Source organism: Capra hircus, chromosome 5 (assembly GCF_001704415.2).
Source record: "Capra hircus breed San Clemente chromosome 5, ASM170441v1, whole genome shotgun sequence".
NCBI lineage: Eukaryota > Metazoa > Chordata > Mammalia > Artiodactyla > Bovidae > Capra > Capra hircus.
This window is the reverse complement of record NC_030812.1, coordinates 25,486,155-25,628,098: the sequence shown is the minus strand read 5'-3', so window position 1 is coordinate 25,628,098 and position 141,944 is coordinate 25,486,155. Positions and strand designations below refer to the sequence as shown.

At 47.9% G+C, this 141,944-nt stretch overlaps 4 protein-coding genes across 12 annotated transcripts; 1 reads left to right on the top strand and 3 right to left on the bottom strand.

Annotated features, from left to right (window-relative positions):
* SMUG1 (single-strand-selective monofunctional uracil-DNA glycosylase 1) lies at nt 26,326-33,518 on the bottom strand. Of its 2 annotated transcripts, XM_005679859.3 has the most exons (4): nt 33,481-33,498; nt 31,887-32,157; nt 29,652-29,953; nt 26,326-28,636 (listed from the first exon to the last, which is right to left on the bottom strand). In XM_005679859.3, the coding sequence occupies exons 2-4, from the start codon at nt 32,029-32,031 to the stop codon at nt 28,109-28,111; spliced, it is 975 nt and encodes a 324-aa protein (XP_005679916.2). In that variant the 5' UTR covers nt 32,032-32,157; nt 33,481-33,498; the 3' UTR covers nt 26,326-28,108. The 2 variants fall into 2 exon arrangements, with proteins under 2 accessions (XP_005679916.2, XP_005679918.1); XM_005679861.2 differs by lacking the exon at nt 31,887-32,157 and having other exon boundaries at nt 33,481-33,518.
* CBX5 (chromobox 5) lies at nt 68,354-102,953 on the bottom strand. Of its 5 annotated transcripts, XM_005679854.3 has the most exons (6): nt 102,809-102,953; nt 102,546-102,642; nt 85,963-86,141; nt 81,665-81,851; nt 78,304-78,404; nt 76,385-76,652 (listed from the first exon to the last, which is right to left on the bottom strand). In XM_005679854.3, exons 3-6 carry the CDS (start codon nt 86,097-86,099, stop codon nt 76,502-76,504), a joined length of 576 nt encoding a protein of 191 aa, XP_005679911.1. In that variant the 5' UTR covers nt 86,100-86,141; nt 102,546-102,642; nt 102,809-102,953; the 3' UTR covers nt 76,385-76,501. The 5 variants fall into 5 exon arrangements, with proteins under 5 accessions (XP_005679910.1, XP_005679912.1, XP_005679911.1 ...); XM_005679853.3 differs by lacking the exon at nt 102,546-102,642 and having other exon boundaries at nt 68,354-76,652; nt 102,809-102,938; XM_005679855.3 differs by lacking the exons at nt 102,546-102,642; nt 102,809-102,953 and adding an exon at nt 87,898-88,002 and having other exon boundaries at nt 76,366-76,652.
* On the top strand, nt 103,490-109,871 carry HNRNPA1 (heterogeneous nuclear ribonucleoprotein A1). Of its 4 annotated transcripts, XR_001295656.2 has the most exons (12): nt 103,490-103,623; nt 104,170-104,286; nt 104,546-104,692; nt 104,830-105,040; nt 105,135-105,227; nt 105,313-105,405; nt 105,644-105,718; nt 105,912-106,070; nt 106,620-106,775; nt 107,011-107,076; nt 109,442-109,518; nt 109,732-109,871. XR_001295656.2 is itself a non-coding variant. In XM_005679849.3 (11 exons), the coding sequence occupies exons 1-10, from the start codon at nt 103,609-103,611 to the stop codon at nt 107,064-107,066; spliced, it is 1,122 nt and encodes a 373-aa protein (XP_005679906.2). In that variant the 5' UTR covers nt 103,490-103,608; the 3' UTR covers nt 107,067-107,076; nt 107,312-108,033. The 4 variants fall into 4 exon arrangements, 2 of the variants coding, with proteins under 2 accessions (XP_005679906.2, XP_005679908.1); XR_001295657.2 differs by lacking the exon at nt 105,912-106,070; XM_005679849.3 differs by lacking the exons at nt 109,442-109,518; nt 109,732-109,871 and adding an exon at nt 107,312-108,033.
* Nucleotides 111,639-118,894, bottom strand: NFE2 (nuclear factor, erythroid 2). The gene is made up of 3 exons (XM_005679848.3): nt 118,695-118,894; nt 114,158-114,326; nt 111,639-112,927 (listed from the first exon to the last, which is right to left on the bottom strand). The coding sequence occupies exons 2-3, from the start codon at nt 114,269-114,271 to the stop codon at nt 111,917-111,919; spliced, it is 1,125 nt and encodes a 374-aa protein (XP_005679905.2). The 5' UTR covers nt 114,272-114,326; nt 118,695-118,894; the 3' UTR covers nt 111,639-111,916.

Below are 141,944 nucleotides of genomic sequence, written 5' to 3'. Positions count from 1 at the left end.
TTGTAAGGACCTTGAAAATTATTAAACAAATATCAGATGGAGGGAGGGGCCCGAGTGATCTGTCAGAACAAGACCCCTCGTTTTAGGGGAACTTGGGCTGCAGAAGTGACTGGCTAGCGGCAGAGCTGACCTAGTCCTCTCAGAACGTGCCTTCTCACTTATAAGAAGGGGCTGAGACTGCTGAAATCTATTTAACTAGGGCCTAAATAGCCTCCTCCCAAGTGGTGTTCTCACCCACCAGAGAAGTTTTTAAATATCGAGAATGCTTGCTTTATCCCCTATGATTAGGGAAAGAAGACTCTGTTAGTGTATGTAAATTGCTCAAGGTCGAGGGTTAGGGGCAGAGCCCAGAATACCAACACCTCCACCTTCACACTCATTCTCAGAATTTTACCTCCAGATTCTAACCTCTGGTGACTGCAGGTTGGACTCTCAGCCTGGCCAGGAAATCTGCCTCCCCTTCACCCCCAGTGAGAACCCTCTCCAGCTCTGCCCCTTCCTTCTTTTCCATCCCTATTGCCCACTCTCCTCCTCCATGAAGGCTTCCTGATTTGAAACCCGTGGTTCTTCTCCTGTTTGTCCTTGCACTGAACACCTCCCTCCAGCTCCTGCTAAATCAGGTCCTAGATGTGAGTGTCCCCTGTCACCAGACTAACAGACCAGGCCTGCGTGTCCTCCCTCTGAACTGCCACTTCCCAATCCTCCCTTCATCTCGCCCTCCCATGCCTGCCCCCGGTCTAGGCCCAAAACACTTGTACAGCAGGCATGTGGACAGATGTGTGTCCAGGGGACCCAGAAGCCCTGTCTCCTTTTATATCAGTGGATGTGTCCACAGAAGCCCCAGGTGTAAACGCCCGTGGCTTCTGGCTTTCCCTGGCCGTCCGGGGCCATCTGGTCTGCTGTCCTCCCAGACCCCCTACTTCCCCCATACCTCTAGGGAGCGGGGTCCTTTAGCTGAGAGCAAGGAAAACAGGAGCCACCCCCACCACATCCTCATTCTGCTTACCCGCCTAGGAGTGAACCTGGGCCCGACTGATTCAGGCAAGGCCTCCCAAGGTCCGACCTCTAGGCCTCCTGCCCGAGCTCTTCAGACATCGGACGAGTTGGCAGCTGACTGGGTCCTTCTGCCGAGTCCTGACATCCTCCATGAGCCACCCAACCCACACCCATGCCCTGCGTACCCACCTTTCCCTCTGCCACGGTGAAACTATGCGGGCAGGGTCCAGTGAAGACTTTGGAGTCTTCAAGAACAATGTCCTGTCTGGGTCAGGAAAGAAAACAAGTGTAGGAGAGCAAGAAGGCCAGCCTGAGGCTCAGGTGCTCCTGCAGGGGCCTGCGTTGGTGTGCGGCGCGTGGGGCAGCGCAGTAGCACTGCCTGGGCCGGGGAGTCCTTGGTGTTACAGCGTGTTTGGAGACGTGGGTATAGATTCTGGATGCTGGTGTAAGGCTAAGGATATTGGTGTTTCCCTGAAGATTATGGTGGGTTCTCTGGGCTTTGCAGTAGGGTTCCTCTGGGATTTCTATAAGGTAGTCTAAAAGGCCACAAAGCCTGTGCTTCTTCTTGGGCCTGAACAGGGCAGAGAACTCAGGCTATTAAAAAAAAATTTTTAAGGCAGGTGTGAGGGAGCAGAGGTGGCCCAGGTTTCCAGCAGATGGGAATAATCTGAGGTTGCAGGCAGTGAGGCCCTTCCCCACTCCACCTGGGTGCTCAGGTCCCAAACCCTGGTCAACAGCCTTATTTATTGACAGTGAGGGGCCAGGAGTGATTGTTGGCCAGAGACGGGGCATGTAGGGAGGAAGGACCAAGGAGAGGGACACAGGCAACCGGATAGTCTTCCTGGGTGTTTGTCCCCAACAACAACCAGGCTCTGAGCTCCTCTCTCAAGCCAAGAGCCATGCCTGAGTGTTACCGAGGCAGGGGAAATCTGGAGGAAAACGATATAGATCCTTCCTCCTGGAGACCCCAGTCTTCCTGGGTGATAGCCCCTCACCTTGGACTCAGGCAAATAAATAGAGAACTGTTCTTGCAGCTTAGTGGTGGAAAACTTCCTGAGAGATGGGGGTGTGGGGCAAGGATTGGGCAGACAGGTGGGAAGGGCAGGAGAGGGTCCCCAGCAGGAACAGGCTGAGGGCCGTTTCAGAGGTGAGCAAGGATCGGGGAGCTCTAGCCCCAGAGGCTCAGTGAGCGGAGAGGAGTTGTCACTGCATCCATCATTCACTCAGCAACCTTCGCAGGGCAGCCGTGTTCCACGCAAGGCACCAGGACACACAGACGAATTAGGGAGGCAGGGACAGCCCCCAGAGAAGCTTCTAGAAGCTCAGTTCCTCCTCTCACACTTGCAGAGTTCTGTACTCTTCTACCTCCATGACTCTCCAAGCCGAAAGATGTCCATCACCCATAAATTTAGCTTCCTTCTTCCCCAGGGTCCCACCCCTCCCCAAGCCCTTGCCTTAGGCCCTGCCACTCAAATATGCTAGTCTGGGCAGACTTTGAAGCATCTTCTGAGCCACAGCGACAGCAGGAGGGACTGGGGTTAGACATTCTGAGCGCCTTCCCAGCTACAAGGAGGAGGAGATCTGAGGAGCTGAGCAGGAGGCCAAGGAAGAGGTGTGTGAGCACGTGAGTCCAGGCCTGAGATTCACAGGCCGGCTCTGCATCGCGCTGGGAGAGGCATCATTCATCCGCCCAGGGGTAGAGATGGGGCAGGGGGAGGGGAATGAAAAACACCCACAGCCCATTAACCTACTTTTGCAACTTCATTAAAACAGAGTCTCCGACATGTCGCCATAAATTGTCTTCGGAGGAAGAAGCCAGATCCAACAGCCAGCTCTAGCCGTGAAGCCTCTGAGAAGAGGCTAGAATAACCAAGTAGTTATGGGGAGGGGTGTGGGTCACTGAACGTCTGCAGGCTGGACCAGTCTGACTGCCTATTGCAGATCTCCTAGGTGGGCAAACCACTGTGTGAGAGGCAAGAAGGGGACTTTCTAGTATATTATACAGTGTTGATCAAGAACTTCACAGCAACAGCAGGGATGTGTCACACAGCACAGGGGACTATGTTCAGTATTTTATAATAAACTACAGTGGAAAAGAATTTTTAAAAAGAATATAGATATATACAATAAATGTATAACCGAATCGCTTTGCTGTACACCTGAAACTAACATGATATTGTAAATCAGCTGTGATGTTAGTCACTGTCATGTCTGACTCTCTGCGACCCCACGGACTATAGCCTGCCAAGCTCCTCCGTCCGTGGAATTCTCCAGGCAAGAATACTGGAGTAGGTTGCCATTCCTTTCCTCAGGGGATCTTCCTGACCCAGGGATTGAACCCAGGTCTTCCGCATTGCAGACAGATTCTTTGCCATCTGAGTCACCAGCAGTAGAACCCTAGAGTCCCTTGTAACAAATCTAACAGCTCCTCTCAGCCTTTCAAAACCTCCAAGAAGCCCCGTTCTGCCCTGAGCTCCCCTTCTGCCCTGAGGCCCCCTTCTGCCCTGAAGCCCCCTTCTGCGCTGAAGCCCCCTTCTGCAAGGCCTGCACTGAGCATTAGCTCACAGCCTGAGCTCAGCAGACCCCGGCAGCCTCTAGACAGTCTGAGGCTCTTACCACCCTAGCTAAACAGGTGGCCTGGTTCAGCTGAACTCACACCGGTCCAGCGCTCAGTGGGGCTGGGCTGCCACTCACTGGCTGGCTGATCTGGATCCCGTTGTCAAGTGAGCAGTGAACTGAGTGCCCAGGCCCTAGAGAGGGACTGCCAGGGGTCCAGTCTGACTTTGCCATGGAAAGACCTCAGCCAAGTTATTTAACCTCGCTGTCCCTTAGTGATCTCATGGGAATAATGACATCTCATAAAATTATTGAGTCTTAAATGGAAAATGCATAGCACTTAGGACCTGGCACATCCTAGTACATTATTGTACTTATTTATCTAGGCCTTCACAGGCCTGAAAAGGACCTTGGAGTTCATGGAATCTGATCCTTGCATTTTACCAGTGAAGAAACTGAGGCCCAGGGAGGGGAAGTAACTTGAGTCAGAGTCAGAGCCCAGATTTCCTTCTAGCCAGTCCAGGTCAGTTCAGTTCAGTTCAGTCGCTCAGTCGTGTCTGACTCTTTACGACTCCATGAATCGCAGCACCCCAGGCCTCCCTGTCCATCACCAACTCCCAGAGTTCACTCAGACTCACATCCATCAAGTCGGTGATGCCATCCAGCCATCTCATCCTCTGTTGTCCCTTTCTCCTCCTGCCCGCCAGTCCATCCCAGCATCAGAGTCTTTTCCAATGAGTCAACTCTTCGCATGAGGTGGCAAAGTACTGGAGTTTCAGCTTTAGCATCATTCCTTCCAAAGAACACACAGGGCCGATCTCCAAGGATCCTCCAAAAATGTTCTTTTGAGCCTCAGTGTCTTCGTTTGTGTAGTGAGGGTATTAGAGTAGACCACTGGTTTCCTTCTTTTATTTATTATTATTATTGCTATTCTTGCCTAAGAACCACTTTTCAAACACTATGCCTAATGTGCAAAGGTGGACTAGGTCTAGAGAAAATAGTGGAAGAGCTGGAGGTGGACTGGAGCCCGAGCAGCGGTCCCTCCTTCTGCCCTGGCTACCACTCCTGAGCCCTGTCAGGGTGTCACAAGCCCCTGGCCAAATGACCTCAAGGCTTCTGCCCCTGGCACTCTGGGAGGCTGGAGCCCAGAGAGAGGAAAAACTCTTAATAGCCCCACTGAGGGAGGAAGAAGAAGGAAAAGAGACTGCTGTGATGAGGTTGTTCTACATCCTGTCTGCACAGAAACCGGGTGGAAGGAGGGAGGGATGTAGGGAGTGGACCAGAGGGCTGCCCAGGTGTACACCGCCCTAAAGCGCCTCCACCCTCTCCAGGCTTCCCAGCTCTGAGCCACCCACACTCCTGCCATAGCTGCAGCCCAAGAAAACATGTCCATAAAACAGACATTTGCTTTAATTTTCACTTGGAGGGGCAATTTAGCACAGGCTGTTTGCAAGCTGTCGGAATTCTTTACGAGTCTCTATCATGTTTTCCCAAAATGCTCCCCCAAGCGGCTTCTCGGGGTCAAAGTTCATACATAACTATTTAGGGGGGAAGGGGGTTGGAGAGAGCATGGGAGATTGTGGAGAGTGGGGAATATGTATTTTAAAAATCAGATCAAGAGTGGCTGGGCAACTAAAAGCAAGAGAAAGCCAGGTCAGGACAGTCCCTGGTCGGAGGTGAGTGCTGTGTGACTTTGCCCAGGCCTCCACCCTCCCTGGGCCTCCCACAAGCAGAGGCCAGTCCTGGTCATAAAGACGAAACATCGTGACTCAGCCCCCCACCTCCTTGAGGGCCCTCACACAGTTATTCACAATGATCCGGATACTCGATTCACAACCAAACCAACCTCACTGTGTCCTGACTGGCATTTCTGCTCACTAGCTCTCACTCCCAGAAACTTCAGCCCTGCAAACTACTGCCCCTTCTCTGTCCTCGGTCTCCCCGCTCTGGTCTCCACCCGCCACTTGTTTTCCAGGGTCCTCTTTCCCGAGGAGAAAGTGCTAGATTTTACTAAATCCTGCCAGTTGCTCCAAGGAGGGGAAAAGTCACTAACCAAACTCCTCCCAAAGCTGAACTTGGTTCCTCTTCCTCAATGTTCCCACAGTCCCATCCCCTTTCCTCAAGAGCCCTGGGTGGAGAGATGTCGGTAAGAATAAACCTCCCACACCATAAGCAGAGCAGCGGCTCCTGGGTCTGGATGCACTGAGGTCCTGGGAGATCACAGAGCGGGAAGCCAGACCCTGGGGTCTCCTGAACATACCCCAGGTCCTTCTCAGTGCCCTATGAAGAAAGTTTCATGCCTCTAAGTTCTTGTGGAGGCTGGGGCATGGGGGCTTGAGAGAGGGAGCACTCGGGGCCTTCATCCAACCCTCTCCCAGGGGTGACGTGGGAAGTGAAGGGGAGCCAGAGGCTATAATGTAGGACAGGGGTCTGTCCTCACTCAAGACCCCTCCCCCTTCCTCATATTTCTGAGGAATTTTCCTGGCCACTGTGGACAACTCCAGCCTCAGTATTCCCAGGGAAGGGTGATGAGGCAAGGGGAACATTTCTCAGGCTGGGAGAGATCCCAGAGGTCAGGTCAGATTGGGGGCAGGGTGGCCGGGGGACTATGGGAAGCTGGGGTGAGGGAAATCCCGTGATCCCTGCATAGCACATGTGCCTAGGAGACTCCCTCCATCCCCCGCCACTCCCCATCCCCCGCCCATGGCCAGGAGCTAACTGGAAGCTCCCCAGGGCATTCTGCAGCCCAGACTAAGACCCTAGTAAAGCCTGATGCCATGTACCCCCGGCTGATTACAAGAGATATGAGCAGGGTTCCTAGGATCAAGGAAAGAAGAAACAGAGCAGAACCCTCATGAGAGGATAGGAGAAGGGAAGGGGACCCAGACACACAGCTTCCCAGATAACTGAGTTCCTGGACGTTCTGTGTGCATGAATTAAGCTTCCATCTACTTAATCTTCTCTAACGCCTGAAAGAAGCCTGAAACATTCATCCTATTTTTCACATAAACTGAGGGTGCGAGAGGTAAAAGAAGCTGTCCAAGATCACACGAATCTGTCTAGACCTGACACCAACCTGCTTTCTCCCTGGGTCAGGAACTCTCTGGACCCTTGAGTTTATTGCCACTGAGCTAGGTACCACCCCGCCTCCTCACCCACTCTACTGAAAGGGGCCATACCTGCATCTACTTGAGGATGTTTGTCTCCATCCCATCACAACAGAAATACAGAATCCTCGAGTAGGGAGGTCTAACCTCCTTATGACACAGAAAGGATAAGCCTGCTCAGGTCACATAGCCAGGAAGTCTGAGCAGGGATGTGATCTAGTTCAGAGGATGTTCTTCCCAGAGCCAGGTTCTGAACTGTTTACACATACAGATGCCAGGTGCCATGTTGGCACCAGAGAAATAAAAATGAATAAATACAGGCCTTGCCTGGAGCGGCTCAGAAGTGGGCCCCTTCCCCCCACCCCAATCTGCAGAAAAACTTCTCCAAATGTCAAGGACATGGGAAGGAAGGAAGTTGCTGTAAGATGAGGCAGTCAAGAAGGCCTCTTGGAGGAGGTGGGCCTAAACCCAGTAGAAATGGGAGTGGGAAGAAGGCTTGTGCCCTGGTGATCCACATAGGAGGAGGAAATGTAAGTTCACACAACGTGTCTTTCTTTAGAAAGATGTTCCTGTTGGCGGATTATGGGAGACATTGAGGTTGAGAAGTCAGGTTGGAACCAGATCAGACTTTGAACACTAGGATAGACAGTCTGAGCCTCCATCCTTGGGCACTGGGAAGTCATGGAAGGTCTTCATCTAGGGTAGGAGAGGGGACCCACACAGAGGAGTTTCTTAGCGAATCTACCCTGGAAGCAGGTCACACGGCAGACTACTGGAGAAAATGTGTCAGTGTATCTGTGTGCTGTCTCTGGGGTGAGTGTGTGTGTGTGTGCATGAGTGCACGTGTTAGTGTGATACTAAGATCAGGAAAATCTGGTTTCAAAAACCGCCCTGGTCTGCTCTTGGGAAGATGATGGATCACCGGCTCCCCACCCCTTCTGTCTCCCTCGTAACTGCCCTAAATAGGCCACCTCCCTCAGACACTCCACGAGCCTGCACCCAGCAGGCCCAGGAAGAAACCCTTGGAGGAGGAGACACTCGAGAACAGAGGGAGCATCTCCTCACCTGAGACTTCCCCGTGTCTCATGGCAGCAGTGAAGGCCACGCTGGACACTAGGAAAGGGCAGCGCAGGGCTAGAGCTGACTCCTCAGCTGCCCATGAACTCAGAAGGGCAGTGAGAGCCAAGCGGTGGGGTACAGTTCAGCCAACCAGGACCCATGTAAACACAGCGAGGCGGGGAAGTACCCAGAGAGACAGAAGTAGAGACCACTCAGAAAAGTGATCACTGGGCGCACTGGGAGCCCACCCACCCCTCACCTTTCTGCTCACTGTCCTCCTCACTGGGGGCACTAAGGGAGAGCAAGGGGAAGAGCCGTCTAACCAGGACCAGGACAGATGTTTTATTTTGTCCTCCTTTGGGACCCAGAGCGCCAGAGACTCAGGCCACCTCCTCCCTCTCTTCCCTTAGCTGAGAGACCCCCAGTGGTGCGGGGACTGTGATTAATGGATTTCGGTGGGGCTGTCATTACTGAGACCTGCAGTATCCATTAATAGTGATCAGAGACCGTCACAGCCACACCATCATATCCGTGGCCCCGAGGTGGAGGGGGCTGGTAGTTAGGATTCCTGGGGCTACTCACTGGCTCTGCTGAGGCTGGCCTGGTTTCCTTTCTTGAATCCCATGAAGAATCCTAATTTGGGGATTCATAGGGTCTTAGAGGCAGGACAGATTTGGAAAGACAAATCTCGTTCCCTCTACAGCCACCTGTTTGCCCACCTCCAGCCCAGGCGCTAGCGCTCACCAGGCATGCTCTGCAGTGGTGCTCCATTAAAGGTGTGCCCCACCCCGCTGAGACCTTGGCGCCACTGTAGAGAAGACTGCTGGAGTTCTGCCCTCTTTACAATCCCAAGGTCTTCCCCACCCCTCCCCAAGCCAGCCCAGACATAGAGCCTCCCCCACTGATCTGTGACAAGCTCCTCAAATGTCCAAGTCCAAGGTCACCCAGCCCCACCCCTCCAAGAAGCCCTTCCAAGTTCTACCTCCAACCCCGCTACTCTAACTCTAGCCATCTTCTCCTGCAGCTGTTCGCTGTGAGCCTCCCACCAGCCCAGAAAAAGATGATCTCATTCGCCTTCTAAGAAGGCTTCCAAACCTTTGCCTCCACATTTCTGACTTGTGCACAAATGTCCCTTGTCCCTGCCTGCAAGGAAATTCTCCTCCATGTTTAACCTGAACCTTGCCCTCAGTGGGGTGGACTTGGAGAAAGGTCATTTATCCAAAGGCCTATCCCAGTCACGATGTTACAGCGGTGATGTGCTTTTGTTCCCTCTGTCAGCCTTCCAGAAACCCCCCGCCGCACCACACTCCCAGCCAGTGCCCCCTCACGTCCTCCACCCCAGAATGGCTCAGGGAATGCCTGCCTCCAGGCCTGGCTCTGGCTCAGGATGTCAGCCCAGCCCCAGTGGAGCAAGCAAGTGGGGAGCCGTCAGCCCTGCCCAGCCCTGCCCCCAGCCCAGGCTCGAGAAGGAGGTAATTAGGAACTGTGCGGCCCCTGTCCCCCAACAGGTACAGCTGAGCAGCTGTATCCATCATCAGGGGCAGCTGCCAGAGAAGGGGAGGGGCACGTGGCTAAGCCGGACCAACAGGAGGGCGGGGGGAGGCTGTGGGGGCTGGGGATTGGCTGATCAGCAGCTGGAGAGTCAGGGCTATAGGGGATATAGCCTGAGAATGACCTTGTGGGGACTTCAGCCCCCAGTCTTTGCTCCTCCCTAGACACCCCCCACTTTCCCCCAGTCCTTAACCCTCCCAGCCGCCCCTGCCCTGCCTTTTTCTCTCCTCCTCCAGTACCACTTATCTAGGGTGCAGGGCCCCTCTTACTCTTGTATTTTTTTTTTAAGAGGAAAATGGCCTCTTGTGTGCTTAATAGATCTGTAAAAGCATGCGGGAGTGGGAGGGGGTTGTTTTCTGGCCTGGACAGGGGCTGGTGACCCCATGAGAAACACTGAGGTTAGGGTTGGGAGCAAGAAAAGGAGGGCGGAAAGGAGGGAGGGGGTGCTGTTTGGATGGAGGAAGTGTGGGTACAGGTGCATTTTTCTCTAATTGCCTGTGTTGGTGCCAGGGCATAAGTGTGAAGGAGCGTGTGCTGGCAGCCATGTGCAGGTGCCTCGCGTGGGTACAGCCTGGGACGTGGCTTGCATACTTGCGCTGACCTGGGTACGTTACCGCATGCTGCAGTGCCCTTGGGCAGAGATGCGTGATTTGACCTTGACCTTGTCCCTGTGTGCGTGCACAGGCTTCTGTCCACTCGTGTCCACAAGTATCCGGCCCCCTCCAAGTACACTGTCGCAACGGGCTTTTACCTTGCCAATTTCTGACCCCACAATTTGCCTGTGCCTGGGATCCCTTGGTACGTGCCCCAGCTGAGTGGGCAGAGACCCTCATGCCTGCCCCCAGAGCTACAGGTCATGGTGGCAGCTGGTGGGAGAGAAGAAAGGGAAAGAGAGGAGGGGTGGCCTCCCCAACACCTGTGAAGGTTCTTCGTTATATATGCAAATGTCCTCATTAGAGATGCAGAGCGCTTCCCAGAGCTAATGGCTGCTGCAGCCATTTCTGCGTGGAAGTGCTGAGCAGAAGGAGACTGCGGCTGAGAGGAGGAGGCGGGACCACCGCCCTCCGGCTGAATGAAACCCAGGCTCTCATTCCCCATGCCCAGTCCTGAGCAGCCCTGGGGGTGGGGGAGCCCGCGGGAGGGCAGGCCCAGCGGGATCAGAAGGCAGAGCTCTGGCACTGGGCACTTCCTGGTCCCCTACCCCCACCCAGGGCCAGCACTGGCCAGCACGGTCCTTTGAGGAGGGCCGTGGTGAAATGCACGCCCCCCCACCACCACCTCTCCATCCACCAAGCCCAAAAGCCAGGGTCCCTCTGGGTCTGGGAGCCGGTGACTCTGGTTCCTGTTCCATAGGACACCAGGCGCCTCCTTGATACTACCAGCCCAGCCTGAGACATGGGCAGACTTACACTCAGCCTGCTTACTAGGCCTCACCTCCTGCCACCTCTGCCATCGAGCCCAGAGGAAAATAGTCTCATTGTCGTCTTTTCCTGTCACCCAGCCATAGAGAACAGAGCCTGGTTCTAGTCGTCGCTGCCTCTCAGCCCCATTGGGCATCCATTTATAAACCAGCCACTCCTCCAAGCTGCCTTGTGCTTTTTCACCTTGCTGCCATCAACATGGCACCAGAGACCAACACAAACACACAATGAGCTCACACGGGCCCTGGGAAGCATGTAGTCACCCTCACCTCTGGGGCACACGCTGGCCCACTTTAGGTGAACTTGCCCTCAGACACACACTTAAATCATCCCTCCAGCCTCTGCTGTCCTTGAGTACACTGGCACCCCATTTTGGGGACAGAGTCCACAGAGATGTCCCCTGCCCTACCCCCCACCTCTCCTTTCCCTGCTTCTCCCTCCCCCTCCCGCCCTCCTCCCTGGGCACCCGTTTGCCAGGGTTATTTATAGAAGCAAGCGATAAATTCAGTGTGTTTCTCGGCGCGCAAAGCTATAAATAATGGCACAGATCATTAAACCCCGAGAGCAGGCCCAGCCGCCCCGCAAACAAGATGAAGTGCAAACCACCACGTGAGAGGGAGAGAGGGAGGCGCAAGGCAGAGCCGCAGAGCCGCAGACCCCGGGCCGCAGGCTCCAGCCTGCACCCGGCAGTCTGGTCTCCGTGAACTTGGGCCTCCGAGGAGCCTGCCTGGGTGGGCACTAGGGGCGGGGAGAACAGAGGTGGAGCCTGGGCTTGCAGGCTGGCCCCGGGGCTCACCCCCACCTAATCTCCACTCCTCCTCTCCTTCTGCGTCCTCTTTCCCACCTCCCGGCCCTCGGCCTCTCTCTCCACTTCCCTCACTGTTCTTCCATTTTTCCAGTGTTTTCTTCTTCCAAGTTTCCTCTTTCCCACCTCTCTCTCGCCACTTGTTCTCCACCCCTGCCCTTCCGCTCCCCCAGTCCCAAGTCCACAGGCCCCAGGAGGGGCCCTGATCCCACCCCAGAGCCCTCAGAGGCAGAAAGTCCCCGTCAGCAGAACGCTAGAGCTGGCTGCTGATTCAGTGTCTGTAATCTCCCAGGCGGAGGCGGCCGTGGCAGGGGGGCGGGGAGGGGGGACAGGGAAGATGGATGAGGAGCAGAAGAACAAAATGGCACGGACTCCAGGGACGGGCTCCAGGCTGAGGCAGCTTCCAGGGAGTAAACCAGGACCCAGAGCTTCAGCCCGACCCCATCCCCACTGCCAGCTGGTCAGTGGGGCAAAAGAAGTGTGTTCTGGGTATGAGAGCTGGTGCCACAGGAAAGAGCAGACAGATGGAAAGGAGGAGAAGGGAGCAGGCAGGGGCGGCTGGCAGGTATTGGAAGAGCCAGAGAAAGAAGTGTCAGAAGGAAGCCAGAAAAACCAGGGGCACCGACGGAGGGCTGACCGTGTCCAGGCCCACCCATCCCTAGCTCCAGTGTGGACCCCGGGCAGCCATCCTGAATCTGAGTGGAAGGCTTTGGGGTCTTCCCTAAAGTCCCATTGGACTTAGGGTGAACCTAAGTCCAATAGGTGCCATATCAATTTGATTGAAGCCTAATCAAACCCAGGGATGGTAGTCAGCTCTCAACAACGTCAGGCAAATAGGCTTCACATGGGGCCGCAGGACGCACCATCAACCAGAACGTGTGGGTGCTGGGGGCTGGGAGATGGCAGGATGGGGCGGGGTGGTCCAAGCCTCTGAAAGTTGAGGGGATCCGTGGGCCTGAGGAAGGCACGGCATGGCCTTGTGGCCAGGAGTTGATGAGAAAAGCCTTGGAGCCTTCCTGCCTGCCCCTGCCCTCCACTCCCCATGGCTGAAGAGGCCATCTGCTCCTGCTGCTCCCCTGTCGGGTGCTTTGATGCAGAGCTCCGTTATTTGCCCAGGAATTTATAGTAGGAGCCAGGACAGCAGCTAAATCCCCTGGCCACAGAGGTAAATCAGCTGCCGCGATGGGCCGGAACGAGGGAGCTGTCGGGCCGGGAGGCGGCACAGAGGGGCTGGAGAGGAAAACACTTGTCCCTGCTCCCTGGGGACATCAGCCAATAAATCCCCTCAGGCACCGATTAGGGCTGGCAGCCGGACCAGACCTGGAGGGCTGACGGTGCTGGTCACAGAGATTACACCACAGCGGGCAGTGCCCACAGAAGCCAGCTGCAGCCCAGGACGGGCCAGGCCACAAGGACTTCCCAGAGCAGCTGAGCAAGTAAAAACGGATGGGAAAGCAAAACCAGGTTGCCCAGGAACTGAGAAGGGCAGTGTCACCACCTAGAAGAACAGGTTCTCTAGAGCCCAAATGCCTGGGCTCCAATCCTGGCTCAGCTATTGATTACCTGTGTGACCTGGGCAAGTTACTCACTTCCCTGGGCCTCAGTTTTTCCATCTGTAAAATGGGGCTGACTAAACAAGGTGACAGGCCTACAGTGTTTAGAGCAGTGCCTGACAATGTCGTGTTAGTGGTACCATCACACAGAACAAGCCACCCATGCCATGTTGGATCCGGTCTTGTGCAGAGAAAGAAGGGAGCAAACCTGGGGGTACCAAGACGATGTTTAAAGAAAGAGGTCTCTCTTAACCCCATCAGGGAGAAAGTGAGAACAGCTTCTTCTGGGGTCACTGTCGATGGATTCCTGCAGTTAGGGGCACAGGCTCCTTGATCACACAGGCTGGCCTTTAAGTTCCAACACCTATTAACTACGAGTCCTTCAGCAAGATATTTCACTTCTCTGCACCTCATTATCTGCATCTGTAAAATGGGGCCAGTAATACCATTCACCTCACAGGGTGATGGAGCGATTACATGAGATCAGACATAATAGAACTGTTTAGTGGTGCCTTGCCCGTGGTAAGTGCTCATTAAATTTTCACCTTGTTATAACCGTTATTTCATCAAGGGAGTGAAGGCTATACAGTGGATTCTAAATCCAACCAGTGAAGCCAACAGGGAAACAGAGGAGGGGAGAGGGGCTAAAAGCTGGGAGCAGGGGCAGTCAGTAACAAGGAAGGGGACGAGAAAATGGAAAGGGAAGATAGAAGCAGGTGGGTAAAGATGGGAGACTTGGAGCCAGAAAGAGAAAAGGGAATGGCAGAGAGACGGGGGACAGGGAGAGATAGGGAGGTGGGGGGATGGAGAGAGGGAGAGGAGAATCCTGGGGGTGGGTGGGGGGCCCCAGGTCAGGAGGACAAATGAATGAGGCCTCAGAGCAGGAGTTGGGGAAGTGGGAGGGGGAGAAGGGGCCTGTGGGGCATATTGAGGGGCAAGGGAAGTGAGGAGGAAAGAAAGAAGAAAAGTGATGGGAGTTCAGGCTGAGAGACAAAGGAGGGAGAGCAGTATCTGGAAAAAGCTAGCTGAGCTGGTGCGGCCCGTTATGCAAAGGTGATTCCAGCCGCTGCTGCGCTGCCCCCTCTCCCGCCCTCATTTTCAGCTTGGCTTTCCTCTGGCCTCCCTCTTGCACCCTCCTGCCATCTTCTACCTTCTCAGCCCCATGCCCAGGGAGGGTGGGGGCCAGGTAATGAGGGCAAGGCTCTGCTCCCCAGGGGGTGAGGAGGGGAGGAAGGAAACAGTCCCCAAAGGAAAACAGAACCCAGGTCCTTACCTCCTTCTGGCATCTTCCCCTTCATCAGTATGAATATGAAACAGCGGCCAAAAGAAATGCAAGAATGAAATAATAATAATAATAGCAGCTAAAACATTAGCAGTCTGCAGTTCACAAAATGTTTACAAGCCTCAAGTTTCCCAGCACCCCTTGTGATGTAGGCAATATTACCCCCATTTATTACTATCATTATCATCAAGGAGTCTACCATGCTTCCTACCTGCTAAGTGCGTCACTCGATCTAATCACTTCTCTTGACAACAAGCCTACTATCCCCATATTGCAGATGACAAGCTGGGGGCTGGATCCTAGGCTCCTATTCTGATCTCTCCCATCTCTGATCTCATCTCTGATCTCTCGCATCTTTGCTAGACCCTTTTTTCTATTCTCTCATCTCCTCTTGTCTTCCCTTGATTCCCCTCATCCAATGGGGCCGCCTCACTAAACTTCAACTTAGCTATCTGTTCACTCCTCACCCCCACAGGGACAGGCAGGAGCTGGTGTGACTACATGGAGCCTTTCATGGTGGGGGCGGGGTGCCACCTGGCAGGGAGCAACCTAAAAAAAAATCACACGGCAGAGGAAGTGAACTAGGACAATGTCTTCAAAGATGCTGGTCTTCCCCACATTCCTCCCCAGAAGATCTGAACCATGTAAGACACAGATAAAACAGAACCATTCAAACACACGTGGGAGAAGACAAGGTCAACAAGTTGGGGTGAGAGAATGTCCCCAGGAAAGGAAACCTAGGCAGGGAGAATTACTGAACATTGAAAATACATGAAACCAGGGGGTAGCTGAAATCCTCCTCGCCGCCACCAAAACCCTGTTCATTGGTCATGGACCCAGCACCCACTGTATGCCATGCATCAAAGATGTGATTAACGCCAAGGTCACACTTTTCTCTTCACTCTACAAGAAGACTCCCTGGAAAAGGAAATGGCAGCCCACTCCGGTATTCTTGCCTGGAGAATTCCATGGAGAAAGGAGTCTGGTGGTTACAGTTCATGGGGTCGCAAAGAGTCAGACACGACTGAGTGGCTGTCACTCACTCATCACTACAAGTTTCTGGAGGTTTTACCTGAGATGGGCTGGGTGCAGTTACTATGGAAGGAAGAAATGACAGGACTCTGGGCTGAATGAATGAGCAGAAGAGCGGTGAGGACTATAAAGGTTGGAGGCTATGGGACACAGGGAGAAGGAAGGGCCCACACAACATTGTCCCAGGCTAGTGTGTCTCAGACTGGAGAGTGCCCCAGGCTGGGGTGTGTCTGTGGCAGCTTTAATTTTCTGCCTCAGGCCTCTTTGGGACAAGGCCCCTGCCTGCCTGTCAATCCATTCACCTTGCACACGATGCTGTTGACGCCTGCTCCTGGCTACTTCTGCTCGTTAGCACATCAGCACAGGGATCATCAGGAACCAAAATAAATCAGATGAAAATAATATGCCACACTCTCCCACAGAAACAAAATCTGCCCTCCCTGTTGGCACAATTTCTTGCCTGCGGGAAGGGTGAGCTCAAACGAGGGTGACAGAGGACAGGGGCAGGCAGGGAGGAAGGACACGGATCGCTGTCGGGGAGAACCCCAGATCTGTTGGGGGGCACCCTCCCACAATCACAAAAATGCTGCGCCTTCCCCAGCAGCCGGCAAAAAACAGGCCTGAAAAAAAAAAATTAGGGCCTACACCTGTATGTGACTGTGGATAAGATATGTACGTGTTAAGCCTAAAAGTTGGTTCTCAGGAAGGCTGACACCTAGACTGGCCAGCACTAGAGGGACTGGGAACATGACCAGTTTAACACCTTAAAACGCTTTCAGGGAGTGTGAGCAGCTGGTGGGGCTTCAGACTGAAGCCCAGTCCTAGACAGGTAAGTGCGTCCAAGCATTCACCAGCTCGGATCAAGCCACACTCCATCCACTCAGCTGCCATGAAAAACCAGCCTCCTTTTCCCCTCCCTCTCTTTCTTGAAGCAGTTTGTCCTCATCAGGGACTCCTGGATAAAAGAACCTGGAGTTAGGACAGAAGATCATAAAACTTCCCACATAACAAAATCTGCTCTTTCCCACAGTGGGGGAAAAAAATCAACAACACCCCAGCTCTTCCCAAACCCAGGCCCCACTCTCTCACCTCCAGAGCCTGACCGAGCCTCCAGTGAGTACAGAGATGGGCAAGACAACTCACAGAGATGGGTCCCTCCCCCCCAGGCCAGGTAAACCATAGGTGGCAAAGCCTTCCCTCCAAGCACCCTTTCCAATACTTGGACATCCCTTCCACGGCTCCCTAAGGCATACAGAATAAATCTGCCTTCATGCCAAAGCACCGATTCCTCAGACTGACATCTAGAGCCCTCCTTAATACAGACTCATACTGAGCTCCTCTAATTGCTCCTTCCTCCATCACCCTCCCCTCCCCAGCTGCTGATCCCCATATGCGTCAAGGAGCATGCTCTGAACCATGCTGCTTCCAGCCCAGATTGCCTGGAATGCCCTCTCTACCACTTCCCGGGGCTCCCATATGCCCATCAAAGCTCTCCCCATCCTCCTCCAAAGCCAAATGCAAACCCGCCTTTCATTTATGCTTACTGTCTCCCTTTTCACAAGACCAAATTCCAGGCTATCCTTCACTGTTCACTCGCGTGCTGAGAGGCAGTTTGGGGAATGTTCATGGAATTGGGTGAAGACTCCAAACCTGTTCTAAGACTCCCAGTCGTCTCAGAACTAAGTGGGCAATCTGTGACACAGAGGTGGCAGGTGTCTCCAGAGCACCTTTACCCCATCGGGACTGGACCCTGGGGAACTGAGGCTGCTGCTGAGGGAGACGCTACAGGTGCTTCCAGGCTTCCTGCAACTGTCGGGAATGGTACTTCTGAGGGGCTCTAGGGGCCGTTAGATCAATGGTGGTGGGCTTCCTTTCTTCCTCTGACTCCTCTCTCTGTCATTCTCTCAGTTTCTCTCAATCATCGTAATTATCTGTTTTCATTAGGCAGGGGCTTCCTTCTGCCTGAGAGACACCTCCCCTTAGAGCTTTGCTTCTCAAAATGTGACCCCAGATGGGACTTCCCTGGTGGTCCAGTGGTTAAGAATTCAGCTTCCATTGCAAGGGGTGCGAGTTCAATCCCTGGTCAGGGAGCTAACATCCCACATACCTTGTGGCCAAAAAAACAAAAGCAATATTGAAATAAATTCAATGAAGACTTTTAAAAAATGGTCTAGATTTTTAAAAAAAATCTTAAAAAAAAAAAAGTGATCTGAGAACCTGTAGCATCAGCATCTCTGAAAACAGGCTAGAAATGCAAACTCTCAGGCCCCAGACTGGCCTCGGCCAATCCAGTCCTCCAGTTTAACAAGATCCTCAGGTGGTTTGTATCCACATTAAAGTTTGAAAGAACTCGTTTAAAGAGCCAGAAAAGCTAGGCTCAGGGCCCAACAGGGAGGCTGAATGCCTCAGATATTCGTTCATTCATTCATTTATCCTTTCAATACATATTTAATAAGCACCTACTGGGTGCTAGGCCCTGGGGGAGGACACGGTGACTGATTCAGCTCTGGGTGCACAGGCTGGAGAGGGTGAGGCCAGCGCCTGGTGTTGGTGGAGGGGGAGGGAAAGACGGAGGTGGGAGGGGCAGGCGGCGGATTTGGTCAGGAACAAGGAGGGGGCATTCGACAGGAGACTCCCAAGACCCTGACACTGGTAAGGGATCCCTCCTACCTCTCAATACAGAGGATCAGTCAGTGAGATGGAGAGGAAGCAGCAATGAGAACAAGCGAGAAAGCTGAGCTGGTAGAAACGGAAGACGCTCAGAACTACCCTCGCTGCTCATTCCAGAGACACACAGCCTCACTTCCTGAGTTCCTCATTGAGTGCCCCCTCCAGGACGTCCCTGACCCCACCTCCAGGCACATGGCCTCCCACAACAGGAGTACCGAATGCCCCCAGGAATGGAGGACAGCTTCAGCCCTCCGGCACCCGCCCTACTCCAGGGGCTGAGAGGAGAGGAGATAGGTCACACCCGGAGGAAAGTGGCCCTGGCTGGGGGATTTGAGGGGCATAGGGGTAGCAAGAAGCACACAGATGCAGGAGGGGGGCGGGTGCTTCAGATGAAAGGGACCAGGGCCTGGAGAATGAACTGTAGGGAGGACAGCTGGGGAGCTGCTGTGCTCAGCAGTGCAGGCAAGACCATGTCTTGGCTAGGACTGTACAAGTGGAGATCTCGAGACGTGGTCAGATTTGGAATATATCTGGATGATAAGGCTGATAGAACTTGCATATGGATTGAGGATGAGAGGTGAGGGAAAGAGAGTTAATGAAGGTGACTGACTCCTGGGTCTAGGAGCTAAGCTACCTGCTAGATTAGTGTAATCCAAGGTGATCTGGGGAAGGTTCTGGAAGAAAGGTTTGGAGCAAGCTTTGGAGGGAAGGAAAGACCTAGGACCTCAATTGGGGAGAAGAGAGTCCATGTTGGGAAGTCATAAGGAATGAGAGTGAAGAGATGGGAAAGAAGGGGGAAACCATTCAGGGGTCCTTAGTTCAAGTTTCTTGAGGGCAATAATAGTATCATCTGTGTCCCCTAGGGTCCTTCATTGCTATTCTGCACATGGTAGGTTTAATCAGGTACTCCATAAACATTTGTTGGTTATTGAGAAGTGACCCAAACAGCAGGAGCCCCCCATATCTCACACCCAAATTTTCTTTGCTGTGATGTCTCAGCATTTGGGGGGAGTTTCTACAACTCCACAACCTCTCAATATTGAAATGCTTAGACTCAGTCATTGGATGTCCTTTATTCTCTTTCTGTTCTCACTCCTTAGGGGATCTTAATGTCATCGAGGACCCAAATTTTATATCTCCAGCTTGGACTTCACACCAAACCCAGATCAGTATGTCACTCAGCCTATCATACACTTCTACTTGGTTGCTTAATAGGCATTCCAAACTTACCCTGTTAAAGGACTTCCTGGTGGTCCAGTGGTTAAGAATCTGCCTTCTAATGCAGAGGATATGGGTTTGATCTCTGGTGAGGAAACTAAGATCCTGCACCTAGTGGGTGCAATGAAAGATCCCACGTGCTGCAACAAAGATCCTGTGTGCCAAAACTAAGATCTGAAGCAGCCAAATAAATATTTTTTTGAAACTCTAACATGTCAAAGACTGATGCCTCCCCCAAACCAGCTTCCTCCTGCAATGTTCCCCAAGTCAGCTCATGGCAACTCCAGGGGCTCTGGTCACTCAGGTCAAACCCCTTGGTTTCATCCTGACTCCACTCCTGCCCTCACACCCTCCACCAGGTCCATCCGCAGATTCCTAGGCTCTCTGCAAAGTACACTCAGAATTTGACCACTTGTCATCACCACTGCACCCCCTAGTCCAGGCCGCCGTCATCTCTTACCTGGTACTTCAATGGGCTCCTGCTGGTCCCCACACTTCTGCCCTTGCTTTCTCAGTTGAGTCTCAACACAACAGTAAGCATTTTCCATAACAATACAAGGCAGATCATGTCACTTGCCTGCTCAAAACCCTCCAGTGACTCTCCATCTTACTCAGCGCTAAAGCCAAAGCCTCATGGCGACTTATTCATCCCCATGTGATCAGGTCCCCACTACCTCACAGACCCACCATTCACCCTCTCCCTTACGCTCTCTCTCCAGCTGTATCAGCCTCGTTGCTGTTCCTCTAACAGCAGACACGCTCACATCAGGGCCTTTGCCCTTGCTGTTCTCTTTGTCGGAATGCTCTTCCCCCAGAAATCTGCATGGCCCCATAGCATCTGGTAAATGGCAGGCTCCATATGCTGAGGGGCCTGAGCAGGGATGAGACAGGGAATGAGGAGGAAGAGGAGATGCTGATGGAGTCTGGTCCCACATAAGAAACAAAATGGGTCGTCTTGCTTTCTCTGTCTTCCTCCTCATGAGGGACTTGCTCCATCCTAGTTCCTTAGGAAGGGTCCCACTCTCCCTCCCACCCTCCGAGAGCCTCAAGCGCACATCCCTCCAGGACTCCATGGGCCTCCTGGATAGGAAACACCTCACTCCTGTGACACTGAATGAGAGGGCCCTCTCTGCTCGGCTCCAGGGGACTGGTGGGGAAGAACTGGTTTTCTCCAGACATTCATGCAGGAACCTCATCTTCACCACTGTCCAGCCGGGCCTGAGCGGGTGAAGTCCATCACCCTTCCCCGCTTCTCAATCTGGGCTTTCTTTTCCTCCTCAGCCCTGCCTTGCTGCTCCCAAGCATCAGGCCCCCCATGGCACACACTGGAGGCAGGCGGAGGAGTGAAGGCTGGTGTTCCTCAGCCTGCCTCCAGTGTGGGGGGCCTCGGAGTGGTGGGGGGAAGGCTTTGGGTGTGGGGGGCCACCAGAGAGGAAAGGAGACAAGCGATACAGAAGCGGTGGTGCTGAGATGGTGATCCAGAGGGTACCAAGAGAGCATCGGCCTGGAAACGGGGGTCACACTCCGGGGCAGAAAAGAGGCGAGAAGTGAGAGCTGACAGATGGCAGGAGCTGGAGACAGGGAGTGCGAGAGACAGTCTCCCAGTCTCACGGACGGACAGAGAGACACACCAGAGGAAAGAGACTGAGAGACCAGGCCCGCCCGGGAGCGAGGGACGGCGGCCGAGACTACCCAAAGAGATGGAGAGAGGCACGGACAGACCAGACGGCTGCAAAGAAGCCGAGGGACAAAAAAGAGCGGAGGCGGGAGTGGCGGGAAGCGGCGGGCGCGGGGCGGGCGCAGCGGAGCGGGCGCGGGCGCCGGGAGCCGGCTCGTAAAAGCCGCGCCGAGCGGGGAAATTGCCGCCAGAATCGCTGAGCTCCACAAAACGCCGCCCGCGCGGCCCGCCGCCGCGCCCGCTCCAATCTCCAGCCTCATCGCCGCGCGGGCTGGTTATGCATTTAAATGTTATTTAATTGGATTGCGGAGGAGCTGGGGGCCAGAGCGGCCCCCGCCCCCTCCCCGCACGCGCCGCGCGCCCGGGCGGCTGCCTCCTCCACAAATCTGTTTTCCGAGTCACAGATTGCAGCGCACCCCCTCCCTACCCGCTCCACCACCCCGACGACTCCCCTCCGCGTCTGGGCTCCTTCTTCTGTTCCCTCCTCCCAAATGGAGCCAGAGGACACTCAGAAAGACACAAGTCCTCTGAAGATGCGTGAAAACGCAGGGGCTACACAGAAATACTCCAGATGCACAGGGACCTACCGGCAGCAAAAATGGGTCACAGTGAATGACATGAGTGTCCATCTGGGAGATTTTTCAAAATGCAGAGACAAAAAAGATCCCCATGAATCACAAAAGTACACAAATCCTTGTAATAAACCTGAGACCCACACTCTACAGGGAACACATCACCCTACCCCTTGGAATGGCTGTGACAAAGTGACACCACCATATAAGCGGCAAGATCATGCTCAGTGTGAACTCTCATGGACCTTCCTGAAGCCTGAATGTTCATTGGAAGGACTGATGCTGAAGCTGAAGCTCCAATATTTTGACCACTGATGCAAAGAGCTGACTCACTGGAAAAGACTCTGATGCTGGGAAAGACTGAGGGCAGGAGAGAAGACAGCGACAGAGGATGAGATGGTTGGATGGCATCACCGACTCAATGGACATGAGTTTGAGCAAACTCTGGGAGATAATGAAGGACAAGGAAGCCTGGTGTGCTGCAGTCCATGGGGTCACAAAGAGCCCAACATGACTTAGCTACTGAACACAACAAAGCCAAGTAAGGAGTAAAACACACACATTCACTCTCAGAGCAGCCATCACACCCCAATAGCTCGCTCATTGGTGATGCCTTTCTGGTGCTGGAAGGCAAACCTTTCCTTCAAAAACATCCTGTTCCTCTCCCAGTTCACAGCAGAAAGCATCATCAGATGAGGTTCTGAGAGGAAACTGCATCAGTCATCAAGTTTCTTAAAACTGAACAAACAAAACTGAATCAAAATCACAACAGGTGAATACTGGAAGGGCCTTCCTCAGAAGACAGAAAGTTCAAGATCCCAAGCAGTGAGACTGGGCTTCTCCCCAATCAACTGCAATAAGAGACACATTCTGCAGCCAGGACTAGGAGTCAGCACTATCAAGGTAGATGGAAGGACAGAATGACCCGCTGAGGCATGTCCCCCACACACTCCCTGGAAATTGCTGGCCTGAAATGATCCGGGTCAAGTTGCTTCAATTAATGAAAATGGAAATGACAGGTTGCCTTGGCGCAGGCCACCATGGAGGACTATTCTGGGCTCTCAGCCACTCCCTCTGCCAACCGGGCCTAGAGACTGACATCAGACTGAGATCCTCAAGAAGGAATTAGGAGCAGAAGAACAGGCAAAAAGATGTACAGGAAAATCCCACTGCAGTTGTTTTGTTTTTGACAGAATGAGGACCAAGATAAGGAGAGAAAAAAGGGGAGAGAAAGTTTCCCCAAATACATTACATACTTTATAATTCAACCTTGACCATTAAGCTTGGGCTGGGGCCAGGCTTGGCATTAAGACCTCTGAAGAAGAAAGCAGTTTAGCCTCCCCCAAAGCAATTTATTTCTGTATCAACTGATGGTCATACCTGGGAAGTTTATCCATGTGTCTAATGTCAATGTCTCATGCTCCAATTGAAATTATTTCCTTCTTTGGGGCATTAGGAAAAAATAGAAAACTGCTGGCCTAATATTCCTAAAGAGGAATATTCGGAGAATTAAGACCTAGTCTGGGCTGGGCCTTAGTCTTTATTCCTCCCCTCCATTCCACTCATCTTTGTCCAGTGTATGCCCATGCTGTTTCTGACCTTTTTTGTTTTAGCACCTGGACAACCCCTAAAACACCTACTGCTGTTTTCCATCCAAGAGATTCATGGAACAAGAGATGAAAAAGGAAGCCCCCTTTCCCATCTCCCATAGAGCCAAGCCCAACCCCTGGTTCCAGCCAATCCTGGCCCGGAGCTCATCCTTGCAGGTGGGGCTGGGAATTCTTGGGGCAATCTGACACCATGGTCCCCTTTTTTGAACACCCACTCCATGGAGATGGCAAAACCCAGCAGGTGATGAGAGAACTCCCCAGTCACCACCCTGTCCCACTGGCACACAACCTCTTGCCCACATGGAGAGCTGATCCCTTCCTCAGTCCATGTGCCCAGGGTGCTGTGTTTAGAACTTGCTCACAACACCTTTTCCGCTTGATTTATACTATAATTATATGCTTGTATCTCCTAGTGTCCGACAGTGAGCAACGTGAGGGCAAAGAGCCATCTAATTCACCTCTGTCACCCCCTGTGGTACCTAGTGTAGGGAAAGGCACACAGCAGACATCAATAAATGTTTGTCAAATTGGGAAAGTGAAGGACCACACAGCAGTCAGACACGACTCAATCTTCCTTTAAGCCATCCTGTTTCAGGAAGGGGAAAAAAAAAAAGAGGAAAAGTCTCTTTCCTCCCAACACACTCCATCCTGCAGAGTCTCAGAAGCACCCCTACCCCGAAGCCCAGTTTGGTTTCTATCCAGTGGAATGTGTATACTTGTGTGCACGTGTGTGCACGTGTGTGCACATGCTTACATGTCGGGGTGGGACTTAGAAGACCCCATCCCTCCTCTGAACCAGAACTGGATCACCATCACTGGGCAAAAAACAACACTCTGGATACTCATGTTAATGGATGGACACTCTGGGGTAGATCCCCAAACCCAGACTTGAGCATGGCTTGCACATTCATCCTGGACACCTACTGTGTGCCATATGACGAAAGGAATATGAGACCCTCTTCTTGCCTCCAGGACACCAAGTGTAATCCTGTCCATGTCCACAGGACATGGCTGCGTGTCCACAGCACAAAGAGAAAAACAGATTCGAGGCTGTACTTCAGACCTCCCTAAGCAACATCTCTTAAAGTGGAGCTGGGACACTTTCCTTTTTTAACACTTCTACATGTGAACTGACTCCACAGCTCTATCCAACAGAACTTTCCACGATGATGGAAAGTTCTGTGTCTGTATCAACCAGTCAGTAGCCTCTAGCCATGTGTGGCTGTCAAGCACCTGCAATATGGCAAGTGACTGAAGAGTTGAATTTTTCACTTTGCTTCATTTTAATTAAACAGCCATGCATGGCTAGTGGCCAGCATACCAGACTGTAAAACTCTTGATGATCTCACATCACTTCAATTTGGCTTTAAAATACTTTTCACAACATTGGTTTTTTATTTTTGGCTGCACCACGCAGTTTGTAGGATCTTAGTTCCCTGACCAGGAATCAAATCCAGGCCCCAGCAGTGAAAACGCCAAGTGCTAACCACTGGACTATCAGGGAACTCCCCCACAGTATTGTTTTGTAGCAGCTGACATCACCATTCCCTTTGGCCCAGGAGAAAATGATGAGAACCCCCCCCCCCACAACAAGGACACTCTCATTTGTACTGAAGAACCTGCTCTAGAATGGATGGGGAGTAGGGGCCAGTCTGGTGGGTTAAGGCCCATTGGCCAGCTGAACCACCACACCAGCCTCCATCCCCAGAGTGGAGGAAAGGCAATGAGCACCCATTTGTTAGTGGTTGACATGAGTTGGGGAAGAAAAAGCAGTGACGTTTCAGGTGTCTATTATGGACTAAATTGTGACTCCCCCAATTCCTACGTTGAAGCCCTAATCCCCAGGTGACTTGGAGAGATATCTGGAGATAGAGCCTTAAAGAGGCAATTAAGTGAGGTCATAAGGGTGGGTGGGAGCTTCATCCAACATGACAAGTGTCCCTTCTAAGAAGAGAGATAAGAGGGAAGTGCAACAGAGAAAAGATCACAGGAGAACACAGCGGGGAGGCACGCCCAGGAGGGAGGCCTCAGGAGCAAGCAAATCTGCTGACATCTGCATCTTAGACTTCCAGGCTCCAACACTGTAAGAAAATAAATTAAGTCCCCCAGTCTGCGGTATTTTGTTACGGCAGCCCTAGCAGACTATCATGGTGCCCTTGGGGAAAGGGAGGCCCAGGACTTTTTCAGGCCCAGGGACCTATTCAGCCCCTCCCTAAAAAGATGCAGCCCTAGAATTGAGGGCATCACCACTAGAAGCCACACCCAGCAGTGACTGCCACACCTAAGTCTTCAAGCCATCTTCTTGGTCACTACCATTCAAGGGCCTTTACACACTGCCCAACCCTGCCCCTACCCCCTCCTGATTCCCACCTTTCACACTTACCAACTCTATCACCCCCAGACATCTTCCCTACACACGAATTCCCTCCCTCCCCATTCCTGACTCCACGCACCTACACCGCCTCCTATGCTGGCCGGCCCCTCTTCTCACTTCACTGGACCGCAAATTCTCAAAGATTAGTCTAGCATTCAAGACCTTTCACAAGCTGACCCCAGCTTACTCTTCTTGTTCTCCCAGCTGGGCCAAGTCAATATGAATCTATTTGCCAGCCCATGAACCCAAGAGTGCTCTTCTCTAAGCTCTCCAAAACTGTCTCAGTCCCTAAAGCCACCTGAAATGCCACCTCCTCCAGGGAGCTCTCCCTGACTACCTTAGCTAAATATATAAGGGAACAATGGCTTCGATCTCCACGCAATTACTTCAATTACTGGGTCAGTGCCTGACCCAGTGCTCTGCAACATGGGGCAAGAACTACATAGCACCACGGCACTGACAACAGAAAGAGGAAAGGAGTCTAAGGCACGTGGGGGTGCAACATTGTAAATATTTTTTAAAATATTAATATGGTTGTGCTGGGTCTTAGTTGCAGCATGTGGGATCTAGTCCCCTGACCAGGGATTGAAACTGAGACCTCTTGTAATTCTGATGCCAGCCACCTGCAGTTAGCCGAGACCCCTCAGGTTTAATGGCAAAGCGCCCAACAAAACTGGGCAAAATGCCCAACAAGACTGCCCTCGCCGCAGATGCCAACTTCAGGTTCAGGGGTCATCAGGTCACCTGCACTGCTGACTGGCTACGAATCCAGGGGTTCCTACACTCCCCTCAGGTTCAATAATTTGCTAAAATGACACAGAACTCAGGAAAGCACTCCACATATTATTACAGTTTTTATTATAAAGGATACAACTCAGGATGAGCCAAATGAAGACACATAATGCAAGATCTGGGAGGGTCCCAAAGCGACGTCATGTCCCTTCTCCCCTGGGATCAGGACACACCACTCTCCTGACATATCCACGTGTTCACCAGTCTCCCTGTCCAGAGTCTTTATAGGGTTTCATTATGAAGACAGAACTGATTGAAATCTTAACCACGCTCCTCAATTCAATCTCCAGCCCTGCCTCCCCTCCCTGGGGGTCAGGCTGATATCACCTGTCTCAAAGTCCCCACCCTCGGATCACATGGTTGGTCTTTTGGGCATGGTCAGCCCTCCTGAGTCAAGTTTCAGCAAAATCTCATGTGTAGTCTGAGGGTCCCACCATGAATGACAAAACTCCTGGCGCTTGGGAAATGACGAGGACCTAGAGGCTCCCTCTCAACAACCAAGAACAGAGGCCACTCAATTTATTTATTATATAATGGGGAGGACACATATTAAAAATGTTATTTTGAGATCTGGAGATGGTCTATACCAGGAGCTAGAGTCCAATCACGTGTTCCTTATTAAGGTGGTCTCTGCTCCTGACTGGATTCACTTCCAAGCCCTTACTACAGGGGCAGACATGTGGCAAAGGTAAGAAATGAGTTAGCTGGAGATACCAGGCTCCCATCCACCCATCAAAGTGCCCCAAATAGCAAACAAACCACTCGACAGGCCTCTAACAGAGATCCTGCAGCTCTGGCAAGGCAATGAGAGACTTCATACCATTACCCAGCCACCCAAGAGAAACTTTTACAAACAGGAAGAGGTAAAAGGGAAAATATAAACTACCACCTTCCACCCCTGACGTGCAGGAGGGAAAAAAGGGCCAACACAAAAGGGTTTAGGAGCTTTTAATGCTTAGCCTGAAAAATCACAGGCTGGGTTTTCCATAAAGTCATTGGTCCATGTCGGGCAAGACCTTGCCCGTCACTCGGGATATGGGTGGAGGCCCAGACCCCCACCCTTCCCCTCCCCCTGGTTTTCAGGGCAGAGGGGCTTCCTGTGTAGTGTAGTGTAGCGCGTCCCCAACCAGGAGGCGGAAAACCCAGAAAAGGTGTAGTGAGCACGCATGTGCCAGGCACTACGCAAGGCACTTTTAAGTGTTATCTCAGTTAATCCCCACACCAGCCCGGTGAGGCAGGGACCCCATTTTATAGGTGAGGAAGGATCCTGAGGCTTGGAGAAGTCAATCCGCTTGTCCAGAATCACAAAGTTCCCAAGTCTCAGGGCTGGGATGGAAAACCAGGTCTTCTGGCCTTTCCCACGCTGCCACACTGAACTCCCCCGACCCACCTTCAGCCTCTCATCAGAGGCTCACTTTTAGCAGCCACGACCCACGCTTTGTCCCAGTGCCTGTGGGGAGACGGGTGAGCTGCAGGAAGCCGTTCTAGGAGGACAGGTGGGGATCCTGGTGGGATCTTTCCTCTAAAACAGCAAATAGGACCTCAGAAGTCACTGTTGGGGTCTCTCTCTGCAGAAGAGAGGCTCCAGGGAAGCAGTGAGGCAGAGCAGCTCACAGACGTTGGCTCTCTGTGGAGTTGGGTACCACAGACGGAAGGAAGGTGAAGTGAGCGGGAATCAGGAAGGCAAGCAGGAGCAATGTCAAACCGGCAGGTCCCCCAAACTAGGGAGCCCAGGGGGACCCTGTGGCTCCAGTCCAAGAGGTGTGTGGTCATCCGCTGGCCCAGAAGGACCCGGAGGCCTTGAACATGTCCTGTGCCAGCCGCAGGGGTGCTCAACTGGTCAACAGCGGCAGCAGGCCCAGCTCGTTCAGTCTCTCCTTGGCTACCGCCTCCCAGCCCTTGTTGGCCTGTGGGCTGCGAGGGGAGGGGTGCAGGAGCCCCTCCACCTGGACCTCAGGCATCAAACCGGCCAGAGCCCGCCGCGCCCGCTGCTCAGCCAGGCGGCCCACGCCCACCACCAGCCGCACCCCCAGCAGCTGCACCTGCCGGCACAGGGCCACGTCACATACCCCCAGGAGCTGCTCGCGCTGCCTGGCCGGCAGCTCGGCAGGGGTAATGTTGCGCCCGCTGGGAGCCAGAAGGAGCAGCGGACACAGGTTGTGGACGAAACAGTGACGGAAGAAGACCTCGGGCTGTCCACAGAGGTTCCGGAAAAAGCCCCAGAAACGGGCACCACTCACCTCGGACTGAGGGCACTCCAGTCCCAGCACTGGTCGCTTGGGGTGCTCCTGGGGAGGGCTCCGCACAGGCCCCCCAAGGCCCAACCAGTCCCGGACTACACTCACTTCCCCAAAGGGCACCTGTGAGGAGGAGAGACACACGAGGGCTTCGAACTGGAGACCTGATGCCTGGGGTCTGGACCAAGCAACCCCATTCCACCTTCCAGAAGGATCTGTCTCCCACTGCCCCCACTCCCACCCCAAGGCCAGAAACGAGGATTCTTGGCCCTTGTCTGAGCCTGTCCGTGTTTCTCCAGTTTTCCTGTGGTCTATGGTCCAGAAGAATCTATTTGTTTGCTCTACCCTGACTAGCCTTTGGGACCAGGCACAATAAACACGAGGGGATCTCTGGCCCAACACAGGGAGTGATGGGTAATAGGGGGACAGACAGATGGCCTGGGACAGAAAGGCGGCCAGGGTGAGAGGAGACACAAGCACAGGGCTGACCACTGCTGCCTGGGTGCCCTCTAAGCCTCAAGCCTTGGGCTGTCATTTCCATTGATCATCATTGATCACCTTTCAGCCCCCAGTTGGGGTCAATAAAAGCGATTGAGCCTCCTGCCCTGAAGCCTCTTCCCCTCCCCCATCTGCCGAGCACCCCCACGGAGGGGCAGTCACTCATCCGGACGTCTGAGGGGGAAGCAGGCAGGCCCTGGGGCCTGCTCTGTTCCAACCTCTCCTCGGCTAAGAAACAGAACCCAGGCTGCCAGAATGTCCTGCCTCTCTTCCCTGACCACCCCTGTCAACCAGTCTCCCCTGAGGAGCCCTGGTCCCTCTCCTGACCCCAACAACACTCTAGGGAGAGGGGAGATCCGGCAACGCAAGGTAAGGATGGGGCTGGCGGAAGGAAGGGCTCTCAGAGGCAATTAGTGGACCGCTCACAAGGGAAACGGAACTACCATTAATGTGCCTGGTTAACTCCAGCCAGTGAGGCCGGGAGAGTGTCTGAGACCACAGGAGCCAGGGTATGAGGATGGGGGTGAGGGGCGCACCCACACGTGTCCACTGTCATGCACATACGCCTCCACAGCACATGCAGCCAAGTGTCCACCCTGGACCCTCCCACTCCACCCCACAGGGGAACCAAGCTCTTTACCCCTGTCTGGGCCATGCCAAAGGGTCCTGGGTTCATGCCCAAGAAGAGCACTTGCTTGGGGCCCTGGCAGTAGCGGGTCACGTAGCTGCGATGTGGCTCCCACGCGTATTCCACAGGGTTGTAGACGATGCCCACAAGTTCGGAAAACTGCAGCTGCCTCAGCTCATCATTAAGCCGAAGCTCTTCCTGCAGGAAGCCCTCGGCCAGGCTTCGAGGGGAGGGCTGGGGCTCCATCAGGGCACCTGCAGGCTGGAGGTGGGGCCCCGATGGGAAAGGCTGGGGCACAGCCATGCCACTGTCACCTGGAAAACAGATGGACAGAGGCCCCAACAGCGCCAGCTATCGAGTGGGAGGGGTCCAGGCCGACCAGGGCCCTTACTACCATTTCCTGGGCTCAGAAGAGACTGTGTCAGTTAGCCCACAACCTCTAGGCAGGTCTTTACTCATCCCAGTTCCTGGTAATGAAGGGCCTTTCCTCTCCTGGATTCAAGTACTCTTCCTCTTCATAAATCACCCAGTGAGCATAGCCCATAACCACCAGTCATCCCCCACTCCAAACCCGTTTCCACCAGGCATAGGTTTAGGGTCACTAGCTCCTAGGCCATGCCAAAGTTTTCAATGAATATTTAGTTGGCAAACTTTGAGCACTGTTACTGTCATCTTAATAAAACAAGCCCATCCAGGACGGGCTGTGTTCTGGAAACCATCGTGCTGAAGGATGGGCTGCAGGTGCACAGCCACAGCGCAGAGTGATTACAGAGCTGATTTCAACAGATTCCAGGTGGTGAGCAATCGCTCTGTGCCAGGTACCCCTCAATGATGCATATAACAACCGCGTGAGGTGGGCATTACTGCTCCCATGTTACAGATGAGAAAACTGAGGCTTAGCAAGATGAAGCAGCTCGCTGAGGGTCACTCACTCAGCAAGTAATGCAGCTGGAATCTGAACCAAACCATCTGACACAAGACTTTGCTTTTCACCACCCACACCCATCTTGCTTGAGATGGTTTGATCAGCCACCCTGCTAATTCTAGAGGCCCCCCAACCCCAACCTAGCTTTTTGCCCATGTTCAAGAATCCTCAGTGGTGAGTGAGACAATTAGCAGACTCAGACTAGACGCCTACAAGCTATGTAACTATGAGCTTCAGGTCTCCTCATCCAAATACTAAGAAAAATAATATCCACTTAAAAATACTGGAGACTCATGTGGCTCAGTGTTAAAGAATCTGCCCGCAATGCAGGAGACATGGTTTCAACCCCTGGGTCGGGAATATCCCTTGGAAGAGGAAATGGCAACCCACTCCAGTATTCTTGCCCGGAGAATCCCATGGACAGAAGAGCCTGGTGGGCTACAGTCCATGGGGTCACAAGAGTTGGACATGACTGGGCGACTCAACAGCAACACTTGAAACTATTACTGTAACAAATGGAATAAGATGTGTAAATGGTGGTCGGGGGAGCAAGTGGGAAACGGAAGAGGACAAGAAGGAGGGAATGGGGAAGAGGCAGAGGGAGCACCCCCGCTAGCTTTGCAACCCACAAAGGCCACTCCTTCCAATCTTCCTCCTCATCATTCCCATGTGAACCCAGAGGCCCAAACTGATCGTTCCATTCACACTTTCAAAATGCCTTTCCTATGCAAACTCCCAAAACCTAACACATTCTATTTCCACAAATTCATAGACTCCTTGACTGAAGCAGGACTGCCCGCCCCACCCCCCCAAACACACATTTGAGTCATATCTGCCCTTCCCGATGAAGCTCAAATTCTCCCTCTGGGAAAGCTGTCCCTCTTCAGCACACCACAGCATTTGCTCTAGCTTCCCAGCCCTACCCAACCCAAGTAGGTCTGGAGTGGGGCTTGGGAATCTATTTAAACAAGCTTCCTCAAGAGATTCCGATGGTTAGTGATGGCTGAGAACCACTGCATGTCACCATGGTTAGTGGCATCTCCATGAATTCACACCTTGCCTCCTAGACTAGACTTGAGGCAGATCAGAGAGGAAGCCCTGTTTCATTTTCCTCCGTATCTCCAAGGTCCCAGCTTTTATCTCACAGTTAACTGTGTCCATCTCATCTTTTTTCAATGCTGTTTAAAACTATCTTCTGGGAGTTCCGTGGTGGCCTAGTGGTTAGGATTCCTGCTGTGGACTGGGTTCAATCCCTGATTAGGGAACTGAGATCTTGCAAGCCACGCGGCACAGCCAATATAAATAAGTAAAAACAAAACTACCTTCTACCAAAGAGCCTTTCCTGACAGACTCCTCTCCACTTCTACACCGAGTTGACTCAAGGCCCAGCTGCATGTTTTGCTCTCTGCTTGCTTCTGAGAGCTTGCCAGGCTCTGGGCACGTTTCCATCACATCCGGGCCTCCCATAGGGCAGGGATCATGGTTCTTCTCCCTCTCAACCCCATAAGGAGGTCAAGAGTAACCTCTTCCCCCAGGTGGGACCACAAGGTTGACACAACAGCTTGATCCATCAACCTGTTCTCTGACCCTAGCCTTGGGAAAGTGGGAAAGAGAGAGAAAAAACATCTTAACTATGCTCCAATATAATATAAAAATTTTAAAAGTCAGGGCTAAACTTAGGAAATCCTTCCCTAGACTGCTCTCAGAACTCTTTAACCGATCTGTCCGGGTGGCTACCCGGGCCAGCTGGACTCAAACAAAGGCTGAGAAGGGCGCTGTGGAGAACTCCGTTGTCTCCGGGGCCCTTCCTCTGCATCTCCCCATACAGTGCCAACATTAGCAGACTGCCTGCTCCAAGTCTGGCATCTCTCTCAGGTCTTAAGGTTGAGCCTACCTTTGATCTTTAGGGACCCATCCTGAAGACAGCAAGGCCAGGGTTACACAGAAGAGTGACAAGGCCTTATTTTCAATGTTCTGGAATTTCAAAGCCTGATCAGAAGGCAAGAGCTACAGGCTATGTGTCAACTGACTATAATTCTAGTCCCGGTTTCATCTCTAAGGTTCTCCTAAGCAAGTCATTTAACTGTCTTCTCTATGAGATGAAAATCAAAATTCCCATCCAACCTACCACCAGCTGTTAACTCATTTTCCCCCCCCCAATATTTATGAGTCTCTTACATGACAGGCATTGTGGTAGTCTTTTGGTGGGGAAGAAATCCAAAATGAATAAACAACTCACAAACGACTGTGACATGGCAGATAAACAACTGTAATACACTGTGACATACTGTGATTCCAGCTTTAATGTCCTGAAGAAAACACCTTGGAAGCCCAAAGGAGAAACCAGGAAGTTCTATGTAAAGTCACCCACGGACAGAGATCAAGAAATGTCCGTTTCTGAAATCACTGATAAATTACAGTGTCACATTAAGCACAAGTGGAGGGTGATCCAACGATAAGTCTGGCCACCTAGGCTCTCTGGCACTAAACTCAGTAAAGGCAGAAGGAATCCAAGACACTGTCCACTCCCGTGTCCCTTGGGGGCACTTTAGGAATCCACGTGGACAATCAGCAAATCCTTAAAACCAATAATGATAACAATAATACTAATAGAGCATGGACTGAGAAGTTCCCAACACTTCATCTCCCCTCCTAGTTCGAGGGGGCTGACAAGTAAGGATCCACAAGAAACCTCCACGTCCGCCCGCGGGCTCCGCCCGACGGGAAAGCCTCGTCTCAGCAGGTCTCCGGGGCGGTTCCATGGGCTCGGCTTTCTCTGCGCCGGGCGAGCCCCTGACGGAGAGAGGGGGCCCGAAACACAGACATTTCCACTCCCCGCCTGTCACCTCCAGCTAGCCGGGGGAGCCCCTAGCCCGCCCCCCAGCGCCCCAGGTTCCCAGACTCCTACTTCCTCACCTGGTCCAGCGCCCCATCCGGTTTCCGGTTCCTTTTCCCACCCCCTCGCCGGGCGCGGAGGACTGTGGGAGTTGTAGTCCACTTTGTTTAGGGAAAGAGATTGGCATAGCTGCGGCCACTTCCGCCGGAAATACTCAAATTCCCGGAAAGTGTGCTAAGTTGGCAATAAGTAACTCTGGGGGTTGTAGTTTATTCTTTACACCAGGGCTAAATCCAGACGACTTGAGAAGTGAGAAGCTACATTCTGTAAGGACCTTGAAGATCCTAGGCTTTAGCTGTAAAAGGCATCACCTTTCCAAAAGTTCATACACTTTCCTCAAAGGGATTGTGAATCAAGGAGCTTCAACTATCTGCAGTCTCTTAACTCACCTGAGGGCATTAACAATGGCTACAGACTATTTCTAGCCCTCCTGCTGCTCCAGATATAAGAGACCTCTCCTATGCAGCCCTCCAAGGACTGTATGTAGAACACCCACGAAAGCACTTCTGGCTAAACTCCCTAGTAATAACTTTGAGACTCTTCCATCCCACATTACTGTCCAAGCCCCTGTCTCCACAGCTTTACCATTTCACTTCTCTCCCTCCTCGGCCCTGCTGTCTACCCAGCCCTATTACCTTCCATCCTTCCCAGTCCTACCTCTGGAATACTCTGTCCAGGACACCTTTCTTGACAGATTCTATGGCTGCATCTAACAGTTCATTCACTCCCACCTTCCCAACCCAATACTAATGTCCAAAGCTGTCCCCACTCCTAGCTCTGTTCATGTCCTGTGGCTGGATCTGTGTCTGTGTCCTGACTAAAATATTGTCATTAGACTGGAAACCCCATAAGGTCACTTATCTGGTAGATTCTTCTCATCCCCACCTCCTGAATACCCCAGCACAGGTATGACTGAGACCAGAGGAAAGCAGCCTCCCTGCAGGTGGAGACCAGTGAATCCCAGAAGAGGAAGAGGTGAGAGAACAAGGATGCGACCCCCTTCTCTAGCCTCCCCTGCTCTCCTACCAACAGACAAAAACTTAAAGGGTGCAGCAGGAGCTTCAGGGAACTGTGAGTAGTGACCCTCTGAACCACAGATGAGGAACCACCCCTACTCTTGTAAGACTTCAGAAACTGAATTAATCATCCCCTTCAACAAAGTCCATTATTTCCTGAGGTTTCATTTGTGCCGGATTCTCTCCCTCTCTGTGTCTTTGACTCTCTCTGCCTATGTATATGTATCTCTATCCCTAGTCTCATGTATAGTCTCTCTCCTTCTGTGTACATCTGTCTCCCTGTCTCTGCTTTTTTGTCTGGAATGAGTGAAATAAGAGTATCCTGACCTTCTGACTGGCTCTTCACTCAGGCGTCTCTATCTCAGTAGATCTACGTGTTTCTGTGTTTCTAAACAAAAATTAGGCAGAGAGGGGAACCATGCTGGTGGCATTATCTTATTGCCTAAGAATTCTAGGAGGGAATTCCCTGATGGTCCAGTGGTTATGACTCAGTGCTTTCACTGTTGTGGTCCCAGATTCAGCCCCTGGTCAGGGAACTAAGATCCCACAAACTGCACGGCTTGGCCAAAATTTTCTTAAAACATCTAGGAACCTCACCATCCCTTTGACAACCTTCCTGCTGCCCCACCCTTCACCTCTTGCTGCCAAGCACCACCAGATTGCCATTATAGCAGCCTCTCCACACTCCAGGTCAGCTGGCAGGGCAGTAATGAGTGAAGTGACTGACAGGCAAGCAGAGATCCCCAGGAGCCCAACCCATGATTCCATCTTCCTGGACGGGCTACATAACTGTTTCTGTCCCTGTAAGCCCATTCACCCCTGGGAACCCAAAGATAGGGAGTCCCAACATGGGGAGAAACTAAGTCTTGGGCAACCTGCAGTCCTTGTAGCTGATCCTAGAGGGGCCTGAGGGCCTTCTGTGTCTCTGGTCTACACTACTCCTCCCCACCTGGTGAGTCCCTCTCAGGAAAGATGGACGTGAGGAGCTCTCCCAAAGTGGGGGTGATTAGAGACAGAGATCCATAGACTTTTAAGAGATGGAGCCTGAGAGATGACACTTGGGCTGGGGTGGGGCCTCCCACCCTGCCTTGTCCATGTCAGTCTCCTGGCCCTCTGGGAAGACTCCAAGGGGCTGGCTGGCATCCATGGATAGAGCTTGTGGGGAAGGAGCAGAAGCAGACCCAAGCTGTGGCTTGGGCAGAGCCTAGAGAGTTGGGTCACTCTTTGGGGGCCAGCCGGGTTTGGGACAGGGTCCTCAGCTGCCCACCAGCCTGCTTCTGGAGCTGGAGCCCAGGTGGTAAGGGGTTAACCTGCTGGCTTGTTTTTCCTTGGTTTTCTTGGGCTGTCTGAGTTGTATTGGGCCACGAGCGCCATCTATCGGCCTCTGGAGGTCCTAGCTCTGACACCCAGCTCACTTGGGCTTCTAGGCTGATCTTTCAGCCCTTTCTCTGCTATCTCCAGGCTCCTAGGGGAGGAGCAGGGAGCTGTCTAGTTGCAGGGCTCCAGTGAAAAAAATAGCTATGGGGATTGGAGAAGGTGAGGGCCGTGTTTCCCCCTCCCCAAGCACCAGGTATCACCCTGTTAAGCTCCTGCCACCTGTGTCCTTGGGAACCCCAAAAGCTTCAGGTGTTTGACTTTCAGTGTAACCATGACCCTCTGCCTCCGTGCACTGGGGGCTGTCTCAGTTGCCCAATAAACATTTAAAGGCATTGGAGTGGAGAGGCGATGTAGCAGAGGACTTTAGAGTGTGGTCTCTGGACTCAGACTGCCTGTATTTGAATCTCAGCTCCGCCACTTACTAGTGGTGACTTGGGGCAAGTGGCTTAATTTCTTTCTGCCTCAGTTAGCACAACTGTAAAATGGGATGATCACTGTAATCCATGTCTTCTTTTGTGATAATTAAATGACTTAATTACGTAAGGTGCTTAGTACAGGGGGTAGCACAGGATTGGAGATCCATAAAGATCCATAGTTGTTGCTTTATTATGGCCATATGCCAGGATCTCAGGCAGATGCTAGTCTGAGGACCCCAGATCCAGGCCACAAAGCCACATCAGACACACAGACATGAGGACAAGACTAGGCAACTCGTCCCTGGATATACCCACAAAGAAATGAGCTAGATTTGGGGGATGGAAGTTCAGGATTGCGAGGAAAGTGGTTTCAGGTCACCAAAGTCAACAGGAGATGGGATGAGGGGAAGCTGGAGGAAGGAAAGGCATTAAAGAAGAGGCATGAACAAGCCCTTTAAAGGACCTTGATTTAGAGAGGTGGCAAGGAGTCTCGGCTTCCCTGGTGGCTCAAATGGTAAAGAATCTGCCCACAAGTGGGAGACTCAGGTTCAATCCCTAGGCAAGGAAGATCCCTTGGAGAAGAAAATGGCTACCCACTCCAGTATTCTTGCCTGGAGAATCCCATGGACTCTTTGAGTCTGGCAGGCTACAGTCCATGGGGTCCGGGTCACAAAGAGTCAGGCATGACTGAGTGACTAACACTTTCACTGACACTCTCGAGGAGTCTCTGATGCATGGGGGTGAGCAAGGACCACTGCACCACAAAGACCTGTCCTCCTTGGTACAGGCTGCAGTCTCAGGGTTTGATCAGGCTCCCCACGCCTCCAAAGACACATCACATCACAGCCACATCCCAGAGCTTGCAGGGGCTTAGCGCTTGATGTTTCTCCCCCAGGCTGGTGGGGTGGGGCAGGGGACTCACAAATAGAGAAAGCCATCCGCAGGTCCCACGGGTTCTGCTCCCACCTCATTCCTGGACCTGAAGAACCAGGGGGAGCTTGGCTGTGAATCCATCCATTTGTTTCTTAACAGATTTAGTCATCTCCCTGTCTCTGTGTCTTCTGTATCTCTGCCTTCATCTACCTTACTGGGAAATGGGTACATAGAATTCTTTTCCAAGGGGCAAGAAAGAGGGGCAGAATGATACCCTCTCAGTTAAGACAGAAACACAGAGCCAGTGGGGTCCCTATCACCCCCTCCTCAGCCCCAAGGCAGCACAAACCAGCTTTATGGATTGATGGCCCTTCGCTGGAGGCAGGTGACAGCTTCCAAAGTCTCTCCAACTCAGGTGCTCTCTCCTCTCCTGGGGCCTGGATGCCTGGGTCCCCAGGAGAGAAGAAGGGACTGGCTGGATGGGTTGATTTGCATGGCTTACTTGGAAAGCAATTATCGGAGGAGCTGTCAGCTCAGCGCAGTGCTCTCCTCACTAATCGGATTTCACCAGAGCCTGGGGCTGGCAGGGGTGGGGGTGGGGGTGGCTGAGTAATTTGGCTTGATGCAGTGGTGGGAGATGTCGGGGCCAGGAGGCTGGACAATCTGTCTGAGTGGTGTGAGAGTTGTCCAGAGCAATTCTGAGGCAACCACACAGATATCAGACAGACAGACAGCCAAGGCGACTCGTCCCATCGCAGCGCCCTGCAACAAGAGATGGAAGTCGCACTTCGGGCAAAGTGGGAGGTATGTCTCCCACAGATTGAGCCAAATTGAGCAACTGAGAAGAGAGGTCAAGAAGAGTCTGGGAGAAGGACCAAGTAGCCAAGTGAGAAGAGGACCCAAGAACCCCAGCTTCCAACCTACCCCCGACCCAGGCCCTGTCCTGCCTTGCCCTCCCAGGATACCAGCCACAGGGCAGGGACTTGACCGAGTCTTCCAGCCCAGCTCCTCTCCCTACAGTGCTTCCAGATCACTTTCCCTCCGTTTGCCTCTGGCTCTCTGGCTCTGGCTCCCTTTGTCACTTGCTCTCTCTGGTCCCACAGCCTTCTATCTGCCCCCTCCTTCCTAACCACCCTGCCGCCCCGCTCCATCTCTCCCCAAGTTTTGCAGGGGAGTGTTGAGCCCTCTCCCTGACTCTGTGCTCCGTCCCATACCTTCCAGAGCAGTGATGAGGATGACAGCAAGAAGCCGCCTTTACTGAGTGCCCCTTCTAGACAAGACAGCACCCTAAGAACTTGATGTGGATTCTCCCATCTAATCCTCACGCTACAACCATGAGGGACATGCTCTCACGTCCCCGTGTGCTGAAGAGGACACTGCTGCTGACCCAACTTCCTGAAGGAGGGACCACAACTGGTCTTGGCATCCCAAGCTACCAGGACAGCTCTGGTGTGTGGCTCACGTACAGTCAATGTCTGTTTACTGAAGTCATGACTGAATGAATGATTCACCCTCTCCTCTACTTCCGGCTGATCTCCAGCCGGGTTCCATCCCTGTCCCAGCTCACTGCTCTCCTGACCCTCCTCCCATCCCCATCACAGCTGGAGCTCCCTCACACCTCTCCATACACTCTGTGCTCCCACACATCAGACAGCCTGACCCTCTCACCTGCTCCTGCCTTTCCCCAATGGCCCATCTTGCCCCGCCTTGCCTGGAACATTCTTTCCCTCCCCATTTCTCCCACTGAAAACATTCTACCTGCTCCCCAAGGCTCATATCAAATGCTACCTCCCCCTGCAAGCATTGCCTGAAACTCCCCTAGCTGTAGCTCTCTGGTGACCCTTGTCACCAACTGTTCAGTTTCACTTATTGCTAAAATGTCTCATGAACCCTGCTAGAGATCGACACTTCAATTTTCTCTCCTGAACACAGGCCCACTGCCTTGTACCTAGTACCGTGCTAAGTCACTCAGTCGTGTCCAACTCTTTGTGACCCCATGGACTGTAGCCTGCCAGGATCCTCTGTCCATAGGGGTTCTCCAGGCAAAGAATACTGGAGTGGGTTGCCAGTTCCTTCTCTGCCTTTTACCTAGTAGGTGCTCAATAAATATCTGTTGAAAATATGAATGTCTGTTCTCTGTTTTTATCTCATTTGGAGATGCTTTCATGGTGGGGTGAAAGGATCACTAAACCTTCAAGGAATCGCAGAGTTGAGGGTTTGGCACTTACCAGCAGTGTGACCTGAGGAAGTCATCACCTCCTCCCTGGACCTTGGGCTAGGCATTTCATTCTTCACCTAGAAGGCAGGATGACAATGCCCACCTCGCAGGACATGTGAGGCATCCTCGTCTTATTTGCATATCTGTCTCTGAGCTGTGGGGATCTGTCTGTCTCTCCCCATCTTTCTGCCTCACCACTGAGCCTCTGCCTCTCAGGCCCCCATCAGTTCAGGCCCATAGCCCAGGAGTCCTACCACATCTCCCTTCATGTCACTCAGGCATGTCGATTTTCCTGATGCTATCATTCCCTAGAGGGAGGGGAGATGGTCTCACCCTCTCCCAGGGAACCCAGTGGACCAGGCTCACCTCCGCTCCCTCTGCCCCTTAGCAAGTGAGACCTTGTGTTTCCCTCTAAAAATATTAATAAAGAAACAAGGCACTGGGCATGGAACTGGATGCAAATTGGCCCCAATTCTCAGCCCAAGGAAGAGAATGTCTGAGCTGCGGACTCAGAGAAATCCTGTGCTCGTTTGCATGTCATTTGCATTATATTTACATGTGATCAATTTCATGTTCAAATGCACAATCCTCCCACCCCAGTTTTTCTCCCCCAGGGTCCCCTCAGCCACTGCCCCCATCATCCCCCCAGGCCCTGTCCTTCTTCCCCTGACCCCTGCCACAACCCACCTCATCCTTTTCCTCCTTCCTGCCAGGGTCCCCAGCCCAGCCCGTCCTTACCCGCTAGGACCCACTTGCCCCACATCCAAAATAGACTCCTGGAGTCTTACTCCTCAGTTCAGGAGGGACATCCCTGCCTGCCCCCTCCCGCCCTGAGCCGGGCGGGCACAGCAGACAGCAAGCGCGGCTCTCAGCAAATCCCAGCCCCATTCAGCCTGGTGATTAATGGCGCTGCCCTCCCCATGAACCTGCCTTTAATACTGAGGAAGTTATGAAACCGCTATACATCAGCAGCTCCGGCCCCACTGCCCCCGCCCGCCGCCTCCTCTCCTCCACCCCCCACCCTCCAGCTCCCTCTTCAAAATCTCATTTGGGTTCCTGCCGCCTGGGCCCACCCCTCCTCTGGCCTTTGCTGGGAGGAGGGGGTGTCTGCCCCTGCCGCCATCGTGGTGAGGAACCACATCTCATTTTCCCTTCCTCTCTCCCCCCTGCTCCGCCCTCTCTCCCTCCCCACCCCCCACGGCTGCATCTCCGGACCCATTTAGAATTGCTGACATTTTATCTACATTACATACATCACTCCGTCCCCAGCAGCCATCTCTCATGGATTGTGTGTGTGGGGGGGGTGGTCCTGAGCTTGGGTAGATGGTGGGGAAACAGGGAGAGTTGGGGAGATAGACGGCACTTCCTCTCCACCCCTTTCCCCTTGGACCCTCTCCCCGGCCACCTGGGAGGTTGTGCAGGTTGGTAACCTAGCCTCCTCATGTGAATCCCTGCTATGTCACAGCACTGAAAGACCTTTCCTTAGACTGCACCGACTAGGTCAGTCCATGTTGCCCAACACCCCTCCTTCCTCCACAGGGGCTCCTCCATAGGAGATTATGAAGGTGGTTGCTTAACCTCTTTTAGCTGACCTATACTAGTATTTCCCATACCTATCTATCGGGAAGTCCCTCTGAATATCTAACCAGTGTTCCTCATGCTGCAGTCATTATTTTCTTCTTGCTTTGTCCTTAGAAGGCTGAAAAGCAATGTTACCTCTCAAGTGAAGTAGACCGTTTGTTCCAGTGTCCGAACAAACATAAACACAGTCACCAGCCCACATCCCTGAATCTTATAGAGGCAATAAGAGGCAGAGGATGGGACCCATGGGACCCACCCTAGACAAGAGGAAACTGAGATCCAAATTCAGGAAGAGGAAAGGCGAGAACCTGTCTGAGACTGACAGACAAGGACTCAACGATCCCACAGTCCCAGTGAGCAGTCTTCTCTCCACAGAGGGATGGACAAGGCAGAGGGCAGCAGCAGATAGTGAGGTCTAGACCAACCGACAGACAGCAGAGGGGGAGAAAGGAGGAGCCGGGAGAGAGACAGGCAAACAAGAAACAAACAAACAAAGAGCTAGACGGACAAAGGGACCATCAGCCCGGGACAGGCAGACAGGCGGGAGGAAGCCGACAGAGGCACTGGTGTGGCGTGGCCCAGGCTGGACACATGGGAAGGGCTCTCTTCGTCTGTCTCTATCTGGTCAGGGTCTCCGGCTTGTCGCCCACTGGGTCCACAGCTCTCCACTTTCCTGGGAGTGTGCGTTCTCCTCGGGTCTTTCCATGCCTTGCCCCTTACCCTTCAGCCTCCCCAGCCATGCCCCATCCCTGTCACTCCTTCTCTCCCAGGTCACCTTTCTGACCTGCCCTTCACTGGCCATCTCAGGGAGACTCAGACACTTCCTGTGGGCTTTGGGAGGTTCCCATAGGAACCCGGCCAGTCCTCTAGGGATGGACAGGACAGGCAGGGCTCCAGTTCGGGGGACAGCTCCCAGGCCTGCAGAAGGGAAAGCGCAGCATGGCCTGTGTCCCCACGTCTGGCCATGCTTAGCCAAGGAGGCCGGAAAGGACCCTCTCCCCTCCCCCTCCAGTGCCTCAACCTTAGACAAAACAGACCTTAGGCAGTGGGCCTGGGGGGAGTGGCTGATTTACATATTGTTTGAATCTCATTTGCATGTCCCAGTTCCCACTTATCCCACACACCCTGTCTCTCCAATTGCAGGCTCTCTCCAGCTCAATCAGTCCCTAGGAGGGCTGGGGGCGGAGAGAGGGTGGGGCTCACACACTGGTGCCTGCCAGTCTTCCCTCCCACACCTCCTGCCAGCACAAGCCACATTTCTGCCCAGCCAATGGGCAGTTCCCCTCCTACTTTAGAGCTACCCTCTCAACCCCATTTGCCAGCCACACATTGTCTTCCAGACATGACTTTCACCGTCCTGCCTCTGACCTTTGTCCCCACATGCCCCCCAGCCTTCCCCACCCCTCTGTGTTTAACTCCACATTAGCATCCGTCAAGGCCAATCATTAAGCCCTCCTCTTCCATGAAGACCTCCCTGATCACATAGCCCAGAAGGATCATAAAATTACATTTCTCAGTACTGGAAGGCACTTCAAGAAACCCCATGGTTTGTCTTACTGGTTTTCAGGTAGACAATGCATCATTATCCCCATTTTAGGGGAGGCAACTGAGACCCAGAATCAGTTGAGTTTCCCAGTATAGGCAGTACAGGCAGCAAGCAGGGAGGGAGTTTGAGCCCAGGACACTCTCTCACTGTTCCTTGTCCTACTCTCTCTTTGTCATTCATTTACCTGGGAGCAATGCCATGTTCTGGGAACCTTCTTTTCTGGCCAGTGAGCAAACCATTGGATCTTATTGCTTAACTTCTCCTAGATTGGGATTGCAGTCTCCCAAAATCTTCCAGGCTTCCACCACAGAGAACTACTGCAGTTCCCTGAATCCTCCGTGCCCTTTCCTAACAATATGTCTTTGCCCATGTTGAGTCCCTCTGAAAGGTCTGGCTTTCTTCCCACCCCTTTATGAAGTAGGAAAACTCCAGCTCCTCCCTCAAAACCCAGCTCAACTAATCACCTCCTCAGAGAAGCCTTCCTTGATTTTCCTCCATGGCTCTCTAGCACCATATTGAAGCCTCCGAGGCGGTACTTACCATACTCATGCTGACATTCCAGCCTCCCTCCTTAACTGAGAGTCCTTCAAGGGCAGGGGTCACCACATCCTCTTCAGCTCTTTCCCCAGAGCACACAGTGTTTAATTGGACCAGATTTCACCACTGCCTTCCTTCCCCAGCCCAGGCCTATGAACAGAAGCATCAACCTCTTGGGAAGGTCAACAAAAAAGACCAAGAAGTTGGAACCACACGCAAGAGGAGAAGTCCCAGGAGACGGTCCAGGAGTACGGGATGTGCATTTCATCGTTTTCTAAACAACCCCTTTCACCTAGCTTAATGCCTCAAGGAGAGAGGAAGGTGGAGGAAGAGAGAAATAGAGCTGAGGGGAGAACGGGGCACAGGAAGAACAGAGGTGGGGTGAGGGGGCAAGGGGAACAAGAGCAGGGAGGGGAAGCGGGGAGACCAAGCCTTTGATCCTCAAGCATGTCCAACACAGACCCCGCCTGTGGCCCTAGTATCATGTTTGGTCCCTTTTTCCCAGCCAGGAACATCTCTCCTGCCCGAGAACCAGTGAGGCTGGTGGGAGGGGGCCTGGGCGGACAGAAGCGGCCCCTTCACACACCTTGTCTCAGGAAGCTCCCCTGAGCTGCGGGAGCTGTCAGTCCCATCCTACAGGTGGGGCTACTGAAGCAGAGAGGTACCCCATTTGCCTTCATGCTCTGGGGTCGAACCCCAAAATTCTGCTCTCTCCACAAGCCCAGGGCCCTCTCGGCATTGAAGATACACAAGAAAGAGGGGCAGATGACATTTCACGCCCCACTTGGAAAGCCGAGGTGCGAGGACAGGGGGTAGCAGTCACCTCCACACTCCATGGAGGAGCTTGAAGTGCAGGGCCATCTCCCACGGCAGGAAGGGCACCCCCCCCCACCTTGCATCAGTGAAGTGTGCCTAGCAGGTCGATGATGTTTAATCTGCTGTCATTTTTCCCTTCCCCCGTCAGTGCTCACGGCAGTGGAGAGACCAGCTCAGGTGCTCTCCTCTGAACGACCCCTCACAGGGCTCTTCCCCACCCCCGAAGTCCAAGGATCCAGCAACTTTTGTGGTTCTCTGCCCAGGGGCAGGCACTGGTACCCAGCCCTCCTCTCTATGCCTCACTGGGGAAGTAGAGGTGGGAGCGCGGGGTCACAGAGGATGTCCCCCTTTCCCACAGAACCAGAGCCTCCTCCCAGATGAACAGGCAACTTCCCTGTGTCTAGCCTCCCTCAACCCAGTGGCTTGTGCCTTTCTTAGTCAGGAAGTCCCTCCTGGTGTCTAGCTTACATCTTTGCTGCTGCTGCCTGTCCAGTGCTCAGCTGTGACAGAGCAGTCTGCGCTCTAATGGTCAGGGGATGGGGAGGAGAGGAAGTTCTTCACTTTAAGCCTGCGAAAGGAGGAGTGGTAATACCAAAAAAAAAAAAAAAAGGAAGATGGGGCTCACTCATTCAGCTCCATCTCTACGCCTCCTCAAAGCAAGAGGAATGGACGGTAGACGGCTGAAGGCTTCCTGACAGAATTGGATGATGAAGGGCTAAGGCAGTGTGCCCCTTCAGTGGCCTCCCAGCCTGGCAGAGACCCCTTAGCAGCAGCTGCAGGAGAAAGGTCGGCACTTCCAGAAAAGCTCAGTGCGCCGACGCTGCTGGGAATCCCTGCGGCTCCGCCGGAAAGGAGAAAAACCTGATCCCAGAGCCCCCTTGTGGTCACACGCAGGCAGGACAGGCAGCTCTGCCTGCCGCTGCCCCCAGGGAGGGCGGGGTGGGAGACCCGGGAGCTCTGGCTCAGGGAGGCAGCTCCCAGTGCCCCATCTCTGGAGACAGACCCCCTCTGCAGCCCTGAGCTCATCACACCCCCCAGTCAGCTCAGGGGCAAGGTGTGGACAGAGACCAAAGTGTCTCTGCAGCCCTGTGTCAAGGGCTGATGCAAAACCTCCTCAGTACAGGCAGGCACGCACACTCCTGGCTCCACAGGTGTTAACAGCACACACAGGGGTCTCCCAAGAGGTGGCTCCCGCAGATTCTCTGCTGCCCCTGTCCTGAGAAAGAGAGGGTGCCTGGAGCGGGTGGTGAGGGCATAGGTCCAGAGCAAGGACTATGGCCAAGGCCATAGGGTGGGAGGGTGCCCTGGCCCATCCCTCATCATCAATGGGACCCTGAGGAGCCCAAGACCACTACCACCCCCACACCAGTGTCAATGCAGGGGTCAGAGGATGGGTACAGACTCCACTAACAGGGGCTGGGGGGTGTGAAGACAGGGGAGTGGGGAGAGGGAGAGACAGCGTCATAAGCCCAGACGGAGACCAGGCTTACCCCTGGGTCCACAGCCTTCTTTCAGGTCTGTTCTCTTTAGCTAGTTGGAAGTCCTTCTGAGCATCTAACCTCGATCCTTCCTGCTGGGATCAGAGAAGACTTCTCCCTAGGGATAACTCTGGCTTCTTGCCTCTGTTATGAACCAAACAAACACTTCTGAAACCTCAGGAGGAAGCGCGGGTGGGGAAGGGGGTTGGTAATGAATGAGAGGGAGGGCACCTCAGGCAATGGGGAGGTAGGTGGGACAGGTGGCCATCAGGAAGGTGGGGCTTGTGACTCTCCTCCCCATCCCTGAGGAAGGAATGGAGATTATGAACTCCCTTTGAAGGAGGCACTTGGAGCAGAAGACAGGGAGGACTTTCCAGAAAAAGACTGATGAGTCTCAAAATATTTTAGATTATTACAAACTGCAGACGATAGGGAGAGAGAGGAAAGGCAGAGCAAGAGAAAAGGTCAGGAAATGGAAAAGGGAAACGTCTTATCCGTGAAAAAGAAGAAAAATGGACAGAGTGGAGACAAGGGCCGCAGACCTGCCGCGGTGAGGACTGCGGTAGGACTGTCGATCTTAGCTGCTCTGTTCACCAAGATGGGAGTGACAGCACCTGCCCGGACTCCCAGTGAACGCAGCCCAGTGCCTGGCACAGTGGCTTCCTCCCAGGTGCCAACTGGTCCCTGAATCAGAGCAAAAGGCAGGAGGGGCCCTGGGAGATCCCACAGCCTTCCGGCTCCACTCTCATCACCTGTTGCTGTTATTTAGTCACTAAGTCATGTCCAACCCTTGGACCCCATGGACTGTAGCCCACCAGGGTCCTCTGTCTATGGGACTGATTTCCCAGGCAAGAATATTGGAATGGGTTGCCACTTCCTACTCCAGGGGGATCTTCCTGACCCAGGTATCAAACCCACGTCTCTTGCATCTCCTGCATAGGCTGGTGGATTCTTTACCCCTGAGCTGCCAGGGAAGCCCCCCATCACCTGTCCAGCCATCACACCATTATGGCCTTAGGGGAACAAGGTAGGTGCTGACCCCAGAGCCCGTGGATCAGAGGGACCCAGGTGTGAATTCTAACCAGCCCGCAGGTCATTCTCAGTCAACATCTGAGAACTGCTGACTTACCTTACACTGTCATTTTTCAGGGGAGGGAAATGAGGCTCCAAGAGACCAAGCAACCTGCCCAGGTAGCCATCTGCACACCTACACGGTCCCCACACATGCAGTCAGGGAGAGCTTCTCGTTTTTTTCTGGCTGCAGACTCCAGGAAAGGTCTTCCTGGCCTTGCCTCTCCGTGCTGACTCACAGGGGCCTCTGTCCCCTCTCTGACCTGTGTCCAGGGGCTCTGGCTTCACTAGGACCTGAGTTGGGTCCGAGACTCTGATGTCCATCCCAGCACCTAACATACAAGAAGCGTTCAATAGACATTTTGTAAAATGAACAACTCCATTAGTCAGTCCTTCCTAACCTCCACCCTCGGGGCAGGAACTTCCTCGGAGTCCCTGGGAAGAGGCCAGGAAGTAATCTGCTGGCTCCTGTTCCCTCCAGTCTGGGTCTTAGAGGGAGTGGGGACCAGCTTCTTTGCCCCCAGTCTTCCAGAGCCAGCCCCACTTGGAGCCAGCCCCAACCAGGGCCAGGAGAGCGGCAGGACCCAGCTCTGCTTCTGGGGCTTGCTTCCTCCAGGTAAACACGTGAGGTCAGGAGCCCCCTCGGGAGACCAGGCAGGGCTGGTGGCATGAAAAGACCAAGGGTTATGGATGCCCCACCCCTACTCCCCAGCCAAAGGCTGAGAGAGAGACCAACCTCAATGCCAGTGGTGCAACTTGAAGGCAAGTCCCACGTGGTCCACCTCAGGGGGTCTGTCCACCCTGAAGGTCTCCTGCTGCAGAAGGCCAGGTGGACACAGACAGTGGAAAGCTCCAACTGAGCAGGAGTGGACAGTAGGGTGGTCCAAGCGAGCGAGTCAGCACCGTCCACTGTTGCTCTGTAGTCGTGGGCTGGCAGGCTGGTGATAGACTGGAGACAGTCAACTAGAGCTGGGATGAGCGTAGGAACCCCCAGGGCTCAGAGACAGCAAAGACAGCAAGGGACAGAGAGGGGGAGAGGCGAGAGAAGGAGGGCAAAACATACACAGTGGCACCCACGCACGGAGGGCAACGCGCCTCCATCGGCCTCAGTTTCCCCTTTGACACTGCTGCCCATTATACGGACTCATCACTGATCGCACAGCCACTGCCCAGCGGCTGAGCCTCCCTGCAGATTCTCAGAGCACTGAGGACCCCCTCCAGGAGGAGTACAGGGCGCCTGACAAAGGCAGGCATGTGGGTTCTTGTTCCGGATCTGCCATGAATGTGCTTTGTAATTGTCAGAAAGAACCTACCCTCGCTAGGGCCCTAGTTTTCCCACCTGTTAAAGCAGAGGGGGCACGCCGGGAGGACTTGAAGATCACCTCCACCTCCACTCTGAGAGATGGAGATGCCAAGTGCATAGCGATGGCATAAGGCAGTGGTGGGGAGGGAAAGAGCCTGCACTGCGAGCCCAGATGCATACGTGCCTCTTCTTCTCAGATGGGGACACTGAAGCCCAGAGCGAGCCCATCGTGCCAGGACCTCGAGGACCTACAGTGATTGACATGTGATCGCGCAGCCTCAACACTGCAGTAAGGCGCTTACAGAAATGCCACGTCTCAGACCCAGCCCCAGACCAACTGGACCAGAATCTGCATTAATTTGGCCATGCCAAGTGGCCTATGGGATTTTTGGATCCCCAACCAGGGACTGAACCTGGGTCCTCGGCAGTGAAAGCATGTGAGTCCTAACCACTGGACCGCCAGGGAATTCCCAAGAATCTGCATTTTAACAAGATCCCCAAGTGATGTAAGGTTTGAGAGCAGCAGATGGCCAAGCACGTGGGTTTCACATGGATCCACTCAGGCCCAGCTCCTCTGTCTACTGTTCCCTCCCCTGCAAAGTGATGACAAACCTTCCTTCACAGGGTCATCAGGAGGACTGGGGTCCACGTGGAATGAGAAGCGTTTGGCACAGTGCTCGGCCCGCGGTGAGCCCTCAGGAAGCAGTCAGGTCACTGGAACTAGGGCTTACACCATTGTATGATCCATTATCCTTAGTGCTTGGAGCTTTCTCGGGACAGCCTGGTTACCTGCTGGCTGTGTGATCTCAGGCAAGGCACTCAACCTTTCCATGCAGTCAGGGTGCTCCCCTTGTAGTTATTGAAGGATCAAGTAATTGAATGATCTGATGCATATGGCAATAACTACTCGATAGTTTTTTTTCATTTTTTTATTCAACAGTCTTTTTTGGCCACTGTGCAGCACGCAGGATCTTAGCTCCCCAACCAGGGATCAAGCCTGTGCCCCCTGCACTGGGAGCAAGGAGTCCTCACCGCTGGACCACTTGGGAGGTCCCTCAACAAATATTTCTACTGCTATTATTGCGAGAGCTCTGATGTCCAGAAACCTAGCTTTCTGCACCCGCTGGGTCATGAGGAAGAGGCTGGGGAAGAACCTCTTGGAAGGGGAGTCAGGAAGGGGAGGACAGGACCACTGCCAGCAGCTGCTGTGCCCAGGGACGGAGCAGGCACTAGCTCCAAAGCCCCGTTTCTGAATGAGACTGTATGTGCACAAACACCCACTAGTAATAGCAGGGTAAGAGTCTCAAGGGGCTTCCCTGGTGGCTCACGGATAGAGTCCACTTACAAAGCAGGAGTCGCTGATTTAGTCCCTGGGTCAGGAAGATCCACCAGAGGAGGGCATGGCAACCCACTCCAGTATCCTTGCCTGGGAGGGCTACTGTCCACAGGGTCACAAAGAGTCAGACACGACTGAAGCGACTTAGCATGCAAGAGTCTGAAAGCTTTGCCACAAACTTGCTGTGCAAGCCTTAACAAGTAGCTTGCCTCCTCTGTGCCCTCAGCCTCCTCATCTAAAGAGGATCGGACCATTAAACAATCACTTGTAACATTCTGATTCCGTGGTTCTGGTACATTGAAAAACACATACCTGCCCCCCTGTACACATTGCAACATGGGTAACCACAGGGCAGCCAGCATGTGCCCCTCCCCACCTCACCCTCACACACACACACAAACACACAGGACCAGAGGCCAGATGGAGGCACTCTGGAATCAGCCTACCCTTGCCTCAGACGCTGGGCTCTTCTCAAGGGCCCTCCTGCCCCTTCCCTCCACAGGGCCAGGTGATCTGGGGCACACCCCTTCCCAGGCAGCACAGTCAAGTGTCTGCTGCCCCCTCCTGGCCAAAGAAGGGATGGCTGCCTGGCCTGCGGAGCCAGACAGGCCCTGCAGGGGTGGGAGGTGGAGGTCCAGCAGGCACCCTGTCCTTAGAGTCAACTCCCCTTCAGTTGCTTCCCTTCCAGGATCCAGATGAAAGCTTGAGAAAAAAATGAGGACAAGAAAACCCGTTGGCTAATTCGGACCCCTAGGTGAGGAATAGAGACAGGAAACAGAAATAAATACCAGACACACTAATATTTATTATGTTAGCAGACAGATAGATGACACTTCATATGAGCCTGGCAGGGTCTTAAGCGCTTTACACATATTACCCCATCTAGCATGACCCCCCCGCTTCACAGCTGGGGAACAAGGCAGAGTCACCTCATTACACAGCCAACGGGCTCACATAGAGGCTGACCCACCCCTCAGAGGAAGGAGCTGAGAAGGACCAAGTAGAGGGAGAGACTCAGACTCGTGGACGCAGCTACAGAAACGTGGGTGAGGAGGGGGTGGGGAGGGGGAGAGGAAAGAGCAGCGGGATGGCCGGGAGAGGGAGGGGTGGAGGGCGGGCTCCCCTTTGACCCCAGGGCCCCAAAGATGCTATCAGGCCAGACCCGCCGGAAAATCCTTCCTGGATCCCTCCACATTCCAGCCTCTGCTGGGCTGGTTTTACAGCCTCTTGGCTGCTGGACACTGTTTATGGCAGCCCCATTCTCCAGCCCTTGTCTCCAGGCCCCAAAGGCATCTGGCCAGGCTGAGGGAGGCTTGTGAGGGCGGGGGTCCCCCGCCCAGCCTCCCAACCCCTCCTTTGAACCCTGCTGGGCGCCGGAAGGAGGGGGCTGGGTGGGCGCCACAAGGGCCCCTTCCAGGCTCCTTACTGCATGTCTGCGGGGAGGAAGCAGCCTCCCGGGCCTGGGCCACCCCACTAGGACCAAGGCCCAGCTCTGCCAATTCCTGGACACATGATTTCCCATGATTTAACCTTCCCCAGCCTCAGTTCACCATTATGTAAAGTGAAAATAATAGTACCTCACGGTTATTTTGAGAACTTGACATATTATAAATAAAGCATCTGCTCCAAAGGGTAGCCGATATTATTAGCTATCACAGAATTTGTAAACGAGGCCAAGAACTAGAGAGTCCCACCCCATTCAGTGCTCTCAAGCCAGTCCCTCTGCTCCTAGCTCCCACCGCTCTGCAGGTTGGGCCCCATCCCAGGCCCTTCAGCCTCCACACCCTCTGCCTGGGCTGGGGTGTGACGCCCTCTGCTGGCAGTGGGCAGAACTGCAGTCTCCTCCCCCCACCTGGGGCCTAGAAACCAGAGGCTTTGGGAGGAAAGAGCCACCAGGAAGGAAGGTGGAGAGGCTGTTCCCGGGGCAGCAAGTACAGGGACAACCTCTATGGAACCCAGAAAAAGATCAAGGGCGATAGAACCCAGAGAGGGCTCGGAGCAGGAGTCAAGGACTAGAACGTGTGTATTCTAGGGAAAAGTTTGGGCGGATGAAACTGAATGGACGAGGAGGGATGAAGGAAGTCTTTCTAGAAGGGCTTCCCAGTGATGCAGGGAAAGTTGAGGGGAAGGGAGCAAGGGGAAGTGTAAGACAGCTCCTTTCCAGAGATGTGCCCACCCGACAAAGACAGGGAGGGCCAGGGGACCACATTCCTCCAGAGACACATGGAAAGGGGGCACTAGGGATGGGAGAAGGACACCCTCTCGCACACTCCGAGGATGGGAAGAGGTTAATCGAGTCTGTCTGCAGGCGAGATAAAGACTCCGGCGGAGCTGGAGCTGGTTCCCTGGAGTGTCTTCCAGATAACTCTCAGAACCTGGCTGAAGATGAACAACTCCCAGGGAGATCGGGAGGGGAGACCCAGGAACCCGGCCTCCTCCACTCTCCCTCCCTCCTGTCCACTCCCCCAGTCCCTTACAGAAGTTGGGCCAGAGGAAGAATTTGCAACCACAGCTAAGGCTGCACAGCATTACCCTTCCTGGCCCCCAGGCACTGAACATTTATGGGTCCCCCTTCCTCTGGCTCGCTGGCCCATGCCCACCACTGGGCAATTTCCTAAGAAGGGAACTCAACCTCCAGGGACTCTGGATGCTAGACCTTTCCTCAAAGTCATCAGCAAGGAGTCCTTGAGCAATGTCAAGGGCTGTGGGGCCACAGTCCCCTTTTTCTGAGTCTCCATACACTCCAGTTCTGCTGTCCTCTCTTTCAATTCCTTTCCCACCAACTACCCACTCCCTATCCCACCACCAACCCAACTGTCAAGAATTCCAAACAAGAGGCTGGGTTCCAGGCCCCGTGTTTGTGTTTATCTCATGACAGGCTCTGTCTTGTCAGAAGCCGCCCCTGTGCCTGACCCCCTGCCCACCCCCAGAGCTCTGCTGGGAGGATATACTGAGCAGGGATGCCCACAGGCCAGGGCCTCGGGAGTGCGGGTTCCATATCCTCAGAGCAGCCTGAGCCCCAGACAGGTGGAGCTGAGCCTGTGAGGGCCCCCTCCCTACCCCTTTCAGAGTAGCTTCTTGAGGAAGGGCCTGCAAAGAGGATGTCAAGCGCAGGAATAAACACAGGGCATGGGAGAGAAACTGGAGCTACAGAGCTGAAACTGACCCTAAGCAGGTCATAAACAAAGCTGGCCTACAGTAAATAAAGAGTGAAATCCACCATAAACAGAAAGTGAAATGGACTATGACAGAGGGACCTGGGGTAGTTAGAAACATGATCACTGACCCCTTCCCAAGTGAGCCATGAAGGGAAGGGGCTCTGGGAGCGCCTGGGCCAGGGAGAAGGAGGCCTGGGAAAGGGACAGCACGAGGGACAAGAGCTGACTGCTAACTGATGGGCACCAGCATGGATGTGAGTTGATGGAGCAAGAAAGACGGATGTGAAACTCACAGAATGACTTCCTGGTGTCAAGGGCAAGTGTCCTCTACCACCACTTTGCCTTTTTTGTTGATCCTCACATCTCCCCTCCCTCCAGCCCCACAGGGCAGTGGGCAGAATCCCAGGAAATAGCCGAAAGGGGAAGATCCAGAAGCTGAGGCCCACTCCAAACCTCAGGAGACGAAGCACCTGAGTAGGGTGGGTGGTATGGAAAAGACGGCACAGAAGAAATCCTCAGATACCTCAGCAAGAAAAAAATATGAAATACTGGAGTCAGCGGGGCTGCAAATTCAAAGGTAAAGAGCCAGCCCTTTGCATCCTCCCTTCCTTCCTCCCCCATTCTCCTTACTGTCTCACCTTCCCTTTCTCCCTCCTCTGGTCTCTACCACCTATATTTCCCCTCCTCTCGGGCGGCATCCACCCCGTTCCAAAGCATCATTCCAAAACTCGGAGTCAACCCCAGCATCACCCTTCTGTATCAGCGGACACAGCAGGCTGAGACTGCAGGGACCGCAGCACATTCAGGACTTGTCTGTCTTGCTGTCTCTCCATCTCCCTACCAGGTCTCTCGGCATTTTCACCCTGTCCACACACACTCACACACACTCATACTCACACACCCTCATAAGTGCAAGTTCTCTTCGTTTTCCTTTCATCTCTGTGTGCACATCCTGGGCTGCCATGCCCTGCATCCATCTGAACTCCGGAAATCAGGAAGAGAAGGATGAAGTTGGCACCTGCCCTTGCCAAAAAAGGAATCCAGGTAGATCCCGTTCAACTCCTAATCTGTAAGCATGAATGGGGGCCGGGGTGAGGAATGATGGGGCCTATAAACCTCCCCAAATCTTCCAAGGACCAGGAGAAGGTCCAGACATCATCAGCCCTTAAAGCCATAACCTGCTCCACCGCTGCTTGCGCCCCCACCCCCCCACCACACAATTACTATTCACAGTGCACAGCTGGGTGATTAATGACCTGATTAATAATTACTCAGGCTAATAAAATAATTAATTAATTTAGCAAGTCATTATTTATCTGTTCATCCTCAACCTGAAACTCTGCAACTAGGAGTTTGGGAATCTCCCCTCCAGGCTCTTTCAGAAATGTGATCATTAAGGCCAGTAAGGAAGGATGGGGGGATGGGACCTCTTCATCCTGAGATCCTCCCAAGGTAGGAGAAGAGACAGCCTGAGTGCAGATGGGAAGGGCTGCACCAAACCAGGCAACCTCAAGCCCTGGAAGGAGCTGACTAGGGAGGTCGGGGCTGTGGGGGAGGGGGAGAACACTTTTTTGGGGGGAGGAGAGGAGACCATAACAGGGAGTTGGGGGTGGGGAGCCAAACACCCAGGTTTGGGGAATTCTTGGATGTATTCTTTCCAGCACATGATGGATGACACCATTTTCAACAAATGATCTTTATCTCGCCTCTTGTCTCCCAAATTTATGATGTTGCCCCCAAGCCGCAGGCTAGACAAGCAAGGATCTGGTGAGTCCCGGGATAGGGAGGGGGCTGACTTGGGGTGAGGTCCAAGAATCTGCGGGGTGTCTCCAGGACTCTGCAGAGGGGAGAAGTCTCCCTCTATCATCTATTTCTGGGCTCTTGAGAAACAAAGCTCTGCACAGGACTTAGAATTGAGTTTCTAGAACCTACAGTCTGGACCACCCCCCTCCCAATAGGGATGGGAGCACAGAACAGGGAGAAAATAGGGACAGCTGATCTCCTGGGGGCTGGGAAGGGAGGCAGAATCTGGCCCCAGGGAAGGTGATGATTGGCATATCCAGCCAGTCTTTAAACAGGCAGAGCTATCTGCCACATTCCAGGCAGAGGGGCATACACAAGACACCTATTCTCTGATGTCTGCGGCTGAGCTGTCAGCCAGCCATTCACTTGTAAGTTTAGACCTGTGGTAGGCTGCCAGTATGTGCAAGGACAAATAACCAAACCTTGCCCTAGAGGCCCTCAAGTTCCTTTGGGGGAAAACAGACTTGTAAATAGGTAATTCCCTCTGCCTTAGTGCCATTAAAAAAAAAAAAAAGTATATAAAATCCACAGGAGCACAGAACCATCCTGCCTGGGGGTGTCAGAGAAAAACAATCCATAGAGGGGACATCTGAACTCGGCCTTGAGGGGAGAGTTCCTACTCTCCCCAAGTGTGGATGGAAAGTAGTGTGGAGACATGGAAGAGCGAGAGGTGCTTGGAGAGTTATTAAGGACGGAAGTGGCCTGAACAGGAGTCCAAACCTTTTCTTGCAGGCAGTGACGAGCTAGGAGAGGTTTAAGTAGGATAGTGACCTGCCCTTTGGAAAGAGAATATGGAAGGCGCAGAAGAGAGACGATAGCAGAGGGTCCAGTTAGAAGGGTGAATGAAGCATGTCCCCGCTGAGATCCTGAAGGTCTGACAAGTCAGGACCAGGCAGTGGTCTGGAAGCTGGGAGCAGGCAGTTTAGATTTCAAGCCTCCATGAGTCTGAGAATAGAGACTCTAAGCCTCAGGCTGCAATGATTTTCCTCACCACACACAGCTATCCCACCAGTGAGGGTATAGAGAAGGGCAGGAAACCTGGGACTGGGACTTTGATCCTCCCACAATTTTGAAGGGTGGGGAAGAGCCAGACCCTCCTCCACAGAGCTGAGGAACAGGGGAATTTTGAACCAGGCCTGGCTGGAGGGTCAGATGTCTGGGTTCAGCAAGGCTTCAGCAGGGGGCGTGGACAGGAGACCGGAGACAAGCAGAAACCCGCCCATTGGGTGGGCACAGGGGAGGGGCCGCGCGGCGGTTTTCCCTGTCTCCAGCAGAGGGCGCGCAGGAGGCAGGCCCGATCTGGAGTTAGCCGTACTGAATTGGCCTCGCGGGCCCGGGCGCCCTCTGCTGGGGGCCGATCCTGGAGACCCGGACCCACGGCTCCAACAGTGGGGTCGTCTTCCATCTCTCCCGCTGGGCTACACCCAGAATTCCACAGGAACCTGGGGTCTCGCCCTGGAATAATGGATCCTAGGTCTGAGACGGCCAGTTCTGGGTTGAACCTCCATAGCTCACAATTTACGTAAAATAATACTTTCTCATCAATTCTTTCCAGCCGTCTGGAAAGTGAACAAGACAGGGGTACATCCCCATTTCACAGATGGGGAGATGGAGGCTTCAAACCGAAGTCACATGGTTAGTAAATTCAGTTCAGTTCAGTTCAGTCGCTCAGTCGTGTTCGACTCTTTGCGACCCCATGAATCGCAGCACGCCAGGCCTCCCTGTCCATCACCAACTCCCGGAGTTCACTCACACTCTCGTCCATCAAGTCAGTGATGCCATCCAGCCATCTTAAATCCAGGCCTCCACCCCAAGGCTATATTTGATGTTCCTGGTGGTGGTGGTGGTTTAGTCGCTAAGCAGTGTCTGACTTTTGCGACTCCACGGGCTGTAGCCCGCCAGGCTCCGCTGTCCATAGGATTTTCCAGGCAAGAATACTGGAGTGGGTTGCCATTTCCTTTTCCATTCATGTCCCTACTATGTGCTAGTCAACGTGTGGTCACTGTTCACAGACGAAGGATCACCCAGGGAAACAAACTAGAAGGCCAAGAGGAAAATTAGTCCGGCTGGGTCGCGCAGGGCAAGCTCCCCTTTCCCAGGGGTAAGAGAGGCCACTTAAGGACGTGCTCTGAGCGCACCAAAGGGCGGGGCGCGGGGGGCCGAGGTGCAGCAAGAGCCAGTGTGCAGACCTTCGTGGAGATCTGTGCCGCCAGCGTGAGGTCCGAGTCTCGAAGCCTGCTCTCATCCAGAGACAGCTCGCCCCTCCCGGCTGGGGAAGGGCTCCCAGCAAGCCCCAGCGGGGGCGCGTCGCAGGGCCACCCAGCGTCTCTGCCCGTGGGCGGTCAGAGTGAGAGCACCTGGTCAGATGCCGCCAACCCCTTGGGTCCTGCAGCCGCTTCCGTGGGGGAAGGGTTGCCGCCGCCACCTAGGCTTCTGCCAACTGTGTCTAACTCTGAAACTATATTACCCTTCCCACCCCCAACCACCCTTGACGGACTTCCGTGGTTTCGGGTAACTCGCCTCCAGCTCCTGAGTACAAGGAATCATTACCCCCTTACACTATACACCGCAGGTCTGACTCCAAATGGGGAAGTCCTTCCTGGTGTCTGACCACCATTCTGCCTGCTGCAGCTAAACTTAACAAGTTCTGTCCTCATGGGAGAAAGTGGGTGCTTTAACTTTCCTCCTTTTAGCTAAAGAATCCAAGCCTCCAGCCCCTTTTCCACATCCTATTTCCCCATTCTGACAAGGCCTCTTTTTAGGGATCCTCGTGATCTTCGTTTCTCTCGCCTTTCCTGGTCAAAATAACCCAAAGTGTTTTCTGATTGGTTGTCCTCTCCCTTCCAGTATCCCTTCTCTGTACCGGACCTCCCCGCCTGTGCTGATGTCCAAGTCCCACTCGCCATGATCCACAGACGGCCTCAGTTTCCCCAGTAGGGCATTGAGTGCGCTGCCTCTATGGTGTCCTCTGGTTTTTTGAGGTCCCCTCCCCCAGCTTCTGAACAGGACACCGCCACGTTCTTTCATTCATCTCAAAAATATTTACTGAGCGCCTACTATGTGTCCGGCCTGAGTTCCTCCCCTCGACTCACTCTTAGCCTTCTGCTGCTTCCAAAGCTTGGAGGAAGGAGCAAGAGATCCAAGAGTGCCGATCTCCAGTCCGGAGCTCGAGTCAAGAGAGCTGAAGGTCATCTGCAACCGGGTGAAGCCACGAAGGTAGGGCGGGGCTAGCCGGACGCCTGCGGGTCTGAATGCTTGGGGACCGCAGAGAGGACACTGCGCCAGGCGCCGGAGCCTCCCGGCGCTCTGACCTGGCGCAAGGATTTCCCATTCTTAGCGCAAGGAAGACCCCTTGTGGCCGTTGTGGGAAGAGCAGGCAAGAAAAGAGGGCAACAGCCGGGAGAGGACAGCCAGACTCCCTTCTAGGTCTTGCCTGACGGGGGGTGGGTGGGGGAGGCGAGGGGGTGCTCAGAGGCTAGCCGTGCCCGGCAATCCTTCATCCCACTTCCACACCCTCAAAACGCAACCACCGGTACTTCGCGAATAGTGTTCTTACCAAATCACAGGGAAAATGTCTGAAGCAGTAGCACGTGTGACTGTGGTTAGACATCTGGAAGGACTTTTCCAGAAGCGGTTTTGGGAGGACTCAACTCATCGCAATGAAAGGATGGAAAGAAACGGGCCTTCCGACCCTCCCCAGGCGGTGAGGAGAGATTCGTTCCTGAGGCTGAGGCGAGTGTGGGATTATCAGCCCCTGCGGTGCGGCTGCCTCCGCTCGGAGAAGGAAGCTCTCACCAGCCGGGAAGCTCAGAGAGCGCAGGAGCCGGGGCCGTCCCTCAGCCCGCATCCTAGGGGTGAGGGGTGAGGGGCGGGGTGCACAGGGTCGTCGGGAACAGGAAGGGGACTCCACGTTGGTCACAGTAGACTGTCACAGGCCTGAGAGGGGACCGTCAGGGCAGGGATGATGCACCCCACACACCCTGCCGGAACTCTGAGCGGAAGAGTACTCACTAGGCTGCGCCACTCCCCGCCCCATCCCCCTTTGACGCTGCCGGCGACCGAGCCCTGTCCGGGCAGTGTGAATTTGCATACATTTGCATCGCCAGCTGTGCACAGCTGCATCCGGTTTTGGACCATAAATTCGTGGCGGGTGGCTCCTGGCCAGCGGGCCCGGCGCGGCGGGAGCCATCTCTCCGCGCGCCTCTGCCGGGTCTGTTCACGCCTCGGGCGCTAGCGGGGTCTCACGCCTCCCCGAGCCGCCTCCCCCAGTTCGCGCCACCTTCCGAGGGTCTGTCTGCCTGGGCCAGCCCCAGGCCAGGCCTAAAAGCCCAGATCCCCGTTCTTCGTCTCTCTGGGTCAAGCGACGTATTCGTCTTGCTCTGACGCTTCAGGCCAGGGATTTCAGGGCAGATTTTCCTGCCAGGACTAATGCGTAGCCTTCTAGGTGGTAGCCCTGCCTCCGGAAGCCCCTTGCCAAAATACAGGACTAATCATGGTCAGCGTTTGAAATTCTATGGGCTCGCCAGGCTTGCAGAATAAACCGTGTATTGTTCACTCTCACCAAGGAAAGCCCCTCACATTTCACCAGCATCTCTCTTCTTTATCTTTAGCCTTGTCTCTTGCATCACAGCCAGACCCAGGCACATAAGAGCATGTGCTTCAGTAACACAAAACTGCGGGAGGGTATTTAACTCCCCGAGCCCTCTCCCTCTGCCTGACCTTTATCTGCTCCATGTTTCCACCTAGACTGCCCCTCCCTTTTGTCTGCCGGCCCAACACATCCTTAAATCCATGCTAAAACGTTTCCTCCTCTGGGAGAAATTTGTTCCCACCCTGATTTCTCTTACCCCTGGCAATCTGTAATGACATCTGTTAACACTCACAGTATAAACGTTTGGTCAGTTGCACCCACCAAATTGTTAAGACAGGGACTGTTTGTTGCTGTGCCCTGGCTCTCCCACCAGGAGATGTTCAGAAATACTGAATGAATGGAGTTGCAGTTCCCCTAGGCACCCAGAGTAGACCACACATCTGAGACATTATTCTGGCTCCAAGCATCCTTTACAAGACATTTGTGAGGCCACAGGAGAGTTCCTACCCTGACCCCATTCCCTTTTGGTCCAAGCGCCTCTCCACTGGAAAGATGTGAGGAGTGAGAAACCGGAATTATGAGTAGAGAGACTTAGAGTCATGAGGCCTAGGGCTCCATCATCTCAGAAAAGTTACTTCCTCCCACTGAGGCTGTTTCCTCAACTGGGAATAATGGGAAGAGTATTGACCACTTAATAGGGACTTCCTAATGATTGAATGAAATAATTCATGAAATGCCTGAGTGCCTGCTCAGTCACTTCAGTCGTGTCTAATTCTTTGCAACCCTATAGACTGTAGCCCGCCAGGGTCCTCTGTCCATGGGATTCTCCAAGCAAGAATACTGCAGTGGGTTGCCATGCCTTCCTCCAGGGGATCTTCCCGACCCAGGGATCGAACCAGTGTCTCCTGCATCTAATGCACTGCAGGCAGCTTCTTTACCACTGAGTCACGGGGGAAGCCCTCGTGTATGCCTGCTCCATATCAAAAAGTGTTGGATTTCTTGAGATTCCAGGCAGACGACGTGAGGATCCATCTTGCCCCCCGCCTCCTGGGCAAGAGAACATCTCCACTAACAGTCCAAGCCAAGACGCTTAAGGGCCTGAGGTTTCCAGGGCCTCCAGTTTCAGCAGTCTGCATTCTACAGGAACGCATGGGATAGCAAGACATTTACCCGGGGTGGAGGAGGTCACACCTGCCTGTCCGCGGACGGTCCTCGCTGCTGTTCCCCTAACGGCCACCAGGGGGCAGCAAACCCCCAAATCACCTCAGGCTGCCTGACCACTAGTGGCAGGTACCTTCTGGGCCCTTCTCAGGACAGTCCTGGTCCCTGACTCCCTAGTCTATTTCTACCATCCCCTCCCAGGCAGGTCTTGGTGACTCCCCCACCCCTCGCCCAATGCCTCCTGCTTTTTCTGCTGGTTTTGTGTTCCCTTGGCCTCCTCAATGCCCAGCCTCCCGTCGGTCATGACCAGTCTTGCTCTAAGCAGGCACCCCGGGATTGAGGAGGGGACAGTTAAGGCCTCTGGGAGCAGCACACAGCAAAAGTTCTGGGGAGGACAGACCTGGTTCCAGCCCCGACTCTATCACCAAGCAACCGTGGCATCTCAGGCTGACCCCCAAGGGCTTGGTCCCTCTCAGAGTTGTGAGGCGTCGGTGCGTTCGCCACACAGCCAGCTCTGCTTTGTCCTGTGCATCTGGCTCGGTGTTGATCCCTCTGCCTCCAACCAAGGTTCACCCTACCCCTGCTCGGCCAGAGCCTCTCTCACACCAGCCCTATTTCCGGTCTGGTCTCCACCTCACTGAGCTGGTGACAAGATGTATCCACCCGCTGAGACATTCCTGGATACACAGCCCTCTGCTGCCCCATCTCACAGGCAGGAGGCTGGATAAAACTGTCCCTGTAAAGATTCTCCTCACCTTTCTTTCATGGAGATGGTGACCAGGAGTTGCCTGGACACAGCTCAGCTGCCCTTCCCTGCCGTGATGCGTCTTCCTTCACTCTCCACCGTACCTCATCCTTCTCACCTTTCTTTTGACTCTCTTTTCTTTTTCTCTCCTTTTATGCATCCACCGTTTCTGTTTCCTCTCTCCTCTTTCTTCTGAGCCTTGGTTTCTTCCCATCCTCTCATCCTCTAGAAACCCTATTCTCTCTCCATCGTAGATGTCTGCCCTGCTCTCCTAGGAGAGCTCTCCAGCGTCTCCTTTCAATACCCATCGAACGTCTTCTGGTGCTTCAAGGGCCAGCCTCACTGATAAGGGTGTTGAGACCCAGACAGTGTCATGCAGAAAGGAGGAGGGCGGGAGGGAGGCCTGGAGCTGAGGCCAGTGTTTGGGCAGGGAAGGTCTTGCCAACCATGGTAGTGTTCTTGGTGAGTTTCACACTTGCTGGTAACAAGGGAGGGCTTCCCTGATAGCTCAGGTGGTAAAGAATCTGCCTGCAGTGCAGAGATCCTCTGGAGAAGGTAATGAGCGAGACAAATCCAACCTCCCTGGATGTCATTTTTGTTTTCAGGCCATGAAGCTTGGTTTATGGGATCTTATTTCCCCAACCAGGGACTGAACCCGGACCACAGCAGTGGATGTCATTCTTTAAATTATGTTCACATCCTTGTTCACTGTCCATCTCTCAGAAAGTCTGTAATGACCATCCCCCAGCACAAACTATGTCCTAGACTGTGAGCTCAGAAGGAAGAAACAAGATATAACTCCATCTATAAAGCTCTTTGCTTGGAGAAGCCTCCAGGATGCTCGGGAGGGGGCAGCAGAAGGCACGTGGACACAGAGGAGACAAACAGTTGAGGCCCAGAGTTACAGGTCTGGGACTCATGAGTTTTATCATACGTGGTGGCTGAAATGAGAGTGGTTGAGCTATCTCAGGAGGAGGGAACCCAAGGATAAGAACCAGAGCTGAGAGTGGAACACTGGAACCATCACTAGTTCAAAGGTACGAGGCTGAGCTGAAACAGCCAGAGAGGTAGAAGAGGGCCTTCCAGACCCCAGGTCCTGGTAGAATCCATATGTAGTACATTCATATTAATTTTAAGCAATAATTGTTAAGAATATATACTGCTATTTGTGCTTCACCTGGGGTTAGAAAGAATATATAGTGCTATAGAACTATTTTATAAGCAAAAACATACAAAATGGTGAGTGCTGAGTGCTCGCTCAGTCATGTCCTATTTTTAAGACCCCATGGACTGTAGCCCACCAGGCTCTTCTGTCCATGGGATTTCCCAGGCAAGAATACTGGAGTGGGGTGCCATTTCCTCCTCCAGGGGCTTTTCCTGACCCAGGGATCGAACCCACATCTCTCGTGTCTCCTGCATCTGCAGGAAGATTCTTTACCACTGCACCAACGGCACACAATGTAAAAATATGAATTTGTCTCCCATGGGCAAAAATCTGATCAAGCACATAAATATAAAAATATGTATTATATATTAATATGATAGGATTATGGGTTTTCCACTTTTTCCTTTTATCAACTTTTTTGTTATGATTCTAATAAAAGATAAAATATTTTGTGAAAAATGAAATAATTATTCAACATTTGAGCTGACTCCCCTCAGGAAACTGACAGCTAGCACGGGAAATTAATTTAACCAATATCATACAGCCTATGAATGACAAAACCTGACTTGAATTCTCATCTGATGATTTTTTTTCCCAGTTTCCTGGGCTGTTCTGGGCTGGTGCTTTGGCTAATTCTGGAGCAAGGTCAGTTGTGAGCGTCTGTTCTTTCCTAATTTCTCTCAAACCACAGTTTATCCTGCCACTCTTTGCGCCCTTGACCTTCCCACATGCTTGCTAGCCTTGCACTAGCAGGCTGCCCCTGAGGCCCTTTCTGGCCTCTCTGCCTTTCCACCTGAATAGACACAGCGCCTGCAATTTTCTGCTTCTGATCTGTATGGCTGTCCTGGTACAGAGCTATGAGCAGCCTTCCTTTGCCACCATCAGTGACTTCCTCCCCTTGGCCCATAAGGCATCTTCCAGAGCCTGTCCCGAGCACAGTTCGAAGCACCTCTCAACCATATTCATAAAGGCTTTGGGGATGATCTTCTCCCTGAATTACCCAGGCTATTGCATTCCCTCCATTAGAGTGATTTGACTTGGACTCCATGGAATTTAACATATTCAAATGAGCAAAAACATATATTCAGAATTGTTCTGTCGCTCAGTCGTGTCTGGCTCTTTGTGATCCCATGGACGGCAGCACACCAGGCTTCCCTATCTATCCATCACCACCTCCCGGAGTCTGCTCAGACTCATGTCCACTGAGTCCATGATGCCATCCAGCCATCTCATCCTCTGTCGTCCCCTTCTCCTCCTGCCTTCAATCTTTCCCAGCATCAGGGTCTCTTCCAATGAGTCAGTTCTTCGCATCAGGTGACCAAAGTATTGGGGCTTCAGCTTCAACATCAGTCCTTCCAATGAATATTCAGGATTGATTATACTCAAATTAACACACCCCTTCAACTCTGATACACACACAGACCTGCCATATCCTTGGTGGCAAAAGGGGAGCCGTTTGCCTCATCCATTTTGGGGGGAGAGCAACAACTATTTTGTTTTGAGAAATCTCTAATGCACATTAGCAGACCCTTGCCTTCAGTCAATGGGACCCCTGTACAGCCACTCCACCGCACGCAACACCCTCTCCTCTCAGACCCGTCCTGGGATGCTGGAAGCAAAATTGGGGATTGAAGGAAGAAATATCAGGATTCCAGGCACTCCACCTCCTACACCAGGGTGGAAATTGAAGTCATTCAGGATGCAGAAGGGCGTTCCAAATTTAACACAGTTTCTAGATTTTCTGGGTGGTCATCCATTCCACAGCAAAGATGATTCTAACTCAGGACACATGAGGGTAAACACTACATTGAGTCACCGCCCAGAGCTCTTCAGAACTGAAGCTCCAGCCCGCTGCGTCGGGTGAAGGAGAATATATTATGCCTGGACGCAGAGGAGGCAGTCTTGAAGGGCCTTGCGGGCTCCGCGGTGAGCGTCCTCGGTCCTATCTGCGGTAGCGCATGCGCGCATGCGCACAGGCCCCCAGCACATCATGGTTTTCCAAGCCTCTCTCTCCCATCCTTCCTCGTTTAATTCTGGTCTCCCAGTCTTTCGCAGGGACATCCTTGGACCCCCTTTTCTCTCCCTCCCCTGCTCCACCTCCTCCAATCCGAGCTTGCAAGTTCTTCCCCAGTCCTGCCTAACCCAGCTCCTTAATCCAAACCAGAAACCAAACCCTCAAATCCGCAATGAGTGAAAAAAGCAAGCGTGGGGTGAAATAAAGGGAGATGAGAGATCAGATCGCTGTCCCTCACCTCCCTCTACAAGGCAGGGTCGCCGGCCTTATGGGGTGAGGGCGGGAGTCTGAGAACTATTTTGACTTGCCCTTGATCCTGTAAGCTGACAAATGGGGCAACAGGAGTTCCCCATGAAGAAGGTTTTTACTCCCATGATGAAAGGCTGCAACAAATTCATACAGAAATAAGTATCCAATTGGCTTAGGTGGACACTAAAGATCAGTGTTTTCCAGCCTTGTTACAACACCCAAGACTCCAGTCATCTCAAGGAGGGTTATGAAATTCTCAAAAGTGATTATCTTAAAAATTCTCACGGAAAAATATCACACAGTGAACTGACTTTGTAGGGATGGCAAGGTTTTCTCTCCCCTACAAAATCATAAAGAAACCAATAAAAATAGAAATGGGTTTTCAAGGTTAAGAAAATCCCTGTTTTAGACATCATTGCTGAGAAAATCAGAAGGGTGGCGGGTAGAGATGCTCCAATCCCAGAAAAAGGAAAACGGGTGACACTCTTTCCCATTCCTCTAAAGGAGAAATGGGGGGGAAAATGTACTTTTCATTTCCTCTCAATCTCTTCCCTCAAGCCCTCTTACTAACTGTCTACTCTTAGTAACATGAAAATAAAAGAACAGGGGGAGAAAAAAAGGGAAAAGATATTTTAAAATGATTTTAAAAGGGAAAAACAGAAACTGACAGGGTGACGAACAGGAGAAAAAGTCAGAGGGGCAGGTGGTGGAGGAGAGGCAGGAAGGGTGGAGAACACGTGGAGAGATCTGGTGTCCTAGTCTGGGAGCGGAGGTGCTGCATTCTCCCCAACAACACCTTTGAGGAACAGACAGCCCCTGCTCTCGCCGAGGATCAAAGCGGCAATTCCATGCCCTCCACCTCCCAGCTCCAGGTGCAGACTGGAGTGGAGAAGTGAGAAAGGGATTAGAGGCAAGGGGGCTGTGGCAGAGGCCAGAGCCCGGTCAGCTCCGGTTGGTCTCTGGGAGCTGACTCTCCCGGTTCTTGCCAGGAGAGTTGAAATGGAAAGCAGCAGCAGGTTACAGTCGGGGCTGAGAAGTAAGGCGGAAACAGGCTGCATGGAGAGGTGCAGCATGGTCTTGGAAGTAGCAGGAGTGGTCCATCACATTCCTGCACAGCCCAGGCAGGGGGTTCTGCATCCCTACCCCCTCCCTCTCCCAGCAGAGCTCACCTGCCCTGCTCCCGCCCTTGCTGCAGATGTAGGAGCAGAATTTCATAAGCTGCAGCAGCTGTGGCCAGCGCCTCCACTCCTCCCCAGCTTCCCTCCCCAGAACAGAGCAGCAGCAGGAGGAAGGGGTGGAGGGGGAAAGAGGAAAGGGTGCAATAATAACCCCAAACCTTTTCATCTCAGCAGCCTCCATATTTATCAGCAAGCTCAATTCTCAGCAGCTCTTTCTCTCTCCTTGGCTCATAACCAAATGATCACACAAGGCTTTGCTGAGAGGAAGCATGAGGCCGCTGAGCCGGCATCGCCTCTCCCAGTCTGGGGGGTGGGAGGGAGTGGGGGGCACCACATTATACGGAGAAAGAGATGCACCTGTTTCCAGCAGTGGTGTGGGGTAGAAAGAACTCATAAAGAGTCCCAGGTTGTTGCAAGAAAGATAATAATTTGATGGGGTTGAAATTAAATGTCCAAACTGAGGCTGCTTATGGACTTTGAAGAGGGTGGAGAGAACATGGAGGGCAGAGACCAGAATGAGAATAAAAAGAAAGAGAGAATGCCGGAGTCCAGCTCCAGCAGCCAGGGATTCAACCTGAAGGGCTGAACGGTGTCAGCGAATGAGACAGCCTCTCATTTTTCTATGGACTGCCTATTTATTCCAAGTTTAAGATTCTCTTTTATACTTTTACAAAAACATTAGGCCAGAGGTTTGACATTTTCAGTTCCCCCTCTCCCAGATTTATTATCTCCATAAATCATTGTTGCTCTTTAAACAGAGTTCCTGCTTCAGTGATTTCTCTGGGAATCAGCCTTATCATCTATTAGCTACCTCTTCTAATGTGTCCTATAGTTAACTTGTGATTACATTGTAACTCATGCTACATTCCTCAGTTTACTAATCTTGCTAAGTCCTGTTTGCCCCTAACATCCTGAGCTCACTGTCTCTTAAAAAGGCTTCTAGCTATAGTGTGTCTCTAAAAATTCCCAACTTCTATAAGCTATAGTACAATATGCTAACTTTACAACACTCCTTAAATCTTTAACTTCTAACTGTTTTAATTATTTCTGAGCCCTAAATTCAGTAAACTCCTTTGCCATAAACATTCTCCTCACAAATAGGCTTCAGATAGCAATCCCTCCCATGGCCTCAAGCTGCAGCCTATGTGCTCATCCTGGAACACTTTTTTGTAAAAGTCCTTAAACAAATCTCAATGATTAACTTTATGAATTATATTCTGCGCAATGCTGCAGAAGGTTTTGTGCCTTCTCATGCTCAAGAACAATAAACACCTTAATATTCCTTTTCAGTCAACTCAGCCGAGGAGAGGAAAAGACAAGTCAGAATTACAAGGCCTAACTCCTTTATCCCGGGATCCGTGCCTGCGGAATGAGGAGAGGGGGCTGGGGACCGTGCCTCCATTTTGTCAGTAATGCCTAACGTGGCTCCCGACAAGAAAAACACACACGATGGAGTAGACAAAAGGGAGAAACCAAAACAATACCGACGCCGACACACGCTGACGCCCAAATAAAGACAGAAGCTGCGAGAGGAGGGAGCTGGCACCTGGAAAGCAAGATGTTACAGCTGCAGAGGGGGTTGGGGGAGGAGGAGAACCCTGGGAGGAGGAAACAACCAGACCCTTGCATTCATGTCTTCACCAGGCTCACAACTTTATGCAGGTGAGTCTGTGTGGGTTCTCCCTCCCCCTTTACTCTCCACACTGTGCGCATGTGGCGTGCCACACACCAGTTGGCCAGGCTTTGCCTTATCTGTCCCCCACCCACCACCACAGGTCACAGCCCGGGCCTGGAGAGCCTCTTGGCCTATCCACAGGCTGTAATGGGCTGCGTTCCGCACACACTCTGGTGCAGCAGCAGCTCCCAGCACGGGGGCTCTGGGGCTCCTCTCCCACTTCCTTCCAAAAGCAGGAGGCTGCCTGGGGGGCTGCTTCCTCTTAACAGGGCGATTTCAAGCTATGCACTCAGTCATCCAGCTAAGCACAGACTCCCACGCGGCGGCCCTCCATCTTCCCCAGCCTGTTGGGGCTGCATTGATTTTGCAAGCTCCGCAGCCCTTCAGTGGAGACAAAGGGGCAGGCACGACTGGCCGGCCTCGTTTGCTGGCATGCTGAGGGCCAGGGTTCCCGGGAGAAGAGTGATGAGCGGCGAAGAGCTTAGCTGAGTGCCGGGCAAGCATACCCTGACACACCAGAGGGAAACAAAACCGAGACACGGCTGTTTAGGCGTGGGAGTGTCAAAACTCCAGAGTCTTGCTTTCTGATGGGCCCAAGGCAGAGATAAAGTGCGTGATGGTGAGAGAACTAGAAAGAGATGGAAAGGGAAGGGAGCAAGCAAGCAGTCCCCAGCTTCAGAGGTAGGAAATAAATAATGTCCAGAAGGGTCTGGCTCTGAAGTCGACCAAATGGCTCTCCTGTCCCATGTTTATGAGGTCATGGACCATTAAACCAGCCAACCTACAGATGTCTTCATGAGACTTTACGAGATTAGACTGGGGAGACCCTATAACTCAGCAGCAAGAAGGGAAAACAGGAGGGGGAATTGCAGATGAGAGATGGAGGAAAAGGAGAGGAGGCGACTCTCAGCGGGTCTGGGTTCTGGCATCCCTCCGTCTTCACTGTTCACTCCCCAAGGTTCTGCTCACTGGCATCCCTTCGTCTTCACTGCTCACTCCGAGGTTCTGCCCATGTTCCTATGAGATTCAGAACTGCGACAGGCTTACGTTACCCAGCAAATGCTTAATTATCTACCTTTTTTTTCTAATCCAACTTCCAATTGTCTCCTGCCCCCACCGTGCCCCACAATCATTAGATGTTCAATTCCTTTGGTGTTTGTGAAGCAAATCAAAAAGATCATAGTCATTATTTATAAACTTACATGTATTGGGATTTTTAAATGTTTGTCTAAGTGGTTTTCCACAAATTCAGTAACTATGAGCTGACGTTTCCAGGGGTCCCCAAAGGTTAATGTTTATTCTTCCAGCCATTTGGAGCAGACAGGAGCTCTACTTGGGGATCAGGCAGGCGCAGAATTTGAAGGGGTTAAGGGAAGGAGCAGGAAATAGGGTGCAGTTGCTCTTATTCCCTCAGGCTTGCGCCACCCCGTGGCTGTTTGGAGAAAGTCAGAGACCAAGAGTGCTTAGAAAAAAGCCCTTTTCTCCCAGCTCTTTCAGAAACCCATGTGCTGCTACTGGCCGAGGCTTGAGTCCAAATTAAGGAAGGAGGGTAAGACCCACATCTTCAAATCACCACTCAGGATCCGTACTTGAAAAGCAACCATTTATTAGAACCAATACAAGAGTATGAAAAGAGGGAAAGGGGGTGGGTGGAAGGGGGGAGAGAATGAGGTCTGCATCAGATGTCAGGTATGGAAACACGTAAATTGCCTACTTTGAAACATTTACATTTAAAAGGAGAACATATATATATATCACTTATCCTAAAAAAAAAAAAAATCAAAAGCAGACATGTTTGGCTGAAATATAACCAAGAAACACAACCAAAACTCCCCCACAAATCAAAAAGGTCCGTAGAGAATTCAATTTCCCATTTTTCCATTCAGAAATCTGGCTACAAAGTGTGATTTGTTTTGCTGCTCACGATGGTACTGAGTGCTGAAAGAAACCCAGCTCCTGGAGTCTCTCAGAGCCCACCCTGTGGGAAGGGGTGGGGAGGCCTGTGGGCTGTAGGCAAACCAGCTCCTGACTACTTGGCAGGATGGCAGACATGCTCTCTCCACCCTCCATGCCTCCCCAGAACCGCCTGGTGCTGCCGGTGCTGAGAACAGGAGTCCACAAAAGACCAAGAACTGGAATGTGACTGCAGCAAGGGGCCAGGACCTTGTGCTTTTTCGTGGGTTACACATCTAGGGCCAAGGACAGAGAGAGAAAGAGCCCTATTGGGAAGAAGAGGAGCCGGCTGAGCCCCTAAACTGAGATGGAGAGTAAGGCTCTCGAGCCCACACCTGGGCAACTAGTGTCCGAAAGTTTTCCCAAACCAGAGGGAAAAAAGGTCAAAGTCAGGTTCAGACTGTGGACACTGAGAAAGAGAGGACAGATGCTGAAAAGGGTGAACTGGATGAAGCTCTCAGGAGTATCAAGGCCCAATTCTGAGTGTTAATCATGTCCCTAGAAAAAAAAAATTTTCCACCGTGGCTGTTTTTTTGGTGGGGGATGGAGGAAGCAGTTATGTTTATTCAACCAGCTGGTTCCTATGGGGAGGCAGAGGCTCAAGGACAGATACCTAGAAGTGAAGTGACCCAGCTGTCCTGGGATCAGTTCAGGGAGTGAGAAACATAAAACACGCCCATGGTGTGTACTTTGCTCCTGAGACAGCTCCAGTACGTTCCAAACCTTAACTCCCAACCTGCAGGGAAACAAGCAGTAGCACCCTTGACTCCTTAATCCAATGCTCTCAGTCTCAAAACAGCCTCTTTTTGTGGATGCAAGACAGAAAATACTGAGTGCCGTTCTCCCGTAACATCCTAAGTAAGTCTGGACTATTAAGACTCCAACATTCATGAAAACACTGTCAACATCTGAACTAGCAGCTTTGATGAGGGGTGGGGGCCAGAGAACTTGCCGAGGTCACTAAGTAGGTCCAACCTTGGGACAACTCAGTGAGGACAAAAACCTAGACTTCGGCTCAAGGCATCCTCCATCGAGGACCCTAAAGGATTCTGTCAACTATGATTTACAATGCCTCACAACACCCCTGTGAGGTAGGTCAGTATTATTACCCCCATTTGACAGATGGGGAACTGAGGCATTGAAAGGAGTGACTTGCCCAAGGTCAGCCATTATGAGTCAGTGGAGGAGCTTGGCACACACAGTCAGCATCCACTCAATTATTGTTCCACACCCTGGAGCACTGAGAGCAGAAGTCGGTAGGTAGAACTCACTCTGCAACCAGATGAACCCAATCAACCCACAAGTATTAACTGATGGCCTATTATTCATCCAGCGTAACCCAAGGAGTCTTGGAGAAGAAACAAACTACTTCTGAAACTCACGCGTTAATGGGTGTTTTGAAAATAAAGTTACATTTTAAACATTAAGGGCATGAATTCTTTTATAAAGAAATACTCAGTTTACCATTAAGATGTGAAGGACCAAGTCACACCGATTTCTCAAAGTTCTATACTGAGTAACCCAAATCCTGAAATTCAGAATGAAGCAAGACCACACTCAAGCAGAAAGCTAAGAACCACTTCCTCAGTGGCGGTGGGGAGTGCTCTGAGCTCCATGCTGGCGGGGAAAAGCCAGCAACAGCAGTGGCAACCTTCTCTACAGGCGCCCCTGGGAACCCTGCCACCAACCCGCTGCTGCCACTCGTCCTTCCCCCATGACCCCCAGGGGTGGCAGCTGTCCACCGTTTCTGCCTCAGCTCAACCTCAGGAGTTGTGGTATCTTCACATCAGTTCAAGACGAAGGAGAGAGATGGTGACACTCATTTTTCCATTTAGGGAGGGGGTATGAAGTGGTATGAAGGGATCTCTATTAACTAGTCAGAGACTTTTGTAATATTCCTTCCTCCTGCCAGAGGCCTAAATCTTTAACAAAAGGCAAAAGAAAAACATATCCCCAACCCCTTTGGATTTATACTGGATTCTGATGGAAACCACTATGACTGTTACCCTAAAACTAGGGGATAAACTAAACTAAAGCCACAGCCAGTCCTGGTTTAGATCAAATCGTAAGCTACCGGAAACTGCAAAACACTGACTTGAACCTTTAAAAGTGCCATGATATGATGACACTTGACCTCTTCCAAGGTCTTTTTGAAGAATCTCCAGGCAGGAAGCGCCCCTTTTCCTCCATACCCACTTGCAGTAGCCAGAGCAACAGGATCCTACGCCCATCAGAAGCTCAAACAGTGAGTTAACACACACAGCATCACGTTCACCAGGGACACTCTAGTTCCAGGAAGGACCAACCACTGTAAGACCTAAATATAACCTTTTCTCATTGACTGCTGATCACACTGGTAAGTCCAGGTGATGCGCAAATTCAAGACTGATTAAAGCAGCAGTGACAGTTCAGGGTCAGTCTGCATTAGAATTCCTCAAAAAGCATGACAAGCTGGCCACTGGGGCCTGGGTCAGCTGTGAGGGTCACACTTACCAATGCCAGGGGACATCACCAAATTGAAAAAGAAAGAGAGAAAAAGGAGAGGAGAGAATGACAAGATAAAAAGTTCATTGCGTTCAATTTGGCCTAATTTCTTGATAATAGTTTCCTATTAGATTTTCTGATTAATACTGATGGCTCTTACCTAGGCTGTGATAATTAGGTTTTGATCTATTGTGACATTAATGATCACAATCAGTTGACTTTGAAATTGTCTTAATTAATGGCTCTTCCCTTGTTGGCTGCCTCCAGTGCAGGGTCTGTCCCCTCCCACCACCTTGTTTTAACTCCTTCTCCTACTGACCTCAGAGACAAATAGGAGGATCACTTTATTCCAATGAACCAAGATTTTAAACTATCTTAAAACATTTCTCTGACAGAGGAGCAACATGAGATGCTGGGTGAAATGAGGATCAGAACGAAAGGCTAGAAAACATGCTCTCAACAGAGGAAATACTCCATCTGAGAAAACAGTCAGAGTAAAGCACGATGTTAAAGCGGCAAACGACAAGCTGAAGAAACTCTAAAGAGACAAGATGAGGTAGTTTAAAATTCAAGAAACTCAGCACAAGCGAAAAGAAACTAGAATTTTTATGAAGCTATCCAAAGAACTTTCACCTTTAAGTCAACTTTCAATTATCCAACTCTCAATTATGCAGGGAGAGAAAAGTATCATTTTCCCTGTGGTCACATGGTCAGAATTAGGACATTTCTTAAGGTCAGACTGTTTCTTAGCACGGCTCTCTTAGCATGGATCGGCCTCACCCTGGACCTCCCCAGACGGATTAAGTCCAAAACTCCAGGTCACATGTGTTTCTGGGAGGTTTCCGCATAATTGACACAATATCTGCTTAGAAATCACCATTTTGCGGCATGAAATAAAACTACGCTGTCCGGAACAGAGTGTCACCAGATGGGCCCAAGCCTTCTTTTCAGCACATTGGAAAGTATGTCCCTGTTTTAGGCTCCAAGTCAGCCTCATGTTAATTCCTTCAAAAAGCGTGAGAAACTGAAAGGGTGTGAGCAACTCTCGATCTGCAAGGAATACATTTTACAGAATCTACGATGAAGTAACAACACAAAACTGGCTGTGCATCACAGCTGATGCTTTCCACAAGCAAGGATTAACTACACTATTAAATACTCCGGGAAAGAACCTAGGGACCAAAGCCAGGGGTTCTCAACCCCCATGTAACCTGTCGTTCTCTCTCAGGAGTAGCATTTCTAACTAAACCTGTTCTCATTACTTTCTGGGCTAAAAAGCCCTTGCAGTTCATCTATGGCCAGTTACCTTGGTTCATCCAAGGTCACTGATCTTTTCTCCACACGAACCTAACCATCACCCTACTACTCTAGAACCACAAGCTACACCAACCAGTGGTCTCTGCCCCCAAATATAAAATATGTGCCCATCTGTAACATTTATTACACTATGCACCAGTATGAAGCTTCTCTGAGGTCAGGGACTGCATCTTTTTGAACTTCGTATCCCCAGGGCCAAAAAATGTCCAGTGAATGAAGTAAATGCTGATGTACACTAATGTGACAGGAACTGGACAGCTCAATACAAATCCACTGTGACTAACTGGGCGGGTGGGGGCCCCAATTCTGAGCATATGCTCTTAGGGGCAAGCCAGGTAACACCTCAATTTTTGAAAAACCTAACTTTTATGATTAGTGGTAGAGCCAAAATGGAAAAAAATAAATACACTGGGTTCAGACCTTTCCTCTCTCTGCCCTGACAGGTATGCTTGCTTGGTGGTCTGATTACAATAGTACACATCTCAGCACTTAACCTTCACTCTAAAAAACTAAACCAAAAGGATGGACTTATGGGTGCCAAACGAGCTTTTCCTTTGATCTCGTTTGTGAGAAACCATTTCCACATCTCCAGTCTAATGACATAACCCTTCCTGAGGTTCTTGTGTCACCGTGAATTTATTTTAGGCCCCAGAATCCAAACCCTAAGGGCAAAGACAATCACTTGCTGGATCCCTCTGACCCCTCTGCACCTTTAGGTAAGCTGGGCTAAACACAGATCCAACCAAATCACAAGATGAAAATCACAAGCACTTTCCCGCAGGCCCCAGGATTTGGCCTAAAGATAAGGAAATGGAACTGTAGGGAGGCTATAGCACAGGAACAGAGTTAAGAATAACTGAAAACCGCCCAAGAACAAGACCAGCTTTTCTTCAACAACAAAAAGTAGTACAGATATATGGCTGAGGGACTGCCAAGAACCATCCAGACTTTCGAGTGTTAGAACACCACAGGTCCAAATGTTCTCCTGAGCAGAGAAAAACTGGACTGTAGAAGGAAAAACGATATGGCCCTCTCCAGGTTAAGAACGGGTGCTTCCATCAGGGCTGACATTCTCTAACAGCTGATCTTAACGTGAGGGCTTCTGTCCAGCCCAGGGCTCAGAGAAGCAGCTATGCTGACTTGGTAGACTCTGCTGCTCGCAGCTCTCCTACATTCTGTGGAAAGAGAAATCCTTGAATGCTGATTACAAGAAGAAACTCAGCATTAGGAAGATGTTTTGAAAGAGGACTAACACATGAAAAACACACTTTGAGCACTTGAGACCTAGGTATTTAAGAGTGCTTAGCCCAGGGCTACTAACTCTTCTGAGAGGAGAAAGCCCCATGAAAGCAGGTTTCTGTTCGAGGCTGCAATTCTCCAAGGGCCTGGACAGCTACTTGACACCATCAAATGCGGGAGGCACAGGCTGGCGGCTGGCTCCCTCTATTCCTACAGAACTGGCTGTGGTTAGGCAGGGAGAGAACACATTGTTTGGGCAGCACACAGTATAAGACCTTGATTTCAATAACTGTGGACAGAAAAAGATGAATGGAGTGAAAACTAAAGTATTAAAGCAGTGATGAATAGTAGACAATACTGGTTTTTTTTTGCTGAAAGAAATCAGATTTTGATGAATGTCTTAAACATTACCCATAACCCTGGCAACCATGTGTCCCAGGTTCCTCAAGACCAATCTCAGTACCAAGTAATCCGGCTGGTTTTCGTCCATGGCCTAGATCTGCGCTCTAAAAACACGGCCACTGTACTCTGTTTACACGCCCACTCCTCCTGGAGACACACACTAGCTACATGGACGAGCTGTCATTTTCTCCACCTGCAAATGGAGACCCAGATGGTCTCCTCAGCAGCTCTGGCCTCCTCTTGTCCCGTTCTAGCACATCCTAATTGATATCCTTAGTTACTCGCAGGAAAGACCTCTTTTCTGACCATCCTTTCTTTCACATGCCCATCAGATTAACTACTAACAACTGTCAATTATCCAGCACTTGATCAAGGCCTTTAATTCCTTTAGTTAAGGAAGATGGAGATTAAACTCCGACCCATCTGAGGTATGGGTGATGAGTTCTCACCCAATCACATATTCAGAAGGATTTTCCTGGATGGCTAAAACCAAAAGCTTCATTGTTCCAGTCTGTCATGTCACTGCAACAGCTGTCTTCTCAACTGTGCAGTATAATCTTTGACATAATTTATACAAGCACACAGAATTCAATCAGCAGCTGAGCAGGGAAGCAATGTTAACAAATGCTATGAATGGGTATATGATTTGCATATTATTTGGCTCATCTGTGAACTGGAGCAATCTCTCCATTCCCCTCATTACTCTGAAAAATCTAGAGATGGTTGAATGCTCCTGGCCAGACAGCTATGTTTTAAAAATAAAAAGCAACCACAAAAACAACCTCAATGGCTGGTGAACTCTAGAGTTAAGGCTATTTCAAGCATTTATTCTTATTTCCTCAGCTTCAGGCTGGGACAAGGATGCTCAAAACCCTGCTATTTCCTTACTTTTAGTCTTGATTCTCTAGCCCCCTTTAACTACAAGAAAAAAAGGGAAAAGAGAAGTAGGGTGTTTCTTGGGGAACAAAGGCTGAAGGCTATAATCAGAAAAATAACCTCTCAACATACTGGCAAAGCAGGAAGAAGCCAAAAAGGAAATATTTTGCTGAGTTGGGGAGAGGCTGTATCAACACGCTGACGCCGGGGGCATGTCATTCTCGAAGGTTGATAGTCTTCCATAGAAATTAAAAAGGAAAAATAAGATCCAACAACCAAAGAGTTTGAGGGTGGAAAAAGGGAAGGGCATTAACACTTTGGGGACTCTTGGTGGTAAATCCGTAAGTCAACAAAGCAAGGAATTTATGATTATAAATGCTATGAATATTTAAAATTGATACTGTGGCCAGTGGCTCCCCTCCAAGAATTCCCCACTGAAAATAATGGCATGGAGGGGAAAGTGGGGTCCACTGAGAAGTCTGAAGCCTCTTTGGTAACACGACTGCTTTGGGAGGCCACAAAAGTTGGCAGGGTTGGAGGGTGCCTAGCACCTTGGCACAAGCACCAGGCAGTCACTCACACCTACATAAATATATAATCCAAATGAGAGAGATGGAAGGAAATAATACATACATACCAAATGTGATAATAAAGACAATTGTATCCTACCCCATCATCCTCATGTACTAATAGCTACAAATTTCCACAGTTAATAATCTTGTCATTTTATAACAGACTTCACCAACTTGCAGAAGCCGAATCAGGGACTGCTAAGAAATAAGGCCAAAAGTCCTGGGGCTAGGAGGAGTGCCTTGACAAATCTGAATGTAAAATTTCAAGCCCTCCTAAGGATGCCGCTCTTCTGGGAGGATGGTGAGGATGAACAACAGAGGGTGGCCCAGAAGACCACATCAGGAACCCTGTATTCTCCTGGGTAGAGCTGAATGAGGTTGGGAAAGCCCCAACAGGTAGGCAGTTGCTATTGGCTTTTTTAAAAGACGGGCAACATCTCTTCCATCCCAACATCTCAAAACAAAGGCTAGCTGGTCATCAACATGTTCTAAGAGCCAAAGCAAGAAACCAAAATTCAACATCATTATACCAAAATCCCCCACCTAAAAAGCAACCAACCCCGAAAAGATCAAGACTCTAAGGTGACTAAAAAGTTAAAATTCATCTTGAGGTCACAGGGGAGCAGAAGGGAGAGAGCAGGGCAAAGGAAAAAATGGTGGGAATTACACACAGTATGTAAATGCCTGGTCTTCACAGAGAGACACTTATCATGAATCAGACCATCAGTTATGTTACAAGAGAACCAATACCAACATTTCTCCTGTGGAGCACAGTGATAAGCACATTTTTTATGGATGTGTTTAGGATAGAAGGGGGTGGGTAGAAAGGAGAGGAGGCAGGGAGCTGAATGTATTATGTACAAAGAGAAATGACAGAGACCACCCCCTCCTTTAGCTCTTTGCTGTTTCTTTCTCTTTGTTTTCCGCATCCTCAGGATATGCATGCCACGTCAGTCTCTCTTCATAAAATGCTATCACAATTTGTGGACATTTAACATTAGCTTCTTTTGCAAGAACCAGGTCTGCTTCATCTGTGTCTTTCCTGGAGAGAAAGAATATGAGACTTAGAAGGGAGGAAGAATGAGAGTCTGTCCAAACACTGGTTTGTGTTACTGAATTATGAATTAGCTGACTTGATTTCCTCTCCATCAAAAGGAAAAGGATCCTAACGGCTCCAATGAATCAAATTGTTAGTAAACATCATTTAATGACTACATCAGGAAGAAAATAGAAGTCTTCAGCTAGAATAGATGGAACACATAGCGGGTTTAATTAAAAGGCTGAAAATTAAACTACTCTATAAATTCTGCTTTCAGAAGTTTTATTTGTGTGTATGAGCATGTGAGTGAACACACAATCAAAGCTACATTCAGCCCTATTGATTACGCATAAATTGCTCAATCCAATTTCTGGATCATCTGGATCATGAAAGGGTCCTAACTCTCCTCATCTTCTGGCCTTTTAAACACTCATCCCTTTGGTCAGAACTGTAGGTTGGAACAATAAGAAAATAGAAACTTAAGTCAGCAAAGAATGTAAAACCTAGTCATTAAAATGAAATGCAGGAATTAGCTGCAAGTTTCAATTACTCAAGTTACACTTTTTGCTATCCAGTGTAACAAAAACAACAAAAATCTACCAAGTTCCTTAATCAAGATTCCAAATCAAGAAAAAAATATTTTTTTAAATTAACATTCCACTGAGATGTGGGAAAAGACAACTAACTTCTTTTTTCCCCCCTCCACCTAATTCCTTTTCTAGAAAATGGAGATGCTGAACTCATGGAGGTAAGCATTATGGATAGGAAGAGGAGGGGGGAAACACACAGCTTAGAGCAGCTACCCAAATTTGGACTGTGGTGGAAAAAGCTAGTTAATATGTGAATGTAAATCGTTAAGTTCCACATATGGCTAAGTGGGAAGAGCAGGCAATACAGCTCCTGACTTTGGACAGATTATAGTGATTCTTCAAATATAGGCTTCTGGGTAATTTACCAGCAAAATTTCGATCAAATAAAATGTTAAACCTCCTGACTATCCAACTTTCAAGGTAATTAGCTTCCTTAGTGGCACTGTAGCAGGAACCCTCTATTTAGAGATCCAACTTAAATCACAAGTCAGAACACTTGGAAACAGAAAGGCAGGGGGGCTGCACCATAAATCACTCTGACTTTAAGAAACCAAGCTGAGGGGAAGCAACTACACTTTCCTCTAAGAGCTATTCCCTCTACCGGATGAAATAACTTGTGCTTTGGCTAGTATTATCCTTAATGCTTTTTGTTAAGATTACTTTTCTCTTTTAGACATTATTCAGCGGTCTTGGTCTTCAGTGGTGGCAGAAAGCCTCACTCAATTTCTATCCCATGGCCACAGGCTCATGGTGTAACGGTAAATGATTCAGAACTGTGTAAATAAATGGTTAGGTCATGTTTATATGTTTCCTACCTCAATTCTACCATTTTCTGGTATGTGGGCTAATGTAATTTGGCTTAATACCAAAGTTTTACAATCTTAAATCCACTCTGAACCGTAATTCCCATTTAATACTGACAGCTGGTATCAGTTAAAAATTTAGATCCCTGACAATCAAAATTCTTAGCTGGGGAGTACTCAAGTCTTCCCTCCCTATCTTCCATATGAATTCAAGTCACTGCAAAGAAACACAATTGCAGAGGGAGGCCCAATCTCTCTCACCATTTCATTAGGAACATTAAGTCACCACAGGAATCTGTTGCCCCAATGATCTTTTCTGGTTCCAGTCCTCTCTCAAAGCCCCGAGCGATATCATTGCTCTGCTATAAATAGAAGATGAAGAAAGGTTATGGCTTGGAGGTAAGAGTAGAAAACCTTCCTGTTTCTCAGCTCAACAAAACACAACCTAAGTTAATATTACTGGATATCATATTTGTCACTTAATTCATAAAGTTCTTAGAACTGCAGAAATACAATACTGGGTCAGCCAGTAACAGAGATGCTAAGAGCTATTTTGCAGGAAGATGCAGCTGTCCTTTTAGTATTCCATCAAAGGCCTGGGAGTGGCCCCTAAAACTGCTAATATCCCTTAAATATTCTGGAGTCATCATCTAGGAACCCCTCTCATCCCCTAATCTAATATCCTTAAACTTGCTTCTCAGATGCTAAACAAGTCCAGGTGAACTAAATCCTTTTTCATTTTATAAACTTCAACTATACCACCTCTCAATCTGGAGTTTATTCTCTGGACTTTCAGTTCACCTAACACTGACCAGTATTTTTAATACTTTTTTTCACATAGCCATCTGTACTTACAAATGAACAGTGATTAAGAGTAAGAAGGGATTCAAAGAACTACCATAAAATAGCAAATTTCTTTCAGAGATCACATACTATAATCCCCATGAACTGGGGAAGAGGTCCTGATCTGTGCCTGTCCCCTCCTGATGGAGATAGGTCATTAGCTTTATAAACTGGAGAGGGATTAAAAAAAAAAAATTCTGTAGGGGATTATTCAAACTTGGTCAAATTGCAATCATGCAATCTAGATAAGGAGCATAGGATTTGATTCCGGTGCGATGGCACTGGTGAGAGCAAAACGGTGAAACTGTATACAAACCAGGTAATTTAAACAACCTTACTATGGAAGATAATGCCAGCTTATCTAATGGTAACACAAAAAAGACTTAGAAAGACTGCCCAAATGAACTAAATCGCCCATGTCTGATTTTCATGCTAAAATCTCTGATCTGCCTTTCACCTTGCTTTCTTCTGAGAGATACAAAGCCTTCAGCATCCAGGTGGTCCCAAAGATACCAGGACCCGCAGTGAGCAGGAAACCCCATGCATGAATCAGGGGACATACAGGCTCAAAAGCATAGCCTCTTTTGGGGGCGCTTAAAGGGAGGAGGGTCCCAGATGTGCACACAGCTGCTCACAGCTGGAATGCTGGCACAGCAACCAAGTCGTAAATCATAGCTGGCGGCTGAAAACAGTTTGCCACATAGGGAGGGAAGAGAAGAAAAATGTTCAAGCAGCTGAAAAGGAGCCGAGGCGAGGAAAATGCTAAAATCATCACACAGGCAGTAATCTTAAATCAGGCATAATGCCGACTAACAAATTTCCTCTGCAGTGGTCTAAAGAAAGAAACGAAATCTCCCCCTGCACCTTTAAAATATACAATCACCTATCTTCCCAGCTGCCTACATGACAGCCATCAGCACTGCTGAGAATGCTGCCAGGGGCCCCAGATGAACATTACAATGTAAGGGACATGTGTGTAGGGGGGTGGTTTTCAAGGTCAGCAGCATCAAAACCTGGCCTAGGAACCAAACTCTGCACTGGCCGGTGTCTCAAAGTCAGATTGCTCCTTTTTTTTTCCCCCGCCCCCAGACTGCTCCTTTTTAAAAGGACATAAACGTTAGGTTGAGGCAATACACACTGAATGTCAAAAATGGCTACAGAAGTCATGCTGTGTTGTTTCTTGGTCTCTTTACTTAGCTGGAAAATGCATCAAATGACAAGAACCAGAATACAAAGGACTAATAAAAAAGTAAAACAGAAAGACAGACCCAAGCCTTAGCTCCTTAGAGAAGGGAAGGCATTTTCAAATTATCTGCTAGTATGCTATATCATAATGATATACACACCTCACCAGAACAGGGCAGTTTTAAAAAATAAGATTGCAAAAAATAAAATTAATCAGGGAAACAAACAAAATACTAGCATCCACTTTCACCGACAGCCTCCAATCTTTCATTCTTATTTCAATTCTTTTTGGAAAGTTGTTCTCCCATTTTCTCTCCTCTGGAGACCAGGAATCACCTGTGTAAGTCTCTAGAAAATACTAACGCATAGGTCCAACCCACAGAAATTTGAATTTTATTGGTCTGGAGTGCATCTTGGGCACCGGAGGCTTCTTTTTCCAAAGCAATACCGGAGGCTTTTGAAACACCCGCCTGCCCCTCTTGCCATGAGTCTAATATGCAGCCAGGGCTGAGAACTAATGCTCTAGCAAGACGGGTATCCAAGGAGAATGAAGATAAATATGGATGCTTATGGCAGGGATGCTAGAAGATTCAGAAGCAGACTAACACTTTTATTTTATTAAACTTTAAGGGTATGATATATCCTTCACCACAAAAGACTTCACAACCTTGAAATTAATGAAAGGAATGGAAGCTGTGGGGGGTGATGGAGACACATGTGCACAGATGGAAAAGATATAGACAAGAAAAAAAAAGACAGGAACAGTGCTTATGGCTAGTTACTTAACAGCTATATATCAGAAGGATTAAAATAACTGAATCAAACCAAAATTTCATAAACACGTTTTCAAAAACTGAATAAAAATATTCATAAGGAAGATGAAAAGTAATTTATTTGAAGTATGCAAAAATACAATAGGATCAAGAGAGACTACACATGCCACTGAACTGTTCACTTTATTTTTTTTTTTTTTTTTTTGAACTGTTCACTTTAAAATGGTTAACTAGGGACTTCCCTGACAGTCCAGTGGTGAAGACTATGCATTTCCCATGCAGGGGCATGGGTTTGATTCTGGTCAGGGAATTAAGATCCTACATGTGTTGGTGTGGCCATAAATAAATAATTTAAAAATAAAATAAAATGGTTAGTTGTATGTTATGTGATTTCACCTTAGTTAAAAAAGAAAGAATATAAAGGGTTAAAGTTAAGTGCTCTCTTTGGAATAAAAGAAAAAAGTGAAGTAGTAGATATTTTAAAGCTTCTTTCTATCCCTAAAAAATTCACTGAAGACTCTCAGCCACCTATTCACAAAAAAGGCACTGAGTGGCTGAATGTTTTACAGGGATTTAATTTTGCCACCTTGACACAATTCAGTGGACACATAGTACATTTCTTACTCAGCCAGGAGGGGGCGCTGTAGTGGATCAACAAAACTCCCCGGGGAGCTCCTGTGTTCAACAATTTACCTTATAGGCCATCCCTAGAATAAAAACAACCAAAACAGTGCCCCCCCTTTTTTGGTGAAGCGAGGAGGAAGCACAGGAAGCAGAAGAGTGGGGGGTGAGGGGGGGAGGAGAGGAGAAATAAAGCTTACCTCTCTCTTTTTTTTGGACTTAATATCATCAGCACTGTTTGAGAAATTGGATTTCCTCTTGTTACTTTCTGATTTCTCCCTGGGTTTGTTATTTTCACCCTCCTTCATCTTCTTATACTTTTTCATAAACTCAGAAATTAGCTCAGGGCAATCCAAGTTTTTCTCAGGTTCCCAAGTATTGTGCTCCCTGGGCAAGAATGGAGAAAAAAGGAAAGAAATGAAGAAGTTTTGGGGTAGGAGGGAATCCAATACCTTACTTTACAGAAGACAAGTAGGCAAAAAGGGAACAGAATTTCTATGCTTAAAGGAGATAATCAATTTGATTCTAGAAATCTATCCAATATATTGAGACACACACACACAAAAAAACCTGCATACAACTATAGCAGCATTTTAGGAGTCAAAGACAGAAAATTCAAATGCCTGCCAACAGGCGAACAGATAAACATAACATGGTATACCCATACAATGAAATACTATTCAGCAACAAAAAAGGGACGTAATACTAATATATGCTACAACACGGAAGCACTTCTAGACTGTGCTAAGCTAAAACTAAACAGGTGCTGATCAATCATTCCTTGTGGCTGGGGCTTGCAATTAAATACAAAAGTGTTCAAGGGAATTTGGGGAGGTTACGGAAATGTTCTGAAACTGGACTATGCTGAAGGCGGCACAACTCTAAAAATTTACCACGAATCACTGAATTGTGTACTTTCAATAAATGAATTTTATGGTATGTAAACCATGGCTCAATAAACCTGTTAAACACTCAAATATAAGTTCTGCTTTGTAAGTGGCAAATGTGATTCCATACATCATCTATGCAAATCCTGAAGAGGACAATCTAATTCTACATGCACTCCAGTGTACGCTGTCTTAATTATGTTACTTATGTTTCCAAGAAATGCCAACAAGTTGATGGGAGACTTAAGTAGTTAACTAGAAAAAAAGGCAGTAAGGGGTTAAATCATTAGAATATAAGCAAACCATAAAAAGGAAAAGACTCAAAACTGGGATTTGGAGCCCATTCATTCATTGCTCTGGATTCAAGTCTACTGTCACTAGGTAATCAAAATGCATTTCTATATTAATAAGCAAAAATAATTCAAGTTAAATAACTGTCTAATTAAACTCGGATCAAGGGGAGTCCTTCTATGAGGAAAATAAAGTTTGCATTCACAAACTTGTTCTCTGTATTTCTAGCATGGATTTTAGAAGTGCAAATCACTAATACCAATAGCAGATTATGTAATAAAAGCAAGAAATTTATCTTCTTTGGGAAAAACCAGACCAGGCATCCTCTTCACTCCTAGCCAGTGGCAGAGGTTCTTTCATTAAGAACTAGCTACATTAAGATATATCTGTACACATATCACAGACACAGTTTCTATAATCCCTTCACTGACTTGGGAAATATTTTTTACATTTATGCACTATTTATTTTAGATACTTGATTAAAAAACAAAAACAATGTAGTATCTTTAAATAAGAATGGTTTGAACACATGCTGTAACTTAATAATGATGGAAAAATCTGAGCTATTTACTCTAGACTTCAGCTTTCTGCAAAAAGAGCTTAAGAATGAAACAAAGTTTATTTCTAAATCATTTGAGCTAAAACTGGAAAGCCTCTCCCTCACAGCTCTTCTTTCAGCCAAAAAAAAAAAATCCTCATACAATAACTTTCTCCCAAATTCACAGATTATATATAGTTTACTATCCCAGGAGAAATTAAGGCACAAAAACCAAGAGGCATGCCAGCACTGTAGTACAGTAAGCAAGCTAAGATGCAGAGGTAGGAGAAGAATCTCTGTTGCCACCAAGGAAAGCCAATCTTCTAAGGGGATTATCCCTTTCCCCACCAGGTTAGTATTGTTTCTACATCAATCAGTTTTCACCCAAAAGATAACATGGTATAACTTACAAAGAATCTGCATTTTATTTTATTTTTTTTTAAGAATCTGCATTTTAGCACCAAAGAAATGTGATGCTGGATCCTTGTTTTAGCATGTATCAGGTATGTTATCTCTAGTAAACAATTAATTTCCTCATCTGTAAATACCTCTAAAGGCTGTTATGAGAATTACAGAGAACACATGAGGTAGGATATAACCACTGCCTAGCAAACAGTAGGTACTCAGTTGTGGACAATGTTGAAGGGGCACAATCTGTCTCAGTCTTTAATGAAACTCTGGATACTTTTGAAAAACTCAGGACAAATGTTAATCCATCTACCCTAAATCTTTTCTTTACCTCTTTTATCTATGTAAGGTATCAATAGCTCAACTACACAGTCTTCAAATTCTTCAAAAACACCCAACAATTTCCAGTGATGATTCAATGGGTCAAATAAACATCCTTAAAGTCTTCAGGTGTACTTTTGTTTTTTAAAGATTTATTTTATTTTTGGCTGTGGTGGATCTTCTGTTACACTCAGGCTCTCTCTAGCAGCAGCAAGCAAGGGCTACTCTTCGTTGCGGTCTGCAGGTCTCTCATTGGGTTGGCTTCTCCTGCTGCGGAGCACAGGCTCTAAAGCGCTGGCTCAGTAGCTGGGGTACACAGGGCTTAGTTGCTCCGAAGCACGTGGGATCTTTCTGGACCAGGGATCACACCAGTGCCCCCTCCACTGCAAGGCAGATTCTCAACCCCTGGACCACCAGGGAAGCCCCCTTCCTGAAGGTGTATTTTAATTCCTATCTCATGATGCTCTAGGCCTCTCAAATCCGTAGTGCTCAACTCTAGAGGATGCTGCGATACCACGCTTCTTTAGAAACATGGAGGGCGCATTCTGACTGCTGTGCTACCCACATTTAGTTCTCTCTGTGCTACAAATGCTAAGCATCCTGCAGTGCATGAACTGTCCCAACTAAAACACCAACAATGCTCCAGATGAGAAACCTGATTCCCATAATAACCTTAACTATTCTTCAAAGGCTCCTGATCATACCTTTGTCCAAAGGGACTGACAAAGCATTCAATCTTTTATTAAAGTCTCACACTTTTAAGTTGCGATGTTTAATACGGTAACTACTAGCCACATATGGTAAATGAACATTTGAAATGTGGCTAGTATGAACTGAGATGTGCTATAAAATGAAAAATATACAACAGATTTTAAATTCTTGGCATGAAAATGTAAAATTTCATTAATAATTTTTGTATTAATTTTGAAATAGCATTTTGGTGGGAGTGTCTAATAAAATATATTATTAAAATTAATTCCACTTTTCCTTAATGTAGTCACCATAAAATTTAAAATTACATCTGGCTTGCATTCCATTCCTATTGAATACTCCTAGGAGCCTAAACCAGTTCCTATCAGCTCACTGGTGTTCACAGAAATCCATTCTTTGTTATCAGGCATCCTGGGAAGAGAATTAATGAGAAATTAAGGCAAAATGCCTAATGATTACACAGCTTCATGCAATTCACTTTTCAAGCTACCTCTTCTATGCTTCAGTATGTGTATATTTACTTCAGCACTTAAAGCCAGTTACTGCCTAACTCTGAATACTCAACACTTCAGTATCATTCTTAAAGCTCACTGACGTAAAAGAGGGGTTTTAAGGTCTTTAATAGTAAAAAAAGATAGATTGAGGAATAAAGATTATACTAAAATGTTACTGTAGAAATGAGGTGGTATGTATTTGAGTGTTCACTCAATTTCTTTTGCGTCAGTTATATATATATTTTACATTTTTAAAAATAAATATTGGGTCTCAGATTTAAGTCTCTTATTAGGACGAGTGTTAAAAAAAAATAACAAAGATGAGTGTTTCATCCTAGGACACTTTTGAGGGCCAAGGGTCGTTATGGAGAGCTATGGGATCAACTACAACTTCTACTTAAATGTATGTATTTTAGTTTCGTTACATCCAAAAGAATAATAAGTTTACACTTACACTGACCTTATGTGTCTGACTCTATACATTTCCCCAACATCTCTACGATATATATTTCTTATCCCTATTTTACTGAGGAAGAAAGAAGATTAAGGAACTTCAGCAAGGTCACCCAGCTCATACTGTAAGTGGTGGGAGCAAGAATCTGGAGGCAGGCAATCTGGCCCCTAATCTATGCTTCTAACTAGTTCATTACACTGCCTCTCAAAAGCAGTCTCATTAGAACATCAGCTCCAAGAAGGGGAGACTTTGCTTAGTTCACTGCTGTGTCTTGCGACTCTTAGAAAGGAGTGCAGGCGAGGAAAGAATATGACAAAGATGGTGATGGTTCATAGGGAAATGAACCAAAGCTGTCTACTTCCCTGAGTCCCAAAGCATGAGAGAAAGTACTTACTCAGAAAAGCCTTTCCACTTCAGTAGATATTCCACTTGTCCCTTAACCACACGCCTGTCTAGCACCTTCTCCACAACGTACTCCTCCTCATCTTCTGAAGAAGAACTGTCAGCTGTCCGCTTGGTTTTCTTTCCCATGTCTCACGCTGATTCACCTGAAGGACTAAGGCCACCGAGTTCCTGCAAATGGGAAGGACAAAAATGGTCAGAATTCATGCAAGCAGTTAAAATGTTCAGTCTCTCAATGGGATGCAGCAGGTATAACACAAAGCTGCCATGTACCTTTCTGTTGGGTCTTGAAATATTCTACAGATGAGTCCTAAGAATGTAACCAAAAATGGGCAGGTCCCCACTTTCTTAATTACAACTTCCTCTTCGGCTCACAAGATCAAAATTATTAGATGGGCACAATTATCTAACTCTAATTTCAGAGTCTATAAAACAAGTAGGGTGGTATTTTACTCCTGGTACCTCTACGACTGTCTACAAGTCATAAACTGGAAGAGAAACATGGAAAATCTTCCATTTAAATAAGATTTTCTATAAAAATGAGAAAAAAAAGAAAAGCCACCAAAATCTAACTCTCCTCTGCTCTGACCATCCTGAACAGTCTCTTAACAGGACAAAAAAGGCCTGCTCGGGCATGTTTCACCACATTTTCAGTGACTCGGTACATTTCCCTTCAACAAACTGAGCTTGTCCCTTCAGAGCACCCATCAGCTCACAGAAGCAAGGCTGACACCTCAAATATATTAAGCCTCATCTTTCATTTGGGGATCGGAGGGAGGCATGGAGGAGAAAAATATTTTTTAGTCCTAAAAATCAAAACTAGTCATTGGGCTGTTCGGTAATTCTTAAGGCTCAACTAATCCAAATATTAAGGAGGTACCTCTCCTCTTAACTGGAGCTGACTTTAGGCCAAATGAAGAGGAGGAGGAAAACAAGGTCTGGTCCCAGACTCACAGCAACATGAAGCCTCCAAACACAGAAGAACCATTCATAGGCCCAAGGAAAGCTGAAGCAAGGCAACACAAATGGAAATTGAGTTAAGCTCAGAAACATGCACAACCAGGGGGTACGCAGCAGAGACTCTAGTGTTTTAAACTCCCTCCTTGTTGTCACCACAATCATTTTTAAGAATTCTTCCTTAACCATGTTAAATGGTGCCTAGAGTCTGGATTATAGAGTAGCAGGGATTGTTTTCTTAGCTGAACTCCATTTTATTTTGCTGTAAACCTTAAAGCTTTTTTTTTTCCCAGCATTCTAAAAACATTTTCTTTCTGATCAGATGACCACCCCAGGAACAGGAAAGGTCACTACTAATCTCAGAATTTTGTCTTTGAGTACCATAAAAAGTTGCATTAATCAATTTACTTCAAACTAGCAAAATTTAGGGAATTATTCCAAGAATATATAGTTGTAAATCATACCTCTAGAACTTACTAGCAATAGGTCTGCCCACCCAAAAAACTGTCTGTATGTTTTTATCAAAATACTTCATTTGGATGAGGGAGTGGGAGTGTGGGGAACGTAAGGTAAGGCGTTTCAAAATAATTTTTCCACGAATTCAGACGGGAGTCCTTTAGCTTCAAGGAAAAAAAATCTGATTTATTTAAAATAAAAGCAGCCTCCAACCTCACCAGAGACAGGAAATGTCCTATTCCAGGGAGAATACCCCACCCCACCCCCACTCACCTTGGAATTTCCGGGAGCTGAGCAGTTTAGGTCAGAGCGCCAGGGTTAAAACCAGCCCCGGGTTAGATGCATGCAGTTAAGCATTGTGACTATGGCCTCCCCTGCCTCACGAGGAAAAACAAGGATTTACATATGTGTTCTTCAGTTTCAGGGAGGAAAGAGGACAATCTCCCTTTATACCTTCATGCAGAAGAGGAGCCCCAAAGGCAGAAGATGAATGGGGGATCCCTCCTTTACCTACCGGATCGCCCCAGTTCTTTCTTTCCCTCTGGGCTAACAGGAGGGGCCTCCCCTCCCAGGTCTGGGGCTTGGCGGGCTGGCAGCTCCCCCGCCCCCACCCAGCTGCCTAGGCGCCACTGCGCAGCTGTCCCAGTCCGTTGCCATGGCAACTGGCAGCCTTACTAGACTAAGGGGGGGGAGAGAAGCAAACGGAAAAGTTAAAAGGCTTAACTTTCCTTTTCAGAGAAGGCTGGGTGGAGAAGTTGGAAGGTACCTCCCTTGGCCTCAAGTCTAAGGCATTCAGAGCTCCAGGGAATTGGCTCTTGGGTTTTTAAATCCAGAACTTGTGCTTATTTCTCTAAGAGCACTGGGAATTTAATCAATAGCATTTTAAGATCTAACAGGATTATCGCTCAACTGGAAGCGGGGGCGGGGAAAGGCTAGATCCTTCTACAACAAGATCAGGACAAACTACCGACCCCCTAATCCAGCCCACCAGGAACACTTTAGGCGAGGCCTTTTCTACCATCTGTCACTGAACAGTTAATTAAAATTGGGAGGCGGGGGAGGTGCAGGGAGTAACAGGAAAGGGAGAAGAGAAGTATTTCAAAGATACTATACAACTTTCCTTCTCGGGGGAGTACTAGATTCAGAAACAGAATCGAGAGACTTGAAGCACTACCAAAGACTCTTTCAACTGAAATTATAGATAGAAAACAATTTAATTCTCCAGTAGTTTTAAAAAAGGGAAGGAACAGTCCACTCACAACCATTACTGTTAATTGAAAACCACTTCTCATTAGTTGTTTTTGTAATATTATAAAACAAATTTTAAAATAATTATCCACTTGGAACATTAATTATACAATATAATAATTAAAACCTCATGTATTAAAAATTCCTAATACTTGAGAAAAGGAGGACTGAGATAAAGAAAAGAGACTTAAGAGACTTGCAGTCCTGTGAATGTTCCTTTCTGCCGGCCTTAAAGAACATTTTAGAGAGCTCCACAACTCTGCTCTCTTCTTTACAGATATGAGTCTTTTAGAGACAAAGGCTGCTGCCACAAGAGAGTATGAATAAGGGACAATCAAAAGCCAAGAACCTGACTGAGGGAAAAAAAAAAAAAAAAGAATGGTGATTATTCTGCCTATCAAACAGAAGAAACTGTAGGGAATGAGAGCACAATGGGCAGTTTTCAACTACGAGAATTTCTTCAACTTTATTAATAGACTCATCAGGAAATCTGAGTAAAATCTGCCTTTCTCAACTCTTCGTAACTTTTAAAAACTTTTTGTAGTTAAGGGATATGAAAATGATGCCAAAGGAATTAGATCAGAGTTGTGATTCTGTGATTAACTTGCCATGTGTGATCCTGAGTAAATAAATTTTAGGTCTAACCTCAGAATCACTAAAGGGGGCCAAATAAATCCCCACTGCCTACCTCCAAGGGAAAGGGTGAGTTTATGTTGAAACCAGAGGCTGTAAAGTCCCCCAAGAGAAGCTTTTATAAAATATTACAGGGCCTAATACAACAGCAGCAGGAAATACGTGACCTTCCAAATTCCTAAGCCATTAAGCCATATTACATGCAGTAACTCCTGCAGTTCCACATGTTAGAGAGCAAGAAAGGGGGAACCTTGTCTTTGTTAACCTGCTGCTAGTAAACCAATAAACTTTCAGAGAAAAGGCAGGTAACCTTTTCTCTCAAGGGCAAAATTCTTACTCCTTAAAACTCAGGAAAACATTGGAGACTGCAGAATGAAAAAATAGGTTCTGTGAAGGGATAAGGGACAGGAAAGAATGACAGCAATACTAAGATTTTAGTGAAACCTTTCAGGGAAAACAAGGGAATCCAACGAGGAAAGGGACAAAAACATTCTGGTGTTCCATCTTTCTCCTTAAAACATCATGAATTAAAGAACCAGATCAATTCCCTCTGTCCCACTCTTAAGAACTGGCTAAAAGGCACATGGCTAAGATCCTTTTCTCTTTGGGAAATGGGTTTTGCAACAGCTGACAAATCAAATTGGGCCTGATGCCAGGAGTCAGAGTCCAACCATAATATTCTGTAAAGAATGGCATGCAATTGTCTTGTAAATCTCCTGGACAGTCACAGATCAGAAGCTGGCAAGGATGACGACATAGTTCTGATGGAATGTGTCTTATCTTAACCTTGAAGTTACAGATCTGCTCAGGAGCAGCAGTAAGAAATGAGAAATGCACTCAGACATCGGAGGGGACATAATTCTCTTTTAGACAGTGCGACCCAGTGTATTAGGGTCAAATGAAACACAAAGCCAGACGGACAATTTAAGGGCTAGAGCCTGGACCAGATAAAGCATCTAGACTGGTGGTTCACGCTGAGCTTGGGAGGAGGGAGTGTTCCAGCGTGAGAAATGAGACATGGCTGGCAGGATGATGGAGAGATTAAGGTAGAATCCCAATACCGTGCCGGAGGAAGAGAGGCCGAGCCTCTTGAGCACAACCTTATTATCCTTATGGAAATCTCCATGGGAAGCGGTGAGCTTCTCAAGTCCCATCTTTCAGACATAACAGATCTCAGCCTTTTCTTGAACACACACAGGAACTCTCTGGTAAAGGCATCAACAACTACTGACAGAATCCAGCAATTTAACTGCCCATCAGATCACGAGAGAGAGCAGGCCCCACCTACCCTTCATATCAATGACACAAGGCAAATTCACCTTGCAGGCAGGCCCCTGTGTGCTGGGGGAAAACACCTAAGCCAGGGAATCTGGTGAGAATTCAGCCTTGGACAAACATCAAAGACCTTTGCGGTCAGGCAGTCAGAACGCACATTCCAAGTCGATGACAGGAAACTTCTTTAACAGATGAAATCTTCCAGAAAAAAAAAAAAAAAAAGAGAAAACGGGAAGAGGTGAGGAGGTGAAGCAGAGCGGGACCCAAAATCCCACACATTGTAAGGGTAAAAGAAGATTTCAAAAAAAGTAAAAACTGCCAGTCCCCAGAAATTAGAGAGGGCATCACAGAAAGCTGGGGCAACGCAGAACAACAGATGTCATGATTAACTGTTTGCATTAACAGATCAATACTGGAAGCAGAGAACCACTCACATGAGATCGTTGGTTTGTGTACTCTGCCCAATCCCTCCATTCACTACTTTTCAATGTCAGTTGTCCTGATGGCTTTTGCATTTTCACGACTGACAAGCAAAAGCATATATATACACACACACGTATGTGTGTATACATATATGTATACACAGTGTATATGTATATATATTTATATGTGTGTGTGTGTATATGTATATATATAAAAACTAGGACTTCCCTGGTGGTGCAGTGGGTAAGAATCCACCTGCTAATGTAGGGGACACAGGTTGGATCCCTGGTCCAGGAAGATTCCACAGGCCGCAGAGCAACTACGCCCACGCACCACAGCACTGAGCCCACACTTTAAAGCCCAGAAGCCACAAGTAACAACTACTGAGCCTGTACACCTAGAGTCTGTGCTCCTCCACATGAGAAACCACTGCAATGAGAAGGCCACGCACCACGAAGAAGGGAAGCCCCTACTGACCACAACCAGAGAAAGCCCGTGTGCAGCAGTGAAGACCCAGGGCAGCCAACACACACACACACATACACATATATAATAATTCTAAGTCTTTCTCTAAGCTTTCTTTGTATTGTTTAAAAAGTAACAAAAGCAATTGCTAAGTTGCCTCACTGAACTACCTGCTGAACTATCCGGCAGTGGTAGTCAAACCAAGTGTCAAAATGCATTAATCAATGAGCTCTTTTATACAATTTTAATATAAATTTTATAAGCACACTAGGAACGCAAATCTTCTATTAAAAAAGTCATTCTAAAGAGCAGAAAAGGGCGAGGGCATATGCAAAGGTCCCTCTCACATGTATTAATTAAATATGCCACTGATGGGCAACTTCTGTTGGTCCAGGCTTGAGAAACTCCCAAGTCTCCCCTAAGGCCCTTGGGGAAAGCTGTTGGCTTATGTGAAGATTAAACTGTCAGCTACAGCGTTGTCTTCAAGGCGTCCTCTTTATAGCCTATGGTAGCAAATAAAACAGATGAAAAGAAACCAAATTTACAGAACCATTTTAATCTGGTCTGTATTCTTTGCTCTTTATAGATCTAGAAGTACCAATGGTTTTAGGTTTGCCACACATACAGCATAAAACTAAAATACCCTCTATAAAGATGTTTTCTTCCACTAGATTTATGATTTCCAAAGTATTAGCCATGTGGCATCTTAACAAAAACACAGCATAGAGATGCACATTACAGCTGTCCTGGCTGTCTCAGGTTTTGTTAAATGGGCTGATAACTATCACTTCACCTCCACCAAAAGCCCATGAGCACCCAATTCAAGAGGAGTTAAAAGCTTTTTAAATGTCTATTTAAGAGACTGGATTAGGAAAGAGTTGAGGAGGAAGATTAACTGTGGTCGTTAACACCCCTATCATTAACAAGCCACATCTAGGCAACACAAACTTTATTAATAGAGAGGAGTGTGGAGAGAGGAAATGCTTCTCTCTTGACCAGCAGAGTTCCAGTTCTCCATCCTTTAAAAATCAGGCCAAGGCGCTGCTTCCACCAGTCACAGAATTATTCTGAGGCAAAGTATCCTATTTGCTGATTATCTAACCCTCCTGCACCAGCAAGCAAGGGAGTAGAGTCTTTTCTTCTTTTAGATTAAAACATACATTATAAATAGAGATAAAGGCTACCCTATACATTTCATTGTATTGTCCTCTAAGCTCTGACCCCATTAAAAAATATAAATGAATGTGTACTACAGCAGTTCTCAGAACAACTCAGTTTTATGTTTGGTTCATTGGTATATTTAGCAGTAACACACACATTCTTGATATCTCATTACCAGATCACAATCCCACAAAATAATCTTACATGGGATTTTTTTTTCCTATATTCAAATCTACTGTGTTTCATCTCTCAAGTGTCTGCTTTCTCTAAATTTAGTTAGGGCACACCTAAAGCCATCATGGGCAAGAGGTTAGCTATTCAATTGTTTCTCGATTCAAGAGAAAGTAGAATTTGGTATGACTAAGGGGAAATGTCTTCCAGATGGTGCCTCTGAACACCTCTATCCTTGGAATGTACTGAATTTCTCAAAGCACCATAGTTTCTGGCGAGTGTTAATCTCACACCCACTCCTCTCTATTAATTAAATATGATGAAGCATGAACTAGTAGAGCTTGTCACCTTTCATGAGGAACCTGGCAATTTCTCCATAAATTTTAAGAAAAATGGATAAGAGTACCATTTGAGTAGATGACTGCAAACCTCAGATTTTTACATACCACTTTGGCAAATCATGTTCACAAAATATGGAGGGGTTAAAAGAGAACTGAAGTGCCCATCCCCAATTAAATTACAGTCATAAAGCATTTCTCAAATAGTCATAAACTTAAGATTCACACTTATCTAGCTTGTACAAATTTTAGTTATCAGCAGCTTAAGAGTTACAATGGCTTCTTCAGGTCATTTCAACATATCCTCTATTTGAAGCCTGGAGAAAGAAATGGCAACCCACTCCAGTACTCTTGCCTGGAAAATCCCATGGACTGAGAAGCCTGGTAGGCTACAGTCCGTGGGGTCGCAAAGAGTCGGACACGACTGAGCGACTTCAAATCACTTCACTTCACTTCTATTTGAAGGAAGAGCTTCTACCATGCCTAACAATTTACATTCTACCACAGTCTTAGTTTAGCAAAGACATTCAAGAGTCATAAAAATTAATTTGCATAACCATAAACTAAAATCTCTAATGCAACTATTGAGATGGTATTAGACTTTAAATCAGTATGCTAAAATCTGATTAACACATCCTGACAAAAAGTTTTTACATAATTGGAATAAGAAAGATATCTCAGACTGTAAAACTTCCAGGAGTAAAAGAGAGCATTCCTTCAACATATGGCATAGTTTTGTGCTCTGCCATTACCTTGGTGTATTAGCAACATGAATTATATTGAAGTCACAGCCTACAATTTAGATAAATAAAATCAACCCAGTATTGAACTTTTTCCCATCTCATACTTGGCAGCTCCTTGGCCATCTATTAAGATCCTGACCAATTTCTCTCTGTGGCAATTTAAAAGCTGTAAAAAAATACATAATGGGTGATGACAGGAGAAACAAACCCACACCAGAAATTATTGAACCTTGTACATCTTTGCAAGTGTCTCTATTGACATATAAGTGTGAGTTACTACGCTACAATATCATAAAAGTGTGCTCTACACTTTAGATATATTGATAGTTAAATGCAAAGAAAGGCCACCATCAGATAAATGGCTTAAGGGATGGCCAATCTCAGACCACCCAGCTCTTCCACTGAGCATTCTGACACATTGCTTAAGCCAAATAAGATGTTTCTTTTTGTCCAGCTTCCAACCATCATCCCAACTCAGAGCCTATGCCAAAAGGATGATATAGTAATACTGACCCTTGCTCTAAAATTGTCTGGTTGGTTATATATTTATTGAGAGCCAATAAGTGTCAAATGTTGCATGAACACTGAGTTTAAGCCCGTCTTCAACTTATGAACTAAGCTGAAGTATCACCAAGTCTCCCGCTGGTTCAGTCAGCAATGGCTAGCACCATCCCAAAGGCTGTTGTAAAAAAAAAAAGCTACTAAAAGGGCAACTAGTTAACAGTCGCAGTATCAGAACTAGGAATAAGATAGGAGTCCAATCCCAACTAGATCACTGAAAAGTTGAACTAGACAGGTCACTTAACCTAAGGTGTTAGCACTTTGCCCTGCTTATCTCACAGGTCTGCTGTGGGGGAATAAAAAAATTAGAAAACACTTTTAAACACATAAACCAGAGGTTAAATGTCCAATAGTATATGAAGTTAAAAATACACTTCTGTCTTCTGGAAGAGTTTGTGTAGAACTGATGTTATTTCTTCCACAGAAGTTGGGAAAATTCACCTGTGAAGCCATTTGGACCAAGTTTTTCTCTGTGGGAAGGCTTTTAACTACAAATTCCATTTCCTTAATAAACATAGGGATAGTAAGGTTAATTTCTTCTGAAGTGGGCTTTGGTAATCTTTCAAGGAAGCCATTCATTTTATCCTAGACATTAAATGCACTGGCATAATTGTTCATAATTCTCCCTTATAACTCTTAGTGTCTACAGGATTAGTAGTGATATCCCTTCTCTTATTCCTGATGTTAGTAATTTGTGTCTTTTTTCCACTGATCAAACTTGCTCACTACATTATCTTCTCCCAAAAAAAAACTTTCAGTTTCATTGATGTTTTTTTCACTACTGGTTGTTTTATACTTCATCAACTAGTCACTGCTTTCACTTTCACTATTTCTTCTGCTCACTGTGGGCTTTTTTAAAATTGAATGAATTTGTCATGTAATATTCTAAGTTTAAGGTATACAGCATGTGTATCTTTGATACTTATATATTGTAATATGGTAGACAGTGTAGTGATATTTATCACATTATATAATTACAGTACAGTATTATCCATATTCATGATACCATGCATTAGGTCTCTTTTATTTTTAAAAATAATTTTATTTTTGGCTGCACTGGGTCTTCACTGCTGTGCGGGGGCTTTCTCGAGTTTTGGCGAGCAGGGGCTGCTCTTCACTGCGGTGCACGAGCTTCTTTTTGCAGAGCACAGGCTTCAGGTACACTTGCTTCAGTAGGTGCAGCTTGCAGGCTCTAGAGCATGGGCTCAGAGGTTGTGGTGCATCATGTGGAACCTTCCCAGACCAGAGATCGAATTCACGTCCCCTGCATTGGCAGGCAGATTCTCATCCACTGTGTCACCAGGAAGTCCTGCATTAGGTCTTCAGAGTTGATTTACTACTTATTACAACTTTGTACCCTTAAACATCATCACTCTTATCCCTTTTTCTGGGTTAAGATAGAAAGACTCTAGATCTTTCCACCTTTAAAAAAAAACTTTTATTTGTATTGGGGTATAGCAGATTAACAATGTTGTGATAGTTTCAGGTAAACAGCTAAGGGACTCAGCCCTTCATCTACATGTGTCCCTTCTCCCCTCAAACCCCCTCCCACCTAGGCCGCCAGGTAACATCTACCAGCACTCCCTGTGGTATATGGTAGGACCTTGTGTATCCATTTTAAACATAGCAGTGTGTCCATGTCGATCTCAAACTTTCTTTTTAATTAAAGCATTTGATATTATAAATTTTCCTCTAAGCACTGCCTTGGCTATATCCCACACATTTTGTTATATCATCATTTTTATTCAGTTCAAAATATTTTCCAATTTTGTGTGTGTCTTTGATCCATGGGTTACTCAGAAGTATATTGTTTAGTTTCAATTATTTGGGGTGTTTTCCAGGTGTCTTATAGTCACTGATTTCTAATTCCATTACAGCCAGAAAACACTTTGTATAATCAAATCCGTTTGAGATTTATGACAGATGGTCTGACTTGTTAAATATTGCTATGCACTTGAAAAAAAATGTATATTCTGCTACTGTTGGGTGGAATATCCTATAAGTGTCTATGTATCAGGCTCATTGACAGTGCTGTCCACCTCTTTACTGCTTTGCTACCTGTTCTATTAATGGGCTTCTCAGGTGGCACAGTGGTAAAGAATCTGCCTGCCAATGCAGGTGACTCTGTTTGATCCCTGGGTTGGGAAGACCCCCTGGAGTAAGAAATGGCAACCCATTCCAGTATTCTTGCCTGGAAAAAGCCATGGGCAGAGAAGCCTAGCAGGCTAAGTCCATGGGGTTGCAGAGCCAGACATGACTGACCCCAGAGCACACATTATTTCAGTTGTTTTTTTTTTAACTAAAAGGTGCTGAAGTTGCCAATACAATCGCAAGACTGTATTTAGTTCTATTGTTTTCTTTCTTGTATTTTGATGCTTATTATTAGTTGTGTAAATTTTAGAATTATTGTATCCTCTTGATGAATTGATCCCTTCATCATCTACATTAGTGTTAACTCTTTGCCCTACTTACCTCATGTCTGTTATGGAAAAAGGACAAGAAAACACTTTGGAAAGTACACAGGAAACAGGATAAAATGTTTGATAACAGAAGTAGTTAAAATTAACTTTAATCAATTTTCTGAACTATCTGTAAGTTTTATCTATCCTTGTCTCCAACTACACGTATGAGGCTTGCCTATGTTTATCAGATTACTAGATATAATTTATTGTTGTGAAATACTGAACAAATTAGCAGTATATTACCCTCCACAACTCCCTGTGAGGTAAGTGAGTCTTACTGATTTAGGGATGCGAAACAAGGCACATGGAGTTCAAGGATGTGCCTCAGAAACCAAAGATAGATTTCCCAGCCTGTTGGGTTGACCTCTTTGTAGAGGGCATTTTATTCCGACATAATTATGCCCGTTGGCTCAGATATGAACTTGTTTTATTCTAAGAATTGTAGATTACAATCAGAGAAACACTTCAATTCAATTTGGTTCCTCCACTCCATGGAAGAAATAAATAATGAGTGTGTTATAAAACTTGATCTTGAAGCAGTCCTTTCAATGACACCATCTCAATCCCATGCTTTCTGGTGTGCTTCCTAGCAGTGAAACATGATGGAACAGGCACTCCGTAAGTCTGAAGAGTAAGACTGCACATCGGAATTTCCCTGAAGGTCCAATGGTTAACAGCTTCCACTGCAGGGAACTAAGAGCCAGCATGCCGCACAGCCAAAAGAAAAAAAGACTGCAAGTGAAAAATTTTAAATCTAGGTCCATGACCTAGTTTCAGGTAGAAAAATCTGTCCTTTTTTTTTTTTTCCCTTAAAATTCTGCTTAGTCCCCTCTCTTTAAAAAAAAAAAAATATATCTTAACTGAGGTAAAATTGATTCTAAGTGTTTAAGTTTGATGAACTATTCTTACTGGATAGGAAATCCAGACTACACCAGTCCTCAGCCTCATTAGAATGACTGAAAAGTGGTTCAGCTAGTCTATTACACTCGTTTTCGAAAATCACACACAAGTACAGGTTCGTTATCACGTGTTAATACCCCGAGAAATTGACAACCAGTCAAGAACTCAGTTTTCTGTCCCTCAAGTTCTAGAGAAAACCAGTTGGACTATATTAGCCCCAAATATAAGAACAACTTCTTGATTTGCATTTAAAATTGACTTCAAAAATAAACTCCCAAGACAATGTAGGAGTCACTTCATAAAAAATTTTAGGGCTAGAGAACTATTAGTTATCACCTAGCCAATTCCTTCCGTAAGAAACTAAGGACCAAAGAAGGCAAATGGCTCACTTTGAGTTTCCTGAGCCTTTGCCTACTCTCACCACTTGCTCCTTATTTTAAAAAATAACCTTTTCTTTTTTGAATTAGGTAATATTTATTTGGATAGGGATTAAAGAACCAGGGTACAGTAGTCTGAATGATGCACCCCCCTCAAAGTTGTGACTATTACTTTCTATGGCAAAAGATGTGCTTTAAAGAAGTGAAAGGAGAAATTTATCCCAGATTATGAGGTGAGCCTTAAATGCAATCACACATTTTAAGAGAGGCAGGAGTTCTGAGAGAGACATATAGAGAAAGCAAAGTGAAGACTGAGCAGGGAGTGAGGCGGCAAGAAAAACTGACAACCACCAGAAGCTAGAAAGGCAAGGAAGGGATTCTCCCCTAGGGCCTCCAGAACCGGCTCAACACCTTGATTGCAGACTTCTGGCCTTCAGAATTGTGAAAGAATAAACTCTTGTTTGAAGCCACCAGGTTTGTGGTAATTGCAGCCACAAGAAACTAAGACACAGGGGAAATAAAATTTTAAAAATAATAAACCAAACATTTATAAAACTAATTACTGATGCAAAAAGAACTGTGCTTTAAATGACCCAAAGAATGCCTAAATCCTTTAATCTTTCATTTTAAAGGTAAGTTGAGGCAATCAGAGGATGCAATTTACCTAAAAGGATGGCAGATCTGAGAAGACAAACTCAGAAAGGTCTAATATTTACATAGCTGCTAACAAGAACAGTGCAGGTTTTCCCCCAAACATGCTAGCTGGTAGAGCTCCCGGGCAGACTAAACACAGGCAACAGTTGCCACTGTGGGTGTTCTGCCAACACAAGTGCAAAGTTGTCATCAGAAATGAATATGTGGCTTCGAGTGGCTTACAGAAATCCAACAAATCTGCGTCCTGGACTCTGCACAAGCCAACTCTTTTCAGGATGACCTGGACTCCTTCCCATTAGTACAATGATCAGTTAAAGCCATCCTCTACAAGGAGGGAAGGGAAATCAATTTATGTCAGAGAAAAAAGACAATTGCCCGGAGTCTAAGGTCATCAATAACAATGTGTAAATATCAGCCACACTGAGTCAGTTATAAATGATATCTAGCACTATTAATTTATTGCTTTTAAAGTCAACATCCAGAGCATTTAGGCCCAATTTCATGTTAGGTGAATGGAAATAAAAACAGACCAAGTAAAAGGACAAGAAAAAAACGCTTTACCAGGAGATGTGATATGAGCTATTTCAATAAGATATAAAAATTATGCTATGTGGTTAAATAAATGGTAAAAGCAAAAAATACTAGTCTTCCTCAGAAACCTCTGTATCCTGGATACTGTTCTCTCTTTTCCAGAAATATTGTCAAGGGCTCTGAAAATCACCAGAACTTTCCTAGATAAATAAAAATCCAGTCAATTCAAAGGTATGCTCTATCTTTGTCTTTCCTCAGTTATCATCGTGCTCACCACCTACCTGAGAGAAACTTTCTACCTATTGGATTTCATTTTCCTTTTAGATAACAATCATTTTATGTTTGGATGCAACAGGATATGCCTCTAAGTTCTAAGCACAAGTGTCTGAAATTTTTGTAACATAGACTCAGCATTTTGTATTGTTAACAGAGTGTACAAGTTAACAATCAAACCAAGTTCTCCAAAAGCAAGAAATAAAAGTCTAAACTTAGGATTTTCAATATGACAGTCTCAGATTTCAGTTAAAAACTACTCACCAAAATTTCCCCACCAGAGAGAAATGTTTATCAGACCTATTAACTATGACAGTGTAAGAGGACTTACAATAGAACAAGCAACTTTTATTCACACATCACAGTAAACCAAAAAGTCTAGGTACAATTCCTGAAAATTTTCAAATAAAAATATACTATTAAAAAACATCAAATAAGGGATCACTGATTAATTTGTTTATAGACCAAAGTAGGCAGGGCTGAAGATGAAAGGAATCTACTCAGAGTAACCTAGGGAGGCATGTTTTGGATTACCTGTTCTTCAAGTCAGTATTTCTTTTCCCCCAAAGTATGGGTCTCTAAACAGCTGAAAAATCAGTTCAGCAGAAATCAACCTGTGTTTTTAAAAAAATGAAATAGAGTACTATAAATGAGAAAATGTCAGAATGCTTTTCGTATGTATTTGTATAGTGAAACTTTAAAGGAAAGAGGATTAAGTCAGATGAGAATGTAAGAAGCATCTGAAGCAAAGTCTACCTCTCCAAACACTTACTTGCCATTATTTTAGGAAGCCAGACACAAGATGCAATCAGTGTTTAAATGCAAATGGTGAAAATGTTAATGTAGCTCTCCTTTTATCCAATCAAACAGTGATCGCTCTACATGTGAAGAGATGATCATAAGGACTTAGTGATCCATTCACCAAAGAACACCTCCTGAACACTTCACCCATCTTCTAAATTCCAACTGGTCAAATAAAAGATTTTGACAAGATGATCGATTCTACCATCTGTCATTTCAAGATCAATAGTTTTCAAGTGGAGACTTTGCACCCTTCCCTCAAAGGACATTTGGTGACATTCTGATTGTCACAAGAAGAGGTGTGGGGGAGGTGAGATGCATTTATCAGGCTCAAAATGTCAATATCGCTGAGACTGAAAAACTCTGTAGATCAAGACTGTATTCCTTTCAAACCTAAATAAATCAGGGACAGACGGGGCTTCCCTGGTGGCTCAGATGGTAGTCTGCCTGCAATGCAGGAGACCCAAGTTCGATCCCTGGTTTGGGAAGATCCCCTGGAGAAAGGAATAGCTACCCACTCTCAGTATTCTTGCCTGGACAATTCCATGGACAGAGGAGGCTGGCAGGCTACAGTCTACCGGGTCGCAAGAGTCAGACAGGACTGACCAACCAAAGCTTTCACTTTTTTTTCACCCTTAATCTGTATCACTTTAGTTCTTATAAATGAAGTAGTTACATTATTAGAATACCTATGAACAGCTTACAAGCAAGTACAAAATAGGTTTTCCTTTTGCAAGTGCCAAACAGGAAAATCTTTCCTCTGTTCACAGTAAGCTCCGTTAAAATCATCTTCCTTTTGTATATCACAAAAGTCTCTACTCATAGCAGTACCTCATGTATATCTGAATTTATTACAATATTTAAAGATTTTCTCTTTGACAATAAATCAGTAAATAATGGAGCAGTATAGACTCTGATACAGTCAACATGTAATTAAAGTGTTTTACTAAAATATACTAGGGAGAGTAGAATGGCCATTACCAACATGATATGGACTACTTATAAAATACTTTGAAGGAAATAAAATCAAAAGGCAAAAAAAACCCACCCAGGTGATGAATGAGTCCTATCTCCAACATCCTAAGTATTAACCTCCTTAAGTAACTAGTTTTTTTATCTAAATCCAGATATCCTCAAAGGAACAGCAGAAAGGGCTTAGGAGATCTGTAATGGCTTAAAGAGGGAGATACAGACGCAGAGAAAAATCCTCAGAGAAGAACTTAAAAGACTGGGGACACGGGCAATGCTTGCAAATATTTAGCAGGATGCCTAGCAAGTACTCAGAGTCACCTTTTCAAAATTTGCATTTTAAAATCGAGGGTCACCTTAGTTCTTAACAGAAAAACAGCACTTTTTTGAGGTGTAAGGAGGTGGTGAGAAGTACTTGCTTGTAACTAAAAAACACAAAAACAATTGGCTTTAAAATGTAACTTTAATCACAAATTATTACCCCTGCAAAGATTTAAACACTGGAGATCCAACCTGTCTCCATCCCACTGTAACCCTGGAGGTTAACACCCTTTGTTCTGTTAGCTTGCCAAAACTTTTTCTATGGATTTACAAATCTCTTTGTCCGTGGAAATATGCATTATTACTATTATGTTGACTTTTCCTGGGTACCTTTCCGCAACAGTACAAAGCGATTTATCCTACACTTTCTAATATTTCAAGTCAGTCTTCGTAAAGAAGTTCTCAACATTTCTTGTCCCCACCCCACCCCCCAAACTAAAAGTGTGAGATTGTGGGATGTAGCGATGTGTGGCCAAAATTCAGGCATTCAGGACCAAACTTACAGCTTCCCTACCAGATAAGTGTGTGGCCTGGAAGCCCAAAGGCTTCGTTCAAATCATTGTGGATAAAATACCCACCCCCACGCGCCATCGCAGGCAGTGACTCCTCATCCTCGCATCCCCAAATCTAAGACCTCCCTCTGCTGGAGCGCTGATTGGGCAGTCAGCCCGAGCGCTTTCAATAGGCTGTGTGTCTACTGGCTCCAGATTTGGTCTATCCATTTAAGCGCTCCACTCCCGCATCCCCCATTGGAGTCAAACCGCTGCCTCTCGGAGGAGCCCAACCTACCGCGCGCTTCGTGCTCATTGGCTCAGTGAGCCGCTGCTCAGGAGGAGCAAGCCCTCCTCCTACATACCGATGGCCCAAGGACCGGTCAGTCGGCAGCTAAAGGCAGACCCAATTGGCCTATACACTCGCCAGTCAAACTCTTCGGCTGCAAAGCTCCACAGAACCTACGGGGATAAAACATCCCGCCCCTGTTCTTCCATTGGTTGGGTGGACCCACCGCTCCCCCTTCACGATCCCCCACCCCGCGGTCCATTCATTACACACAATAACGGGACCGACTGGAGTCGGTTCAAGACCTCGTATGCGTAGGCAAGACTGTCCGCCACTTACCCGGGATCGAGACCGATCACTCACGCTAACGTCTCCCCTGTTCTTCTGTGGTGAGACCACAAGCCACCGCCGCTGCCGCCTTCTGCGCAACGCCAACCGCCCGCCAAAACGGATCCTTCCCTGCGCCTGCGCGACCAATCCTGAGACCGGACCCTTTCCCCGCCCATTACGCCTGCGCAAAAGAGGCCCAACTCCCGCCACTACGCAGGCGCCTTAGGTTAGCCGCCGTCTTCTGCCCGCCATTTCACGTGTTCCTAGCGCCAAACGGAACTTCTTACGCGCCTGCGTAAACTCGCCATTTTCCTACACATGCGCTCAGCAGGCAGTCCTTGTCAAAAAACGAAAATTTGTAACTTGCTAACTGCTTTTCTGAGGCATAGTATTAATCATGGTTTGCCAGGTAAACTGAATATAAAATTAAGGCCGCAGAGGATTAAAAAGTTTCTTTAAATAACTTAAGTACATTCAAACATGAATGAATTACTAGCCAATCACTCTAGTTAAGAATAATATTACTCGAGAGCCAATAGACCCCTGAGGGATGGAGACTGCGTAGAACGCCCAAATGGATGACGTTACGCAGCAATGCAGCACCAGAGACCAATGGTAGGGGAAAGCTGTTTCAAATATCCAATCAGAGCTATTCGGGGGCGGAGTCTACCAATGCCGAAAGCGCGGAGGCGGGATAAAAAAGGGAGGCCGAAGGTAGGCTGGCAGATACGTTCGTGAGGTTACTCCTTTCTGCCCGTGGACGCCGCCGAGAAAGCATCGTTGAAGTCTTCCCCGCCTCCACTGCCGTCATGTCTAAATCAGAGGTGGGTAAGACGCTCTCTCCAGCTGAATAGCCTTTCCTCTTCCTTTCCTGAGTTTAGCAGGGTGCGGTTTGTTTGGCTACTTGCCCCAGTCCTGTCGACGGTTCTTCGATCGCTGCCCGGGCCTCCCCCTCCCTGAGTTGAGGTCGCCATTTTGTCCTCGTCGCCATGAGGCTGCTGTCTTGCGACCCTTAGCAATCACTCCTGCTCGGTGCCCCTTGCAAAACTCTTAGGCACATTCAGTCTGTTTTTTACCTTGTCCCAATGGGCTGCTTTTTAAAAGAGTACCTACAGACGGATGTAGGCCATGTAGTTCTCTTTCCTAGTCTTTTTGTTGCGCGTGCGTCGGAGGGAGAGTAAGGGACGCATGCGCTCAGGGCCTCAGAGCCCACCCAGCCCCCAACATACTGCCTCCCCCAGAGGGGAGAACCACGTGGTTTGTTGCGCCCCAAAGGAACAATAAGGGCTTCGTATGTTGCTATTTTTTTTGCAACTGAAAGATGATTTGCGTTATAGCCCTACTTATTTCTTTCCCTCCTCCACTCCTAGTCTCCCAAAGAGCCCGAACAGCTGCGGAAGCTCTTCATCGGAGGATTGAGCTTTGAAACAACCGATGAGAGTCTGAGGAGCCATTTTGAGCAATGGGGAACGCTCACAGACTGTGTGGTAAGACTCGAAAGAGACAAAGGGCTGTAGAACTAGTTGGTTTCCTTGGCTTAAGTTGCTGCGATTATTGTTTGAATGCTAATAGGATGGTAGCTCTAAGTATGGAGTGCCTTTAAGTAAAAAAGCACCCAACTAATTCACTGCAGATGGTTAGTGGGGAATGGAAGGACTTGAATAAAAGGTTGGTAATAAAGTTAATCTTAGTCAAGGTAGAAAATCACCCATTTCGGGGGTCTTAACACGTATTAAACATTTTAAGGTAATGAGGGATCCAAACACCAAGCGCTCCAGAGGCTTCGGGTTTGTCACATACGCCACGGTGGAGGAGGTGGATGCGGCCATGAACGCAAGGCCACACAAGGTGGACGGAAGAGTTGTGGAACCAAAGAGGGCCGTCTCAAGAGAAGTAAGTACCTTTTTCCTCCTCGAATTAGTCATTTAGAGGATTTCCACCAGGGAGACTTTACATGTGGGGGTATAATAGATTTAATATTCCTCACTTAAATAGGTTTCGATAATACACGTTAATTTTTCCTACATTAGGATTCTCAAAGACCTGGTGCCCACTTAACTGTGAAAAAGATTTTTGTTGGTGGCATTAAAGAAGACACTGAAGAACATCACCTGAGAGATTATTTTGAACAGTATGGGAAAATTGAAGTAATTGAAATCATGACTGACCGAGGCAGTGGCAAAAAGAGAGGTTTTGCTTTTGTAACCTTTGATGACCATGACTCAGTAGACAAGATTGTCAGTAAGTATCAGGTGGCTGGCATTTCTTAAGAGTTCTGAAATCTATACTGTATGCTGAATTCTGAGATGATCTGTTTATTTTCAAAATCGTTTAGTTCAAAAATACCACACTGTGAATGGCCACAACTGTGAAGTGAGAAAAGCCCTGTCTAAGCAAGAGATGGCTAGTGCTTCATCCAGCCAGAGAGGTAAGTTTGCTGTTTAACTAAACCGTAAACATAGTTTTGGATAATTATAGTCTGTACAGCCCAACGCTTCATCTTGATTCTTCAGGTCGAAGTGGTTCTGGAAACTTTGGTGGCGGTCGTGGAGGTGGTTTTGGTGGGAATGACAACTTTGGTCGTGGAGGAAACTTCAGTGGTCGAGGTATGTTTGGCTGTAATTTACTAATAAAGAGTTAATGGTAAAATTGTAATGACCCCCTGATGACTTGTTCAAAGTTACATTTTAATCCAACTGTAGTTCTGGCTTCTCTCTAACCAGTAACTGTTAAATATGGGAATAGTTCTAATTGAATGCTTCCTTAAATTTATACTTAATATAAGGTAACTTGTATGCAATCCACGTACTTTAGATCTGGTTTTCAAATTCCACTTTCTTCTAGGTGGCTTTGGTGGCAGCCGCGGTGGTGGCGGATATGGTGGCAGTGGGGATGGATATAATGGATTTGGTAATGACGGTAAGTTTTGTTAAGAACCACAGGTAAAAAATTTTGGCAACCTTTAGAATAGGTTAGTAGAGACTAAAACCCTAGTGCATGATAAGCTCAACTATGATCTAATAGCATGTTGTGAGCAGGCCTTTAGCCATGCTTGCACAGAATTTGACTGCTGAATACTTTTGTCTTATTGAGAAGACTTGTATTCTTGTAGGTGGTTATGGAGGAGGCGGCCCTGGTTACTCTGGAGGAAGCAGAGGCTATGGAAGTGGTGGACAGGGTTATGGAAACCAGGGCAGTGGCTATGGCGGGAGTGGCAGCTATGACAGCTATAACAACGGTGGAGGCGGAGGCGGCTTTGGCGGTGGTAGTGGTAGGTATCCAGTGATCCAAGTACTTGGTGCAATAGCTAGATTAGCCTTTTAGACTTTATCCTTAGGAGGATTTGATGGTCTTAAAGCATTGTGTGTTGTGCTGCATGGTACTTTTTTTTAATGGGCTTGCAATGCTACCTCCTCCTAGCTTTAAGCTGGGGCCGCCTCACTCCCAAATAGATAGATGGTTAAGTGGATAGTGGTGTCTTCAATTGGAATTAGATTAGCTTCTAGCCGGATGTAGTGTTAACTCTTGGGATCTTAGGTGCTTAGTTGATGTATCCAGCATGTGTTTGCTGTGCCCCTGGCTGGGTAAAGGCCTTAAAAGGCAAGAGAATATATACCTTTTGTTACGCCATGGTGAGTTGGGTGAAGTTTTAATTACTGGATTATTCAACTGAATGCCTTGCACATGAAATACAAAGATAATTGAAATTGGAGCCACAGAAGTTTGGGAGCAAGGCAGATCAAGCAACTTTTTTTACTCTGAACACTAGGATTCTCATTTCCCCTGAATAACATATAAAGGTCCTCTTTTCCATTCTTAGGAAGCAATTTTGGAGGTGGCGGAAGCTACAATGATTTTGGTAATTACAACAATCAATCTTCAAATTTTGGACCCATGAAAGGAGGAAACTTTGGAGGAAGAAGTTCTGGCCCCTATGGTGGTGGAGGCCAATACTTTGCCAAACCACGAAACCAAGGTAAGGTATATATGTGGTATTAGAGGGCTAAACTAATACTGTTTAGGAAATGTAGAAACCAAAATGCTGACAAAACGTTAAGGAAAATGACTATTTTAGTTTGAGTTGGGAAAATCACATGAGCCCCAACCTGTGATTTTCAACTTATGCAATATAAATAGGTTAAGCCCCAACTATAAAAAACATCGTTACTGTTTGTACTTCTAAAGCTTAAGAGAATAAATTTTGTTTCTAGGTGGCTATGGTGGCTCCAGCAGCAGCAGTAGCTATGGCAGTGGCAGAAGGTTTTAATTACTGCCAGGTAAGTGAACCCCTTTTTTTGTTGTTGTTCTCACTTATTTGTAATTTATAATGAACCCAGTAACCCTAATATAGCTGAGCAGTGCAACATAGTTAACATTATAATTACAGTAAAATTGTGGATATTAAGTTAATATTCAGATCAGCAAAATTTGTGGGAAACAACTTGCTATTGGATTGTAGCCTTGAGTCTTAATATGTTTAGATTAACAACTTTATTCCATATTGTTCAACAGGAAACAAAGCTTAGCAGGAGAGGAGAGCCAGAGAAGTGACAGGGAAGCTACAGGTTACAACAGATTTGTGAACTCAGCCAAGCACAGTGGTGGCAGGGCCTAGCTGCTACAAAGAAGACATGTTTTAGACAATACTCATGTGTATGGGCAAAAAACTCGAGGACTGTACTTGTGACTAATTGTATAACAGGTTATTTTAGTTTCTGTTCTGTGGAAAGTGTAAAGCATTCCAACAAAGGGTTTTAATGTAGATTTTTTTTTTTGCACCCATGCTGTTGATTGCTAAATGTAATAGTCTGATCATGACGCTGAATAAATGTCTTTTTTTTTTTTTTTAATGTGCTGTGTAAAGTTAGTCTACTCTGAAGCCATTTTGGTAAACTACCCCAACAGTGTGAAGTTAGAATTCCTTCAGGGTGATGCCAGGTTCATTTGAAATTTATTTACAAACCTGCTTGGTGGAGAAGCTGTTGTCTTCAGAACCTTGGTGTAGTTGAACTGACAGTTACTGTGTTGTGACCTGGAGTTCACCATTAAAAGGGTCACCCATGCAAAGTCATGGAGTTTTTTTAATTTTTTTTTGGTTATTAATGATTGTTGGCACATCCTATGCAATATATCTAAATTGAATTATGGTACCAGATAAAGTTATAGATGGGAATGAAGCTTGTGTATCATCCATTATCATGTGTAATCAATAAAAGATTTAATACCCTCTTGAATGGAATGACAACTGTATGGATTCGGGACTGGCAGAGTTTTGGACCTTCCCTACCCTCTACCCCTGATGTTGAATGCTTCTATCAATTCAAGTTCAAAACTCTGCCAGAGAATAGAAACCAGCTGCTGGCTAATGCCACCTCATAAATCCACAAATTAGAAGTTTGGGGGAAGACCTTTTTTAAAACTGACTAGTGCCATTAAGAATTTTATTCAACACAAAAACAGGCTTACATTAAAGGAAAACTGCAGTTTCTGTCCTGGTTGGGTGGGTCTTTAGCAGTTTATGGATTGACCACTTATTATATGGAGATTAAAATTTCATGTGAGAAACTATTGTTTACTTAAATATGTGCTAACTGCAGTTTTCCTTTAAATACAGCACAAGATCACACAACCATCCTAAAATGTTGCTTGTATAGAAAATGACTTTTAAAACCTTTATAACGTTATTATCCAATCATTGTTATTTGTACATAGCTTCCTTTGAGCCCTCAATTTCAGTGCCATTGTACCTAGTATAGATATTTGTTTACCACTAGGATTGTGTACTCCATCCCATGGGTGTGTTAACTGGAAGTTTGGGGGGGGTTGGGGTGGGGTTGGGTGGGAGGTGGAGGTGGGTGGGAAAGCATGGGTAATAGTTCCATGGGCTTGATATTGGCTGAGTTTGCAATGGCAGGTGGAACCTTAACTATTGAGGGAGTTTGCAGATACCTCAGGATTCGTGACAATGCCTTTAAAGATCCAGGAGAGATGTTCAGCTACTAGGAACTGCTAGCAAGCATAGCGCGAATGGCTCCGAGCCCAGACACTCTACAGCTGAGAGTAGACACTTGTGGTATGTGGAGTACAGATAAGCCAGGGGCAGGCCACGGCACTCCATGAAAGCTAGGAGAGTGAAGTTTCAGTGACCATCGCAAGGAAGGAGGCAGACAAGAGTAAGGCACACCTGACTCTTAGGACTAGCAGTCAGAACCAGGAGAAAAGGTTTTATTGCTATGCTGATAGGTAAGAACAGATTTTACTTACATCCATATAGCTCTCTAAAATCCAGCCTTCTCATTTTCCTTAATATATTGAGCCAAAACTAGTCCAGTTAAGCTGAACTTGGTTTTTCTGGAACTGAGTTGCTTTAAATTGACGCCCTACTCTTGGTGGCTCCCGAATGAAGGAAGTGAGCACTTTTTAAAATTACCGCTACTGTGATATATACTTAACCCTTTAATTTCTATATTTCTTACCTTCCTTTGACCTATTTCCATAAAACAATGGCTCAAAGTAATATTAGAATCTTCCCCCAAATGCTTGCGGGAGGTTGGGTGGGCCGTTAGTGGGAGGTGGGGGGTTAGCCTGAGATGGAACTTGTCTCTGAAAAAAGCTAGTTCTAAAGGCTGTTTACTTTTCTAGGGAGGACTCTGCTACCACAGGCATATCAACTCTTAAAAAAAATCCAGAAACTTCAGTCCAAGCTCATGGATAAAAAGGTAAGCTTTTATAAAGTAACAATGCTTAGTGTTCCCAAAGAAAAATGACAAGCTGTCCCTCATAGACTAGAGAGGTCTTATAGCTTGATCTGTTACTTACCTAATAGACTAGCCAGCAAGCACTATTAAGAAATTGGATTCTCAGTCAAGAGAATGGTTATGATTGTAGACTCTTTGATCTGCTTAATGTACTTTTCTTTTTCCTTTTTGCAGAAACATCCTTATGAGGACCTTTATCCGAGCCTCTTGGTGCTTGTTACTGCCATGCAGTTATTTACTACCTGCTGTGCAGCTTGAATCAATCATTCAATTTTGTGAATGAACTTTAAAAAAATAAAATGTATTTAACTTGGTTTTGTGCCTTGTTTTCTTTGTCTCCCTTCATGATATTTATGGTAAATAACTTGATGCTGCTGGTTGTTCTTTACCAGATGAAGCTTGAGAATGGGAAATAGAGGAGTTAATGATAGCCAGGTGTCTGGTACACCAGAATTGTACCCTCATTCCTTGTTGTGTTCTTGAGCATAGTGGGCCTCATCTAGGAGTGAACGAGCTTTTACCGGTCAGTTATTTCCAGCTTCAAAAAAAGCCAAGGAGGTACTTCACCTTTGCAAAGGTAATAAGCCTAAAAATGTGTTTGAAAGCAGTAGTTTAACTCTTTCAGCAAGTGTTTGTTTTTTTCTCTAGCCTGTTTCCATCCTTGGTAAAAGAAAGCTTGTGAATCCATCGGGTCCATTATTAACCAAAATTATGAGTAAGGAAATTTCCCATTCTCTTACATGAAGTAACCAATTCTTGTGACCCACCCTTCCATCTTTCACCTGAAGTACTGATGAGTACATGTGTCTGAGAATCTTTCCCACCACAGTGTACCTCCACGAAAGGTGTGTCCTGTTGACTGTACCTCCAGTGCCTAGAACAATACCTTGAGCTTATTATGTGCCTGTTAAATACTTTGTTGAATAAATGTCTAGTTAGTCTCTGAATTACCGTTTTTGTGGGTTTGATTTGAATGAAAAAACTACAGTCTACTTTACCCCACATTTTAAGTTTTTAAGAAAGTTGACAAGTTGGACTATCTTTAGATCTATCAGGAAGTTTTCGTTCCCTGGAGACCAACCTTTTTTTGAATCTGTAGGCATTAAGTTCTTATTTCAGTCACTTGATTTTTTGTCTTAAAACTAATGAGTATCAAGAACTTGAAAGTAAGTTTTCTCTAGTGAAATGGAATAGAAGGGTTAAATAGAAGCAAAATACTCCAAAGAGGTAATTTATATAATAAATCTAGTGATCAGGAAGATTGGGAACTGCCCCAAATCCAAGCAACAGGACAAAGGTGTGTGGAGGGAGTTTGAAACTTCATTGTGTTCTAAAAAACATACTAGCAAAAGGCCCTAGATCTTCAAGGATCTAGAAGGGGAAGTAGGGGGTGGGGGAAGGGCAGCACACGAAAACAGGAATTGGGTAACATCTAACGTAACCAGGGAGATGGAAGATTTAACCACAATGCACGTGGTGTGTGGCTGTGGAGCAAGTTTTACCCAGAAGCAGTCCTGGGTGTGAAATCCTCTAAAACTTGTTCACTCAGTGGTGTTCAACTTCAGACCCTGTGAACTGTAGCACCCCAGGCTTCCCTGTCCACCCCTGGAATTTGTTCAGACTCATGTCCTTTGAGCCAGTGATGCCATCTAACCACCTCATCCTCTGTCGCCACCTTCTCTTTTAACACTTTCCCAGTGTCAGGTTGAAAGTTGGGTTCCAATCCAATTCTTTGTTGCAACCAAGAAAGGCCTGTCCTGTGGGCATTCCAGGCTTTTCAGTCCTAACACTCAGGAACCTGTTACAGAGGGTCTAGCCAGCTCCAGCAGCAATCCTAGCTTTATAAATAGGGGGTCACCCAAGAAGATGGGGTTCCTCAAATCATGGCCTCTGGCTCTGAGAAGGGGGTTGAAAGTGGTAGATGACACTGATCAGGCCCAACTGTTGCCTGTCCCGTCTTCCTACAGTCGGAGAGAGAGAAGCAAGCTCAGCAGAACACCCTCCCCAACACCACCAGGCAGTGAGCTCTGAGGAGCTCCCCAGTTCATCACCTTCCCTCAAGAGAGAAGACAGAGCACAAGGCTATTTCCGTAGAGTGCTTTATATACCAAAGGTCAACCCAGACTGGAGACCTAGAAAACTGAACCACTGAAGAGAGATTCCAGCCCTCCCCTCACATCCTTGCCTCCAGGCAAGCCTCACTGAACACACCTCGGACCTTCCAAATGCCAGGTTTCCCACTGTGGTCCCCTCCTGGTCTACAGAACTCGGCTCCCCCTGGGCCTCATGGATGGGGAGGACCTTTATTAGAAGAGAATGAAGGAAACCCCCATCACCAGTCCCACCCCCTCCGGACAGGTCAGTCTGTGGCCTCCATCTTGGTCCCCCGGGGCACCAGGAAGATGGCCCCATCAGCAGCCTGGTGTAGCGCATACTCTTCAGGGGAGTAGCTGTTGCCTGCTTCATCCCGCAAGTGCTGGAAAATGTCACGGTACAGGTCCGTCAGCTGTTGGCGCATGACCTCCAGGGTCCGGTCGGCCTCGCCTCGGGCCCGGAGAAGCCGCTCCCGCTCGCTGCCCAGCCGCTCCAGTTCCCGCTCCAGCTGCACGATGGTCTCCAGCTTTCTCTTGCGACAGTTCTGGGCGGCCACCTTGTTCTTGCCCCGCCTTCGGATGTCCCGGACCAGGGCCAGCTGGCTCTCTGTCAGTGGGTACCGCGCCAGCAGCTCGTTGAAGTCGTCTACTGGCAGGTTGACAATCTTGTCCGTAGGGAAGGGGATCTTCATGGCCAGGGCCCGCCGCTCATCCCGACTCCCCGCCTCCCCCCGTGCAGTGGGCTTGGCCCGCACAGGGCCCGAGGAGGGTTCTAAGGCTAAGGGGGTCTCGGCAGGTGGCAAGGCATAGTTGGGGTGGGTCAAGGAGTTGGGCATTAGTGAGTAGGGGTACTCCACTGGGTACATCTCTACATACTCGCTGCGACGCCGGCCAGCCTCCGTCCCCTCCAACTCAAGAGATTCAGCGTCACTATAGTTGAGGGATAATCCTGAGTCAGATTCTGGGTCTTCTTGGGGCTTGGATGGCCCCGCTGACAACCCAATGTCCAGGAGGGCCAAGGGGTCTGGGAGGGGGTCACTGAGCAGGCCCGAGAGGGTCAGTGGCTTGGAGACTGGTACAGTCATGTTGCTACCATAGGAGTACGGAGGGTCTGGGACATGAGATGTGGGTGCCGGGAGCTCATAAGGTGGTGTAGGAAGGGGAAAGCCAGGCTCCGAGTGCATAGAGCAGGGGCAGTAACTTGGAGGCGGCGGGGGCCCTGGGTATGGGACAGGGGCTGGGGGCTCGAATGATGGCTCACTTGGAGCATTCAGACCCTGCAAGAAAAGACACCAAGAGGTTTGTAGACAGGCTGAGGAAGAGAAGAAACCATCTCTCTCTCAGAACCAATCTGAGTCCCACTGAAAGAACTAGTGAGATAATCACAAGGGAACAGAAAATTGCTAATAATCATTAAAAGCTTCTGGCAAAGTTGTGATAGAGCAAGTTCATGAAGAAAGCGGCTTAAACAGGAAGGGCACTCGCTGAAGTCAGACTTCAGAAAGGACTACCTAACGCCACAACAGTTGTGGAATCCCCTCCTCTTCAGGAGAAGTTCTTACTGGCTTGAGATGTCTCTTGTCCCTTTATTTCCTTTAGGAAGACAAGGAGTCACTCCACGATGACCCTTGGAACCCTTTTCCTGCTGCCATTATCTAGGGTCAAAGGGTCAAGTTCAGACCCTGGCCATGCCCTGGGTGCCCAGCAGAGGGAGCTGCTGTGTGGGAAGAGAGCTTAGGGCAGATTCTGAGGATCCAGGCTGGCATGGGCACAGTGCCAGGTCTGGGGCAGAGAGTTACTTCAGGGAGCCACCGTGAGCTCTGCCCTTTCCCCTCCAGTCCCTCTGTCCCTGCCCAGGTGCAGAGAGGAGGAGAGAACATGCTGAGGAGAACAGGGCCCCCAACCCACATCAGGGAGCCATCCTGCTCCAGCCCAGCTGGGGACAAAGGCATCATTGTTAGGCCAACAGACACCCCTTTGTCCAAGTAGCAGGAGGAAAGGACCCCGGCATAGCCCGACCCCCCACCCCCACCCCCACCTTCCTGAGGCCCCTGAACTACAGCTCTGCTACCTGAGGGAAAGGGGCCCAGCTGCTGAGGACAGGGGAAGGAAATGAGGGATGAAGACGGGCAGGATTGGAAGAGGGCAGAACAGAGGAAGGTGAAGAAGGGAAGAAGGGAAGGCGGGGCAGGAGGTGAGGTAGAGAGACGTGAGCAGAGTGGCTGCCCAGAGAGCTTGCACCCCCAATCAGATCCTTCCTTCCCACCACTGCTATCTCCTGCTCATCCGCACCCCTCCCCCTCAACACTCTGGCCTTCCCTCCAGATCTCTTTGACTCCAGCCCTTCTTTTTACAGTGTCCAGAAAATCTCCATCTTGAGACCCTGGGCTCTGCTTGCTCCAGCGCCACCCCCTGCCACACATACCCAGGGCCTCAATCCCAGCCAGACTCCCTGTTTCGCTGCTCTTCCCTCCCCCCACCACCTTGTTCCCCACTACCTGGCTTACCTGCAGCTCAGTGATGGACATGATCTCCTGCCAAGTCAGTTCCATCTCACCTGGCTCTGGAATGGGTAGCTGTGTTACCCTGTTCCTGCTCTGCTGTGGAGGACACGGGGACATCCTACTGGGCCAGGGCCTGGTCCAAGGTCCCGAGAGCCCAGATGGTCCCAGCAACCTGTATCAAAGGAGAAACAAGGGTTAGGACCTCTCCTGCCACGGGTCAGCAGTTTTATCCTTCTTCATTGAGCAGCTGGGCTTCCCAGGTGGCGCAGTGGTAAGGAATCCACCTGCCAATGCAGGAGACTTGGGTTTGATCCCTGGGTGGGGAAGATCCCCTGGAGGAATAAATGGCAACCCACTCCAGTATTCTTGCCTGGAAAATCCCATGGACAGAGGAGCCTGGCGGGCTACAGTCCGTGGGGTCACCAAGAGTCTGACACGACTGAGCGAGTGAACATGCACGCATGCACAGAGCGGCTCCCTCCAGCTTCCCCTGAGGGAAGGAGACGCCTCACCCCCCCATCCATGCTGCACTCATCAACAACTCCTTAAGCTAGAAAGCCTCTTTCTGCTGTGTTATCTCTACCTCACCTGCTATGGCTGTAGGCAGTTCCTCTGGGAGCTCTACTTTTCAGATAAGATGCCTTCTCTTTCCCCTACTGCTGAACTCCTCAGGACTGCATCACAGGCCAGGACAGAAGCCACATCATCTAGGGTCGTGGTTCTGTTTTTCCTGTCTCCTGCAGCAGCCTCAGGGATCACTCCTGCTCTCCTCCTCTGCCCTCAGTTTTAGGATCTCAGTCTTTTCCTTCCAAGTTGAGAGTGAGTGCTTGGGGATCCCCAAGGAGCGTGTTGTGGGAAGAGCCAAGCAGACAGCCCCTCCCTTTCTCCAAGATAGGCCCCGGGCCTGCTGGCTGATAGCAGTCCTGCCCTCGCCTCCTATCCTGGTCCTGGGCTCCCCTGCCTGGGCCAGATAAGAGGTTTATCAGCAGCAGGCAGCAGAGGAGGAATGGTCTCTGGAGACACTGGACCTCTGCCCTGTGTCCTGCAGGGTCCTCTTGGCTATACCCTACCCCACAAACCAGGTCATATAATAACCACAGCAAAGACTTGCTTGGCATTTGTTGAGAACTGAGCCTGGGGGTCTATAGGCACTCATTTATGAGATTGATTTTCACAAAGATCCTATAAGGTCCATTCTGAAGCTGAGACTCAAGCTGCTAAATAGCAGAGTCAGGTCTGGTGCTTAGAGTTGCTGACTCTCCTGCCATCCCACCTTCCAGGTGCCTTCCCAGTCCTGCTCCCACGTCTTGCTACGCCGAGACTCTACTGGTAGTCAGCATCAGTCAGCTCCTTCTGTGGAATCTCGGCCTCTTTTCTCTTCTAGGGAATATTTCTTTAGAGACTTGAATACTCACTCCCCTCCAGCCCCTTTGCTTTGGATCTGGGCTGGAGTTGCAGACCTGCGCAGCAGCAAGATGTCGGGCAAGCCGTCGCCTTTCTCTGAGCTTCTGTTTCCTCATTTGTAAAACCAGGGAGTGAGACAAGTTGAATTTGGAGGTCCCTCCCTCTCTGCTTGGACAGTTCAACATTCTCAACAATCCCTCAGCCCTGCCTTCATCTTCTCCTTTCTGTCACCCTTTCTCCTCACTCCACCTCCCTATTCCCTGACACCCATCTCACCCTCATCTGTTCTCCCTGCCTTTGGCAAGACACTCCAAGTAGATTTGGCAGGGGCCCCCTGCTCTCTTAGGGCCATGCACTGTACCCTATGTTTGCTGTAGAAGTAAAGGCAGGCAGACTGGGTGAGTGGGGGAGACTTACAGAGCATAGGGTTGGATGACCTTAGATCACCACAAGGATAGCCCATCACAGGTATTTAATATGGAATCCACTCTGACTCACCACAAAACTCATGAGAGCTGCAAACTGTCCTTTCGAAGGATCACCCCAAGTTCCTGCTTGGCCCCTCCTTGTTACATGGCCATCCCTAGAGCTGGGAGTTGGTACAGGCCCTTGGCCAGTGGGCAGAGGGTAGGGTGTTTATGTCTGTCCAGGATGCCATTTCAACACCGGAACCCCACCTTCTCCACCCAGGTTCTGGCGGAAATTGCCCAAAGGCAAAGTGAATGGAGAAGGGGTTTAGGGGGCAGGGACGATGACTCTTGCCTCATAGTCCTTCTCATACACACACACACATCCCGTTTTGTCCCTCCGTATAATTTCCCGGATCTGACTCTTAGGTGCAATACAAAGATCTCGCCCTAGGAGGCAGGAGACCAGGTTCTCTGGCATTCCACATGCATGATCTGGGGCAAATTGCTTCCTATTCATTCTCTGCCATTAAATGGAGACAGACGTGGAGAACCTCCTTACAGTAGATTGTATCTGGCTCAAGCAATCACAGACTTTATTGTGGGTTGCATTCACCTGGGGTGCTTGTGAAAACAGAATTCTGAAAGCTGCCCCAGATCCATCAAAACTGAGTTCATAGGTACAGGTACCTGGCAATCAGCACTTTAACAAGTGGCCTGGTGGGTGTTTCTGTGCCAGAGGCCCACCGTACTTTGAAAACTATTAACCAGTCCAACCATATGGATTTACTTGAAAGAACACAAAGCCAGAAAGTCTGGCAAGTAATCTCCAGACTTCTCGTTTCACAACCTTGATCCAGGCAAGGCTGGGTTCTAGGCTGCCCTGGTCTCTGAAGCTAGATATCAGCCCCTTCTCATAAAGACCAGGAATTTAATCCTCCCCCTACCCTAGGACAGGGAAATGAGAATCCAGAAGGGTCATTAGGGGAGACAGGAAGTTAGGAAAGAGGCAGTTAAGGAGAACCTCAGGATCAACTCCAACCCGCCCTCCAGTACAAGTCTGTGCCAGGCCAAAAGGGAGTAGTGTGAGTGTCCCTAGACACTCAGAGATGGGTGGTGGTCTATACACCAGCTGTAGGCCCCTCTGGGTCTTAGGAGCCTACCTTCCTGAAGACAGGCCAGGGAGCTGGCAGCCAGTGATAAAGCTCAGGGAGAAGGAATCAGATCAAATAGAACATCACAGAGGGTACAGAAACTGAAGAGGTCCTGGGAAAGTGCAGCCTGCCTCCCTGTGTCCCTTTTCTTTCACAGCAAATGGTCCTCACTTTCCAGTTTAGCCCACACTTTGAGGTCACACACCCATCTTGCTCCCCAACACTGCATATCAAGTAGGATGGACACCATCTCCAGGGACTCAAATCCACCCTCTTTACTCTCATCCTAAACCATTCTGGCTTACCCAAAGAGATTTTATCACAATCCCTGAGTACACACAGAATGACATGGAGCTTTATGTTTCAGGATACAGACTGAGGACAATCTGGGGAGGGATGCTGTGGAGAGGAAGGTATTCGGCCCCATCTGCTGCCCCAGGTCTCTAACACCTTGACAAGGGGGAGAGCCAGAGAGAGGGCTCACCTCTGGGACTCTGTTCTGAGGCTTATTAGACTTCCCTTCCCTCTCCAGGTGTCAACAGAAGCAGGGAAAGGATGGGGAGGGATCAGTAAAGCTTGGGGTGTAGAGTGATGGGTGAGCAGCCTGCAGCTTAGCAAGATGAGAAAGAATCTCCAAAGAGAGGGAGGCACACAGAATTGAGAGAAAGCAACAGAATGGAGGGGAAAGGGGGCGGCTGGAGGGGGCCACGGGGAGGGAGAGGGGGTTGAGGGTATGGAGAGAGATATGAGCACAGTAAGATATGTGGGGTCACACATGACTCAAACAGGTGCACGGGAACAAGGGAAAGAGGGACGAGTTTCTTCCGTCCCGTCACCCAGTCACTAGACCCCAACTTCAGTCCCTAGGAAGCCCAATGATAGAGAATCTCAGCTCCAGCAGCTGTGACAGGTGACCTCTCTGCCACTGTCCCCAGCCGTCTGTCTCCTCAGCTGCCAAGATTTCCAGTCAGAAGCAACTATGCTGCGGTGGGATCCCTTCCTCTCCCTCCCAGTTCCAGCTGATCCCTACTGCCTGAGGCCCGGAGAAGAGAAGGCGCACAGGGAGGAGAGAACTCAGCACCTCCAAGCTCTAGCAGCCCATCCTGGTGCAACAACACTTCTCACCGACCCAGGTGTCCACTGTCTCAGATTCCTCAACTTCCCCTAGACCTCCCCAGATGGCTGGACAGGGCAGCGTGATGGGATGGAGTAGGGGAAAGGATGGTACTGCATACCTGAGTCCAGCGACAGCCAGTCTGCCCAAGGGTTACTCAGGGTCACTCCCCAGCCCCTGAGGCGTCCCTTGGGGGACCACTGTCTGGTCCCCATCCATAGCATTTTGCCCTAAGAAGCCCAAAGGGCTCAAGAAGCCATGTAGGTCTCCCAGGGAAATTCCCGCATCTGTCACATTCCTCAACCAGAGGCAGCCTGGTAAGGTCTGCGACCTCCTAGGATCGCCCTGCGACTTCCTAGGATCGCCCTGCGAGTTGGTTCTTCTCTCCCTTTGCCTCCTCCACCTCCCCAGGCTGTCCCCAGACCCACTGCAGTCCTCCTCCCCGCCCGCCCCGCAAGCACCTGTGGCAGGGTCCCAGCGAGGTGAGGAGAGCGATGAGAGAGATGAGGCCGGCCTGGGCTGACACCTCCTGGGTGAGGATCCCTGCTACCTCTGAGAGCCGCGGAGCGCCGTGCCCCGCCCCCCGGCCATCGCTGAGCGCCCAGTGTGGAGTGCGGGGAGCTCCGGGCCGGCGCACCAGCCTCTTCTCTGAAGCCCTCGGCCTGAGTTCTCCGTCCTTCCTCCAACCCTCCCCTTTCCCCGTGGCCCTCCTCTCCTCCTGCCCCTTCTGGCCAAGAGAGGAAACTTGAGCCCGGTGTGGTTTCTGCCCACACCCCGCCCCCAACTTGCTCCCGGCCAGCGTGGGGCACACATGGCTCCCAGCCCTCCGTGTGAGCCCAGGAGTCCAGCCAGCTCTGCGTTTCTCCCATGCGTATGATGAATTCCAACCTGATGATCTAAGCGGCAGAGCGACCTCTAAACTTCATACAAGTTGTAACCCCTGCCCTTTGCCCCTTTGACCCTCTTCAGGTCAGGGAAACTGAGTCCTGGCAAGGTGGAGAGCAGCTGGAGAAAAGGACCAGATGTCTAGCATCCCAGTTGTTAGGCAGGTAGGCCTTCGGGACACTGCTTTTATTTTCAGGAAAGCCTGGGCTCTGGGAAAGGGGTAGGGGAGCTTTCAGGGGAGGAGGACCCAGCCGCTTTGATGTGTCCTTTCACCTGTAGCCTTCTCCCCTCCCCCTGCAGCCTCAGATGTCCTAGGACAAAGGCCTCTTTCTTGGGCCAGGTTTGTTGTCAGTGTGTGAGGGGAGTTGGGGTTGGGGGGGAGCCGCCTGGCAGAGACATTATTCACCTGCCTTAAAGGGGACCCTAGATGCCCTCTGTCCTTTCTTCCAGGCACTCACCCCAGTTACAGGGCAGCCGCATACTCTGGACAGAACAGGACATGTGTGTAGGGTGTCAGGTCCACCCCAGCATTCACAGCAGCTCTGGGGCAGGCCAGTAAGTACCCCTGGAAGTCACTCATTCATCCATTTGTCTCCAAGCCACAACCCAAGTTCCAGGCCAAACAGATCCTTTCTCCAGAGACTAGGAGAAAAGTCTGGCTTCCTCCTAGCTTTTAGTAGCTTTCAGCTCTAAGGAAAGTCTTTCCTATGTCTAGCTTCACTCCTTACAGCTGCAGTTTGCACTTTTTTCTATTTTTTTTTTCCTTCTTATGATGTTCAAGTTAAATTGGAAGCAGTTATGGACTGAGGAGGTAGGCAGGTACCACCTTAAGACAGGACTGGCATTCAGCCAGCATTCTGTGATAGGCTTGTGTTCACTATTAAAATAATGAAAACTTTCTGTCCCACTTGGTAAAGAATAGCTTCTGGGAGTCTTCCAAGTGTTTCCCATCATTACAGTACTATGTCAGCCACCCCAGTTCTCTCTCAGGATGCCCCCAACCCAATAACACAACCAAGCAACTCAAGAGGCAATGTGATACCTGCAGCCTGTGTGTGTTGGTTTGATCAACACCCATGCCAAACCTATATTTCAGTGATTTGAATCCCTACCCCAGCAGATCATAATTCTGCATGCATGACCTGTGTGGGGCAGGAGGGGACTCATGGCTTCATTGCATGTTACATGCAGGTTCAGAATCTCTTGATGACCTGGGTATGAATCTAGGTCACAAACATGAGTACTCAGGTAGCTTATGTATTTATTTGGGCCCATTGGAGGGGATGAGAGGTGGTGATAGTCATACTTGTGTCTGACTCAGTAATGGTATCAGGTTGTGAGATAGTCAATGGTATCAGATAGTCAACAAACATTTGCTGAATGAAAGCTACCAGTTCAGGACACTATTTGTGGCATCGCACATACAATTATAACACAAGTTATCCGATGAATGAATGGATATTTATGGAGTGTCTACTTATCATTCATTCATTCAACAAATATTTGTTGTGGGTCTACTATGTTTCCCACTCCAGAACTACACAAAGATGAATAAGAACAGTCTGTGTCCTTATTAACAGCCTACGCAGGGAATTTGGGGTTTTCCAGGCGGCGCTAGTAGTAAAGAGTCTGCCTGCCAACACAGAAGACTGAGGAGATGCAGGTTCAGTCTTTGGGTTGGGAAGAGCCTCTGGAGAAAGAAATGGCAACCCACTCCTGTATTTTTGCCTGGAAAATCTCATGGACAGACGAGCCTGGCGGAATACAGTCCATGGGGCCACAAAGAGTCAGATATAGTAATAAAGGTCTGTATAAGGTGCTATGGAGGGACTTCCCTGGAGGGCCAGTAGTTAAGACTTCTCCTTCCAATTCAGGGGTACGGGTTTGATCCCTGGCTGGAAAGGTAAGACCTCACATGCCTTGTGGCCAGAAAACCAGAACATAAACAACAGAAGCAATATCATAACAAATTCAATAAAGATTTCAAAAATGATCCACATTAAAAAAAAAAGGTACTATGGAGCTGAACTGCTGTTGGGAAAATTCAGAGCAGGCTTCACAGAGGAGGTGACAGTTGAGCTGTGCTGTGGAGAATGATTCAGGGTTCATCAGGAAAAGAGGGGAGAAGGGTATTCCAAGCTGAGGTGTGAAAGCCCAGAGGCATCAGACCAAGAAGAGTACTCAGGGTTTCCTAGGGTGGAGTGTGGGGTAAGAAGTAGTGAAAAATAAGCTTGGGGAGATTGACTGGGGCTAGATGTAAAAGTCTTAAAAGTCAAACTAGGGAGGTTGTGTTTCATCCCATGTGCGAGTCAAAGACATGTTTGAAGCGGTTTACTTGTTTTCGGGGACAGACATGGTCGTACAGGCTGAGCTAAGTCAACAGACAGCCTTCATTTAGGCGGCTCGCCAGGATATCTCTCCTACCTCACCCTATTCCCCTCCCGTAGGAAGAGGCTGTTGCTGTGGTTAGCAGGCTGTGTTCTGCCTCTAGAACATTCTTTTTTAATTTTAATGTATTTATTTATTATTTTTGGTTGCGCTGGGTCTTTGCTGCTGCACACGGACTTCCTCTAGTTGCAGAGAGTTGGGGCTGCTCTCTCTGCGGTGTGTGGTCTGCTCATTACAGTGCCTTCTCTTATTGCGGAGCACAGGTCCTGGGTGCATGTGAGCTTCAGTAGTTGTGGCTCTTGGGCTCTGAATGCAGGCAGGCTCAGTAGTGGTGGTACATGGGCTTGGTTGCTTCGTGGCATGTGGGATCTTCCTAGAGCGGGGATCAAACCCATGTCCCCTGCATTGGCAGGTGGATTCCTATCTATTGTACCTCAAGGGCAGTCCCAGAACACTCTTTACAGCCCCCCAGGGGTGTGGATGGTTCCTTTAGTCCCCTCCTTTCAGATTCCTGCTGTCTAGAGTCAACCTCCTTCTATCTTAAATCTCCTCTGCTTGATGTAAGATTAACAGGATATTAGGAGCCTGAATGGGTTGGACAGTGCCTGCAGCTAGGCAAGGCAGAATACCTAAGATTTTCCTAGCCCCAAGATCCTCCTGCTTCAGCCAAAGTGGCAGAGACAGAGTGTGGAGAAAAACATGGCCACATATCTTTACTGTTATACTGTTCTTCATCCATGCTGCTCATGCACCCCCAAAAGGCTGTCTTATTGTCACCTCTGGTCAATTCACCCCACTCTCACCCCAGTGCGTGTGCACACCACCATCAGCATCAGGGCAAGCCACAGCCGTGTTGCCAAACACCCTACCGGGTTATGCAACCAGCTTCCCGAGTAGGGCGGGGTGGGTAGAGGTGAAACCAGGGGAGGGCCACAGGTCCCAGAGGGAGCTGGCTGCCTGGCCTGCTTGCCTGCTGGGCTGACCGCAGTGGCCCCAGGGGGCGGAGGCAGGGCTGGCCCTTTTATCAGTGCCCTGCAGGATTGCACCCGCCACCCCCTGGCTTCCTCTCTCAACAGACGGAAAGGGGAGGCAGCCACAGGGTGCAAGGGAGGGCTGGGCGTTATCCTAGGCTGCAGAGCCTGGCGGTTACCCCGGATGGCTGGGGGAGGTGTTGGAGGGGGTCTGGGACCAGGGAATAGTGAGGCCCCTCTTACTCAAGTAAGGAAAGGGAGATATAAACTGAGGCCCAGATGGTGGAGCCAGATGTCCTAAGCCATCCACTGGTTTTTCCTTGTGTTCCAGTTTGGGTGAGGATAGGATGAAAAAAAAAAGGTCTCTGAAGAGGTTCCTTTCCATATATAAGAATTCTAAGAGGATTGACTCAGGAGTCAGGACACTGAGCCCCACTATCAGGTCTAAAGAGCTTGTGGCTCTCAAGGGTCCAGAGAGTTGGAGAGGACTGAGGTTCCCAGTCCTGGCATCTGTGGGTTGTTCCCGGGTAGCAGAGCCCTACACCTAACCTAGGACACATGAAGGCTGATAGACGAGTCCAGAATAGTCCAGCATAACCCCTGGAGCTTAATTCTAAATCTAGAGAGGGGAGTATGTTGTGTGGTGTTCAGTTCACTTGTCACTCAGTCGTGTCCGACTCTTTGCGACCCCATAGACTGCAGCATGCCAGGCTTCCCTGTCCATCACCAATTCCCAGAGCCTACTCAAACTCATGTCCATAGAGTTGGTGATGCCCTCCAACCATCTCATCCTCTGTCGTCCTTTTCTCCTCTCGCCTTCAATCTTTCCCAGCATCAGGGTCTTTTCAAATGAGTCAGTTCTTAGCATCAGGTGGCCAAAGGATTGGAGTTTGAGCTTCAACATCAGGCCTTCCAATGAATATTCAGGACTGATTTCCTTTAGGATGGACTGGTTGGATCTCTTTGCATTCCAAGGGACTCTCAAGAGTCTTCTCCAGCACCGCAGTTCAAAAGCATCAATTCTTGGGCGCTCAGTTTTCTTTATAGTCCAACTCTCATATCCACACATGACTACTGGAAAAACCGTAGCTTTGACTAGACAGACTTGTTGGCAAAGTAATGTCTCTGTTTTTTAATATGCTGTCTAGGTTGGTCATAGCTTTTCTTTGAAAGAGCAAGCATCTTTTAATTTCATGGCTGCAGTCACCATCTGCAGTGATTTTGGAGCCCAAGAAAATAAAGTCAGCCACTGTTTCCATTGTTTCCCCATCTATTTGCTGTGAAGATCGAACAGAATGCCATGATCTTCATTTTTTGAATGTTGAGTTGTAAGCCAGCCTTTTCATTCTCTTCTTTCACCTTCATCAAGAGGCTCTTTAAAAAAAAAAAAATTAAAAAAAAAATTAAAAAAAAAAAAGAGGCTCTTTAATTCCTCTTTGCTTTCTGCCATTAAGGTGGTATCATCTGCATATCTGAGGTTATTGATATTTCTCCCAGCAATCTTGATTCCAGCTTGTGCTTCATCCAGCTTGGCATTTCACATGATGTACTCTGCATAGAAGTTAAATAAGCAGGGTGACAATATACAGCCTTGACGTACTCCTTTCCTGATTTGGAATCAGTCTGTTGTTCCATGTCCAGTTCTAACTGTTGCTTGTTGACTTGCATACAGATTTCTCAGAAGGCAGGTCAGGTGGTCTGGTATTTCCATCTCTTTCAGAATTTTCCACAGTTTATTGTGATCCACAAAGTCAAAGGCTTTGGCGTAGTCAGTAAAGCAGAAATAGATGTTTTTCTGGAACTCTCTGGGTTTTTCAATGATCCAACAGATACTGGCAATTTGATCTCTGGTTCCTCTGCCTTTTCTAAATCCAGCTTGAACATCTGGAAGTTCACAGTTCATATACTGTTGAGGCCTGGCTTGGAGAATTTTGAGCATTACTTTGCTAGCGTGTGAGATGAGTGCAATTGTGCAGTAGTTTGAGCATTCTTTGGCATTGCCTTTCTTGGGATTGGAATGAAAACTGACTTTTCCCAGTCCTGTGGCCACTGCTGAGTTTTCCAAATATGCTGGCATATTGAGTGCAGCACTTTCACAGCATCATCTTTTAGGATTTGAAATAGCTCAAGTGGAATTCCATCACCTCCACTAGCTTTGTTCACAGTGATGCTTCCTAAGGCCCACTTGACTTTACATTCCAGGATGTCTCGCTCTAGGTGAGTGATTACGCCATCGTGGTTATCTGAGTCATGAAGATCTTTTTTGTACAGTTCTTCTGTGTATTCTTGCCAACTATTCTTAATATCTTCTGCTTCTGTTAGGTCCATACCATTTCTGTCCTTTATTGTGCCCATCTTTGCATGAAATGTTCCCTTGGTATCTCTAATTTTCTTGAAGAGATCTCTAGTCTTTCCCATTCTATTATTTTCCTCCATTTCTTTGCATTGATCACTGAGGAAGGCTTTCTTATCTCTCCTTGCTATTCTTTGGAACTCTGCATTCAAACTGGTATATCTTTTTTTTTTCTCCTTTGCTTTTAGCTTCTCTTCTTTTCTCAGCTATTTGTAAAGCCTCCTCGGACAACCATTTTGCCTTTTTTTTCTTGGGAATTGTCTTGATCACTGCCTCTTGTACAATGTCACAAACCTTCATCTCTAGTTCTTCAGGCACTCTTGTCTATCATATCTAATTCCTTGAATCTGTTTGTCACTTCCACTGTGTAATCATAAGGGATTTGATTTAGGTCATACCTGAGTGGTCTAGTGGTTTTCCCTACTTACTTCAATTTAAGTCTGAATTTGACAATAAGGAGTTCATGATCTGAGCCATAGTCAGCTCCCGGTCTTGTTTTTGCTGACTGTATAGAGCTTCTCCATCTTTAGCTGCAAAGAATATAATCAAGCTGATTTCGGTATTGACCTTTGACTTCTGCACCTTTTTGTGGTGTAGAGTAAGTAGAATGTTGTTGTTGTTGTTGTTCAGATCTTAAGTCCCTGCATTCACTGGTTACGTGACTTTGGGCAACTCAACCTTCCTGAGCCTTGTTTCTTTATAAGGGAAAATGGAGATAAGGATGATAATACCTATTCAGTGGAGTTTGGGGGAAGATTAAAGGAGATCAATAAGCGAGGCTGGGGAATGACAGGTGAGGCTAGGTAGCTTCAGTTGTGTCTGACTCTGTGTGGCCCTATGGACAATAGCTCACCAGGCTCCTCTGTCCGTGGGATTCTCCAGGCAAAAATACTGGGCTGAGTTGCCATGTCCTCCTCCAGGGAATCTTCCCAACCCGGGAATTTAACCCACATTTCTTGTGTCTCCTGCATTAGCATGTGTACTCTTCAGAAGCTTAGAAACCTGGAAACCAGCGTGTCTCAGAGGCTTGGGAATTGAGAAGAGTCTACTTATCTGGAAGTCAGACGCTGGTGGAGAGATACCTGGAACAGAACTGAGACCAGGAGGCAGTCTGGTTCTGGGAGAGGACCAGGACTAGAATGCAGCAGTGCTTGGGGGGCTGGCTGGTAGATTTTCAGGAACTAGCTCTGGAGCCATGGCTTTCCCACCCCAGCACTATTGGGCGGGGCCAGTTTTAGCCACACAATGGGCATAGTGCCAGCCTTATGTGCTTCAGTCACCTTCCAGGAACCCCAGAACCCTCCCCCTCACCTCACCCTGTTGCAATCCTCTGCAGTGGGCGGAGCTTCCAGGGAAGTCCCACCCTCTGCTCCTCAGAGGATGGAAGGCTTGAGGCCTGATTATTCATTTCCTCCTTCAAACAGGCATCCTGCTCATTCCAGCCTCTTCTCTCGGCTCCTCCTGCTCCCTTGCACCAGAAAGCTCTCCTTGGACCTTTCTACCAACCAGATGCAATACAGAGTGGAAGAGAGATCTGGGTTTGAGTTTCAGCTCACATTTAGAAGTTCAGAGTTGGGCAAATTATATAACCTCCTTGAGCCTTGGTTTCCCCTTGGTAAGTGGAGAGAACTGAGCTTCTTGTGAGGGATATAAGAAAATGTACATATAGTGCTTATGCAGAAAGACTTTAATGTTGGATCTCTTCCTCTGATCCACTGTCCAAGACCCAGCTTCATTCAAGTTCTGTCTCCACACCGCTTTCTTGGGCTACTTACCCTTACCCATATTTTTTTGTCTAACTCCTTTTGCAATTATTTTATGTTCCAGAGAATTAACAATCTCATATAAATGTTTTCCATTTGAACCATATGATTTTGTGTGTTGTTGTATCATTCTGTAATAGTGATAATATAAACTATATTAGGGGGCTTCCCAGGTGGTGCTGGTGGTAAAGAACCCACCTGCCAATGCAGAAGACGTGGGTTTGATCCCTGGGTCAGGAAGATCCCCTAGAGAGTGCCTGGCAACCCACTCCAGTATTCTGCCTGGAGAATCCCATGGACAGAGGAGCCTGGTGAGCTGCAATCCACAGAGTCACAAAGGGACTAATGGAACTTAGCATGCATGCATGAAAACTGTATTATACAAAACCTGTCTCAAGCATCATAGTATAATGGTTAAGAAGACAAGTTTGAGAGTCAGAAATGCCTTCATTCAAACCTTGGGTCTGACAGTCACTTTGAGATCTCAAGCAAATTCTTTAATCTCTCTGAGCCTAATTTTATCCATCTATAATTTGGGGATAATTACAATACTTATCTTACATATTATTGTGAGAAGTTAACAACTGGGTATGTATGTTTAATTTGGTGATTCAATGCCTGGGCTATAATAAACACTATTAAATAGCACATATATGGTACATCTATTATTATAAAATAAATATTAAATATATTAAATTAAATTATTGTTAACTAATAGGTAAACTTCTTGTGAGGGATTGCACTTTATGTTTTGTTTCTTTTTTTAAACCATACTCCACAGCATGTAAAATCCACCAAGGATTGAACCTGTGCCCCCTGCACTGGGAGGCAGAGTCTTAACCACTGGACTGCCAAGGAAGCCCCATGTTTTGTCTTTTATACATATATCTCAAGCTGTCTGTTTCTGAGCACAGCATACTGTCACCCACTCAACAAATATTTTCAGAGTATTTAACAGATTGCTAAATTTGAAGGATACCAAGATAACTGAGGAGTGAGCCTTGCCTTTGGGAGACACATATGTAAACAGATAAACGGTGATGTGAAGTAAGAATGGCAAAGTTACATTTCAGGGGGAGCAAAGGAAAAGCAGCCTCAGAGGAAAAGCCTCAGAGAGGAGGTAATCTTTCAACTAGTCTTGAGAAACAGAAGAATATGAATTTTCTAGGGAGAAAAATAGGAGACAGCACTCTGGGAAGAAGAAACATTGTTTGTAAATACACAGTGGTGGGGGAAAAGTCTGTAAAGTTTTGATCAGTTACAGAGTCTAGGAGTCCAAGGGTATTTTTAAGGAGATCTGGGTAGAGGGGTAGTTTCCTGAGCTTTCCTGGGAAAGTAGGGTAGGTCGTGGTGACCAAGTCCAGGGCCCCCTCCCTGCCAGGAGTCTAGCTGCGTATCAAAGTTCTCGGGATAGTCCTCTCCCTCCAAGGACGCTGGGGCAGGTTTGGCTGACCTCCCCTGAGAGCACTAAGGGTGTTTCCCAAATTGCTTCCAGTCTCTTGGAGTGACTATTCCAGCCAAAACAAACAGGACGGGGGCGCCCTGGGATTCCCTCCCCTGTCGTCCCTTTGAGTCCCCGTATCTTGTGTATGGTGATGGAGAACCAGGATGAGCATTGTCTAATTTGCTCAGTGTCTGCTGCTTTGTGCTCAGTCGCTCAGTAATGTCTGACTCTTGAACTATAGCCCACCAGGCTCCTCTGTCCATGGGATCTTCCAGGCTAGAATACTAGAGTGGGTTGCCATTTCCTCCTCCAGGGGATCCTCCCGACCCAGGAATCAAACCCAAGTCTCCTGTGTCTCCTGCATTGGCAGGTGGGTTCTTTACCACTTTGCCACTTGGGAAGCCCCACTGTCTCTGGATCACTTCCCAAATTCTCTTGTGTTGAAAGCTCTTCCCATGAGGTCTGTTTCCACACCAGGGCCTCCCACTTTCCCTGCTTATTGTCTGTGTTCTTTCTGGTTGCAGCTAAAACCATGCCCATAGGCTGGTGTCTGCAGTCTCTGGCCTTTTTTCCCCTCAACGAGATCACTTGCCAGAGAATGAGATGTCCACAAGGAGGAAGGTGGAGGGCTCATGGGCCCCATCATCCCCCAACTATCAGCTTCCCTTTTTGAGAATGGAAAGAGAGAAGGAGAGACAGAGACCCATCTGATTGGTGTAGATAGAGCCAGCATCTCAGTCGTCCAGACAGGAAATGAAAAGAAGACTTCATCGCTTCTCTCTCTCTTGTGTTAGGAGAAGTGGAAAGAAGAAATAAGGGAAAACCAAGGGTTAGAAAAGAAGATAGAATAATAAAAAAAGAAGAAGAAGAAGAAGAAGATAGAGCTGGAGCAATTCAATGCAGAGAAAATCCTCTGAAATTGAAAGTACTTATTCCCTGGTGGTCCAGTGGTCAGGACTCGGCACTTTCACTTTCAGGGCCTAGGTTTGAACTAAGATCCTTCAAACTGCACAGAGCAGCCAAAAAAAAAAAAAAAAGGAAAGAATCATCTTCTGTTTACCATCTGCCTTTCCTTCTCATACCCTAACACTCCTCCTCCCATCCTAATACCCTCCTGCCTCAAGGATCAATAAACCATTAGTACTATCTTTTAATTTTAACTTTATTTATTTAAAAAATAAATTATTTTTTTGTCTATGCCATGAGGCACGTGGGGGATCTTAGTTCCCCAATCAGAGATCGAACCTGCACTGACTGCATTAGAAATGTGGAGTCTTAACCCCTCGACCACCAGGAAAGTACCTGAATTTTATTTCTAAAATAATCCGTCCACTTCCCTTCATATCCAGATCTATAAACTTGCATTCAGCATAAACTTCCTTGCCCCTCTCAATCTCCATTGAACTTTCCTGTAGAACAAAACATTTTTGGTTGATTCCAATGATTCAGCTTCTTCACATCTATACCTGGGCAACTAAATATGGATGGAAGAGGGACTTACTGGGTGGCCCAGTGGCTAAGACTCTGTGCTCCCAATGTTGGTGGGGGAGAGGGGCGGGGGGCCAGGGGCCAGGGGCCAGGGGGCCAGGGGGCCAGGGGGCCAGGGGGCCAGGGTTCAGGTCCTGGTTAGGGAACTAGATCCCACATACTTCAACTAAAGATACTGCATGTCACCATGAAGATCGAAGATCCCTTATGCTGCAACTAAGACTCAGCACAGCCAAATAAATAATACATATTTTTAAAAATATATATTGATGGACGAAATTCCAGAATCTTGTTAGGTAGTATATTTCAAATTTATGCCCCTAAAACTCAACTAATTCAAATTTATGCCTCCAAATTCCAACTAGTTGCCAACTAATTCTATATTTACCTGGTAAATTCCTCTTTTGTTTTTTCTTTTTTTTGTGTGTGGTAAATTCTCTTTTCTACTCTACTCTGTTCAATAACTATTTCAAGCTTTCTCTCTTCTAAAATCTCTAACACCACCTCCACTTTTGACCTTGCCTATATTTCATTGATAAAATAGATGTAATCTGATGAGACTTCCCTATTTTTCCAATACAAAATCCTCCAGCTTACGTGCATCTACCTACATGCTTGACATTTTACGTCATTAAAATGAAAGAAGTACCCCTGTTCCTAAGTAAGTCCATCCCCTCTCAGTTCTCTGAAAAGATGAGAAAATTAGATTCCTCTGGGTGCATAGCAAAATTCAGTTCTGTTCCATAGCAAAGTGCAGCCAACTGTATGGATTCAGTCCTGAGAAGACTGATAAAATAATTCAGAGGCAGGGCTGAATCACAAGGTGGTAGTCTTAAGAGTTCATCCAGGTAGAACTCCTCACCCATTCTCTTGGATGAAAGCAGCAGCTATATAACCCTGCTGCTGCTGCTGCTGCTAAGTCGCTTCAGTCGTGTCCGACCCTGTGCGACCCCATAGACGGCAGCCCACCAGGCTCCCCTGGGATTCTCCAAGCAAGAACACTGGAGTGGGTTGCCATTTCCTTCTCCAGTGCATGAAAGTGAAAAGTGAAAGTGAAGTTGCTCAGTCGTGTCTGACTCTTTGCAACCCCATGGACTGCAGCCTACCAGGCTCCTCCGTCCATGGGATTTTCCAGGCAAGAGTACTGGAGTGGGGTGCCATTGCCTTCTCCGATATAACCCTAGAAAGCTTAATCTTTGTGGTCTTACGTTTCATCATAGCTGTATGCTGTATGCTGGGGAGACACTTCCTATACGTCGGAGACAAAGCCAGACTGTTATTAGGTCAGAAAGATACTACCTTATGTTGTCTCCTTAAGACCTGCTTCACTGAGCACCCAAGACTTGAATGACATGTCCTCACCAGTCACCCTGTGGAGGGCACATGCCCACATATCTAGCCAACAGCTGGAGCTGCCAACACTGCTCTCTGTGATTACCACAGTTTGTGCTGTTTCCCATTCTGCAGTGGCTGCAGTAGAAGCAGTCTACGATTGCTTTAGCAAGAGGCAGAGCAAGCCCTGGGCTTGGAGTTAAAGTGCTCAGCTGATAGAATTACATTCATTTTCTTTGTGTGTGTGTGTGTGTGTTTGGCCTCGAGAGACTTGTGAGATCTTAGTTTCTTAACAGGGATTGAACCCAGGCCACAGCAGTGAAAGTACTAATTACTGGACAACTAGGGAATTCCCTTATTTATCTTTAAATTTTTTTCTTTATTTTTGAGAATATAGTTCCCTGTGCTATACAGTAGGTCTTTGTCAGTTATCTGTTTTATTAATATGTATAATAATGTGTACATGCTAATTCCACACTCTTAACTTATCCTTTCCCCCACCTCCTTTTCCCTTTGCTAACCATACTTTTGTTTTCTCTGTCTGTGGGTCTATTTCTGTTTGTACATAAGTTCATTTGTCTCATTTTTTTAGATTCTACATATAAGTGATATCATAACTGATACTATCTTTCTCTGTCTGATTTGCTTCACTTAATATGATAATCTCTCATCCGTGTTGCTGCAAATGACATTATTTCTTTCTGTGGTTGAGTAATATTCCATTGCATTTATGTACCACATCTTCTTTATCCATTTATCTGTCAATAAACATTTAGGTTGCTCCCATGTCTTGACTTTTCTATTGTAAACGATGCTGTGATGAGCACTGGGGTGCAGTATCTTTTTGGATTATAGTTTTCTTTGGATATTTGCCCAGAAGCGCGATTGCAGAAATATATGTGGGAACTAACTCAATTTTTAGTTTTTTAAGGAACCTCCATATTGTTTTCCATAGCAGATATACCAATTTATGTTCCCACCAACAATGTAGAAGGGTTCCCTTTTCTCCAAACTCTCTCCCACATTTATTATCTGTAGACTTTCTGATGATGGTCACTCTGACTGATATATACCTCATAATAGTTTTGATTTGCATTTCTCTAATAATTAGCAATGCTGAGCATCTTTCCATGTACCAAACAGAGAATCTTCTTTCCTAAACATCACTGGAGAAATATTTACAGCTTTTTGTTGTTGTTGAGAAGGCGAATTCTGTGCAGACTGTCTCCTCCCATGAAGACAAAGTACAATTCAAGTGACTGGGTTTCAGCTTCAGCCAGTCTAGGTGAACTGTGTCTAAGCCAACTCCAATCACTTTTCTGAGTCTCTGGTTCCATTCTAGAATGGAAAAGTACAACAAAAAACCCCTCTCAATATCTCTGAGTACATGAAATACAGTAATCTTAGAGTTACAAGAGATAGAAACATTGTTGACTTTTTTCTTTACCATGATCCAAACCTCAGCTTGCTTGCCCAGAACTTGATTTTGGTCAATTAATTCATGTTGGGAGAGCCCATTCATGCTGACTAAACTTAATAGAGGATAATACATAAGCCATACAGTTGATTTACATTGTTCGTTGTTCAGTTGCTGGGCCACGTCTGACTCTTTGCAACTCCATGAACTGCAGCACACCAGGCTTTCCCATCGTTCACCATCTCCCAGAGTTTGCTCAAACTCATGTCCACTAAGCCAATGATGCCATCCAACCATCTCATCGTCTGTTGTCACCTTCTCCTCCTGCCTTCACTCTTTCCCAGCATCAGGGTCTTTTTCAAAGAGCTGGCTCTTTGCATCAGGGGGCCAAAGTATTAGATTCAGTATCAGTCCTTCCAATGAATATTCAGGGTTGATTTCCTTAGAATTGACTGTTTTTATCTCCCTGCAGTCCAAGGGACTCTCAAGAGTCTTTTCCAGCACCACAGTTCAAAAGCATCAGTTCTTTAGCACTCAGCCTTCTTTATGGTCCAACTCTAATATCCATCCATGGCTACTGGAAAAACCATAGCTTTGACTGTATGGACCTTTGTCAGCAAAGTGATGTTTCTGCTTTTTAATACACCGCCTAGGTTTGCCATAGCTTTTTTTCTAAAGAAGAATCTTTAAATTTCATGATTTTTAATTTCAGTCACTGTCCACAGTGATTTTGGAGCCCACGAGAATAAAATCTGTCACTGTCTCCACTTTTTCATCATCTCTTTGCCATTCAGAAAACTAAAATCATGGCATCTGGTCCTTCATGGCAAATAGATGGGGAAACAATGGAAACAGTGACAGACTTTATTTTGGGGGGCTCCAAAATCACTGCAGATGGTGACTGCAGCCATGAAATTAAAAGACACTTGCACCTTGAAAGGAAAGCTATGACCAACCTAGACAGCATATTAAAAAGCAGAGATGTTACTTTGCTAACAAAAGTCTGTCTAGTCGAAGCTATGGTTTTTCCAGTAGTCATGTATGGATGTGAGAATTGGATTATAAAGAAAGCTGAGTATCCAAGAATTGATGCTTTTGAACTGTGGTGTTGGAGAGACTCTTGAGAGTCCCTTGGAATGCAGAGATCCAACCAGTCCATCCTGAAGGAAATCAGTGCTGATTATTCATTGGAAGAACTGATGCTAGAGCTGAAACTCCAATCCTTTGTCCACCTGATGTGAAGAACTGATCGATTTGAAAAGACCCTGATGCTGGAAAGATTGAAGGTGGGAGGAAAAGGGGATGACAGAGGATGAGATGGTTGGATGGCATCACCGACTTTATGGACATGAATTTGAGCAGGCTCTGGGAGTTGGTGATGGACAGGGAAGCCTGGAGTGCTGCAGTCCATGGGGTTGCAAAGAGTTGGACATGACTGAGCGACTGAACTGAACTGAACTGATGGGATCAGATGCCATGATCTTAGTTATTTGAATGTTGAGTTTTAAGCCAACTTTTTCACTCTCTTCTTTCACCCTCATTAAGAGGCTCTTTAGTTCCTCGCCACTTTCTGCCACTAGAGTGGTATCCTCTGCATATCTGAGGTTGTTGATATTTCTCCCAGCAATCTTCATTCCAGCTTGTGAGTCATTCAGCCCAGCATTTTGCATGATGTATTCTGCATATAAGTTAAATAAGCAGGGTGACAATATATAGCCTTGACGTACTCCTTTCCTGATTTTGAATCAGTTCATTGTTCCATGTCCAGTTCTAATTGTTGCTTCTTGTCCTGCATACAGGTTTCTCAGGAGACAGGTAAGGTGGTCTGGTATTCCCATCTTTTGAAGAATTTTCCAGTTGGTTGTGATCCACACAGTTAAAGGCTTTAGTGTAGTCGATGAAGCCAAAGTAGATGTTTTTCTAGGATTCACTTGCTTTTTCTATGATCCACTGGATGTTGGCAGTTTAATCTCTGGTTCCTCTGCCTTTTCTAAATCCATCTGGAAGTTCTTGGTTCATGTTCTGTTGAAACCTAGCTTGGAGGATTTTGAGCATTATCTTGCTAGCATGTAAAATGAGTTCAGTTGTACAGTAGTTTGAATATTCTTTGGCATTGCCTTTCTTTGGGATTGGAATTAAAACTTTACATAGATTTACATAGTTTGACATAGAACTTACAGTAGCCTAGGCAATCCTATTGACTGATGAAAACAGTTGACAATTTTGGAAGTCAAATGTTATAATTAGAAGTTGTTTAGTGAACAAGTGATTCAAATTAGCTGGATAATTTTGATGGCTAATAGAATTGCATTGCTCACCTTTGTAAATATATTATATTCTCTTGGCCAAACAGGGAACGTTCCTCCCTAAACATCACAGGAGAAATAGTGACTACTATTTTTAAATTTGGTTGGAGAGAGGGAATTCTCTGCAGACTATCTACCCTTTCTAGGAAGACAAGGTGCAATTCAACTGATTGGGTTTCAGCTCCAGCCAAGTTAATATAATTGATTCTGTTTCTGTTCACTTCAGCCATTTTATTATAATTGATTGGGTTAGAGTTTGATTGTGTTAGGGCTTCAGCCATTTTACTTTAAGTGATTAGGCTGCTAGAGCTTTAGATATATTGATAGAATTATGCTTTCCTGAAACTACCCCAGCTTATTTGCTGCTTCTAATAAGGCTGATCCCATCCATTACACTTTGACTTTTCCTTATTTCACTTGTGGAACACAATTTTTTGAGTGCATTATCCTACTGTTACTATTTTGCAGGTTTGTTGCAACTTGAAGAAATGCAATGCCTTCCTAGTTGGTCCTTCTGCCTTTCATTTCTCCTCCAATCTTTCCTGTACACACAGTTGTCAAATTAATTCTTAAAATATGTTTCAAACATCCTACAAAGTAGGAGAAAATACTTGCAACTTATATATCTGATAAGGGTCTAGTATCTGGAGTACATAAAGAACTCTTAGAGCTCACCAACAAAAAGACAAACAATCCAATTAAAAAATGGGTAAATATCTTTAATCAGTTCAGTTCAGTTCAATCAGTCGTGTCCAAATCTTTGCGACCCCATGAACTGCAGCATGCCAGGCCTCCCTGTCCATCACCAACTCTCGGAGCCTACTCAAACTCATGTCCATAGAGTCAGTGATGCCATCCAACCATCTCACCCTCTGTCATCCCTTTCTCCTCCCGCCTTCAATCTTTCCAGCATCAGGGTCTTTTCAAATGAGTCAGCTCTTCGCATGAGGTAGCCAAAGTATTGGAGTTTGAGCCTCAACATCAGTCCTTCCAATGAACACCCAGGACTGATCTCCTTTAGGATGGACTGGTTGGATCTCTTTGCATTCCAAGGGACTCTCAAGAGTCTTCTCCAACACCACAGTGCAAAAGCATCAGTTCTTGGGCGCTCAGCTTTCTTTATAGTACAACTCTGACAACCACACATGACTACTGGAAAAACCATAGCCTTGACTAGATGGACCTTTGTTGACAAAGTAATGTCTCTGCTTTTTAATATGCTGTCTAGGTTGGTCATAACTTTCGTTCCAAGGTGCAAGCGTCTTTTAATTTCATGGCTGCAGTCACCATCTGTAGTGATTTTAGAGCCCAAGAAAATAAAGTCAGCCACTGTTTCCATTGTTTCCCCATCTATTGGCCATGAAGTGATGGGACCGGATGCCATGGTCTTAGTTTTCTGAATGTTGAGCTTTAGGCCAACTTTTTCACTCTCTTCTTTCACTTTCATCAAGAGGCTCTTTAGTTCCTCTTCACTTTCTGCTATAAGGGTGGTGTCATCTGCATATCTGAGGTTATTTATATAACCTTGATTGGCAATCTTGATTCCAGCTTGTGCTTCTTCCAGCCCAGTGTTTCTCATGATGTACTCTGCATAGAAGTTAAATAAGCAGGGTGACAGTATACAGCCTTGACGTACTCCTTTCCCGATTTGGAAACAGTCTGTTGTTCCATATCCAGTTCTAACTGTTGCTTCCTGACCTGTATACAGATTTCTCAAGAGGCAGGTCTGGTATTCCCATCTCCTTCAGAATTTTCCACAGTTTATTGTGATCCACACAGTCAAAGGTTTTGGCAGAGCCAGTAAAGCAGAAATAGATGTTTTTGTGGAACTCTCTGGGTTTTTCAATGATCCAACAGATATTGGCAATTTGATCTCTGGTTCCTCTGCCTTTTCTAAATCCAGCTTGAACATCTGGAAGTTCATGGTTCACGTACTGTTGAAGCCTGGCTTGGAGAATTTTGAGCATTACTTTACTAACGTGTGAGATGAGTGCAATTGTGCAGTAGTTTGAACATTCTTTGGCATTGCCCTTCTTTGGGATTGGAATGAAAACTGACTTTTCCCAGTCCTGTGGCCACTGCTGAGTTTTCCAAATTTGCTGGCATATTGAGTGCAGCACTTTCACAGCATCATCTTTTAGAATTTGAAATAGCTCAAGTGGAATTCCATCACCTCCACTAGCTTTGTTTGTAGTGATGCTTCCTAAGGCCCACTTGACTTCACATTCCAGGATGTCTGGCTCTAGGTGAGTGATCACACCATCATGATTATCTGGGTCATGAAGCACTTTTTTGTACAGTTCTTCTGTGTATTCTTGCCACCTCTTCTTAATGCCTTCTGCTTCTGTTAGGTCCATACCATTTCTGTCCTTTATTGTGCCCATCTTTGCATGATGTGTTCCCTTGGTATCTCTAATTTTCTTGAAGAAGTCTTTAGTCTTTCCCATTCTATTATTTTCCTCCATTTCTTTGCATTGATCACTGAGGAAGGCTTTCTTATCTCTCCTTGCTATTCTTTGGAACTCTGCATTCAAACTGGTATATCTTTCCTTTTCACTTCTTTTCTTTTCTCAGCTATTTTAAAGGCCTCCTCAGACAGCCATTTTGCTTTTTTGCACTTCTTTTGCTTGGGGATGGTTTTGCTCACTATCTCCTGTACAATGTCACAAACCTACGTCCATAGTTTATCAGGCACTCTGTCTATCAGATCTAGTCCCTTAAATCTATTTCTCAATTCCACTGTGTAATCATAAGGGATTTGATTTAAGTCATACCTGAATGGTCTAGTGGTTTTCCCTCCTTTCTTCAATTTAAGTCTGAATTTAGCAATAAGGAGTTCATGATCTGAGCCACAGTCAACTCCTGGTCTTGTTTTTGCTGACTGTATAGAGCTTCTCCATCTTTGGCTGCAAAGAATATAATCAATCTTATTTCAGTGTTGACCATCTGGTGATGTCCATGTGTAGAGTCTTCTCTTGTGTTGTTGGAAGAGGGTGTTTGCTATGACCACTGCGTTCTCTTGGCAAAACTCTATTAACCTTTGCCCTGCTTCATTCTGTACTCCAAGGCCAAATTTGCCTGTTACTCTAGGTGTTTCTTGACTTCCTACTTTTGCATTCCAGTCCCCTATAATGAAAATGACATCTTTTTTGGGTGTTAGTTCTAAAGGTCTTGTATGTCTTCATAGAGCCATTCAACTTCAGCTTCTTCAGCATTACTGGTCAGGGTATAGACTTGGATTACCATGATATTGAATAGTTTGGCTTGGAAATGAACAGAGATCATTCTGTTGTTTTTGAGATTGCATCCAAATACTTCATTTTGGATTCTTTTGTTGACCATGATGGCTACTCCATTTCTTCTAAGGGATTCCTGCCCACAGTAGTAGATGTAACGGTCACCTGAGTTAAATTCACTCATTCCAGTCCATTTTAGTTCGCCGATTTCTAGAATGTCAACGTTCACTCTTGCCATCTCTTTGACCACTTCCAATTTGCCTCGATTCATGGACCTAACATTCCAGGTTCCTATGCAATATTGCTCTTTACAGCATTGGACCTTGCTTCTATCACCAGTCACATCCACAACTGGGTGTTGTTTTTTGCTTTGGCTCCATCCCTTCATTCTTTCTGGAGTTACCTCTCCACTGATCTCCAGCAGCATATTGGGCACCTACTGACCTGGGGAGTTCATCCTTCAGTGTCCTATCTTTCTGCCTTTTCATACTGTTCATGGGGTTCTCAAGGTAAGAATACTGAAGTGGTTTGCCATTCCCTTCTCCAGTGCGCCACATTTTGTCAGAACTCTCCACCATGACCAGACTATCTTGGATGGCCCTACACAGCATGGCCTAGTTTCATTGAGTTAGACAAGGCTGTGGTCCGTGTGATCAGATTGGCTAGTTTTCTGCGATTGTGGTTTCAGTCTGTCTGCCCTCTGATGCCCCCTCTCAGTGCTTACAGTCTTACTGGGATTTCTCTTACCTTGGACGTGGGGTATCTCTTCACGGCTGGTCCAGCAAAGTGCAGTCACTATTTCTTACCTTGGATGTAGAGTACATTTGTATAAAATTATCCAAATGGCCAATAAGCACATGAAAAGATGCTCAGAGCCTTAGTCATTAGGAAAATGCAAGTCAAAATCACAGTGAAACACCACTTCATGGATTTCCCTGGCAGTCCAGTGGTTAAGATTTCGCTCTTCCATTTCAAGAGGTACAGGTTGAATCCCTGGTGAGGGAACTAAGATCCCACAAGACTCACAGTGTGCCCCCCACTCATATGGCTATTAAAAGTGTGAGGGTGCATCTCCAAAATGTGAGTGGTACTACTCCAAATTATGCAGCCTAGTGGGATTGTCTCCAGCCTCTTTTTCAGTTTTAATTTTCTCTATGACACTTATCACTACCTAACCTCCTATATAGTTTACTTATTTCTTTGGTTATTGTCTGCTCCTCCTGCCCAACTTGAATGCAGTTTTCATGAGGGCAGGAATGCTTGTTTTTCTGTATCCCAGAATGAATGTCAGGTCCACGGATGGCATTCAATAAATGTTTGCTGAATGAGTGAATAAATAGGAAGAAACATTTACAAACACAGCTATTCATGACTTACTTTTTTAGTGAACAAAATGGAATCATACCACAGAAATTCCTCTGCAATTTTTTTTTTTCCCTTTTGGCAGCACTGAGCAGCATGTGGGATCCGTGACCAGAAATGGAATCTGAGTCCCTTGTAGAGGAAGCTCAGAGTCTTAACCACTGACCCACGATGGAAGTCCCCCTCTACAACTTATGTTTGTCCTTTAACATGCCATTGGCATTTCTCTAGGTAAATGCAATAGCTCTAACATACTTTTTTATGAACTGCATATTATTCCAGTCCTGGTATACAATAATTTGTTCAGCTATTCCCCTATTGACAGAATAATTTTTTCACCATTATAAACAATTTAGTAATAAGCCTTCTAATGTATGTATCATTGTGTGCTGGCAGTGTTTTTAATTCTTTAGGAAAGGATGTGTCCAAGCTTAATTTTACAGAATATTGCCCTAATACTTCCCAAAGAGCATAACAGTCCCAACTCCCACAATCGTCTGTTCCCACTACATCAGCTATCTAGGTTTGCATTCATGGTATTTCACAATCTGGCCACAAAGTACCTTTCCAGTTTCATCTCCAACCTCTCTTATTTCTTTATTAGACTCTTCTGTCCCATGAAATCAACCCCTCAAAGATTTACACAACCATGAAGACATTATATTAGTGAAATAAACCACACACGAGGACACATATTATGTGATTTCACTTATATAAGATACTAGAATAGTCAAATTCATAGAGACAGAAAGTAGACCACTGGTTGCCAAAGGCTGGGGAGGGAGAATGACAGAGAATGAAGAATCTTGGTTTATGGCTAAGGAATTTCAGTTTGTGATAACAAAAATTCTGGAGATGGAGAGTGGTGATGGTTGTTTAACAGTATGAATATACTTAATGCCACTGAACTTGAACCATTTAAAAATGGTTAAAATGGCAAATTTTACATTATGAATAAAAATAAATTAAACTATTTTCATGTATTTTACAATTAAAAAATAATTAATTTAGTTGGCTTTACTGGGTCTTAGCTGGTGCACTCAGGCTTCGGTGCTCCACGGCATGTGAGATCTTACTTCCCCAGCCGGAGATGGAGCCCATATCCCCTGCACTGGAAGGTGGATTCTTAACCACTGGACCACCAAAGAAGTCCCCTATTTTAAAATTTAAAAATTCAAAAAGTGAAAAAAATATTTCTTACACATTTTAGCCTCTATCCCTTCATTCACACTAAACCCTACTTATCACTCCATCAATGCATAAATGAATCAAGTCCTAACTCAACAGCTCCTTTTCTCCTGAACTCTCACCTGAAAACCTCACCCCCAAATCCTGAACACCTCACTGAAACTCTCCTGAAGGCCTCAACCCCAAATCCCCAGGGATCATTTCCTTCTCAATATCTGTGCTCCTTCAGTTCAGTTCAGTCGCTCAGCCATGTCCAACTCTTTGCGACCCCATGGACTGCAGCACGCAAGGCCTTCCTGTCCATCACCAACTCCTGGAGCCTACTCAAACTCATGTCCATTGAGTCTGTGATCCCATCCAACCATCTCATCCTCTGTCGTCCCCTTCTCCTCCTGCCTTCAATCTTTCCCAGCATCAGCGTCTTTTCATTGAGTCAGTTCTTAGCATCAGGTGGCCAAAGGATTGGAGTTTGAGCTTCAACATCAGTCCTTCCAATGAATATTCAGGACTGATTTCCTTTAGGATGGACTGGTTGGATCTCTTTGCATTCCAAGGGACTCTCAAGAGTCTTCTCCAGCATCACAGTTCAAAAGCATCAATTCTTGGGTGCTCAGCTTTCTTTATAGTACAACTCTCACATCCATACATGACTACTAGAAAAACCATAGCCTTGACTAGACGGACTTTTGTTGGCAAAGTAATGTCTCTGCTTTTTAATATGCTGTCTAGGTTGGTCATAGCTTTCCTTCCAAGGAGTAAGCTTCTTTTAATTTCATGGCTGCAGTCACCATCTGCAGTGATTTTGGAGCCCCACAATATAAAGTCAGTCACTGTTTCCACTGTTTCTCCATCTATTTGCCATGAAGTGATGGGATCAGATGCCATGATCTTCGTTTTCTGAATGTTGAGCTTTAAGCCAACTTTTTCACTCTCTTCTTTCACTTTCATCAAGAGGCTCTTTAGTTTTTCTTCAATTTCTGCCATAAGGGTGGTGTCATCTGCATATCTGAGGTTATTGATATTTCTCCCAGCAATCTTGATTCCAGCTTGTGCTTCTACCAGCAGCATTTAATTGTAAACTCCCCTTTGACCTTGCTCACTCAACCTTGTTTTTTGCATTTTCACAAATATTCATTCTATTAGGTAAACACTGAGTATTTACCATTTGAAGACTAGATGCTAAGAATACAAAATGAATGGGACAAACCACTGCCTCAGATGGCAAGTCTGGTGAGTAAGATTGATGTATTACAACATGAGGGCTTCCCTGGTGGCACAGACAGTAAAGAATCTGCTTGCAATGCCAAAGACCGAGGTTCAATCCCTGGGTCAGGACAAACCCCTGAAGAAGGAAATGTCAAACCACTCCAGTTATTCTTGACTAGAGAATTCATTCCATGGACAAAGGGACATGGCAGGCTACAGTCCATGGGTTGCAAAGAGTTGGACTCACTGAGTGACTAACACACACACACATGCACACACACACACATGCACACACACACACACGCACACACACATGCATTACAACATGACTATGACCAGAGCCAAGGATGGCAGCAAGGAGGAAGTGTTCAA

What these genes read in the sequence shown, in the direction of transcription:
- SMUG1 (XM_005679859.3), bottom strand. Translation starts at nt 32,031, where the DNA reads ATGGGAGGCCCGGATGTGATGGAAACGTGCCCAGAGCCTGGCAAGCTC. An exon ending in GAAAGGCTCTTTGGTAGAAG is followed by an intron (nt 29,954 to 31,886) that starts GTAGTTTTGTTT and finishes TCTGTTTTCCAG; the next exon opens with GTGACAGTGGCATGGCTGTG. An exon ending in TTGGCATGGCCCAGACAGGG is followed by an intron (nt 28,637 to 29,651) that starts GTAAAGAGCTTG and finishes TCCTCCTCACAG; the next exon opens with GTGCCCTTTGGGGAAGTGAG.
- CBX5 (XM_005679854.3), bottom strand. Translation starts at nt 86,099, where the DNA reads ATGGGAAAGAAAACCAAGCGGACAGCTGACAGTTCTTCTTCAGAAGAT. An exon ending in AGTCCAAAAAAAAGAGAGAG is followed by an intron (nt 78,405 to 81,664) that starts GTAAGCTTTATT and finishes TTCTATTTATAG; the next exon opens with CAGAGCAATGATATCGCTCG. An exon ending in TTAATGTTCCTAATGAAATG is followed by an intron (nt 76,653 to 78,303) that starts GTGAGAGAGATT and finishes CTTTCTCTCCAG; the next exon opens with GAAAGACACAGATGAAGCAG.
- HNRNPA1 (XM_005679849.3), top strand. An exon ending in AGGAAACTTCAGTGGTCGAG is followed by an intron (nt 105,406 to 105,643) that starts GTATGTTTGGCT and finishes ACTTTCTTCTAG; the next exon opens with GTGGCTTTGGTGGCAGCCGC. An exon ending in TAATGGATTTGGTAATGACG is followed by an intron (nt 105,719 to 105,911) that starts GTAAGTTTTGTT and finishes GTATTCTTGTAG; the next exon opens with GTGGTTATGGAGGAGGCGGC.
- NFE2 (XM_005679848.3), bottom strand. Translation starts at nt 114,271, where the DNA reads ATGTCCCCGTGTCCTCCACAGCAGAGCAGGAACAGGGTAACACAGCTA. An exon ending in TGTCCATCACTGAGCTGCAG is followed by an intron (nt 112,928 to 114,157) that starts GTAAGCCAGGTA and finishes CTTTTCTTGCAG; the next exon opens with GGTCTGAATGCTCCAAGTGA.